Here is a 144,179-nt window from a genome sequence, read left to right as displayed (position 1 = left end):
TGCTTTCTACGTTGAAGACGTGAGGCCCAATCGTTTTGGGGTTGGTCAAGTGGTTGTCTTTGCCAATACGAGCATTGAAATCCCCTAGAATGATGAGGACGTTGTGAATGGGGATGTCTTTGGTACACTTTTGAAGATCTTCGTAGAGCTTGTCTTTCTCAGAGTCACTTTTGTTCTCGGTTGGTGCGTAGGCTATAATCAATGTTGTAACTGGGTTGCCTGAAAAATGCACCACCATTATTCGTTCTGAGATTTTCTCTGTTGATATGAGACTCTTTGACAGTCTACTGTTCATTAAGATTCCAACTCCGCCCTGACCTTCTGGAGTTGCAGAACAAAAGTCGAAGCACCAGATGTTTCTCTCATCGAGTATTTCAAGATGGATGTCGACTTGTTGATTTGTTTGCCACCAATGTTCTTGTATGGTGATGATTTCGATTCCTTGTTCGATACAACCTTGGATTAGCTGGTGTAGTTTGCCAGGATTCCTAAGTGTTCGAACTTTGTATGTTGATATGATCGTGGCCGATTTCGGGTGATTAGCCCTGGGTCCACAACCTGGTGCTAGGATGAACTGGCTGTACCAGTTGCACTCCGACGGTAGCGACAAAATGTTCAGTCCGCCAGACACTCCAGTGACCAGCAGATCCTAATCATCCTGCTTACTTAATAGGAGCAAAAAAACTCCTAAGTTTCGTTAGGGATAATGTGGGACGGGCCCAAGCCAAAGAAAATAATTGTTATGATCAACATCGTAAGCAAACCAATTTCTGGGGGGAGATGTGGTTTGGGTACGGGCACATCCCCAATCCAAGGCTGAAGATGGCTTTACAGCAAAAACTATCAGCCAAGTGGAAGGGCCTGTAAATTATGCAGTTGTTTTTCTGTCTAGCATGAGCTACGTTAGTTAGCAAACCTAGAGGGTTAACATTGTAGCCTGTGTGCATGTAGCATCTATGCTAGTAGCATCGAAGTCTAGCAGTTAGCACATAGCATCTTTCAGTTATGAATGTACTGTTCAAAAGTTGTTAAAGTGACCTAACCTCTGTACATTCAACTTTAACTCACACTAGTGGGTGTTTTCCCGTTTTCTCTTTTGACCCCTCGTATATTCAAATTCAAAATCAAATTTTATTTGTCACATACACAGTCAAACAAAGTACGAAATGTAGTGAAATGCTTACACGACCGCCAGTGACCTTAAAAAGAGAATTAAAGCTTAAAGTAAGTAATAAATATGAATAAAAGAAATACCATAGAAAAAAAAAAAAAAAAATTTAACTAGGAAAAATAGAACTAAAAATAGAAACTGAAAATGGAAATGTACTGTACAAATAGAAATATAATGGGGTGCAAATATGCATAGAAAAAGTGACTTTGTGCAAAGGTTATTAAAGTGTCTTTGTGCAATGGTCCAGAATGTAAACGTAAACATGTAGTGTAGATGTGCGTGGAGTTGTCCATAGTGTCCATGGATGTATAAAGATTGATTGATTGATTGATTGTGAAAGTTGTGAAAATATTGTGTTAATTCTGCATAGTGGTGTGGTTGAGAGACCTTATAGCCTGCGGGAAGAAGCTCCTCCTCAGTCTCTCTGTGTTGACCCTCAGGGAGCGGAATCGCTTCCCAGACCGTAACAGAGTGAACAGTCCATTGTTGGGGTGGCTGAGGTCCTTCACGACCTTCCCTGGCCTTGGTCCAGCACCGCTTGGTGTAGATTGAGTGCAGGTCAGGGAGCTCGGTGCGGATGATGCGCTCAGCTGATTGCACCACCCTCTGTAGAGTTTGTCTGTCCTGCATGGTGCTGTTCCCGAACCAGGTCGTGATGTTTTCCGTCAGGATGCTCTCTATGGTGCAGGAGTAGAAATTCCTGAGCACCTTGGAGGGCAGTCTAAAGTCTCTCAAGCGTCTGAGGTGGTACAGACGCTGCCGGGCCTTTTTTACCACGGTGTTGATGTGACAGGACCATGCCAGGTACTGCGTGATGTAAACACCGAGGTATCTGAAGCTGTCCACTCTCTCCCCTGGGCTCCTGTTGATGATGGGGGTCTGGTAGTTCCTCACCTGCTTTGTACTGAAGTCCACTATCAGCTCCTTTGTCTTGCTGACATTCAGGAGGAGATTGTTTCTCTGGCACCAGTTCTCCAGATTTCCAACCTCCTCCAGGTAGGCCGTCTCATTGTTGTTGGTGATCAGTCCAACCACGACAGTGTCGTCAGCAAACTTGATGACGGTGGTGGAGTTGGTAGTGGCCACGCAGTCATAGGTGTACAGAGAGTACAGCAAGGGGCTCAGAACACAACCCTGGGGGGCTCCAGTACTGAGAGTGATGGAGGCTGAGACATGTCCGCCCATCCTTACTGCCTGTGGTCTGCCAGTCAGAAAATTACAGATCCACTGACACATGGATGAGCTGAGTCCCAGGTGCTCCAGCTTGGTGGTGAGTGTGGGGGGAATTATGGTATTAAATGCAGAGCTGTAGTCGATGAAGAGCATTTTCACATAATTCCCCCTCCGAGTGTCCAGGTGAGTGAGAGATGTATGGAGGAGATGTGAGATTGCATCGTCCGTGGAATGGTTTGGACGGTATGCAAATGTAGTGGGTCCAGTGTGTCTGGTAGTGAAGAAATGATGAAGTCTCTGACCAGGCGTTCAAAGCACTTCATCACTACTGAGGTAAGGGCTACAGGGCGATAGTCATTGAGAAAAGCAGGATGTGGTTTCTTTGGGACAGGAACAATAATGGACTCTTTGAAGCATGTGGGGATCACCGACTGAGATAAAGAGATGCTAAATATCTCAGTGAACACAGGTGCTAGCTGGTCTGCGCAGGCTCTGAGAATACGGCCTGAGATGCCGTCCTGCTGCTTTCCTGGTGTTTACTTTCTTGAAGGCTCTCCTCACGTCATGCTCGGTGATGATGAACGCGCTTCCGGTGCTGGCAGTGACTTCCTGTCTGTAGCCATTAGCCCCGCTAGCATTAGCATAGCTAGCGTCTTTAGCTGCAGCCTCAAAGCGAGCATAGAAAGTGTTCAGCTTGTCTGCCAGGGTCACGTCCGCGTTCGTCATACCGGTTGTTGGTGCTTTATAGTCCGTAATTGTCCTTAGTCCCTGCCACAGGCTCCTAGAGTCACTCTGTTGGAGTTGTGACTCTAGTTTCCTCCCGTAGCGCTGCTTCGTCTCTTTCACCGCCTTCCGCTTCTGGTTGGGAAACACGGCTTCTGGTTGGGAAACGTTTTAATAGTCTTTTTTTCCACTGTATTATCCGCTAGTTTCCCGATGAATCCCACAACCGCTTCCGTAAACACGCTGACGTCATCATCGGAGGTGTTTCTGAACATGTCCCAGTCTGCATCATCGAGTGCGTCCTGTAACGCGGCCACCGATTGGTCCATCCAGCACGCGACCTCCCTCTGAACCGGAACTTCCTGTTTCAGCCTTTGTTTGTATTTTGGCATGAGGAAGATGGTGGCATGGTCGGATTTACCAAACGGTGGACGAGATTGTGCCTTGTAGCCGTCCTTGACAGTTGTATAACAATGATCCAGTGTCCTTTCGCCCCTGGTGGGGCAGGTGATGTGCTGATAAAAGTTCGGCGCTGCGCGTTTGAGATTGGCACTGTTAAAGTCCCCCAACACAATAAGCGCAGCATCCCGGTGCCTCATGCAGCTCGCATAAGGCAGTGTCCGTGTCCGCTTGTGGTGGAATATAAATGGCACTGATTATGACCGATGTAAACTCCCAAGGTAGATAAAAAGGACGACACATGATGGACAGTAGTTCCAGATTTGGTGTGCAGGAGCGTGTGAGAGGAACAACGCTTGCGCTGTTGCACCAGCTGCTGTTCACCATTAAACACACGCCGCCTCCTCTTGACTTCCCCGAGTCCCGTGTCCTGTCCATGCGGTGAAGCGAGAAGAACTCGGCCAGCTGGATGGCGTGGTCCGGCACCGCTGGGTTCAGCCATGTCTCGGTGAAGCAGAGGAGATTGCAGTCCCGAATGTCTCTCTGGAACTTTATCCTGGCCCTGAGGTCATCGAGCTTGTTTTCCAGTGACTGGACGTTGGCGAGCAGGATGCTAGACAGAGGTGTGCTGTGTGCACAGGCTCTCAGCCTGTTCCTGACGGCGGCTCGTTTTCCTCGGGGCCGCTGCTTTGCGTCACGTCCTTTGTTCTCCCTCAGGATCTCACTCGGCCAGCTCGGATCCGGAGTTAAAAACGTCGAATTGTGAGTACATTGTATACCAATAGAAACAAGAGTGTCTCTATCATAACTAATGTACTCCATGGTGGTAATTTGACTGGTTTTAAAACGCTAAAAGCTAACTTAAAGAACAAAAACAAAGAAAAGGTGGTCGGAGCAGTCGTGACGGCAGCCGACCTCACCGGCGCCATCTTGGATACATCCAGCCTATGCGATTACATTACAGCGAATGTTGTATACTTAATGGATTAACTACCTTTTTGAGATGGATGCCTAATTCAATTATAGGTGATTAATGGAGTTAATAACAAATTGCTCCTACTTGTGCTGCACGATTAATGATATCGCAATCACGATGTCAGCCTATGCGATTGCATTACAGCAAATGTTGCGAAACAAATGCGTTCGCGGACGTAACAAGACATTCATTCTAAGAGCTGCATGGCCATTTCTTATGTCAAAAATAAAAAATAACCAGTCAGACTCGTGTAGCGCGCGTGCTGGTGGTCACGTGACTTTCCGCAGCGCAGTGTGGAGACGGAAGAAAATGGATACAGAAGAGACCGACGCTGAACTTGTGCCCAGAAAAAATGCAAGCTCTTTTATTTGAAGATATTTTGGTTTCAGGATATCGGACACTAAGCAGAAAGAGGTACTGCGCAAAATTGGCAAAACTAAAGTCGCTACATCAGGTGGCAACACGACAAATTTATATCAGCACCTGAAGCAACACAGAAAAGTATGATAAATGCATAGCGGTAAAAGCCAAGAGTAGTAAAAAGACCAAACAAAGCACAACCCAGTGTGAGCAAAACAAAACAACACATTATTAAAGATGTGTTTGTAAGTCTCAGTAAGTGACTTAGCGACGTTGAACTTTAAATAACTGCAGTGAAATTCTTTTTAACTCCTACGGACCTTTGGTCAAGCAGGATGACCGAGATATATTATAACATATATTAGCCTAACCGCGCACAACGAGTTTGAACTGAAAAGCCGTTGCCTGCAAACATCGTATTTCCCTGACGATCACACCAGAGAAGACATACTGTAGCCGCGAGTTTGAGAGAGGCACTGGCTGCATGGGACATCTGTAAGGATGGTTTGGTCGCTGTCGCAACAGACAACTGGCACGCACATCGCCAAAGCGGTGGCGCTTAATCACTGGACTAGGTTCCAGGGCTTCGGGCATAGATTTTATTTGGCCTTTACATCGGTAAGTTAAATTAATTTAATCTTTTCATATTTAAAGCTACTTAACTGTATGTTAGAGAGGACAGCTATTAACAGATTTATTTAAGAATAAATGGAACTACAGTGTATGAGAGTGTATGACTCTAAAATTAATATGTTTAAAGGACACTTTTACCTCTTTAATTTCTTCTTCATCATTAGATTAAAAATGGTGAGTGATTTGATAAGAATACCAATAAAGTATATGTTACATCCTCCTTAAATGTCCCTGTTTTGGGACAAAATGTAAAAAAAAAAAATAATAAATTATGGGTATTTGTTTTATTTATCTGTATTTTTGACTTTTTAATTTTATTTTAAAGTTAATTTAATGTAATTTTAATGTAATTAGATGTTACTGTTATTTAAATTTGTACAATTTTGTTTTAATTAGAAAACATTGTTCATTTGTTCATAGTTGCTAGATTGCACTGTACACTATATCTCAGTTGAGAAATTAAAATTTCTGCATTATTAGTAATGTGGGTGCATTTTTCTTGATAACAAGCAAGTTGAGTCATACCACTTGTTTATCGTATCGCAATAGTAAATCGCCCTAGCTCCTACCAATTTTAGTGCTAATTAATGCTCGATATTTAGCTATAATTCAATAATTCGATAATTTGTAATTCAAATTTGCAAGTTTTCTCCTTATCCACCAGGCCTTTTCTTACCCAGTTTTAACTAACTTGGTCAACCCCGTTAAGTGTCCTAACATTAGGAGAAAACCCGACACTTTCTTTTTCTCGTTTTTTCAGCTTTCTCTTCTGGTTTGATTACCGTTACTGTTCTGGGTTTGTACCTGTGAAAGTCACAAAACCAGAGGACCGTAGAAATGTTACATATTGCCGAAGCGTGAATTTTTAGGTTCAAAGGCGACCGACTCTCACTGTACCTTCCCTTTTCGTGCTGGAATCCTACCATTAAAGCCAAGATTAAAGCAGGTCAACATCTAAAACTTTCCATAGAATTCTAGAAGCGTTTCAATTAGTGTATGGTTGTCAACCCTAATGCAGAGTTTTACCATCATTGTTATTTTTTTCTTTAGCCTATTTTTTTTCGCTTCTCCTTCGCTCTGTGTTGTTCTTCTTTTCTGCACCTGTTCTCTAACTGTGTGTTTACTAGCTCTTTCCCCCAGAGACTCCCAGTTAATAGCATGCCCACCAGAGGACCACAGTCACAGAGAACCACACTTAGCATCAGCACACCTACACATCTGTTTGCTGTGTTTTTTTTCTCTCTTGTTTTTCCTGTTTTGTTATTTTCTCTCACATCTGTGTCAGTCGTGGTTCTAGAACTTCATCAAAACATGTCTTGCACCACAGACCTGTTAGTTGCTGAAAAGATCTGAAGACATGGCCAAGTGTTGCAAACGACAGCCTCCTACCTAAGGCTGCCGAAACACTAAAGGACCAGACGCCAGATCAGCTGGTTGACAACTCAAAGACCCAAGTCAGTGCTACAGTCCCAATGAACTGCCCGACATCACCGGCTCCTTTTGTCACACACTCATCGTCGCCCTTAAGCTGAGCAACAGGCACGCGGCCTATCTCCAGCAGGAGCTGACGCGCACAACAATGCATCAAGCAACTGGAACTGGAAGATCAGGAGCGACAGAAAAGGGGGTGACGAGGTAAAGCAGGACAAAGTGAAAATTACCGTGCTGCAAGGAACCCTGGCAACTACTACACATGAATGGGAAGGCAAGGTAAACAACACTGATCTCTCCAACAGCCTGCAGTATGCAGAAGAGCTACTAGAAAAAGCCAAGTCTGACTCCAGGGAAAATATGGCAGAATTAAAGCCCTGAAAAACTCACCTGGACAAGGCAAGGAATGAGATCAGCCACCTCATGAGACAGCTGGACCATAGCAAAGAAGAGTCCTACAGCATCACAGAGGAACTCAAGCCTGCCTGTAAATGGTGCCACGATCCATCAAGGTAACGACGTGCACGCATCTTACCCCTGTTAAACAGGACCAGGTCTCCTGTTTTTAGACCGACATGTAGTGAAAGAAGTGATGGGTGGGGGGACGCAACCCCCCGCTTCCTCCAAAGAACTCTACCTCACGGCAGAACACCAGGAACCTGCTCGCTCCAGCCACAGAGCATCGCACGGTGCAGACCTTGACAAACTCACCAGAAACCTTGATACATTCATGCCGCATATGCCAGGCAGCCAAGATTTCCAAACTTATGTACGAAAGAGTGATCTCCATCTAGGAAAAAGACCCCACACCACTGACCAAGATAAACTCTACTGGCTCCGAACAACATCCAGCCCTGAAGTGTGCAGCTTCTAAAACTGGCAGCCTGCTTACACAAAGACTGACTACCATCTGCTCCAAAAAACGAGACTCCTATGCTGGTACCCGACCTAAACAGTGAAGCTGCCACTAGGATGGATCGTGTGGACGATTAACCCTCCTCAAGACGCTCAAGTACTGATTCGAATGATGATGAAAGAGTTTTCCAAACTGATAGGAAAAGGGGAAAGAACAGACCACTGCCACAGATCAGTGTGGTGAAAACTGGTCTTATACCTTTTACCACACTAACATAGTTTGGTCCTTCTAGAAAGGTATACAGTCTTTAATTTATTCTTCTAAACACAAACACCCAATTACCCTCCTCTGGCTGCACTGCTAGGCCCAACCTCCAGTAGAGAGAAGTTGCTTCACACATGTGACACTGGTTTAGTTGCCTTAACCTCTTTGTGTCATCGTGGCTTTTTTTCCTTCTCCTTTATGTTTTTCATTTCCTCTGTGTTTTCTTTTTCCCTCTCTTTCATCAGGGAAATAATTTAACGATCTTTAAGTCCGGCTGCAAAATTAGTTTGACTCCTTTCAACAAGAGCAAACCTAAATTGGGGTAAAAAGCCATTGTCCCCCCAGGCGTAACAACCCAACTCGAGATAAAGCCTAGAACAGCACCCCTATGTCATTTTAAGTGTTCTTAACCCGACCGCATGAATTAACTCGGTTATGCACCATGATTCAGTTGGTTATGGAGTTGTTGTTTGTGTCTTGTGTGAGTGCCTGTTCTCTCTCTCTCTCTCTGCTTCTTCTTTCAGTGCCCGCTGACGTTCGCAACAGGAACCTCACCGAGCAAAAGGGGGATATGTAGCGAATAACAAGGCCCCCAAAGAGAGAGACAGCAGTCAGTGGATCACATGCCAGAGACCCTATCCCAGCATGCATGGTGCCATCCCAATAATTTACTCTGATTCGCGATCAGATGGGAGCATCTGTGAGACAAAGCTGTAAGAAACTTCACAAGGCCAGATGCTTTGAAGTAGACCCCAAAACCTAGGGTGTAAATTGGCGATCTGGGAAACAAAGCAGACAGTTTTACTGGGAGGGGGGGGGGGGGGGATACCACTAAGTGACATCTGGACACTATTTTAAACATCTTTAAAGTGTGCCAGTAGAGCAAAATGCATATACATATATTTACTCAGTATGTTTTATTCCTGTGTGTATGTTTGATTATTCTTCATAACTTTAAAGGTGTAATTAGCATTTACAAACCCCTTTTATTAGATAAAGAAAGGAATTAGTGGGTAAAATATGTAATGTTTGATGTCAGTCTAAAGCTGGCTTTATTCCAAGAATGTTTGTGAACATGGGAAATTGGTTCAGAGCTCATGCAAAATTATTTTATAAAAAGTATTATAAACTCCAACCAACAATTATTGCTAAAACAATACCACAGCAGATTATAAACTATGCTATGTCATAACCGAAGCAAACACCACCATTATGCCTTATTTCGTTTAGTGTTGCTAGGCAACGAACCATGCGCCCAATCGGCGGGAACGTGGTTCACTTTGTCGCAGTGTATTATAAACCAGCGAATTGTTTCACTGCTTATGCTCATAAAAAGCGAGGGAAATATGGAAGTGGCCACTAAATGAGAACTAAATTAAAGATTTTTGGTAATTACACTAAATGTAACATCTGCATAGTGACACTAAACAGCTGAACAACTTTTCTGTTTACCTCTGAGAAAAAGCTGTATTTTGTTTGTTTATATTTAGAATTTTCATAAAAGTACAAGAAGTACGCGCGCACACACAGACACACACATACACACACACATACCTCCCCTGAGCCCTCGGTCAACATCCAATCACCGTCGGTATGCAAATGAGTCAAGACGTAGCCTAACGTAGTGTCATGTCGGATTTTAGCGAGTGGAAAGACTTTGAAGCAGTTGCAGCATTTTTTCAGTTACAACAAGCACAGCGATGAGTCCACGTTGTTTTACTGTTTATGACATAGTGACACTAAACAGCTGAACAACTTCACTTTTCAAAAAAAAAAAAAGCTGTATTTTCTTTGTTTATATTTAGAGTAACACCTTTCAACCACCTCTCATGGTCTATTGTACTCACAATTCGAAGTTCGAAGTTTTTAACTCCGGATCCGAGCTGGTCTAGTGAGATCCTAAGGGAGAACAATGGACGCGGCGCGAAGCGGCGGCCACGAGGGAAACGAGATGGCGTCAGGAACAGACTGAGAGCCCGTGCACACAGCACACATCTGCCTAGCATTCTGCTCGCCAACGTCCAGTCATTGGAGAACAAACTCGATGACCTCAGGGCCAGGGTTAAATTCCAGAGAGACATTCGGGACTGCAATCTCCTCTGCTTCACTAAGACATGGCTGAACCGAACGGTGCCGGACCACGCCATTCAGCCGGCCGAGTTCTTCTAGGTTCACCGCATGGACAGGACACAGGACTCTGGGAAGTCAAGGGGAGGCGGCGTGTGTTTAATGGTGAACAGCAGCTGGTGCAACAGCGCAAGCGTTGTTCCTCTTACACGGCCCTGCAAACTCAACCTGGAACTACTGTCCATCATGTGTCGTCCTTTTTATCTACCTTGTGATGTAACATCGGTCATAATCAGCGCGGACGCGGACAATGCCTTATGCAAGCTGCATGAGGCACTCACACAGCACCAGACACAACACCGGGACGCTGCGCTTATTGTGGCGGGGGACTTTACCAGTGCCAACCTCAAACGCGCAGCGCCGAACTTTTAGCAGCACATCACCTGCCCCAACAGGGGTGTAAGGACACTAGATTACAACGGTCAAGGACGGCTACAAGGCGGCGCTGGACGGACCAATCGGTGGCCGCGTTACAGGATGCACTCGATGACGCAGACTGGGACATGTTCAGAAACAGCTCCGATGATGACGTCAGCGTGTTTACGGAAGCGGTTGTGGGATTCATTGGGAAACTAGCGGATGATACCGTGGAGAAAAAGACTATTAGAACGTTTCCCCAACGTTCATCCGCCATGGGTGGATAAAACCATCCGCGACGTTCTGAGATCTCGCACCGCTGCCTACAACACGGGACTTACGTCGGGGGACATGGAACCGTACAAGGCTGCATCATATAACGTCCGGAAGGCGGTGAAAGAGGCGAAGCAGCGCTACGGACGAAACTAGAGTCACAACTCCAACAGAGCGACTCTAGGAGCCTGTGGCAGGGACTAAGGACAATTACGGATTATAAAGCAACAACATCCGGTATGATGAATGCAGACGCGACCCTGGCAGACAGGAGGACACTGCCAGCACCAGAAGCGCGTTCATCATCACCGAGCATGACGTGAGGAGAGCCTTCAAGAAAGTGAACACCAGGAAAGCAGCAGGACCAGACGGCATCCCAGGTCGTATCCTCAGAGCCTGCGCAGACCAGCTAGCACCTGTGTTCACTGAGATATTCAACATCTCTTTATCTCAGTCGGTGATCCCCACATGTTCCCCACTTCTGTTCCGAAGAAATTTCATCCTGCCTCTCTTAATGACTATCGCCCTGTAGCCCTCACCTCAGTAGTGATGAAGTGCTTTGAACGCCTGGTCAGAGACTTCATCATTTCTTTACTACCAGACACACTGGACCCACTACAGGTCGCTTACCGTCCAAACCGCTCTACAGATTCGCTTACCGTCTCCCCCTCTGTCTCCTTCCCCCTATCCCCCTAACTCGGGCCAATATCTCGTGATCTATCTCTGGACGGACACCTCTCTATCTTCCTTTCCTTTGATTCTTCAGGATCTCACCAGGACATTTACAATGGTTAATGTTCTCTGTAGTAACATATGTCTATGGCACTGTTTGGTCAAACATATATAAACCCCATCTTTTGCTGTTAATAAACGGAGGCCTTTCTGACAGACAACGTGTGTGTGTGTGTTTGACTGTCTCTCCTGGCGCCAGAGAAGCTTACCGAAGCACAGCGGACAGACCGAGCAACTAGCCTCTCCTACTACGTAACTTTAGAAAAACTTTACAGTGATGCAATCAGCTGAGCGCACCATCCGTACCGAGCTCCCTGACCTGCACTCAATCTACAGCAAGCGATGCTGGATCAAAGCCAGGAAGATAGTGAAGGACCTTAGCCATCCCAACAATAGACTGTTCTCTCTGTTGCGGTCTGGGAAGCGATTCCGCTCCCTGCAGGCCAACACAGAGAGACTGAGGAGGAGCTTCTTCCCGCAGGCTATAAGGTCTCTCAACCACAACACAACACAGGACTAACTACCATCTTTTTGTAACTCATCTGCACAAATCACTTTAAATAATGCACAACTCACTTTAAATAAGACACTTTACAAAGTCACTTTTTATGCATACTTGCACACCACAGCCATTTAAAAATTCTAAATTTGTTTTTGACAAATTTCTATTTTCTTTTCTATATTTTTATATTTGATATATTGATATTTTGCTTTTTTATAGATATTTTGTTCTTATTTGTAAAGTATATTTTACTTTTACTTTGTACAGTACATTGTACTAGTTAATCTTATTTTTCTAGCCTATTTCTTTTATTACAGCATATTTTACTAGTTAATTTTATTTTTTAAAGCATTTCTTTCATTCCTATTATTTCTTATGTATAAGCTTTTACTATTTTTTTAAGGTCACTGGTAGTCGTATAAGCATTTCACTGCATATCGTACTGTGTATGACTGTGTATGTGACAAATAAAGTTTTCATTTGAATTGTTAGTTTTAGTGATTTGGCTGAAAAACTAATTATTACTACATAAGTACCCCAACACCACTGATCATGAGTTTCAGCTGAAACTAATTCTATACATTTAACAGAAAATGTAGATTCCAAATGTATAAAGATGCATATGTGTATGTATGTATGTATGTATGTATGTGTGTGTGTGTGTGTGTGTGTGTGTATATATATATATATAATTGAGGCTGGCTCTATTCAGGGGCAAGAGGGGGCAGCGCCCCCTCAAATAAATGTCTGCACATGGTAATATATTCCTAAAATTAATATATTACAAGTTTATAAACTGATCTGCGGTAGTGGAAAAATCTGCTAAAAAAGGGACACTATACAATACAGTATTAGATGTCCCTCATGTCTCTGTCCCTCTGCTGTGCGTATTCATTCACAGGCTGCAGCGCACACACACACACACACACACATACACTCCCCTGAAGCAGTTGCAGCATTTTTTCAGTTACAACAAGCACAGCGATAAGTCCACGTCCGCTGAATTTGACAGACTGAACACAAATTACCATTGTCTGACAGACCCCTAAGTAAAGCCTATAGTAAAAACCTAAGTAAATGAATACAGCCAAATTGACCTCATGTTTTCTACTATAAGATTACCATAAACCAAATTTAAGATAAGCGTTACATTTTTAAGTTCTTGTCCTGTTAGCAGGAATTCACTATAATAAAAACCTATAGTAAATGTGACTATATTCATCTACTTAGAGCTGTTCATTTATTAAAACATATGATCTGTTCTATAGCCCATCTGCTTTAACTTAAAGGTTTTTTTAAGGGTTTTTTAAGACAACCTTTCAGTTTTGTAAATAGTCTAGTTACAGTGTGATAAGTTTTACTTTAGGTTCAACGTTTTTGAGAATTAGAACATCCAGCTAAGATAAATTTTATGTCGTTTCTTGATAAAAACTGTATTAGGATATATTTCGTTCTATTTATTTGTTTCACTGTTTATGATATAGTGACACTAATAAGCTGAACGAATTTACTTTTCCGTTTACCCCTGAGAAAAAAAGCTGTATTTTGTCTGTTTATATTTAGAATTTTTTTAAGAGTACAAGAAGGTAACAGTTTGGTATGTGTAGTTAGTGCCCTTGTAGAGAATAAATAAATGAATAACACATTCCAACCACCTCTCAAGAGAGTGCCATAGTTTTGCAAAAATACTTGCAAAACATCTGCATACATTGGAGGGAACTTCTGAGATGGTCAGTGATTGATGGCACGGTCGTTCCAGGGGTGTTGTACAGTAATCACACCTACAGTTTTTTTGTTCTAGGCTGTCAGTCAAATATCTCTCTACTTAAAATGTAAGCACAAAATAGAGGGGTAACATGCAAGGGATTTCAGCATCTCGACGCACAGTATGCTATTTATAAAGAAGACACTTTGTTTTTTCAATTTGGAAACTTTCTTGTGTTTACCTTGTACTGTACAATGTATATTAATTTTTTTATGAATTACTGTAAATAAATTACATATGCAGTTGATTTACCAGAAAGGACTTTTCAGTTTTCAGTTTTTAAACTAAACTTCAGGGTCAAGTAATAGCGATTTTATTTGAAAAGTATTTTATATATATATATATATATATATATATATATATATATATATATATATGTGTGTGTGTGGGGGGGGGGGATTAAGAAACACACTGAAGCGGAATCTGAACGAAACAATGTTGATAGGTTCAAGCTTAGATTAATATATAAACTGCTTCAAAGTCTTTTCACTCCGTGACCACTGAGTGTGGATACAGACCAAACTGTTACCTTCTTTTACTTCTTGTTACAGTGCTGCCCCCTCTTGCCCCTGAATAGAGCCGGCCTCCATTATACATACACACACACACACACACACATATATATACATATATAACATGCATCTTTATACATTTGGAATCTGCGTCTACATTTTCTGTTACATGTATAGAATTAGTTTCAGCTGAAACCCATGATCAATGGTGTTGGGGTATTTATGTAGTGATAATTAGTTTCTGCCAAATCACTAAAACTAACAATAGACTATGAGAGGTGGTTTAAAAATGTTACTCTGAATATAAACAAACTAAATACAGCTTTTTTTCTCAGAGGTAAATGGAAAAGTGAAGTTGTTCAGCTGTTTAGTGTCACTATGTCATAAACAGTGAAACAACATGGACTCATCGCTGTGCTTGTTGTAACTGAAAAAATGCTGCAACTGCTTTAAAGTCTTTCCACTCCGTGACCGCTGAAATCAATAGGTTACTTGCGTAACCCCGGTTCTCTGATAGGATTAAGTGAGGTGTCTCACTATGGGACACGCCCCTTCCGCGTATTCCTCAAAAGCCCTATTACACTACGCCAGCCCCAATTGGCTGGCAGACGTGACGTTGTGTCTCGGAGTGGCCTCCCCCCGTATAAAGGGAGCAGCACAACGTCACTTCGCTATTCAAAACAAGCAACCTCTTCCTCGCTTCACACAGCAAGGAGGGTCATCTGGTGAGACACCTCACTTAATGCTATCAGAGAACCGGGGTTACGCAAATAACCTATTGTTCTCTTTCAAGCATACGTTTCGGTGTCTCACTATGGGATATCCTAACTCCCGTATTGTCAGATAGCCTGTCTTGAAGTCTTCTGCCAACCATAACCAACGCATTCAGGGCTGAACGACTTTAGCTTTTAGATTCTGTCCCTACGCTCAGTACTGCATGAGCTAAAGTCTGAGCTGTAACATCCAGTTTATAAAATCTGGCAAATGTGTGCGGAGATGACCAGCTCGCCGCTTCACAGATATCCTGTAATGTGATTCCCTTAAATAGAGCCCAGGAGCTTGAAATTCCCCTTGTTGAGTGCGCGCGTAAACCAGTTGGGGGTTCGAGACCCTTACTGGAATATGCCAATGAAATCGCCTCCACTATCCAATGCGATAAACGCTGCTTAGTGATCGGCTTCCCTGTACGAGGTTTCATCCAAGAAACAGCTGATCGCTCTCCCTATGGTGAGAACCTCTGGTCCGCTCTGTACAGTATAGATGCGCAGAGCGCGCACTGGGCACAGCGTATTTAACTTTTGCTGCTCTGATGAAGCAAAAGGAGGTGGATGGAAGGCCCTTAACTCGAGAGGGTTTATAGCATTAATGACTTTAGGCATGAATGCCGGGTTAGGTTTCATAACTACTCCTGCATCCCCGGACATGACCTGTAAGCATGCTGAAGGCACAGAAAGCGCATGAATCTCACTCACGCGCTTCGCTGAGACCAAAGCTATTAATAGTGCAGTCTTAAAAGACAGTGCCTTGAAATCGACCTTGTCTAGTGGTTCAAATGGGGACATAGACAATGCATCAAGCACCAACCCCAAATTCCATGATGGGGTAAGTGGTTTTGAAACCGGCAGGGCGCGGCGCGCGCCCTTCATGAATCTGCATATCGAAGGATGTTGTCCCACTGTTTTATCATCAAAACCAATGTGACAAGCAGATATAGCAGCCAGAAACATTTTTATGGTTGAGAACGCTTTGCCTTTGTCTATCATTTCCTGAAGAAATAAAAGAACCACTGCCACTGTTGGTAATATTAGCGCTATCGGTGGGAACGCGTATAAAAGAGTGTGAGGCCACTCGTGTGCTAGCGCGTATATTCCCAGGGGTGCGCTCTGGTCCTTCAGGGAAAAGAACAGGTGACATTGGGCATTGTCTTGGGACGCGAACAGATCCACTGTCGCTCTGCCATACATGCTCCAGATCTGTTCGACCACTTCGCTGTTCAGTTTCCACTCCCCATAGAGGGGATTTCCCCTGGACAGCAAATCCGCACCCCGATTCATCACACCCTGTACGTGTGTCGCTCTCAGGGATAGAAGGTTGACACTGCCCCATAAGATCAGTCTGCGTGCTAACGTGTGCAGAAGAAGTGATCTGAGGCCTCCCTGATGATTTATGTAAGCTACAACTGTAGTGTTGTCCGTTCTCACAAGAACATGTTTTCCTCTCAGAAAAGGAAGAAAATGCTTTAGTGACAGAAAGACAGCTAGCATTTCTAGATAGTTTATGTGAAGATTGGTCATTTGCTGACCCCATCTCCCATTCACTTTTCTGCCCTCATGAATGCCCCCCCAACCGGAAAGCGACGCGTCCGTTGTTATTATTTTCCTGTGTAGAACTACACCCATGGCTACCCCCTAAATCAGGAAATTCGGGTCTTTCCACTGGCGCAGTGCTAGAACTGCCTTTGACGTCACTCTTACCCTTCTCCTTGAGTGATGTACCGGGTCCAGCCCTTGAGACGCTACCCAGCATTGAAATTCCCTCATATGTAGTCTCCCTAATGGGATAACTATCAGGGCTGAGGCCATCAGTCCTAATAATCTGAGGCATGTGCGAAAGGAAACCTTGTTTTTTTTTGGGTCATGCAGCAGGTGAATCTTTTCACCCTGTCTGCCGAGAGTCGCACTCTGAAGTTCACTGAGTCCAGCGACAGTCCCAGATACGTTATGGACCGTGTGGGAGTTAAAACACTCTTTTCTGTGTTTAATCTCAGCCCCAGTTTCTGTATATGCTCCAGAAGTATCGCTGTGTGTTCTCTCGCTTCTTGTTCCGAGCGAGCTGTCACAAGCCAGTCGTCTATGTAGGTAGCGAGACGAATGCCTTTTTCCCTGAGCGGAGTCAGCGCCGCTTCTGTACATTTTCTAAATACTCTAGGGCTGAGGGACAAGCCGAATGGTAGCACCAGATATTCGTATACCACACCAGGGAAGGCAAATCTCAGAAACTTCCTGTGTGGTGGGTATATCTTTATATAAAAATATGCGTCCTTCAGATCGATTGATGTGAGCCAATCTCCCTGGCGCACCATTTGCAGGAGTGTAGAATGAGTGAGCATTCTGAACTTGTATTTCCTTAGGTATACATTCAGCGCACGTAGATCTAGTATTGGGCAGAGGGCTTGTTCAACAGAGAGGAAATCTCCTCCTGAAGGACGTGCTTCACTTCCCCCCTTACCTGGGAATGAATTATCCCCTTGAAATTTGGAGGGGAAGCTGCGAATTGCAGTCTGTACCCGAATTGTATTGTCTTTAATACCCAGCGGGACTGCGTGCATTCTTGCCAACTGCGTATTTGCAGTGTTCTGGCGCCATCGTGCGGCTAAGTCGCGAACGGTTCCGTGGTCTGTACTGCGCATGCGCGGGCACTTAGCGCTTTGACAGAGTCTGTGTGATCCATCACCTCTGTGAGAGCGATAGCTCCCCGAGGTGATGTTATATTGTGTTTTATTGATATGTTTTGCAACATTTTTTGGGGATATATATATTTTTTTATATTTTTTAGGGGTTCAGTGAACACTTTATTGGGGTTTGAACGTGAAACATGCTTGTGACATATTGATGTATGTACACCGCTCCACCGTTCCTTTTTCGCTTCACTGTCTTGCCCCTGGCCCAACCAGGCTCTCCCCTCCACACAGAACAACTTTGGACTTCGGAACTCGTCCTTTTCAATTTTTGAGGGTCGGGAACTAGCGAACTGGGGGGCTGTTGGTTCCCTTCCCGAGGAAAGACCCCATCAAACGGCCTTCTTCTTCCTCCTCACTCCCTGAAGGTGGGGTTGAGGATGAGGATGGGGTTGAGAGGCAGGCTGGGCCGTCTGAGCTGCCGCTGGCGGATAATTTTTTCTTTGCCAGGTAGCTCTTTGCTCCGCGACTCCGTCTTGGCCAGCTGCACTCGTGTTCGGCCTCTGCCGTTTGGGAATGCGATAACTGGGGGGAGGGCGGGCTGTGACCTGTGCAAAGGTCTGCCGAAGTGGCGGGGGGGGTGCCGACTGCGCCTTTCTGGGCATACAGAGCTGTAAAGCCTCGTCGTCCCTCTTTTTCTCCTCGCATCTCTTCTGCATCAGGGTGAGAGCCGAGCCGAAGATTCCGTCTGCCACCACTGGTGCATCCAAAATGGATTCTTTTTCTCTGTCGGAGAGGTTCGCTAGGTTGAGCCACCGTCCTCTCTCCTTAATGACCATCGTGGCCATTGCCTTCCCCGCGGCTTGTACCGCGCACCTCTGAAGCCTTAGAGAGAGATCTGTCACTATACAGATCTCTTCCCACTGTGTCTGACCTGGTGTGGTCGAGGCTTTGTCCTGCAGCTCCGCTTGGTACGCGGTCAGCAAAGAGGTCGCGTTTAGAGCTCTGACGCAGAGCGCGACTGCTTTATATGCGCGTTCCGTCATATTTGACTGGAAACGCTCCGTTTTTGATGGCAACGACGGATTTGCAGCCGCCGTGTGTCTCGGGAGCAAGTGCGCAGCTACTAACTGTTCCATGGGGGGCATCCTGAAAAGTCCCTCTTTTTCCATGCCCTCCACTCTTCCTTGAAGTCAAGCGCGCCTTCCTCCTCGTCAGTGCTGAGCACACTGGGCAGAGGGGCGCAGACGTCGAGCTGTTCACCCCAGGATAAGGCTGCCGTGGTGGGCAGCTCTACAGGGATGGAAACCTGTGGAGTGGTAGCTGGAGTGGGGCTAGGTGAGAGGAGTGGGTCGAGGCTCGACAGGCTAGCTTGGCGCGCTAGCCTGCGACGAAGGCTCTTTGCAGTGAAGCGTGCGCAGTGTTCGCATGAACCGGGGTTGTCGACCGCTAGTTGGGCATGTTTCGACTGGAGTGTCAATAGAAGGAGCCAGGCGAAAGACGTTGTGGTGACCAGTCGTTTCGAAAGATAGGCTTCTGGTGTGAAGCGAGAAGAGGTTTTTGAATAGCGAAGTGACGTTGTGCTGCTCCCTTTATACGGGGGGGGGGGCACTCCCAGACACAACGTCACGTCTGCCAGCCAATTGGGGCTGACGTAGTGTAATAGGGCTTCTGAGGAATACGCGGAAGGGGCGTATCCCATAGTGAGACACCGAAACGTATGCTTGAAAGAGAACCGACACGATACTACGTTAGGCTACGTCTTGACTCATTTGCATACCAACGGTGATTGGATGTTGACTGAAGGCTCAGGGGAGGTTTGTGTGTGTGTGTGTGTGTGTTAAATGCAAACAAAGAAAATACAGCTTTTTTTTCTTAGAGGTAAACGGAAAAGTGAAGTTGTTCAGCTGTTAAGTGTCACTATGCAGATGTTGCACTCAGTGTAGTTGCCGAAATCTTTGGTTTAGTTCTTATTGAGTGGCCACACATCACTTCCATCTTTCCCTCGCTTTTATTACATGAGCATAAGCAGTGAAACAATTCGCAGGTTTGTAATACACAAACAGTACACACATATACACATACAAAGTGAACCATGTTTCCGCCAATTAGGCGCGTGGTTCATTGACTAGCAACACTGAACGAAACGAGGCATAATCGTGCGGTTTGCTTCGGTTATGACATAGCATAGTTTATTATCTGCTGTGGTAGATCTGATTTATTCAAACATAATAATAAGGCTTTATATTCTCAGAAGGGGTCATTACATTGTTTTAGAGATAATTTCAAACTAATAAATTTTCTCAAAACGTTATAAAATTAAGTAAAGCGAAATCCCCTAAATGTCCTTATAAAATATCGCTGATTATCAACGCCAGACTAAATGGTGAATTGTCGATATTTCACGGAAGCATATATATACAGTATATATATACACAGTGCCCTATGTATCTACAGTATAAGAATATTTAACCACTTCAGCAGTGAATGCGAAATTTGGTCGGTCTGGCTTTTAGATAAATTCCTTATTTGATTTGGGGGCAGTGAGAAATGTGAAATGAGAAATGTGTTCACATCATGTTCGAGCACTGTTTTTTTCCTCCTGTGCTTATAGTAACAGTATTGTTTTTACTAAATTGTGTTGTTAGCTGCGTCCAAAGCCTGGAGAAGTGGATTGCACTTTGTCAGGCCTCTACCTTCAGACCTGTCCAACTTGGGTGTCCCACTTGAAGACTAAGCTCCTGCTGGTATAGCTCTTATGGTCACTGAGGCACGCAAACCCCCTGACCACAATAAGGTGCCAATCCCTCAGGAGGGAAACTGAAAGATTTTTTTAAATAAACAAAATAAAATATCCTTAATCCAGATTTAATCAATCAACGACATAACATTTATCTTAGCTGGATGGTCTAATTCTCAAAAACGTTTAACCCAAAGTAAGACACACTATGACTAGAATATTTATAAAATTGAAAGGTTGTCTTATAATAAAAAAAAACTAAGTTAAAGCAGATGGGCTATAGAACAGATCATATTATGTTTATATATATATATATATATATAAGTTGTTTGTTGTTGTTGTTTTTTTTTAGAGTAAATGAACAGCTCTCCAATCTCTCCAATCCACTCTACAACAACAGTCTCCTACACGACATTACGTTAGGCTACGTCTTGACTTATTTGTATACGGACAGCGATTAGATTAGTTTAGCGAGGGCTCAGGGGAGGAGTGTGTGCGTGTGTGCGCTGCAGCCTGTCAATGAATACACGAATTTTTCGCGACTAATATTGTAAGTTTAAAATAAAACGTGTTTATTTTTGTGCTCAAAATTCCCCCCCACCCCCACGGTGGACTGAAGTGTCTGAGATCAAGCCCGCTGCCATGCTTTCCTGGCCGAAAAATGTTTTTCATCCAAAGTGATTTGCAAAACAGGAGCCTCCTAATACTATAATAGTTTTGATACACTGATCTGTTTTGATCTGACTAAATATTGTACCTTGATTGCTTCACAGCTTCAATATTCTGTAGACTGCATGATGTTTGTTAGTGCATTAAATTGGGGGAAGGTTTTAGTATGCTCTTGACTCAATCTCTTTTCGCCATCTCTTCCCCCAATGAGGTGTAAAATATAATTTACATGTAAAAAACGGTTTTACCGGTGCTCAGACGATCTGTGATAACTCTCCACCATTTTCACAATCTTGTCATTAGTTAGGTTAATCAGTTTAATAAATGCTATTTTCCAACTAAAAGATTAAGCTGAAGATGCTTTTTTACTTATATTTTTATTTAATGCAATCAGACCACGTTGTCATTACTGTAAGGTTTTTATTGAGTGATTACATAGGCAGAAATACAGATTAAGACAGATTACACTTTAATTTGTGTTTTGTACATCGACTACATTCCAGGAAAAACTTTAAACAGTCTATTCATGTAGTTGTAACATATACTATCTTTTAGTTCTTCAAACCAGAACTTTTCTATGGCAGCAATTAAATCAGTCTTTGTAGTTGGTCTTTCATTGCATGCCATACCATCTCAATGGGATTCATATCAGGGGATTCAGCTGGAGACTTGACCCAGTTAATGCCCTCTGCGGCAATGACTTTTCTTGCAGCAGTGTGCTTCGGGTCATTGTCCCGGAAAAAACGGTGGTGAACTCCAAATGTTTTCCTAATGTATGGGGCAGCGGTTTCTTTTATGATAACTTCCTCAAAGAAAGACCGATCCATTATGCCTTCAAATATTGCAATCGGTCCTGGATACTGCCCCCCCAACCATGAACTTTCAAAGGATGTTTTGGATTCAAAGCCACCGTTGTTTCATCTGACATCATCAAAATGACATCATCAAACAGCTCTTTTTCTTCTATCCATTTTTGAGCTTGTTGAAGACGAAGCTCTTTATTTTTGTCTCTGATCATGGGACAATGTTGAGTTTTTCCATACCTCCATCCAAGTTTTTGTCTGACACTGCGTATGGATCGCACGCTAATGTCCACACCAAAGTCACGCAGTAGTTGCTTTTTCACCAATCTTGCAGCCATTTCATCGTTTTGATCAGTGATGTTCTCTATGGCTGAGACAAATTCAAAACAAGAGAAAGATATTAAATATTTGACACGTTAGACAAAAATACTACAAAAAATACTACTGTTGTATCATTTGTGATAGCGCTAAGTTAAATAACTTAGAGTAATTTTGCGAGGATTACGTTTGCGTGCTGTCTTTTCTTTGTAATGTCTTCTGATTGTGCAGAGGGCTGCGTGAACACCAATAGAATTCAGATGGCGATGTATCTCTCGAGTGGAACATCCTGCAGATCTCATTGTTCTGATGTCTTGGGAATGAATCTTGCTGATCTTTGTCATTTTAAAATGCTGTTATAGTCCATGTGGATGCAATGCATTTATCCTTAAGATTTCATGATGTCACTGGGGGCGTGAATCATATGACAATGGGTTGGCAATATTTTAAATATATGTGATATATTAACAAGTGCTACGTACATAGAGCTTAGTACAGACACCATAAAAAGTGCTACACCCACAAAGTAGGTTTTACATATTTTAAATAGTTGCAAACTATAGTTTAGTTTATTAGTTTTAGATTAAAAAGTACTCCATCTGTAGTTGAAATGTATCCATTTTAACATAATATATTTTAAATAAAACATTTGCAATAAATTGAGTATAGTTGTTTATTTTTATGTGGTTTTTGGCCCGAGTTTACTCATTTTCACTCATAGTGTTGCTACTTACTTTTTTTTTCTTTGACTTTTTCTGGAAAAACTAGTTAAATATCAATTATAATGTTTAAACATTGTTATTATTTGTTTTTTGATAGGAGAAGCGTTTTCTCCCCTGGAACCATCGAAATTCACCAATCCTACCCAGTCCTGATAGACGCGAAGAGGAATTAACCGTTTAAACAGATGAACAGCAAAACGATCTGCTCTTGGTTTGCTATCTGGTCCTGTTGAATCCAGATACATTCGTTGCTCTGTCTCCAGGGAAACCTGATTTAAAGTTATGTCAGGTTGGATTACCCCCTGTATGAGAGACCGACGAACATGATAATGTTGAGGCGTTTGTTGGTATTTCAGGCAGTCTCAAACAAAAAGAAAATCCCAAAATTTGGTGTGCAATTGGTGTGCAATTAACCATCGACATATTTTTTAGACGATAGTTTGAACGTTCTGTGTTAGATTGCGAGTCCATTGACGAAATGTGTTCCGATAGAGTTTGCTGTCTGAAAGTGCGGTCAACGAGGGTGTAGAGGCCGCTGATGGAAAATCTAGACTTACATCTGCATCATCCAAGTGTCCGCTAGCTGAGGTTGTTTTCTTTTCTCATGCAGAATAATGAGGAAATGGTTCATTTTCATGAGACTCTAGAGTGGGAGTCTCCAAAAGTGTCGACATTAATGTGGGAAAGCCGTCTGTGGAGGTGCCTGTATCTGTTGTCGGCGGCTGAGACTGGTGTGCTTTTTCTTTCAAACACTCCTCCAACCAGCCAACCCTTGCCTCCAAATTCAAAAGCTTTCTTGTCAAAGTCGTTAACTTTTTCACTCTGCTGGGGCACTGGTTTTTAATCAGTGCAGCCTGAAGAAACCAATTTTAAGTAATTTAATACCTTTATTACAACATGGACATATACAGTACATGAGTATTTATCAGTGTTATAATAAAAAACAATTACTGTACATAACAATATTTTTTTTACATGCTGAGTTGCTGCTGTTGCTTTGCTGCCTGGGCATGGCTTGTTCTCCTTTCCAGATTTCTGTAGAGCGATTTTGAGGTTAAAACAGAAGGACAACACAAACCTAATAATAAATAATGTAAATAAAAATGGATTCTCACCCCTTGCTTTTTGCTAGCGCAAACTGCGACTTTCTTATAGAATGTCTTCGCCTCTATGCCTGTTGTAAGATTAAATTCAGCAACCAATGTGTAATACATTTACATTTAAATTTAGGCATTTGGCAGACGCGAGCGACTTACATTTTTATTTTAGTACACATGTGAGCAGTTGAGGGTTAAGGGCCTTGCTCAAGGGCCCCACAGTGGGGTTTGAACCTGGGATCTTCCGAACAGTAGTCCAATGCCTTAACCACTGAGCTACCCCTGGCCCTAATACCAATTTTACGCGAACTGCAAATGCATACACTGTAGTTAGGCTAGTTTAATACAGCATTTTATATCTTAGGACCTCCCCTCCTAAAGATAGTGTGAATGTTTTGGTATTAACTGCATTTTCAGAAGAGAAAGAGGGAGAGATAGATAGATAGATAGATAGATAGATAGATAGATAGATAGATAGATAGATAGATAGATAGATAGATAAATCAATGAATACAGTAGATATAATTACCCGTGACTTCGCGCGCGGCTCTGCTTCTGAAAATGCACGCAACTTTGGCTGAACTCAAAGAAGAAACTTGGTGTAAAATTCTAAACAAATAGACACAGTTCTTATATAGCATTAATATATAAATATATTGCATTAACAGAACTTCTATCCTATCGCCGACTCATTTTGGAAATTATGTACTTAATGGTAATGGAATTTGTCACATTCCTATAAGTAATGTTTGCCGATAAGCAAATGCATGGGCTTTGTTAGGCCATTTTTAGGCTTTAGCCCCCCTAAATTTATGTTCAGCCCCCCTAAAAAGTTTGCAATTAGCTCCACGAACTAAAAAATGTATTATCGTCTCTTTTCCTTTTACATTTGATCCTTCACGTCTTTCTGCGCATTTTTTAATCAGCTCAGCAGACAGCAGCAGCGCAGAGTGAGGAACGGAGATCAAGGTGTGTGTTTATGGATAAATTGATAGATTTACATCTGTTCAGTTCTTCACTATAAATACAGTTAATAAAATATCATGGGGGAGTAATCGGTTTCCGTTTTGAGTAAAGTTTCGCTGCATTCACCTGTCCTCAACTATTTCCTCCAGAGATGAGATTAAACGCTGTTTGCCAACATTAATGTAGTGTGTATTTTTGAAAACACTGTTACAACAACAACAATATTATTAAATATAGATATTTTATTTATTTTACATCAGTCCGTCACATAAAACCTGCGTGGCGCCGCTTCCGGCAGAACCCAAAGAAGAAACTTGGTGTAAAATTCTGAACAAATAGACAAATAAGAACTGTGTCTATTTGTTCAGAATTTATTGTAGCTGTTTTCACACAATCACTAAGTTACATGTGCATATAGACTATACTATACTGTACATTGCAGACTTTGAATGATTATACATATAATGTGCTCTGGCAGAGTTCTTCCATGTGCCACCTGGTGGGAATTCTGTAAAGTACAACACTTGGATGAAAATTGCATGGCGCGCACTCATAGAATAGCGCGGCAGTCAGCGGGAAGAATTGCATCATGCTGCGGAAAAAAAAACGTTTTTAAATGCCCCATCTGTGTGTATATATATATATTATAAACTGCATATATGGAATGAAACCTGAGATAGTTACATATACGCACTGAATGACGCATAGATAGTATTGCGCCATCTGCTGAGAGAAATGAGAATCGCAGGTTGGAAAAGGCAGGAAACGCCATGACAGCGCAGCTGTCAGCGATTTCATGTAAATAAGAGCAAAATAGCTTTATACTGGCTTTTACTGGTGCGATTAAGAAAATGTAAGCATACAGGGTGATTAAGCTCACAGAACTAGGAAGTGAGTGTGCAAATCTCAAATCAAATCATTAATGTTTGCCAAGTAATTTTGAAAATTATTTGTGCGAAGCCGGTTGTCTATTGGTGAACTGTCAACAAAATTCTAGCCATGGCAATATTACTATGTAGCATATCAATTTCTTTTACAAGACTGATTTCTGACAAATAGTCGTCATTAGATTAGGAAAACTGACAAGGATCATATTTATACCTTTACATTTAGCTGTTTAATCTGCTGTTAGTTTTAAGTCCGTATTCACAGACTATAGCCTGTCCTGCTATAATGAATGTGCATCAAAGCGGTAAAAAAACAAAAACAAAACACTAGCGTTAACGTTAACTTTTGTTGTTACTTTGATGGACTTTGATAGATTCACTAGCGAACTTGAAGTGACTTACACTTTTCTTTAAAAAAAAAGCTCCTTTTGTCCAGAATTTTTTTTTTTTTTTTTTGCTGCCGCCATCCTCACATGTATGTCACCCAACACACCTTCTTGCACGGGAAAAAAAATTCACTGCATTTGGCCCTGCTTGTATCTGAACGCAGCCATAGCCTCTTACATGATAGCAGGGAAAGGCACAGCCAATCAAAATGTTCATATGTGTTTTGGGGGCGGGAGGACTCAAGGAGAGAACATGATTTATCCCTTTCTGCGTGTCTATAAATATTTTTTTGTGGATTAAATTATTGGTGGGCACATTTCAATGGTCAGAGGATATTGGTGGGGACACATCTCCTCCGTCCAGACTAAATCTACGCCCCTGCTGGAATTTGATCAAGTGTGAAGTTTTTTTTTTTTTTTTTACCTATTGCGGTCAAATGACCGCTGCTCGGCGCTTCTAGTGTTAAACCCAAGACTCTGCTCTTGTGACTTTCGTTGATCTAGTAAACAGTACTAGAATAACTGCATTCATTTTCACTTTCCAAACTGTTTGTGTGTGTGTGTGTGTGTGTGTGTGCGCGTGCGTTTAAGTAGCGTAGTTTCATGTATCGTGGATTAGTCAAATAAATTCTCGTTTCTTTATAAAGAACTGTTGTCTTGGTCATGTATTTTAAATTCTAAACACTTGCCCAGATCTTGTAACCTCACTCATAATTGCTAAATACTAGATTTTGTGTTATCGTCATTGGCCATGTGATAAGCAGAACTGGTAAGATAACACTAAATTGTGCTAAACGGTGGACGGGTAGTCGATAAAGTATACATTATAAATTTTGATTCAGTTAATCAAATTAATCCAAATCGTTCAAGATTTGATACAACTCTGACCCAGAGCTAAACATTACATATTAATGGTGAAGGATGCGTTGGCATTGTGTCCACATTAAAATGTCTACATTTATTGGTGAACAATGCAACCATCATTCGTTGTCTTTATTATGTAAACCCTACAAGCGGGTGGTGCTGACGAAGAAGTGGTTGTTGAAAACCTAAACGGGCATTTTATTGGCCGTTTGTGGAATAATGAAAACAGTGAAATGGAAAAACCAGAAAGTCTTAGCAGTGTGGATGATGGGGCTTGTGAGGCATACTGTAGAGATGAACAGTGATGATATGGAACATTCAATGCAGACGAAATAAGAAGCCAGGAGATAAGACATTACACGGATGTAGAACAACGCGTGATCAGGTAGGTTTTGGAGTCTCTTTTTTTTCGTGATTGAGGACAAACGCTGAGTGCGGGGAAATGAGGTGTATTTAGGGTGTGGTGCTAATGTGGATTAGGTGTGTGCTCAGACCTCGGGTGAACGGAATTTGAGGGTGGAGCCTGGTGTTTTCTTGACATATAGAGTCATACAAACAACTTTTTTTCAATAGAAGACTGCATCCAGCCATCAAAAAAATTCCATAACACAGCTGTTGGATCAAATGATATTCGCTATAAATTTTTAAAGAAGTTACCTCACTTTTTTCTTTAAAATATGGATATCAGGATATATTTCATCTCTTTGGCATGAAGCAGAAATAATTCCTATCCCAAAGCCAGGAAAAGACCATAAAGATCCTTCTAATTATCGCCCCATCGCTTTATCGCTTTAACCAGTTGTCTATGCCCAGTTGTAATAATGCCTAGTGTGGATTCAGGAAAGGTCGAAGCACTACTACGGTCGCACACCAGACCATCTGGTGTGTCTTGAAAGGTATAAAAAGCCTACAACACAACATGGAAACAAGAAATTTGAAATAATTTGTATCAAAATAATTTTAGAGGATGTTTGCCTATTTTTATCCAAAGTTTTTTATTTAATAATTTTTTTTGAAAATCCAACAGAAGATAATAGAATACAATCCTGGTCAATGCAGGGTTCTTATAAACAAAAAACGTTTGCATGCACTTCTGTCATCTTCGGTCAATACATAACGAACCAGCGTTGTTTATGGACAGAACCCCCATTGAAGTCATTAAAGAGACCAAATTTCTTGGTGTCACCCTTGTCAGCAAACTGTCTTTTATTTCACACATTAAACTGCTTTAAAAATGTTTCAAAGCCATGCATATTTTAAAGGTTTTATCCAAAACCAAATGCGGAGCAGATAGTTCATCTCTGATAAATATATAGAACTTTGATTCAATTAAAACTGGATTATGGAAGTATAATCTATAGTTTAGCCAGGAAATCATACCCTATATACGCCTTTTGTAACTCATCAAAGCATACAGTACGGCTGGCATAGGAGCCTACAAAACATCACCAATCCAAAGTCTGTATGTAGAAGCTAATGAACCCTCCTTGGAAAACAGACGATTAAAGTTGGCCATACAATATACTGTACTGTACAATCAAGCTAAGAACAAAAAAGAAAAATCCAGCCTATCCAGCAGTCTTTACAAATCAACATTTAATAATCTATGAAAAGAAACCAAACTATATCCGCCCACTTGGCTTGCATATTAAAACACATTTAGAGAATGTGAAAGTTGACTTAAACATCTTAGAACCGACAACCTTTTTGCAGAATTGCTCCATGGTATCTTAAAAAGAATAAGATTTATCTGGATCTAGGGAAAAAAAACCTAAAACCCCTCCAAACTAATATCAATTAGCAATTTCTGAACATAAGAAAAAAATTACCACAGCATACCCCAATATACACAGATGGATCAAAATAAGGAAATAAAATGGCAGCAGCCTTTGCAACAAATCTACTGCAGTAAGGTTTACGCATCCCAGACCAAAGTAAAATTTTTACTGCAGAAGCAAATGCTCTGCTTATGGCTTTGAAATTCATTGAAACCACGTGGTAGTTTATTGCTGAAACACCACCAGTACAGAGTGGAGCGAATGTTTGCAGCCCAGTGATAAAATTAAAAGTTAGGTAGGGCTAGGCCACCCATACCTTCAGTTTTTTGAAGAATGTCTTTCCGGATTCGGACCCTTTTGTTCCATATAAAGTGAGAGATGCAAGAATCAAGTGAATGGAAAAATGTTTTGGTATATAAACAGGCAGTGTGTAAATTAAATTTATAACCTGAAAATTGGCCGAAGTCCTTCAGCAAATCCAGAAGTGAGGGGATGGATCGATCCGGTTCTGAGATCTTCTTCTTTGTCTTTCGGCTGTTCCCTTTCAGGGGTCGCCACAGCGAATCATTTGCCTCCATCTAACCCTATCCTCTGCATCCTCTTCTCTTACACCAATTAAGTTCATGTCCTCTCTCACTGCATGCATAAATCTCCTCTTTGGTCTTCCTCTAGACCTCCTGCCTGGCAGTTCCAACCTCAGCATCCTTCTACCGATATATTCACAATCTCTCCTCTGAACATGTCCAAACCACCTCAATCTGGCCTCTCTGACTTTATCTCCAAAATATCTAACGTGGGTTGTCCCTCTGATGAACTCATTCTTGATCCTATCCATCCTTGTCACTCCCAAAGAGAACCTCAACATCTTCAGCTCTGCTACCTCCAACTCTGCCTCCTGTCTTTTCTTCAGTGCCAATGTCTCTAAGCCGTAGAGCATTGATAGTCTCACCACTGTCCTGTACACCTTTCCTTTCATTCTCGCTGATACTCTTTTATCACACAACACACCTGACACTTTTCTCCACCCATTCCAACCTGCCTGTACCCGCCTCTTCACCTCCTTTGAACACTCTCCGTTGCTCTGGACCGTTGACCCTAAGTACTTAAAATCCTGCACCTTCTTTACCTCTGCTCCCTGTAGCCTCACCGATCCTCCTGGGTCCCTCTCATTTACACACATGTATTCCGTCTTGCTGCAGCTAACCTTCATTCCTCTGCTTTCCAGAGCATACCTCCACCTCTCCAAATTTTCCTCCACCTGTTCCCTGCTCTCGCTACAGAGCACAATGTCATCTGCAAACATCATAGTTCATGGAGACTCCTGTCTTACCTCATCTGTCATCCTGTCATCACCAGAGCAAACAAAAAGTGGCTTAGAGCCGATCCTTGATGCAGACCCACCTCCACCTTGAACTCTTCTGTCACCCCTACAGCACATCTCACCACTGTCTTACAGCTTTCATACATGTCCTGCACCACTCTAACATACTTCTCTGCCACTCCAGACTTCCTCATACAATACCACAGCTCCTCTCTTGGCACCCTGTCATACGCTTTCTCTAAATCTAAAAAGACACAATGCAACTCCCTGTTACCTTCTCTGTACTTCTCCGCCAGCATCCTCAAAGCAAATACTGCATAAACAATTGTTCTGAGATAAACAAAAAAAGATCGTCACCGTACAAAGACAATTTATGCTCAATAACTCCTCTAAAAATACCCTGAATTTGACTGAATCTAAGGGCTATTGCCAAGGACTTAATAGCGATGGCAAACAGCAAGGGAGAAAGCAGGCAGCCCTTCCTGGTTCCACGCTCAAAAGGAAATAGTCCAAGTAATTATTATTTGTATGAACCCGAGCCAGGGGGGATGAATACAAGAGCTTTATCCAAGAGATAAATATATCACCGAAACCAAACTTTTTAAGAGTAAAAAACAGATAAGATCATTCCACACGATCAAATGCCTTCTCTGCATCCATTGAAATAATAAATTCGGGTATGTCCAAAGATGAAGGCGAGTACAGAATGTTTAGTAGCCGTCTAACATTATGAAAAGAATGCCTGTTTTTAACAAAACCGGTTTGATCTGGGGAGATGATTGACGGCAAAATAAGTTCTAATCGTCTTGCCAGCATCTTTGCTAATAACTTTACATCTGGACAAAGGAGATAGGGCAAAAGCTACTACAAAGAAGAGGGTCCTTATCTTTTTTAAGTAAAATGGAGATAGTGGCATGACGCAGTGTGGTGGGCAAAATGCCAACCTGTAGCGATTTATTAGACATCATTACCAAAAAATTTTTTTTAATATCTAATCTAGTTTTAATATTGAATAACAAAATGGTAATATCCACCGTCTTGTGGATATCACCATTTTGCAATATCGTAACAGCATATTCCAGGTTCTCTACCTGGCTTAGAGATATAAAACCTATTGCTGACATTCGTTTCTTCATTTAGTGTTGTTATTATTATTATTATTCACGGGTTATGCTGTGACTATGGGTCACTCAGTGCAGGCCCTTCTTGCAGACAGAGGCTCCTTCATCTGTTTCTGGTGAGGACTTTTTCTCTAAGCTCTAACTTGGATGCAATCTCAATTCAATTCATTTTTTTTAATTCAATTTTATTTATATAGCGCTTTGAACAATGGTCATTGTCTCAAAGCAGCTATTCAAAAATGAAAGAATTTTTAAGAAAAGAAACTATTTGAAAGTGTGTATGTGTGAGAAAAATGTGTCTAGATAATAATGAGATGAATGAATGATAAATGAAATGTCTCTGATGAGCAAGCCAAGGGTGACGGCGACGGTGGCAAGGAAAAACTCCCTGAGGGTGACGGCGACGGTGGCAAGGAAAAACTCCCTGAGATGGCAATAGGAAGAAACCTTGAAAGGAACCAGACTCAATCAGGGAACCCATCCACATTTGGGTGATAACAGATAAAAATAACATCATGTGTGTTGTGCAGGTGAAAGTTCAATATAACAGAAGTTATTTAAATTAACATGAAGTCCAGTTCAGCACAGGGAGTCAGTAGGTGCAGAGAGCAGATGGGGTCTGGGTCACTGGAAGGACAGGAGCAGCATGTATAGCTTCAACCATCATAAAGCAGAATCCAGCTGGAGCTGGTCCTTCTCTGGATGCATCAGGAACCTCGCAGGGTTGGCCTTTGTGTAATGAAGCTGGCACAATTTTCAGATGCCTCGGGATGGGTAGAATACAGAACAGATGGAGAGAATTAGCGTAGTTGCCATTCAGGATAGATGTACTGGAGTATGAGGTTATGGGATGAGTTACATGTATGCCAGATTAAAGAGATGCGTCTTGAGTCTACTTTTGAATTGGGAAACCGTGTCTGCTCCCCAAACACTGTCAAGCTTTGGAGCTAAATATGAAAAAGCCCTACCCCCTTTTGTAGATTTTAAAATTCTGGGAACTAACAGAAGAGTTTTGTGATCTTAAAGAATGTAGTGGATTGTACAGTATCAAAAGACTGGTTAGATATGTGGGAGCTAAACCATTTAAAGCCTTGTATGTAAGTAGTACTATTTTGTAATTAATTCTAAACTGAACAGGTAGTGCAGGGATGATAATATTGGGGTTATATGATCATATTTTCTGGATCTAGTGAGAAACCTGGCGGCTGCATTTTGAACTACAGTGGTTGATCAATTGGAATGGTTATTACCGTCGCTCTCACCGCCGCGTAAAAACGTCAGCGGCCAAAATAAATCAGTTGCATTTCAAAGTCATTCGTAAAATGGCCGCCAGGTGGCGCAAAGTGACATTTTCGCTCGTTGCCGTAAATACAACAGTGACCATTATACAGCGTATCTCTGTATCGGTTTATTGTTATTTAAGTTCTGGATTATTTCAGGTACTTTAAACACATTGTTGGGTTGCTCATGTTGGCTCATATGAGATGTAGTTTACAAATGAACACCTGGTTGGGTTATTTTGACCCAACAACTGGTTTATTCATTATTCTTTCCTTTCTCCAAATATCAGCCTGCAGAATGTTTGAAATATTACTGTTTATTGTGTTACAGGTGTAGTTTTAAGAGTTGTATAGGCAGGAATGTGTGTGTATACAGCTCAAAACCTCCATCAGTTATTAAAGATAGCGGCTATTTAGAAAACATGCCCAGTGATTTCTGAGCTTCAGGAAATCTCCCGGCGCTCTGCGCATAACACCGAGCCAACTCATGTCGGAAAGAATTTATAAACGGTTTCTAAACGTGGGCTATTGTTTTTTTACCTATAATATTTGTTGATTTAATTTAAATGAGGTTTGGGCTCAGGACTTCGACTCGGCATCGTGATTCTCCTCTTTAATTTACTCCATAGTTTTAATCAGCGCTCAGCCGCATGCATGGAGTTTTCCAGAGCGCACCGGCCGAAGTAGACTAATGATTATGAACACGTCAGGAAAAACAGCAAGCAGACTGACTCTGACCATTTAAAAAAACCTTTGCGTTCATTTTCTGACGCGCTCAAGTTCACCAAAAACAATACAGAGCAGCGCAGCTTACAACACTTACAAAATCACAACACTTACAAAATCACAAAGTTTTTTCGTTATTGTGAGTGCGCTTAAATAAAAGTTGAGTCTTATAAAGGCATGTAGTCTTATATAGTTTTATTATATAGTTTTTGCACATTAATCTGACACAGTTTTTTCAGCCTGTCACGGCGTGCGCCCAAATCAATATCGCTCCTCGCTCACTAGTTAGGCGGCCTCCCCTTCAAACATGCGAAGCAGCGCGACCGCAGAATTACACATGACTGGTGAGCTATCGTTGCTATCGTTGCCCGGGCTTGCACCCCGCGGTATAAAATACTCGGGGTTTGTTGGGCTACAGTGGATTTTACTACGCGCTGTGTATGCAGCGCGCGTGCAACAACGCGGAAGTGCGGCATGCAAGCAGGGCAAATGGAACGCGCCCGGGGACTTCAAAGGAGCGAGAGGTGGGAGGGGGGCGGTACGGCCATCAGCGGAGAGCAGAGTCAGCGCGAGCAGACGGATGGCCATTGCACTCACACCGCGTAGTAAAATCCACTGTAACCCAAGCTTTGTATTGAAAACTTCTAACTAAAAAGTGGCAGCTGGCACGCCTAAAAATAGACGCAGGTTATTTTTTTAATAGTCTAAATAAAAACCCTCCGATTTAATTTCCTATAGTCTAAAAAGCGCTCAACCGCACGCATAGTTTTCCCGAGCGCGAGGAATTTTTTTGTGCTAAATAATGTTTATGCAGTATAAGAATTCCTATTAATCCTGGGTGGTTCTTTTAGTGTCACTATAGTGCTTTACAATGCCAGACAACATTCAAATACAAATGATTCACCCTCCCCAGGTGTGAATCGGCTGTTCTCACCTATACATTCAGAGGAACTGAAATGCACTTCTCCCCACTTTAAAAACCTCTTGAATCTGAGGCTCTTCTGGAGACTTTCAGTGATTTTAATTTGTGTAATTTTAATCTCCTGGATTCTAGATTCTAAAGTTGATATTGTTACCTTTTTTAATCATTGGAATGGAATAACTTGTTATTTTCCTTATGATAGCAATTGCATTGTTTTTAATCAGTCTATACACAATAATATTCTTTGGTATTTTTTTTTTTTTAAACGGGTATGGGGGCTATCTTGGTTCAATAATCTCCGTGCCTGGTTTAGGTTTAGTATTCAGTGCGCATCTGTTATATTACAACTATCATAACACTCAAATACCTTTTATTGGGGGTTAAGTGACTGATGTGCCTAACATTTTTCAGCTGAGCCTTTGTTTCACTGAAAACGACCGCGACACCCCTCTCTCTCTCACACACACACACACACACACACACACAGAGCCGACCAAATCATTAGCACTCCTCCCCCAAACAGCACAGACATTTACTTTCTATCCTATTACTTACACCTGAACTGAGTTGTTTGAGTAACATGGGTCGAACCCGTTACAAATCATAACAGTCTACTGCATTTCATTCTTATAATAACGCAAAAACACAAGCGGGGCTGAAAGACCGACATCTGCGGACGCAGTAGAACGTCCTAACACTGTTTTAATTTTATGGTCATTTATTTCAGTTAATAAATCTACTATAAATTTAAAGAACACAAGAAATAAGATGACACAAATCCATACACGCTTTTTTTCTAATTACAAGTGATAAAATCAAAAGGCTCACTGTGTTAACATTTATTGTGCTAAAATTTGATCCTAATAAGATTTGATTTAATTTGAATTCTAGAACAGTTACAGCTGGAACACCTAAAACAGATGCAGGATTATTTTTTTATAATCTAAATAAAAATGCTTCTTTTAAACGTGGGCTATTGTTATTTACATGCAATATTTGTTAATTTAATTTAAATGGGGTTTGGTCTCCGGAATGTTGAGAATCAGGATCCTCTTCTTTACTTTCCTACGTAGAATCAGCGCTTAATCGCACGCATTAAGTTTTGTAAATTCGTTTAATGTTTAATAGTAAATAATGACCCCCGTTGCGCTGTACCACCGCTCGGAAAACCTTATGAAATACAAGTTTAGGACAATTATGATAATCTGCCACGGCGTGCGCGTGTGATGGGTGTACGCCCAAATCTACTATAACTACTCCCTCACTCCGTAGGCTCCCTGAATAGGCAGCAAAGGGGACGGGAGCCGCCTATTTGTGCCGGCTGGCGATAATTAACGTTAATATGATCTCGGGCTTGCTCCGCATTATAAAAGCAAGGCGCGGAGGTTTGTCTGAGGTCTGGGAAGTACGGGATGTAATGGAGAATATATATATAAAAAAAAAGCATGTCAGTGGGGAGATGTGACGCGGCCCAGGGCTTTTAAACAAGGACACTAGAATTCCGCCCTTTGATCTCCGCGCTGAGGACAGCGCGAGAAAGAGCTGCGCGAGCTCCCGCGGCATCTTCACTCCCGCGGCATCTTCACTCCCGCACCGTGCCCGCCCTCGCAGCCCCGCTGCCGAAGAGGAACAGTGTGGTTAGGTTTTTGCGTCAGCGAGAACTCGCGCCGGCCATCGACAGCGGGAGAAGCGCTGTCACGAGGGAGTGTGCAGGAGCGCTGCCTCCGCGTGCTCAGTTCTGCCACTCAAACCAACACTTAGCATCAGCTGTGTGCCCGCATGCCAGTGTGGCACAGCCCCCGGAACTGCACATGCACAACCTTTATCCCTTTCTTTCCATTCTTCCTCCCTCAACACTTTCCTTCCTCATTTTGCCTAAATAAATTACCCTGTTCCCGTAAGACCTCGCCTCGTGTCCGTGCTTTATGGTGCCGCCCGTGCAACATGGGTCGAATCCGTTACAGATCATAACAGTCTACTGCATTTCATTCTTATAATAACGCACAAACACAAGCGGGGCTGAATGACCAACATCAGCTGACGCAGTAGAACGTCCTGACAATGTTATAATTTTTATGGTCATTTATTTTAGTTAATAAATCTACTATAAATTTAAAGAACACAAGATATAAGACGACACAAAACCCTACACGCGTCTTTTCTAATTACACGTGATAAAATTTAAAGGCTCACTGTGTTAACATTTATTTTGTTTAAATTTGATCCTAATAAGATTTAATTTAATTTAAATTCTACATTTGTATCGTCATTTTAGTTCTGTGATTATAAATTTGTTTAACTACAATGTTTTACTTAATTTTATCTGCTACTAAAACAGAAAAGTTCTAAAACTCTGTGTCTCATTAATCCAGCAGAGAATGAACTAAGGCATGACGCGTCAGCCTGTAGTTATATAGCGCCACTCAACGGTAAAAGCCAGCAAACGCACAAAGCGAAATGGTACCGCCGAGCGCGGCGACGGTAGGACCTACATTCCGATTGATTAACCACTGTAACTAAAGCTTGTTTATTGAGGATGCAGGACAACCACCTAGTAATGCATTACAATAGTCCAGTCTGGAGGTCATGAATGCATGAACTACCTTTTTTGCATCAGATACGGATAGGATGCTCCTAAGTTTGGCAATATTTCTAAGATGGAAAAAGGCTGTTTTTGTGATACTGGAAATTATGACCAGGTCTTTTACTGTTGATCAAGTAGTAACAGTACATCCTTCTAAACGCAGGCTAAATTGTGAAAGCTGTTGTGTGCTGTTTTTTGGGCCAATAAGTAATATCTCCGTCTTATCTGAATTTAGTAAAAGAAAGTTATTGGTCATCCAATCTTTTATGTCCTGGACACACTCACTTAATCTAGACAATTTGGGTACTACGTCTGGTTTTGTTGTGATATATAATTGGGTATCATCAGCATAACAATGGAAACTAATCCCATGTCTTCTAATGATGTTACCCAAGGAAAGCATGTATATTGAGAACAGCAGAGGTCCTAAAACTGACCCTTGTGGGACCCCATATTTCACTGGCATTACACCAGATGGTTCTCCATTCAGATCTATAAAATGGTATTGATCAGACAGGTATGATCTAAACCATTTTAATGCCTGCCTCTGAATACCTATATAATTTTGTAGGCGATCTATGGGAATATTATAATCTATAGTGTCGAATGCAGCACTAAGATCAAGTAGGACTAGTACTGAGATGCAGCCTTGGTCTGAAGCTAAAAACAAGTCGTTTGCAATCTTAACTAGTGCAGTTTCTATACTATGATGGGGCCTGACACCTGACTGAAATTCTTCGAGAATGTTGTTTCTGCAAGAATGTGCATATTTGAGCTGATACTACTTTTTCTAATATTTTTTATATGAACGAAAGGTTTGAAATCGGTCTGTAATTTGTTATTTAATTAGCGTCCAAATTAGATTTTTTAAGTAGCGGCTTAATAACTGCCAACTTAAAAAAGTTTAGGGACTTGACCTAGACATATTGAAGAATTAATAATGTTTAGAAGTGGCTCTCCAACCGTAAGCATCACTTCTTTTAAAAATCTGGTGGGGATTGGGTCTAACAGGCACGTTGTTGATTTAGCTGAGGTGATAAGTTTATACAGCTCTTCCTGTCCTATACCTGTAAAGCACTGAAAATCTAAATGTGAAGCTATAGGCTGAACTGGATCATGAGATACTATTAGAGGTTGAACCTCCGTTATTTTCTTCCTGATACTATTGATTTTTTTATTAAAGAAGTCCATAAAGTCTTCACTTCTAAACTGTGATGGGATACTCTCTGCAGGCATCTTAGGTTTGTTTTGTTCCATTTTCGCTCGAGGTTACGGGTTGCTCTCTTTAGGGTATGACAGTTGTACCATGGTGCAAGTGTTTTATCTGTGACTTTTTAAAAATCTGATAGGAGCAACAGTGTTTAATGTACTGGTAAAAATAGTGCCCAAGCTGCTAGTCACTTCATCTAGATCATCTGCATTTAGGGGTCTAATAAGAAATTGGGACAGATCCGGCAGATTACTTGTGAATCTGTCTTTAGTAGTAACAAATGGATCTGCTTCTCCACGGCCTCCAGCTCCAAATCCACTGAGTGCAGCTCCAATGTATCCCCACCTGCACACAGAGGCAGAGACACAACCGACATGGTGTCTAAAAAATGAAGATAATCGTTGTGAAGAAGCGTAAACAAACTTGTGATAGCCGGGCTAACGGGCTAGCGATGCTAATGCCGGATGCTAATGTTGTGCTGCAAAACAATTAAAACTTAACGATATAACACGCGTTTCGAATGAATATATTATAAGATAGTATAAAATACTTATCTGTTATATGTTCACTCTTCATAATAGGACGAAAAAATAAAAAAATTGGTCAGTCTGGCGGAGCTCGGAAAAAAGCAGCGTCTCCTGTTCCCTCAGACTCGAGTGCTTCCGAATACCGTTTGCCTAGGAGAAAACTGCCTACTACCCGCCTTCCTGCTCAGTGTTGCTGGTCTCACCTGTTCTTCAAGTGCTTGTGCGCCTCTGCTGACACTACGCCTGCTGAGGCTCAACCCACACAACCATGACCCTCACCGAGACAGCTGTAAAGCCAGTGCTTTACTGTATGTAGCATACTTCACAAAGAACTGCATACTTTACTGCTAAACCAAAGCTTTCATTAAAGAACTGTTGTTGAGAAGTTGACACCTGCTTCTCATGTGTTCTGTCTGTGTGCCAGACCTGTTAAAGCACCTTTAACAATGGTCGCAAAGCAGCTTTACAGAATAGGAAACCAGTTCAAAAATGGGAGGAAATATGTATGTTACAATGATCAGTTTGTCCCTGATGAGGAAGACAAGTGCAATACTGACAAGGAAAAACTCCCTGTGATAACAATAGAAAGTTAGGACATTTTGGTGATTCAATTCAATTTATATAGCGCTTCTAACAAGGGTCATTGTCTCAAAGCAGCTTTACAAAAATAAATAAAAACAATTATAGAAGTGTTCATGTGTGAGAAAAATGTGTCTAGATAATAATGAGATTGTCACTGATGAGCAAGCCAAGACACAGAAGGATATAGCTGGGATTGATTTGTGATTTAAGGTTTAAAGTTCAGGATTATGGGAAAGGTGTTTAAGTTAAGTGTCAGCCTTTCGTTCCTTCTGTAGTCTCTCCCCAGGCCTCTAGAGGTCATTTGTGTTCCCCTTATCTTTAGTTCTTCCTTGTGTTTCCTCATTAGTTTTCTAGATCACCTGTGTCTCGTTTTCCCCCCAGTGTATTTAAGCTGTTTATTTTCTCCCCTCTTATTCACTCGCTTTTTGAGTCCCTGCCCTGTGTCTCCTGCTGAACCTTCCATAACTATTCAGAGTTCCCTGCTGTAAGTTTTTGACTGTTTATTCCCTGGCTGTTTTCTCCCCTTGTGGAAGCTTTTGTTTGAGGGTTTGTTTTTGTTTATTTTTATTAATTCCTCTAAGTGAGAAGAACCTTTGTTGATTATTAACTGCCTGTTTATATCTTTTGCCCTTTTTCAAATAAATCTACTCTACCTGAGACTTCTGCTTTGAGTGCTTTCAGTTGGGTCCAAACCTATCACCCTTGTGGCTCAGTGGTAAACTCTTCACCCACCACACCAGAGATCCGGGTTCAAGGCCCGAGCCTGACAGAAAAAACTGAGTCAATCATGGACCCAGAAACACTCGGTACCAGAGATCTGATGAGGGTGGTTGCTTAACATGAATCATCCTTCCAGCGCCACGAGGCCATTCTCAGCCGACAGGAGGAGCTGATGGCTAAGCATTCTCAACTCCTGGCAGAGGTGACAAGTTCCATCCACCAGATTGCTGAACGGCTCCCTGGCCCCTCACAATCCCTGGCCCCACCTGCCACTGCACCATCCCAGGGGCCTTCTCCCATTTCAGAGCCTCGCCTACCACCTCCCAAACACTTTACTGGGGATCCTAGTTCCTGTCAGGGCTTCCTCACCCAGTGCTCCCTGACCTTTGAGCTCCAGCCCTCCAGTTTCCCCACTGACCGCTCGAAGATTGCTTACATGATTACCCTTCTCTCAGACAAAGCACTTTCCTGGGCCTCTGCAGTCTGGAAATCCCAGGATGCCTGTTGTGACTCATATGTGACCTTTAAGGAGGAGTTCAAGCGAGTCTTTGATCATCCAGTCAGTGGTCGAGAGTCTTCCAAGCGCCTGCTTACCCTCCAACAGGGCTCCCGCAGTGCAGCAGACTTCGCCATAGAGTTTCGGACCATCGCGGCGACGAGTGGATGGAATGAGGAGGCGCTGATGGTCTGTCTTCAGAGAGGGTTGTCAGAGTCCCTACAAGACAAGTTAGCCCCCCGTGAGCCTACTGTTGATCTCGAGTCCCTCATTACCCTTGCCATCCGTCTGGACAATTGTCTAAGAGAGCGGAGATTGGCTCGTCGTAAGGCACCTCCACCTCAAGTACCTATGAGCAGATCTGTTTCGCCAGTTGGTGTGCCCCCTAGAGCGCCCCTTGTCCCTGAACAGCATTGTGATTTCCCGGAGAACATGCAGTTGGGTCGCTCCAGGCTCACTCCTAAGGAAAGGGAACGCCGCATGAGGGAGCGGCTTTGTCTTTACTGTGGATCTTCTGGCCACTTTCGCTCCTCTTGCCCTGAGCTTTTGGGAAATGGGGGTCCCCGCCCAGCTGTGGGAGGGCTGTGATGGGAAAAATTAGAGATCCTCCTACTAATGCCGTCCTAGCCATTCCGGCCACTCTGTCCTGGGAGGGTCACCAGCTTCCGGTCCAAGCCATGATCGATTCTGGCGCTGCGGGCAATTTCCTGGACCTGTCAATGGCTAAACAACTCAAGATCCCAACACAACCCCTGTCTCATCCCCAGGCCATGACAGCATTGGACGGCAGACCGCTGGAACCAGGCAAACTAACAGAGGTCACTCAGCCCCTGCAACTCACCATTCTTCAACACCAGCAGAAGGAGACCTTCTATCTTATTGACTGTCCTGAGTCCCCTGTAATCCTTGGTTACCCCTGGCTGCACACACACAATCCCCACATCGACTGGGCTGCTAGCACTATTCTTAGCTGGGGCCTCACCTGCCAGGCTACCTGCGTACTTCGGAATCCACCCTCACCTAGTCCAGAGCTTCAGAAGCCTACTGACCTCTCTCGAGTCCCCAGGTGCTATCATCAGTTCAAGACGGTGTTTAGCAAATCCCGAGCCACCTCCCTACCACCTCACCGCTCCTATGACTGTGCCATTGATCTGCTCCCTGGTTCCTTCCCTCCAAGAGGTCGGATCTTCTCCTTGTCTCCTCCTGAGCGTAAAGCAATGGACATTTACATCAAGGAGTCCTTGGCAGCCGGCATCATCCGTCCCTTTACTTCTCCAGCCGGTGCAGGCTTTTTCTTTGTGGCAAAGAAAGACGGGGGTCTCAGGCCGTGTATTGATTATCGGGCCCTTAACAAGATCACTGTTCGGAATCGATATCCCCTTCCGCTCATGGCCACGGCTTTTGAGTTACTTCAAGAGGCTTCCGTGTTTACAAAACTAGACCTTCGCAATGCCTACCATCTTGCTCGGATCCGGCAGGGTGACGAATGGAAGACAGCCTTCAACACCCCCACAGGCCACTATGAGTATCTGGTAATGCCCTTTGGACTTACAAATGCCCCTGCTGTATTCCAGGCTCTAATTAATGACTCTAATTCTTCGGGATATGCTAAATCTATTCGTCTTCGTGTATCTGGATGATATTCTCATTTTCTCAAGATCACTAGAGGAACACAAGCAGCATGTTAGCAGGGTCCTCCAGAGACTTCTCGATAACCATCTTTACATGAAGCCCGAGAAATGTGAGTTTCATGTCACTTAGGCTCAGTTTCTTGGGTTCATTGTCACTCCTGGCCATGTGGAGATGGACCCTTAGAAAGTTGAGGCTGTCCTGAATTGGCCCACTCCCACTTCCGTCAAGGAGGTCCAACGCTTCATTGGCTTTTCAAACTTTTATAGGAAGTTCATTAGGAATTTTAGCTCTGTGGTGGCTCCCTTGACAGCGCTGACTAAGGGAGGAGGAACCAAGATTTGCTGGGGCCCAGAAGCATCAGGGGCCTTCCAGGATCTCAAACGCCTTTTTACTTCCGCTCCCATCCTTTCTATCCCTGACCCAGAAAAACCTTTTGTGGTGGAAGTAGATGCATTGGAGGTAGGCGTAGCGGCCATCCTGTCACAAAGAGGTGAGGACGGTAAATTGCATCCCTGTGCTTTCATGTCTCATCGTCTTTCAGATGCAGAGCGGAACTACCATGTGGGGGATCGAGAACTGCTAGCGGTAAAACTTGCTCTGGAGGAATGGCGCCATTGGCTTGAGGGGGCTCTGCATCCGTTCCAAGTTCTCACGGACCACAAGAACCTGGAATATCTTCAGCAAGCTAAGCGGCCCAATCCTCGGCAGGCTCGGTGGTCGTTGTTTTTTAATCGTTTTCAATTTATTCTGTCTTACAGACCCGGCCCCAAGAATGTCAAACCGGATGCCCTGTCCCGAGCTTACTTTCCCGAGACAAAGGAGAAACCGCTGGCCCAGATTATCCCGAGGTCAAAGATGATTGCACCCGTTCAGTGGGATCTAGAGCGGGAGGTGCGGGCGGCTCAAGCTCATGAGCCAGATCCAGGAGGCGGTCCAGCGGGCCGCCTATACGTCCCTCATTCTGCTCAGGCCCGGGTCTTGCAGTGGGGTCATGGGTCCTCCTTGACATGCCACCCAGGAACTGCTCGTACACTCTTGTTCCTGCAGCGGCGGTTTTGGTGGCCATCTATCAAGGTGGATGTAAAGGGCTACGTGGAGGCCTGTACTGTGTGCAGCCAGGGTAAGTCCACTCGGCAGCGACTCCAGGGCCTACTCCATCCCTTACCCATTCCCCGCAGGCCATGGTCACACCTGTCTCTGGACTTTGTTACAGGACTCCCACCATCCCAAGGTAACACTGTCATCCTGGTAGTGGTGGACCGGTTCTCTAAGGCCGCCCGATTCATTCCTCTGCCCAAGCTGCCATCTGCTAAGAAGACAGCTGAACTCCTTATGAATCATGTCTTTCGGATTTTTGGTATGCCATTAGATATGGTCTCTGATCGGGGGCCTCAGTTCTCATCCCGGTTCTGGAGTGCCTTCTGCAGGCTGATTGGGGCCACAGCCAGCCTTTCATCTGGGTTCCATCCTGAGTCCAATGGCCAAACAGAACGGATTAATCAGGATCTGGAGACCACCCTGCGGTGCATGGCAGCCGATAACCCCACTTCTTGGGCAACCTACATCCTGTTGGCGGAATACGCACACAACACCCTCCAGTCTTCGGCCACTGGACTGTCCCCCTTCGAATGTCAGTTTGGGTATGCCCCCCCATTGTTTCCTGAGGAAGAAGCACAGGTGGGTGTTCCATCTTCCCAACGCTTTGTTCAGCGCTGCCGACAAACCTGGAGGAAGGCTAGGCAAATCCTTCTTCGATCCTCCAAAAGATACCAAAGTCAGGCAAACCGCCACCGCCGGTCAGCGCCCAACTTCCAACCTGGTCAAAGAGTCTGGTTATCCACCAAGAACCTGCCCCTCCGGGTTAAATCGAGGAAGTCGTCTCAGAAGTTCATTGGCCCCTTTCGCATTGCCAGGAAAGTTAACCCTGTTTCTTATCGTTTATTTCTTCCTCATTCCCTTAGAATTAACCCAACGTTTCATGTCTCTTTGTTAAAACCTGTTTTGTCTTCTCCCTTTGCCCCCCCACGCAGAACCACTCCACCTCCCAGAGTCATCGATGGCCGGCCAGCCTACACAGTCCGCCGGATACTGGACTCCCGGAGGATCCGGAACTCACTACAGTATCTGGTGGACTGGGAGGGTTAAGGGCCGGAGGAGCGCTCTTGGGTTCCAGCCAAGGACATCCTGGATCCAAGTTTAATCTGGGAGTTCCGCACTCGGCAATTGGGAGGTGCTAAAAGGAACGCCAGGAGTCGTTCCTAGAGGAGGGGGTCCTGTCAGCCTTTCGTTCCTCCTGTAGTTTCTCCCCAGGCCTCTAGAGGTCATTTGTGTTCCCCTTATCTTCAGTTCTTCCTTGTGTTTCCTCATTAGTTTTCTAGATCACCTGTGTCTCGTTTTCCCCCCAGTGTATTTAAGCTGTTTATTTTCTCCCCTCTTATTCACTCGGTTTTTGAGTCCCTGCCCTGTGTCTCCTGCTGAACCTTCCGTAACTATTCAGAGTTCCCTGCTGTAAGTTTTTGACTGTTTATTCCCTGGTTGTGTTCTCCCCTTGTGGAAGCTTTTGTTTGAGGGTTTGTTTTTGTTTATTTTTATTAATTCCTCTAAGTGAGAAGAACCTTTGTTGATTATTAACTGCCTCTTTATATCTTTTGCCCTTTTTCAAATAAATCTACTCTACCTGAGACTTCTGCTTTGAGTGCTTTCAGTTGGGTCCAAACCTATCACCCTTGTGGCTCAGTGGTAAACTCTTCACCCACCACACCAGAGATCCGGGTTCAAGGCCTGAGCCTGACATTAAGATGAAGTGCACTATTTTTTTTGGAGACTCTGGCACAAACGGTGTGAATTTCAGTCCTAACTATTAAGTGACTGTAATCTCAGAAGAAACCTCAGTGAGTCAGAGAGTCTTCACACCTAAAATGATGGTTGGCAAGAAAATTGCTAGTGGGAAAAATGTTGCCACCTCTTAATCTACAAATTTTGTCATCCTCATAACTGTCACTGGAATTTGCCACATTTTGCATATGTTGTGTAATGTTGCACAAGCTGCTCTGATGTTTTCAGACCTTCTGTAGACAGTGGAAAACTTTCCCATGAAGAACATTTCCATTCCATTTTCAATACCTCCATATACAGTATGACATCCCTTGTTAACCTATGGGCCCTATGTCCTCACATAGGAGGGGGGGAAGCATATTTTATGCCAGCAAGTCACCATAAACACTAGTCTCCTCCTATCCAGGACCTTTGAATTATTTGTAGATCCAGGCAATTTGGCCATCTAATCAATTATCATGTTGCTTGCATCCATAACCACTTGAGTGTTGATTCTGTCATAATGTCTTTGGATCACATAAACATTGTGGGGCAATTATTTTAATGTTTGTGTTATTGATTATGCCAACAACTCCAGAGAAATCAGAGACGCACATAGATGCGGCTTGTTTTTCGTTTATGTCATGATCAGTGGTGGGGAAATGTATGAATCTGCTAATAAACTGTGGTTTTATTTAGTATTGGCTGCATTGCCAGCTCTGACAAACCCAAATCATTAATGTTACATCATCTTGGCTTTTGTTGAGAAATACTATCTGTGATGAAGCAATTGCATATCACATAAAATATGTGACAAAATTAAAATTTTTGCCTAAACAGTATCTTTAAATGAACTCAAGGGGAAATTCTGCCCTAATCTTACTGTACCTCTAAAGATAAAAAGTGAGTGGAGGCAATTTTTCACCATCAATGTCACCAATGTCAGTTTGCCGCACATACCCCTGAGGAATGTGAAACACAGGGATATGCAGTGTTATTGACATGATGAAGTGCTGCTTATAATGGAGAATCTAAAATAGCACACATAAACAGTTAAATAATTAAATACACTCAACAAAAATATAAACGCAACACCTTTGTTTCTGCTCCGATTTTTCATGAGATAGACTTAAAGATCTAAAATTCATTCCAGATACACAATATTACCATTTCTCTCAAACATTGTTCACAAATGTTTCTATCTAAATGTGTGATAGTGAGCACTTCTGCTTTGCTGAGATAATCCATCCCACCTCACAGGTGTGCCACATTAAGATGCTGATCTGACATCATGAGTAGTGCACAGGTGTACCTTATACTGCCCACAATAAAAGGAATGCACCCTGGAATGTGCAGTTTTTTGCTTTATTGGGGGTCTGGGGACTCAGAAACGGTCAGTGTGACCACCATTTGCCTCATGCAGTTCAACACAACTTCTTCGCATAGAGTTTATCAGATTGTCAATTGTGGCCTGTGGAATGTTGGTCCACTCCTCTTTAATGGCTGTGCGAAGTTGTTGAATATTAGTGCCTTACATTTGCCTTAAAAAGAGATTTGCCTAGATTTTGGTGGAGATAGGACTGATTTGCTTTTTACGAATCTTGATAAATAGCTTTTATTCCTACTCCTGAAAGTAGGACTAAAATGGCATCATTCTGAGAATTTTTGGCCACTTACAGAAGGAGCAATTTCCTACTCTAAGAGGCTTAGTAAACACAAGCGTAGATCTGCCTCCAAGGGCTTGTTCAGTGGGCAATATGCATTAAGCTTGGAATGCTTCATGGGCTGCTTACTAAGATTGCTCATTGCTCTGTACTAGGGTAAATCTGGACTCATCACACATTAACTTGTTTAAAAGTCCGATATTTATGCAGGCTAGCAAATTGAAGCCTTTCCCCCCCAATTATCCTTACTAACCAGTTGGTTTCTTATGGTCTCACCTCTATTTACACTACAGTTCAAAAGTTTCGGGTCACTTTCTAACTCCATAATCGTTCCTGATTTTTATTTCCTTCTACATTTTAAAGGAATGCTGAAGGCATCCAAATAAAAAAAAAATCATTAATCTCCTTTAAACAGGAAATGGTAAGATGTATCTGCTACTTATACTCTGTAAAGACTTCATAACGCCTCTAGTCTGAGGTGCTGTTAATTGATCATTTTTCAGGCTGATAACTAATAAACGTCTCGTCTGCGGCAGAGGTAGGTTTTGGTCTCACCCTCCTGGGATGGCCTTCATGAGAGCCAGTTTCATTATGGTGCTTGACAGATTTTGCAAATGCACTTGACAATACTGTTCTTGCAAGAACTATTACAGAAAGGCTGACCTCTGTGCCTTAAAATAACAACTAACTGTTGTTTTTGTTGTTGCTACATAATTACTTATTTCCATATGTGTTATTTTATAGTTTTGAAATCCCCAGTATTGTTGTAGAATGTAGAAAATAAATCACTAAACAAAAACAAAGGAATTTTCAAGTGATCTCAAACTTTTGAACGGTAGTGTAGGTCTAATCCTGTTAGTTCTTATTGCACCTATTATGTGGATTTTTTTTATTTCTGTAAAGCTGTTTACAACAATTTCCATTGTTAAATGTGCCAAACAAATAAAATTGATTGTATATAAAATGTTGTTTTTACGTACAGCTGTGATTTCTACTGCTGGCTTTTTTACAATGCAACATCACCAACTGATTTCCGATTATAATCTTTTGTGATTTTTTTCTGATCACATTTCTTTTGCAAACATGCTGGTTCACGACTCCTTTTAGGTTTTAAAAATGGTTTGGATGTTCTTAAAATAATACCAGTAATTTCAGCAATCTGTACTGCTTAAAAAATGTGTTGTTTTCTTTGATTGATGCAGGACAATATTTAAACTTTTTTGAGACACAGTAACAACTTTCCACATAGATGTTAAAGGAATGAGAGCCTATTCCTTGCACCAGTTAGGGTTAAAATGATTGTTGTCAGCTAACACAATTGTAGTTAATACAGCAGCAATTATCCATTTAAAGGCTCATACTTGCTTATTTAAAATCAAATGGAATTGGTTATGGTTTATTGGGCAGTGTACAGGAATTTCAATTCACTAGTTTTAGTTTTAGACTATACCTTTAAAGGGAAGTCTGAAAGCAGAGTCTATTTGTTTTACATTTGAGGTCAGATAATTTTGTCAGATCTAATTATGATTTATTTAAAGTTTCCTCCTGTCTTCAGATATTTCAAACTTGATTAAACTTGTACTTGTGCAATATACTCTAATGTCATAATGCAGTGCTTTCTTAAAGGTCCTACACAGTATATTTTTCATTAAATGTTAATATGATCTTTAGGGTCCTAATGAAAAGTTTGTATTATACGTTAATTAAAAATTCAAAAGGATTGTGTAAAAAAAACACTACTTTTACCTGGTAAAAACTAGCTCTGTTCTCAGCAACCTGTTTCACTACATGCTAATTTAAATGCTCATGACCTCTGCTGAGCCCGCCTCCCACCCCCCCGCCCCCCGTTCTGTGGGGCGTGACACATAGGGTATAGCGACGGAAGTGTAGTCCAGTGCGGGCAATGCTTTGGACTGCATCACCCACAAAGCATTGCCACAACGCAGTGCTTTGTGGGTAATGCAGTCCAAACTGGAAAACTACGGAATATGGAGCCCGAGTCTGTTTTCTTCAGTCGTTTTTGGTTTGATTTAAGTACGGAACCTACGCGGAAGTTTGTAATATCGCCTGACAACGCAGAAATTAAAAGAATGGACATGCATCGACTCGATTTGTCTCTCATCACTGCATGTGCATGAATTAACGGGCTGTTGCGCTGCCGCAAAAAAAAAAGCGGAGAAACTTACTGAGAGAGATACGGATGTGTTCTGATGTGTTTACATGACTTCTTAATCTTCGACAGACATCGTTATAAACCATCTAACGTTACAAAGGTAAGCATAATATAGTTTTCCGACTACGTACATAGTTTGCAACTAGACAATCACCTCAATGCATTGTTTATTATAAACGGGCGATTAGGGATTATATAGAGACGGATGTACACACAGAAGAAGCCATAACCATGTTCTATGAGAGTATAAGTTAACTTACACTCCGCATTTATCGTGATTATTAGAAAAGGCGATCTGCAAAGAGTCATAGTAAAATAAATTACACTCACCGAGCCTGGTGAAGATGAAGCAGGAACACGAAGCGTTAGTACAGATCCGATTTTTAGGAGCAGCTTCCTAGTAAAACCTGCTTTATATTGACCCGCGTTTATAAAGCAGTCTGGTGAAAAATGATTATCACAAACATGAACGCATTTAGGTAAATCGGCGGGGACGTTAGCTTTAAAAACTAAATTCAGCCACTGCCTCCTCAGTGGCTCAGATACCTAACCCTAGGTAGGTACCCTAGGTCACTAACTCTAGGTAGTGAATGACGACTGCTGTGTTCGCTATTACAACCCAACTACTGTACACAACACTCGCTTAGGCGTCATTTTGCTCCAGCGGCGAAAAAACAATGGCCGACAGCGTCTTCTCACTCGGGGCGGGTCTTTGCTAAAACACCAGTGTAAATCAACTTGTGTAGGAACGCCCTCTTGTGGTGTGGCGTCACAAGGCGATTGGCCTGATTTCAGAAGGGGGATGTTACTGTAATAAACGAAAAGAAAACCACTGGGCGGCTCTTTATCATCGTAGAGTGGTTGTGTACGCACTCTCCTAACACACAGTTTAGTCCAAACAGCTTAAAATAGTGCATGTAGTGCTGTATGACCCCTTTAAGGCCAAAAATGAGGGGTATACTTTACCACTGGACAAAGTTTAGCAGATGTCATACTACCTGGGGCTCAATGAACATCTACTAAACTTATGGTTACGCTTATTTTTGCTGTTTGTTAATTAATTATGCCCTTCTAAGAATCCATATACTGATATGGCATCAGAATTAATATAATTAATTAAAAACTAGTGTCTCAGCACCACCCAAAACCCACTACAATAGACTATTCCATGAGCACCTCTACAGAGATGTAAACAGAGACTGATACTGTAAGTGAGAGAGTTAGTGTGAAAGTAAAGAAAAAAGCAGGAGGATAATAAAATGTTTATAGCTACACATCCAAAGGTAATTTTTTTTTACCATGTTGGCAGGTACTGACAACAACAAGAATATTGTTAACATTGTTAAAGATCAGCAAGAAACTGCTGCTTACATTAGCGGCAATAGTGTTAGCACTGCTACCTATGAGGCGCAATTGTTACTAGTGCTATACTGTAGTACCAGGGTCCGAATGTGTATCGGATTCCACCTATTGGTTACCCCTGCAATATAGACTTATGAAATAGGACATACCACAAAATATTTTTTTTTATTATTATTTTTGATGCAACAACCAAATTGTGGATTCCTATCATGTGTTCTACACCCACTAAAACTGAGTTGATAAATGAAAGGAATGTAAGACAAATACAAACGATACAATCCAATAAAAATAGAACAAATCAAAGGAAAAGAAACAGAAACCAGTGACAAACAAAAAGAGCAGGAGAAAGATAGGGACAACAGAGGAGAGGAAAAGAAAGACAGGGACAATTAACAGGAAAAATAAAAACATGTTAAGACAGAGAAAGAAACAGTGATTAAAAATGAGAAATACAGGCAGTCAAAGAAGGAGAGGAAGAGAAATCGTTTAAGCAGCATTTTTTGTTATTATTTCTGTAACTACATAAGTGACCCCTATTGTCCTTAATGTGATCTTCTGACTTTAGTAATACAAAATAGAAGGCATCATCATCTGCTATTAGAGATCCTGCTAAACAAAAAAAGTAACTGATGACAAACAATGACACAGCTTCCCTGTGAATGTATTGTTTATAGTTTATGAATCTATTCTATCTGAAGGGGGCTCCTACATTAAGGCTGCTACCACCAGTCAGTCAGGGAAAACTATTACGTATTTCTATGTGATGTCAGTTGACCGCATCTTTTCACTTACGCACCGCTGGGGGCGGCATAACACACTTGGTGGACGGAGCTACAATATCTGCTCCGTCCGCTTGATTGAGCTCACAGAGCCACAGAGGTTGTAGAGCCCCATGGCTACAGTATGTTGGCCCTGGGCCCCCAGACTGCTAAATCCACCACTGGCAATAATTAAACCTTACTGAAACACACAAAACATCTTTTAACATGGTTATTAAATAAACCAGAACCTAATCACTGAATCAATTAAAGATGCAAGAGTTAATTAATTAATAAATTAATAAAATAATTAATAAAATAATTGTTTTCAGCTGAAATTATTGTTTCAAATATTGATGTATCTATGCAATCAAATGATCTTAAATACTTGCTTATAGCAATTTTAGCTACAGCCATTGTTGCAAAGCAGCTTTTCAGACAATTAGGGAATTAAGGGAACATTTGGTGTCCACTTTATCGGGGGCTTAAGTACTGTTTTTAGTCATTTGAGTTCTAAACTATTGAGCGACTACAGTCACAAGCCATCAGCCATCCAAGTTCATCGTCATGGGAAAGTGTAGAATTTTTATTGGGGCAATGTGTGTATATTTGGTGCCCTGTAAACTGCAAACATGAGAAAATATTTAATGTGGACCAACAATATTCAATCAACATCCATAGGATATGGAGACATTTATACAGGCATGTTAAATCAGAAAGTTCATCAGCTTGCTTAGCCATGCGTAATGTAGGCCATTTGTCTCTCTAGGAAGCAAAAAGTGGAGCAGAGGTGACAGAGGTGCTGCCCCTTCGCTCGCGCACGCACACAGGCACGTACGCATCAGAGCGCGCAGACACACACACTCAGATAGACACGCTTCTGAATCACGGCTATTTCAACGCTTGCGGTGTTGATTTCTTCTTTTGTTTTCTTTAAAATTTAATAATATATTTCCAAAATGCCTTAGTTATTAACTGTGAAAATACAAATACAAGAGTGAATGCGCGATGACAAAAGTGGTTTGCGAGTCACCTATGAGAAGACTGAGAACGATAATGTAATCAAACCCGGGCAGCCTTTAACCCCGTCCGTTCACCAGTGTGTTCTTATCGGTTTTCTTGGCACGCGCACCCCTCTTCTGTAGGACGACCAACCAGAAAGCATGAGCAGCGTCACCCCACATTATCCACCATCAGCCCACCGCTCTGTAGCCATTCACGCGCGCGGCCCAATGGACTTATGCCAATAATCGCGACCTTGGATGTGCGCATGCTCGCGCTGGAGGCTCCGGTTCATGGAGATTCAGACACGTACTGTATAGAACTTAATAGCCTATTTTAATTACATTTGTTTCAATTGCTGAATGAGAAATAGATTAAGTGATGTATTGCGTAATTGTTCCAAAAATGATCATTTTAGGATTCGACATCAGACCAGGATTATAGGGTTATATTCTTAACGTATTCTTTGCACGCTACATGCAAGTTATATATATATATATATATATATATATATATATATATATATATATATATATGAGAACTGAAGATGAGAACTAATTGCTTTAATTACTAGCGCATTTTTTTTTAATCACCACGGTATGGTAGGGTAGTCACGAGCTATTTCCACATGAGCAATTCTATCTATTGTTATAGTTTTCATGTTGTGTTATACACTGGAATCAGAGTTTATACACGGAACCATATAAAGCGAGGAGCATGGATTGGGTAAATGTTTAGTGTCCCAGTATTTCCTCCCAGAAAACGTCATCGTACCCACTAAAGACCTCTGATTCAGTCGCCCCGCCCACCACACCTAATATCCCGCAGCACTGCAAGCGCATGTCACAACCACGGAGGAGAGATATAGGAGCACCCTTAAGAGCGACATCCAGTTACATTAAGAGGCACCGTTTTGTGGTCTAAAAGATCCATCGACATGGATTTTATTGTAAAGGTAGGAAAGAGTGACTTGCAAGTGTAATATTTGCCGTTGCCGATCGATTCTGCTACTTTGAGTTATGCATGCCGATTGTCTTAAGTCAGGTGTCATGCTAGGAAATATATCATTAGGATCTTTAATATTAATTATATTACATTTTGCAAGATTATTATGTACTGATCGTACACAGTCCAAATTACTTAATATTTTAGGTGAGGCAGTTCCATATACTTGAGCGGTTTTCTAACTTAATGACTGCATTACATGGGCCTTTTAAAAATAACATTTATATTTAAAATATTTTACTATAATGTGAAAGTTTATGTATATGCAGTCAGAAGAATCAACCTAAAATTAATTATCTTTAATAAATTAATGTGTGTGCTTTATGTGGTAAATCTTTTCACTTGGTTACCACATAATAGGAAATATGTAAAGTTGGCCATTGGTGTGACTACAAAACCAGGGAATTTACATAATCTACAAGCTCGTGTTAGCATCATATTGGAGTAACAGGTGACATTGGTCCCTCACAGCTCCAGAGTCACCTGATTACATCATCTGTTGTGTGTCCATATGGGTTTTAGTTTTCCTCCCATTTTGCCACCAAGTTTAAATGAATGTGCACATACAGTAGTGCTCTGTGTTGGTCTGGTGTCCCATCTAGTAAGCATTCCTGACTTGTGTCAAAGTGTTTTAGGATAATCTCTAGATCGACTGTGACCCTAACCAAGATAAAACAGTTGCTGAAGATGAACAAATTAATTAATGAAATTATTTTTTCTATATTACCATTTCTTACCATTCTATTACCATGTCTCCAAAGTTGTAGTAGTTCTTATTATGAATATATATTTTCCATGCATCAGATAATCATGCCTTATAATTCTTGCCTACTGAGCAGAAAATGAGCATAAACTGAGCATTCCTTATAATCATGCCTACTGAGCAGAAAATATCAAACATTAAACATTAAGACACATGGGTTAGAAGAGCAGAGGACCACATTGAATTCCATTCTTGTCAGCCAAAGGAATTTGAGACTTTCAGGGGACAAGCTCATCAAAAGTGAACAGATCTTATCCACAAGGTGTTTTAGCATGCAGACACTCCTCACACAGGATGTATTTTGCATCATTCAGTGTAAACACTAGAGACTGCTGGGTGTAAAATTCCCATGAAATCAGCAGTAAATACATCTCTTCTAAAATACTTTAACCAGCTTATGCAGCACCAACACTACGCCATGGGTAAAGTCCCCATGAATTATAAAGTAGACTGTAAACATGCAAAAAAACAACCAGATCTTCCAAGGGTTATGTATGTTCTCAGATCTCCTCTTTGACTTAATGGAACTACATAGTTCCTACTAGTTCATACTGCCTCCTTTTTGTCAGTTCGAACAAGGTCACCCTATCCACTCTTTGTCACCATATACCTTTTATTGTGCCCAATCAATGAACAGTAAGGTTCTTAGAAGGACAATGTGGCACTGTTTTAAAATGGCCACTCAGAGGAAAAGCTCTCTGTGTGTGCATGCCTGAGAGAGAAAGAGAGAGAGAGAGAGAGAGAGAGAAAGAACTGGGCACCGACCTATAAAATTGATGTGCAGACCATTTGTGTTACTTATTATCTGCTTTTTTGTTGTTTGACTAAACATGACCAACTGAGGATGTTCATAAAAAATATAGATCGAACAGAAAATAACGGCTTTAAAAATGATTTACAATTGGTCAACTGTACAATAAATGGTAATTTACTTTTACACCCTATACATCACTGTTATAGAATGTTTAATGTCAGTGTTGCTTATACACAACGGATCTCCAGTGAAGTTTTTAGAGTTTTTCCTCTGGCCAGCATATTTTTATTATTGGAAGATTAGAAACATCCAAGACAACCTATCAGCAATTCCCACGCATTTCTTTTTACTTTTTATGCATTTCAGAACCATTTCTTTGCCATTGACACATGGTTAAATTCTGCAGTGGATAAACTATTTGGAGAAAGAGGTTTGTGATTTTTTGTCTCTTTTTATTATCTGTTCATTTTCAGTAATATAAATACCTTTCACCTCTGACTTCTTGTAACAGTTTCTTTAACCTTCCTTATTTAGTATGCCAATTTACTAAATTTATATCCACTGCAATACCATTATACAGTTGAACTCAGCAGTTTACATAAACTTAAACCAAATACATTTAAACTCTTTTTTTTTTTTTAATTCCTGACATTTTAATCCTAATGAACGTTTTGTGAAACTATCTTAGGTCAGTTAGGGATTATTATTTTATGTTAAGAATGTGAAATGTCAGAATAATAGTACAGAGATTGCTTTCAGTTTTTATTTCTTTCATTACATTTCCAGTGTTGCAGAAGTTACATACACCTAGTTAGTATTTGGCGGCATTGGCTGTACATTGTTTAACTTGGGTCAAACGTTTCAGGTAGCTCCTGACAACCTTGTAACAATATTTACTGGAATTTTATCCCATTCCTCCTTACAGAACTGGTGTAACTGCTTTTTCAGTTCTGCCCACAAATTTTCTATAGGATTAAAGTCAGGCTTTTGTGTAAATTAACTTTGTTATCCTTAAGACATTTTGCCACAAATTTTGACATATACTTTGGATCATTGTACATTTTAATGAACTGTTTGTGACCAAGCTTGAGCTTTCTGACTAATGACTTTAGATGTTGCTTCAATAGATCCACATAATCTTCCTTCATTATAATGCCATATATTTTGTGATGTGCAGCAGTCTGTCCTGCAGCAATGCATCGCAGAAGTTGATGCTTTACCCGTGCTTAATTTTTGGGATGTTGTTCTTCAGTGTGCAAGCATCTTTAATTTTCCTCCAGACATAATGATGATTAATATGGCCAAACAATTAAATTTTTGTTTTATCAGACCAGAGGACAGTTTAAGATCTTTGTCCCATGTGCAGCTGCAAACTATAGTCTGGCTTTCCATTGAGGTTTTGGAGCAATGAATTCTTGCTTTCAGGTTATGTCAATATAGCATACATTTTACTATGGATATAGATACGTTGCACCTGTTTCTTCCAGTGTGTCAATTGTCATTTACTGTTGTTCTGGCATTGATGTAGGTTTCGCGAAAAATACTGACCATACTGACCAGTATGATGGTTGTGTGGTCCCATTGTGGCTTGTGGCTTCAGGTCTTTGAAAATTGTTCCGAAGGATAAATGAAACTTGTCTTGACTAACAGAGGTCTTAGTTGATTTTTTTTTTATTCTCCCTTGATGTCAAAAATGGGGCACTGGGTTTGAAGATTTGAAGGTTTAAACTTGTATGGAATTTTCTAAGTTGTTTAAAGCCACAGTCCACTAAATGTATGTAAATTCTGACCCTTTGGAATTGTAATAGAGTAAAATATAAGTTAAATAGTTTACCTGTAAGCACGTGTAAATAAAGTAAATGTCCCAACTGACTTTCCAAACTATGGTTTGTTAATATGATGTCCGGGGAGTAGATAAAAAAAGAGTTTTAATTTAAATACCTAAATACAATATCTAATTGTATGTAAACTTCTGACTTCTATTGTACATTTTTATGCAAATTTGGCCACCTCAAAAGCTCTGCTAAATCAGAGATTTAGGACATAAAAGTCCTGTATTTAGGACTATTATGTCCTTTCAAAGCTAAGTGTGTTAGAAGTTATATAACCATCTAAACCTTTTTAATGATATAAATCCAGGAAGAATGCCATTTGTGGGGGAAAAGGGTCATTCTTATTACAGTAGATCTGTGCTACAGTAGTTTCCAAGTTCATGCTTTAAGGTTTTAATATTTATTCTTACTTAACATGTCCCCTATTCATACTCTCTTAAACATTACCACACAGGGATATAAATAACATAAAAGCTTCTAGTTACTCCTAAGATTTTAGGCTATTAATTAACATAGCAATTGAAAAAAGAAAATCAGCTGGTCAACAACAGACGTATTATTTCCACTACTGAGTTAAATCTCTAATGTTTCATGTTTAACAGACCCGTGACTGCTTATGTTATAAGTTGTGACTCTCAAGTACATCTGAGATTTACTGTTTACAAAGAATATTATAGCAATGTAAGGAATACAGAACAACACTACAAGTTTGGCCTGACATGAAAACTCAGAACACCTCCAGGCCTCTAAGGTCTTATGGTGCTAGAGAATTCTATTAATTTACACTATAAAAAGCTATTCTTTTCCGTTGTCGGGATGCAACAGAACCATTGAAATTGGCAAATCAGCATTACCACATGTAAAGAATAACAGTAACTCATAACACAATAACTCTGTGTTAAAGAACAGGAAACAAAATATGTTTTAAAAAAGTGTAAAATTTCTGTTATTTTGTAGTTCTGATTACAGTTGAACATAACTGTAGCTAGATGAATGTTTTATTCTAATAATAATGGTGTTCTTATAATAATTATTATAAAAAGTATTTGTTTATTGGTAGATCCAAGAGTACGAGGTTGGCTGCTACTGGACTCCTGCACACCCACTCTGGTCCTCACCTTCATCTACCTCCTGATAGTCTATATAGGACCAAAGTACATGAAGGACAAGCCAGCTTACTCTCTGAAGAATGTATTGTTATTGTACAACTTTGGGGTCACCATGCTGTCCTTCTACATGCTAGTGGAGGTAAGAGAAAGAGACAGAGCTAAAAACCCAAAAATAATAAAGGATGAGAATGCAACTAGAAGCACTAGAATGAATAAGAGAACCAGGGCAGTTACTTTAGTACTGGTTGGAAGGGGGTTACGGACTTCGAAACCCAGCATCCGCAGGGTTCCACCTTGAGCAAGGTTCTGCTTCAGGAGCTCTGTATCCTGGCTGACCCCAGCTTCCTAACTGCGAAAAAAATTATTCCACTGTGCTATGAGGTACATGTGACAAATAATGGATTTTTTTTTTTAAGAATTGGAGAAAGCAAGAGTGACAAGACTGACAATAAGAGAGAGGGAGAGAGTGTTGTCCATAATAACAGGAATATTTTATTTAAATGATTAAACAAGGCTAAATAATTTTTTCCTAGACAAGGCCCTCGAGTGACAGAGTGGTAAGGCTCGCTATATCATTTGGAGATTACTGGTTCAATTCCCAGGTGATGCTGTAGCCTCTCACAGCTGAGGTTCCATGTCTTAGCGGGGTGGGACATAGATGCACAATATGCTGCCTCATGCATCTACAGTCAAATCATGGGCGTCTATGAGCACACGCAAGCAAAAGGAGCGGATAAAGCTGCCCTCTGAGTGTGTTACACTATCCCCTCATGTGGTTTGGAGGAGACGCCTGATAGCCTTCAGCCCTCCCAGACTGGTAGTAGGAGCCCTTGTGGAGCCCCCTAGTGACCGGGAGGAATTGGATGCGACTAAATTGGAGATAAAATCAGTGAAGACGATAAAACCATAGTTAGACAAATGTAATTATATCTGATAATAATTGCTTATACACTTGGATGATAGAATGACAGCATCACACAAGACGTATACATAGACTAGCATTATGTTTATATGGCAAATATAAAAAAGTGATGTAACAAATGAAAAAGAAAGGCATTCCCTCTTTATGTTCTATACTTTTTTCTATTACATGCTTAACATTTTTAGCACTTGTTAAGAATGCTTAAGTCTCTCTCTCTCTCTCTCTCTCTCTCTCTCTCTGTTTGTGGTTGTGTGTAAATTTGGTAGCTTATTTCAGCAAGCTGGTCTGCAGGCTACAAACTGAAATGTCAAGGTCTGTTTGATGCAGGAGAGGGTGACATCAGGGTAAGTGAGAAAAACCACAAGTCTGCTATGAGCATTAGTTTTTAATATCAATTAGCTATAATAACCAATTTATCACGTTTTGCACAATACTGTTTCTGAGGGTTGTCTCATTAAAACAAAGAATCAAATTTTGCAAAGTTGCCTTTAAAACTTCTCTACATACATTGATTTTAGAAGTATGTTATTGCAAAGCTCTCATTAGTTGTGGTGATCTTGATGCATATTATTCTCAGCGTTGGTTCAATTACTTTCAAAGCGGTATTTAAGATCAGTATTAAATGTATGTTTAATGTGCCTTCTGAGAATCTAATGCATTGAGCAGGGAAAACAGCACACAGACTCAAAACAAAAGTAAGTGGGAAAAAGAGAGGGGAGCTGAAAGTAAGGAAGTTGCAGAAAGTACGGTTCCTTGGATACAGAAGTTGGCAGCGGACTTCCCAAACCAGGGAAAGGTCGCTGTTGACAGAGAGTGAAGACAAGGAACCAGAGGCGGTAGTTGAAGCACAGTCGGACCCAGCACCTGTCACAGCACCCCGCCACAGTCTCGATCTCTTCTGGGGCCAGTGAGAAGAATGTTTGTCGTCTGCAGAAGCCATCTGCTTGCGATGTTGTGCTCTGGCCCTGTGCACGATTTAGATCAAGTAATCATGCGATGAGAGGAAAAAGCAGGTGATAAAAGGTTTGATGTCCTTAGCCCTTGCCATCCACTTTTTGGGGTTTCTTCTGCTTCTAACAGTCCTGGCCAGTATCACCCTAGGAGGAGAGGAGCAGGCAAGTTAGGCACTACACCAGCAGTGATTAGAATGTTTTCCCTTTCAGTCCTCCACAATAAAAAGGGCTACTAGGGACCTCTTTCCGATCTCGCCGTACACATGTAATCAGGAGAGGCCTGTATGGCTGCGGATCAGCTGGGATGATGAGGAGGGAACTGGGTTAGCATCGTCATCGCTCTGGTCGTCAGCCCAAAGCCTTAGGATGGTGGTGCATCTGGTTGGTTCGGGTTCGGTGGGCGCTCCAGCAGACGTGGGAGTACCTTCAGTTCTTGACAGATGTGGGATGAAGTAAGCATGTTTAGCACACACTCAAGCTTACCCACCATTTTTAACAGGAAGGAGAGGGCTTTCATGTCCACAGATTTTCATTTTTTGTGGGGATGGGAGCATATAAACTAGTCAATCACGACCCTCTCAGTGACTTCTTGTTGGGTGCCTGGGCACTAAAGAGGCCACAGCGAGCTAAAATTGCTTCTTTAGCAGGTTGTAGTTGTTCGCTTCCTCTGGGTTGGGAACGAAGTATGCTTGCTGTGCCTCCACACATTGCTTGGAGGCCCTGATTTAGGTGCTGTAGAAGTGCCTTCTGTTGGATGCTGGTCTGGAGCAGATGGCTAATGCAACTGTGTGGGGAGTTTATACTAGTTAGACTAGTTAGAAGTGTTTTCTACTTGAGACTGGGTACTCACAATACTCTCATTCATACTCGTTTAATCAAGAACAAAGATCCTTTTGGTAACAACTTGTCATGAATCATAAATTGGACTTTAAGACTTTATGAATTCTCACAGAAACCTGGCAGATGGGTTTGTTTAGACATGCAAATCACATTGCTCCGACAAAAGAGGCAACCTCACAATGGTCTGTCGCGAGATTACAAAATTAACCCCATTGCCCCTGCCTCATCATTCAACATTTGAGTTAATAGCTGTTCAACTCCATGGATCAGTACCTGTTATTAGTATTGTGTACAGACCTTCAAAGTCATATTTTTTTATGGAACTCTCCTCTTTTTTTAACTCTCTTATTTTGTTTGGACTCTTGTTGAATTGCAGTGTCTTCCGATATCATTTTAATAGGGGATTGTTGTTCGTTTTGATAAAATTGCAAGTATGCTCACCAAAGATTTAACATGTCATGCTAGACAGTTTTGGTCTCAATCAGTTTATTTTCCCCCGAACATGAAGTGGCATACTCTATACTTAGGCTGCTGATCAGGACTCACACCACATAATATTACTACAGTTGAACTAACCATCTCAGACTACAAAGTTGTGCTGTTTGACACTTGCTAATCTATTTAAATAACTCTAATTCTGCTCCTGTTTCTACTTCCTATTATGAACACTTAATGGATTAATACAATAACTGTCTATCCTCTGTTCTCATCACCTTAAAAGCTTTGAAAACACAAATTGTCTTATTATTTTGCTGCTTGTTTTAAACATAAAAAGTTGTTTTCTTAACATATACTTCACTACATAAACACTCTTGCTATAGCTTAACCTTAAGCCATTGTTAGACCTGTCTTGAATAAACTTTAGAACCCAATGAATGAATAACTACCTATTTTCATGTCTAAAAGGTAGTCATGTCTCTCACTTGAAACCAATAATCTCTATAAACAATTTAAATCAGGTTTTTAAACCCCAACAGAAACCTCTGTTGTTGAGATCACCAATGACGACCTTTGTGCCACAGACTCTGGTCTACTCCATCCTCATCCAATTTGATCTCAGTGCCTTAGAATCTCTCATCAAATACTTCTGGAATGCCTAGCTAGCATTGGAGTTCATGTCACAGTGTATCAGCAATTTACTACATACCTCATTGATGTCCTTTTTTTAATTGGACAAATCTTGTCTAGGTATGAGGGCTTAACAGTCTGCCACAGAATCCCGCAAGAATCAGTGTTGGGGCTACATTTTTCATCTTCTCCCTCTTGGCCATATCTAATGCCATTTTTATTGTTATGCTGTTGATAAGCAGCTTTCTCTGTGTATGCAGTCCACTTTTACTCTTCTAGTGTTCATGACCTCAACACATGGATGACAAAAAATATTCTCAAATAGCACAAAGCTTTTATCACTAGAGCTAAGAAACTTTGGATTGTGAGTAACTTGGTCTGTGAGCATTTTGCAAGATGAGCATTTTTTTTAAATCAATTTTAAACTTAATAAACAAGCAAGGGCTTGATATACGAGTAGTATGCATGTGCTTTGTCTGACCCCATTACCAGATTTACAACTTTACAAAAAAATTGCCCTACTCACTCTGAACTGCATTTCACCAGATTTGGTTGTATGATGTTGCGTTCTTTTATGGATGTGACCTATAGTGTAACCAGAGAGTCCATGAAATACAATGTATTATTATTATTATTATTATTATTATTAACTGCCCTGTAATCAATACAAGATTTTAGACAATAATGTATGTAAAGTAATTTAAATCCAGCTTCATAGAAACAGGAGCTTGAACAGCGTCACTATCTTCTGCATTTTTGTTTCATGTTGTTTTTTACCATCATGTTTGTAAGTCAATATGTAATAAATGATCCTCAGTCACTCAGGGTTGCTGGGTTAGAGGGATGGGGAAATTTCTACATTATTATTTTTGTGCATTGTGTCAGGCTTGTGAAAAAATACAAAATAGCATAACAATTTAAATTTGGATTAATGCAATTCTGAGTAACATTTAAAAATAAATGTAGCAACAACTATAACACTATAAAATGATGCTCCAGTCAAGTGAATGTCCAAATTGATGTTTTATTCAGACATGGTACACAACATATTTAATTATTATATATTTACAGAATCTTTTTGATATTTGGTTAAGGCTTCATGTTATTGTATTTGAGCAATTTACTGTACCACTGTTTTTCCTCTGACAATTTTTTTTTGTCTTGCCAGGTAGCAAAAGTGTTGTGGTGGTACTACTTCTCTAAGCTGATTGAGTTTCTTGATACAATCTTCTTTGTACTAAGAAAGAAGAACAATCAGATCACATTTTTGCATGTATATCACCATGCATCAATGTTTAATATCTGGTGGTGTGTTCTTAACTGGATTCCCTGTGGACAGAGTAAGTATACAATTATGTTGAAGTTGGAATGTTACATACGCTTAGGTTTTAACAGATAACACATTTTTTTATAACACTCTACAGATTTCATGTTAACAAACTATAGTTTTGACAAGTTGGTTAGGACATCTACTTTTTCACGACAAGTAATTTTTCCATCTGTTTACTGACAGATTTATTTTACGTGTAAAGTGCACTATATCAGAATTTCAGTTGGTCAGAATTTTACATACATTCTTGTTATGTTACTGTGCCTATAAACATCTCGCTAAACTCCATAAAATAATGTTATAACATTAAAAACCTCTGACTTTAAAGATAATCTACTTCAGTCAGTTGGAGGTGTATTTGTGGAACCATGGAAATATCAAAATAAATCAGCCAAGATCTCAGAAAACAAAATTGTGGACATTCTCATGACTGGTTTGTCATTGGGAACAATTTCCAAATGCATGAAAGTACAACATTAACTAAAAATTCTACACAAGTAATAACAGCATATAGCTATGTCACCATCATACCGCTCAGGTGGGAGAAGCATCCTGTCTCCTAGAGATGAACATACAGAGAATTTAAATCGGTATTTAGGAGGACAATAAAAACTGATGCACACAAACACAGTAAGAAACAAAAGTGAGTGAAGGTGCCCTCTAGTGGTCTGAGGGGAATTGTCCATGGTGGATGACGTTAAAGATAGATAGATACATAGATACATAGATAGATAGATATAGATAGATAGATACATACTAAATGATAGATTCATTTTACTGCATATCGTACTATGTATGACTGTGTATGTGACAAATAAAATTTAAATTTGAATTTGATCCCGAATGAAATTCCAGGATTTTATATTATGCTTAATTTTTAAACGCATTATTTTCCAGCTGAAATACAACTCAAATCATGTATTCTGGCAAGTTATTAATTAGCTATATAGTTAAATCAGGGCCTGTATTTACTAAGCATCTCTGAATCATACATAGGAATCAGGCTAAAAGTTCATTTAGGACTGACAACAGTCCTACTTCAGAGTAGAACTTAAAAGTTATTTATAAAGCGTCCTATTCTTACTTTCAGCGAGGAGTAGGACTGCGCCAAGGAAAGCGTGTAAAGTCACTTTTTACAATCACAAAAAGCCACAAAAGTGGGTATTGTAGTTTTTATAGGTTTTTGTAGTTTTAAACGGTGAAAAAGTGAAATGGTGAAGCGGCAGTTGTGTGAAAGATTAATGCACATAGATAAAAAAATTTTGAGGGGTGACTCAACTGCATGACGTTACCCTAATGACTGCTCTAATCACAATTGTTTAAAGCCCCAATAATAGAGCTGTGTAGGACTGTCATAATTTGCTTAGAAAGTATAACTAGAGAGAGGATGAGAGTTTTGCTTGCGGAGGAGGGAGTAAAATGTAAAGAAATAATTAAAGCAAAATTCTGCCCTACTTTTACCTAGGTGAGTGAAGTGAGTGGAGGCAATTTGTAAAAGCATTAATGGCATCTGTCAGTTTGCCATACATACACCACAAGAGTGTGAAACACGGGGATATGCTATGTTAATGAAGTGATAAAGTGCTGCTAATAACAGGAAATCTAAAATTAACAGTTGTGTACATTCAAATAATTGAATATAAATATATAAATTGCACACATAAATATAATTATTTTAATAATTATATATATTAGTGGATGTCATACTACAATGTTTGTTTCACTTCAGACATTTTTGGGATAGGGAGGCAATTGCATTGGAGTGACAGACACACCTCATTTTGTGTTTTCCATGTAATGGTCTCATTGTGTACAGATGTGTCTTATATTGGGGCTAATCCCAAAAGACAACCTTTTTCACTGTGGCATCAATTTCAACATTCTGTGGGTATAAAAAGCTGGTATTGTCAGTAAGTCATTTCAAGTTCATCATTCAAACAGCCATGAACACACGGTGTCACTTAAAGTGCCTCTATTATGCAATTTTAAAGGTTGCTAATATTGCTTAATACGTCTCTTAAAACAGGTTTACATGTATGCAAGGTCAAAAAACACTTTAGTTTTCTCTAAAAATAGATTTAATTTTACCCCATTTCTAAATGATTCGTAAACGACTCGTGTGAAGCAGTTCGAAGACTCAGTCTGTCTAAACCCCTCCTTTCCGTAAGCCCTCACTGCTGTGATTGGTCAGATGGCGCGGCCCTCATGATTGGTCTAGCGTTACAGCGTGTGTCGGAATACATAGAAAAGATGGTGTCGGTTTTACCGTGTAATGACCAGCTAATTTTATGTTAACCGTGGCTTCAATAATCAAGAGGTCTTTTATCTTTGTGTCGGTGTTGCGTTAAAAGGCCAGTGAGCAAAAAGGACAAACACAAACAAGTAGATAAAGCAAACGTGTATTATACAAAACTAAATAAAGTAAACGAAGAAGGTGCACAACAACCAAAGATATAAACAATATTTACAAACTACATATAATAAATGGTATGTGTATGTGTGCGAGTGAGTGGAAAATGTACAAAGTCCGTGTTTATTGTATGTGTGTTATCCAAGTATACCGATTATGGTTCGCACTCACCGGGGTTAATGAAGTCCGGGGAATATGTTATGACGGAGGGTGAGAAGTCCGGGGAATATGTCTAGTCAAAGATAATCCGGTTAAAAAATCTTCGAAAGAAAATGATCCACAGCAATCTCTCCTTCTTTCATCCAAACAAATAATGCCAGCGCTGGTCCACCATTACTACAAGAGTGTGGTAACGTTAATTGTAAGATGGCGGGCAAGTTGTTCGCGATGTAGAACATGGGCGGACATTATGCAAATATCTTACAGAGTGACGTAGATCCGTAACAGAGTAAAAATAGATTTACTAACGACTTGTTTATGCTAATGTTAGCCGATTTTTTTAAATAGACAAAAACCTCATTTATCGTGCACTGTAAGCGTCACAGATAGTGCAGATAGTTTATGTTCACATACTGTACAGCTACATGACACACTTCATGAAAGATCATATTTGAAAAGGCATAATAGGGGCACTTTAACAGACGAGCAGCGCCACCTGGCCATGTTGCGCCTTCGGGTGAGTGGCAGGCAGTCAGATGTTGCTTGTGAACTTGGTGTGTCTCAAAGTGTCATCAGCAGACTTGCATCAAGACACAGAACTACTGGCAGAGTTCATGACAGACCCAAGAGTGAAGCCCCACGAGTGACAGACAGCAATGATGACCAGTACCTTAAGACCTATGCACTCAGAGATCGTTATGCAACTGCCACACAGCTGCAGGCCCGTTTACAAGATGCGAAGGGTACTAGGGTTTCCAGACAAAACATTCACAACCGACTTCACCGCTTTGGCTTAAATGCCAGGCGACTGTTGCAGGTGACTCCACTGTCACCAAGACACCGCTGTGAACGTTTGCAGTGGGCACAAGACCATGTAACCTGGACAATGCAGCAGTGGTCTACCGTCCTGTTCACTGATGAGTGTCAGCAGCGTTGCTGGAGAAGGCGAGGTGAGCAATACGATGAGGTCAACATGGTTTCCAGGGTTGGCTTGGTGGAGGAGGTGCAACAGTCTGGGCAGGCATCACCAGTCAGCGCAAAACAGATTTGGTTATTGTACATGGCTTACTCACTGCACGTTCTTACCTAAAAGACATCATAGGACCCATTATCATCCCCTTATCCCGCCACCAAATCCCCAATTTTCTGTTCATGGATAATAATGCTCCACCACATCGTGGCAGAATTTTCACAGCTCGACTTCAGGAAGTTGGCCATCGATGTCCCCTGACCTGAACCACATAGAGCATGTCTGGGACCAGTTGAAGCAGAGACTGGATGATCATACCCCACCCCCACGTGACCTGGCAGAACGCATTGCCTCAGAACATCATAAGGCTAGTGAGTCGCTGTCAAGCTGTCATTGCGGCAAATGGTGGAAACACCAGTTTTGTAATTTGGGGCTATCCCTGTTATTGCCTAAATTTTGGGGGTAATAAATATTAAACTAATGAAAATGGTGTTTTTTTTCATACATTATTAGTAATATCAAAGGGAACCTTTACTTATTTTATTCAAATTCAGAGCAAATAGGAAAAGGGCTCATGTAAATAACAATATCCGTAACTTATTGTGAGTTGTTTATATATATTATATATGCATTATTTTTAAATGCACACCCACTTTAAAATAGTAACGCAGTGTTGGGATCTGAAGGTGAGTTACAGACAGTCAGAACATATTTACACAGTATTTTTGCCCCCCCCCGCTCTAAATTGGCCACAAAGCATTTGAAATATAAAATGTGTCGCAAAATTCCACATAACAGTAGTGTGGAGTGAACCTTTTAGCTTGATCTAATTTATTATTTGAAACACTGAATGAATGATGGTTTTTAAACATGGGCTGATGTGCTTCATGGCTTGTGTGCAGGTTTCTTTGGACCCACACTGAACAGCTTCATCCATGTGTTGATGTATTCGTACTACAGCTTGTCCACCATTCCTTCAATGCAGAAGTACTTGTGGTGGAAACGCTATCTTACACAAGCCCAGCTGGTCAGTACAATAATCCAATTTAATTTTTTCCACAAGTATTTATGTACAATTTGTCTGATAAACCTAAAAGGTAATGTTTTTACAATTTTAATCCATATTTTTGAGATGCACAGAAGCATGGGTATAAACTCTAATGGAAAGTTTACTTTCCAAAATAACACAAAAAACCCCCTTCATTTACTGTATAAAAGGTAGTTTTGTAACACTCTTTGTGACTGTTTTGCTGTTTCGCTATACAAAAAGAGCTACCTTTTAGAATTTTAATTGTTGTTTAAAATTGTAGAAGGAATATGAGTCCTTATTCTGGATTTGGAAGAAATGCCAAAGAAATTGGCAAAACAGTTGTCTAATTATGAGGTTCTTAAAGCATGAATCAACATTTTTCTTACTAAGAAGGGGCAATAATCTAAGCAATAATTGTTGTGGTTGGTTGTATTGAACTAGATCAAGAGATAGGCAGTATTTATGTATTAGTAGTAAATTACCTAATCCTAAAATGAAATATTCTACGATACAGGAGTGTTTAGCATGAGCCGTAAACGATAATCATCAAAATTACAGGAAAAGGTTACAAAGCCAGTTTTAAAGCTTCAGGACTTTAGTGAAACTTGGTGAAAGCCATCCATTATCTAGAAGTGACACAGAAGTTACACAGAAATACAATGAATTTATCTTTGTTTAGTTTAGCAGTTATGACAAAGAGGGGGAACAAATAACCCCTGTTCTGGCATCCCTATATTGTCTTTCTGTTCAGTTTAGAATTAAATTCAAGGTCTTGTTAATGGCCTACAAAGCGTTTAATAAGCTAGCTCCATCATACTTGTCTTTTTTCAACCACATAACCCAGCACAGGCTCTCACGTCTAATGGTCAGTTGTTACTTGTAGTTCCCAAAGCCAGGTTGAAAAGTATTCTGACTGTAGTTTTGACCGTTTTTGTTGTTGTTGTTGTTTTAAATGGTAAAAAAATCAAAATTCTAAAATCAGCGGCAGTTGTTTGAAAGTTTATGAAAACAGACAAAACTTATACAGTAGATGACTCGGCTGCATGACATTATTCTAAACAGACTGCTCCAATCACAAAAGCTCCTATAATAGAGTTGTGTAGGACTGTCAATCTGATCATAGTTATTTTTAAGAAACAAAACTGGAGATAGGATGAGAGCAGTTTGTTAGCGGTAGAAAATGTAAAAAAAATAATTAAAGCAAAATTTGCCGCACATACCCATGAGGAGTGTGAAACACGTGGAAACACTGTGGTAATAAAGTAATGAACTGCTGCTTATAACAAAGTGTCTAAAATAAACAGTTGTGAACACTCAAATAATTGAATATAAATATATAAGATGCATATATAAATATCATTATTTTAATGTGTGCGCCATGGAGGATCCCTATAACTTCTGAATGCAGTTCGTTTTTCATTGATTTCACACTGCATTTGGGAAATGTATAAATCTGTGCATGATTCGTGGTGCTGTAAGAGCAGAGTTTAATTTATTATTTCCGACACTGTCATTATGTCACTGTTACAAAGCTGTATCTTCACCGTTACTGAAAAACTGTAAAATCTCAGTCACTGTCATGACGTATGACAAGTTCTTTATTCATTGATCACCGCATGCAATGTTTAAAATTTTTTTTTCCAATTTTAAGAATTTTGATAAATACCTCTTAATCGTACTGAAAGTAGGCCAAAAATGGCATAATTCTGAACATTTTTGGCCACTTAGGTGCGATTTGCTACTCTGAGATGCTCAGTAAATATGGGCACAGGTATATACTGTATAATTTAGAAATAAAATGACATTTTTAGTTTAAAGAATCTTTTAGGTATTGCATTTTTGTAGGTTTATTGAACTTAAACTACCCCCCCCCCCCCTTTTTTTATTACATCTTTAATAAAAAGGCTAAAATTGTGTTTTTTATGGTTTTTATTTCAGGTTCAGTTTATATTAACTATAACACACACATTAAGTGCAGTGGTTTTTCCCTGTGGTTTTCCTCTGGGCTGCCTTTTGTTTCAGTCCAGTTACATGGTTACACTCGTTATCTTGTTCATCAACTTTTACATGCAGGTAAGAAAATTATTGCAATTAGTAGAAAGTGCTAATTTATATACACATACACACATAGTGGGTATGGAAAGTATTCAGACCCCTTAAATTTTTATTTTACTCTGTTATATTGCAACCATTTCCTAAAATCATTTATCTTTTTCCCCTCAATGTATACACAGCATTCCATATTGACAGAAAAACACAGAATTGTTGACATTTTTGCAGATTTATTAAAAAAGAAAAACTGAAATATCAATGAGTATTCAGACTCATTTTCAGTATTTTTACACCTGGATTTGGGGATCCTCTCCAGTTCTGTCAGGTTGGATGGTAAATGTTGGTGGACAGCCATTTTTAGGTCTCTCCAGAGATGCTCAATTGGGTATAAGTCAGGGCTCTGGCTGGGCCATTTAAGAACAGTCACAGTTGTTGTGAAGCTACTCCTTTGTTATTTTAGCTGTGTGCTTAGGGTCATCGTCTTGTGGGAAAGTAAACCTTCAGCCTATTTTGGGGCCCTTAGCACTCTGGAGAAGGTTTTAGTCCAGAATACCCCTGCACTAACCCGCATTCATCATTTCCTTGATTGCAACCAGTCGTCCTGTTCCTACAGCTAAAAAACACCCCACCCCTTGGGCCACTCTGCCATAAAGCAGAGTGGAGGGCGGCAGTGATGGTTGACTTCCTACAACTTTCTCCCATCTCCTGACTGCATCTCTGGAGCTCAGCCACAGTGATCTTTGGATTCTTTTTTACCTCCCACCAAGGTTCTTCTCCCCGGATAGCTCAGTTTGGCCGGACGGCCAGCTCTATGAAGGGTTCTGGTCGTCCCAAACGTCTCCGATTTAAGGATTATGGAGACTACTGTGCTCTGAGCACAGTAAGTGCAGCAGACATTTTTTGTAACCTTGGCCAAATCTGTGCCTTGCCACAGTTCTGTCTCTGAGCTCTTCAGGCAGTTAATTGACCTCATGATTCTCATTTGCTCTGATATGCATTGTGAGCTGTAAGGTCTTATATAGACAGGTTTATGGCTTTCCTAATGATCAGATAAAATGAACAGCACCTGAGTTAAATATACGAATGTCACAGCAAAGGGTCTGAATACTTGGGCACATGTGATATTTCAGTTTTTCTTTTTTAATAAATCTGCAAAAATGTTAACAATTTTGCGTTTTTCTGCCAATATGGAGAGCTGCGTGTACATTAATGAGGAAAAAAATTAACTTAAATGATTTTAACAAATGGCTGCAATATAACAGTAAAAAATTTAAGGGGGTAAATACTTTCCTACCCACTGTGTGTGTGTGTGTGTGTGTGTGTGTGTAATATACACATATATATATATATATATATATATATATATAGTACATATACAGTGGAACCTCGGATTACGAGTAACGCAGTTTACGAGTGTTTCGCAAGACGAGCAACAATTTTTAATAATTTTTGACTTGAAAAACGAGCATTATCTTAGTTTACGAGCACCGAGTATCATGTTTCACGCATGCGCTTCTTGTTTTAACAACGAGCGTTACATCATCACAAGTGAGCCAACGGTTTTTCTCTCTTGCAGCAGCAGAATTGTAGGTAATCACCTCTCCTGCTGGGTGAATACACCCACACACACACACACACACACACGCTGTGTGTGTGTGTGTGTGATGTACGTGTGCGCGCACACACACACATTAACGGAGAGACCATTTTTAAAACCGTTTGAAAATTAGCAAGGAACATTCCTAGTCACACTCACGTGAGCGCATACTAACAGGATCGACAGAGAGAAGTTTGTGTGTTTATTTGGCAACCTGAGAGAAGGGGAGCTGTAAAGCCGAGACCTATCGTCTCCCCTGCTGGGTCTTAGTGCCTGCAGTGTTTTTGAGTGCGCGTGTGTGTTTGTGTCTGTGTAAGGCAGAGAGTCTGTGTGTTTGTTTGGCAACCTGAGAGAAGGGGGCCGTAAACGCGAGCGAGCCCCCCTTCAGCCCACCTCCTCTCATGTTGCCAAATAAACACACAAACGCTTCTCTGTCGCGATTGTTTTCAAAGGTGAGGAGCTGTTTATTTTTTGTTGTTGTTGTTGTTTTACTTACAGCAGTGATCCTGTTAGTATGCGCTCACGTGAGTGTGACTAGGAATGTTTCTTGCTAATTTTTAAAAACGGTCTATCCGTTAATGTGTGTGTGTGTGTGTGTGTGTGCGCATGCACATTTTACACACATACACACACACATTTTATATACAGGGTGGGCCATTTATATGGATACACCTTAATAAAATGGGAATGGTTGGTGATATTAACTTCCTGTTTGTGGCACATTAGTATATGTAAGGGGGAACAAGTCGTCCATTTTGGATCCAACTTATCCGACTCATAAAGCAGTTATTAGCAGTTTACATACTGACACGTAAGGAGTAGATATAAATTGTGTGTTGATGTCTGGTGAACGCAGTAACTGGGTCATTGCAGCAGATTTCAATACAAGACACCCTACGAGACCACCCATCCCCCATGCTACAGTTAGCAAACTGCTAATAACTGCTTTATAAGTGGTCAGAAACTTGTAAATAACTCATGAAAGAATAAAGTTATGTTAAAACCAAGCACACCGTTGTTTTTCTTGTGAAATTCCCAATAAGTTTGATACGTCAAAACATGACCCCATATCACCAACCATTCCTATTTGATTAACGTGTATCCATATAAATGGCCCACCCTGTATATAAATTATACTTGCAGAAACTTGTAATGTTAATTTATTTTATATGTCAAGTGTATAATATACAAATTAAGGACGGATAATTAAAATATTTATTTTATGTAATAAAAGTTAATCTTTTGCTTTATTTCTTACTCTCTTTATTAAAGGCATACAGAAGAAAGCCAGCCAAAGATGGCCACCTAAATGGCATCTCATCCTATGTTAATGGAGCCAAACATAAGCTGCAGTGATGACAAATCATAACTTTTTAAAATTCACCTTTCATGTTGACTAATCTAATAGCAGGATAATCCTCTTTAATTGTAATAATATAATTGTGTTTTGTATAGAGTACTTTTTTAACCTTTTTTATTAAGCAGTTGTTTGTTGCTCTCAGGATCTGACAGTGTTAATGGTTTTAGTGCTGTACTTTACCTCCTTATAGAAGCAGTACTCTGGGCATTTGTCAATAATCTAAAGAATACTGTATATTGTATAAGGAATTTGAGATTATTTCTTTGTGTTGTATTTTCAAAATAGTGCCACAGTGGCTCAAGGCTTAGCATAGTTCTCTTAACCTCCAGAGTTCAGGGTTCAAATATCTACTTTTTCGCCAATGTCCCCCACATTCCAAAGACGTATGTTGTAGGCTGTTTTTTTTTTTTTTTTTTTAATTGCTTAATTTTGTCCTGGATCACGGCCACAAACCCAGAAAAATGGAAAATGAATAAAGTCATTTTCAAATTGATTTTGGAACTTTAGAATTTAACGCCATAAAGTGAAATAAGGACTAGTGTCTTCTCTTGTGATGTTGTGAATAGAGTGTGATCATATGACCACATAAGAAGACACAACCTGAACCCCAAAAACACTGTGCCTTGCTAGGGTACCAAAAGTGTGTAGTATCAATCTTAATTTGACCCTAGCATCATGAATATCAAAATCTTATTTATATTGCTTCTTTGTAAAGCAAGCCCCGAAATCTTATAACTGCCTTTATTTACATTGAACGTTGCCTCGCTTGATTAATTGTATTTTTTTTTTACTCAGATTTTTACCATTCCCATTATTCATTCTATTTATATTCATTCCCTGTCTGTACAACCTAAAAGACTGCTTCAGTTTCCTCTTACACTTGTATATACACACAGTTATACCTACAGGTCTTACTTTCATTTAAGTACTTTGCAAATAGCTTTCAAACATTTCTTGAATCATCCTTAACATTTTCAAAACAGTAATTGCATTTCTCAAAACAATTTGTACAAATACCATTAAACCAATGGATTATCTGCAAAAGCCCATATCTTGCTTAAAATACTTAGGTTATCTCTTTAAAATATTTATGTCAATGGACATTCCATTGTCAACAGAATAACAAGTCCTTGAGCCATTGTTTATGGACAAGAAAATTAAGTCTTAGCCATGTTGTTAATGTGTACTGGATATTCTGATCAAAACTATGGCTAAGGTTTATAATGGTAGTGACTGAAAATGACAAGCCTACACTTTTTAGCAGTACAAAGATAAATGATTTCTGTGGATCATTTAGATTGCATAAATGATAGAAATACAAAATTAAAAATTTAAACTATTGGCCCACCGATTCCAATCCACATCACAGTGATATTATTTTCTTGTCAATGTACTGTAGCATGAAAAAAAATATTTTGGAATATCCTTTTAGCCTCTGTAATTATCTGCTGCTATCTCACATGTATCCATGGCAGCCATCCATTTAGAACTAGACAATCATTGTTGATCTAACATGTCAACCATTCCCCTGGAGACAATGGTAGCTCATTCAGGTGAAGCTCTTCTGGGTTGCTGATCAAAAGGTCAGTGGTTCAAGCCACATCTGCCACTATTGGGCCCCTGAGCAAGGCGCTTACCCCTGTATGCTTTACGCTGTATCATGGTTCATCCCAGTCTCTGACACATAGTTCCTACCTGGGACATGTGAAGAAAATTTCACATTGTAAAATGTAAAAGAAGTGTTAAAATGTGTAGAAAAGCTGCTTGACAGCCATTTTGCATAATGACTTATTCAACTAACTAATACCTTAATGGGGAAAAACTGTTCAACAGAGGACCAACATAAGACATCAAGAATTTCACAACATAAGCAATTGATAATGTAGCAAACAATAGAAAATTGTACATAACCATTTGCCTAAATACACCAACACATTTGCAATTGGCTCCAAGGAATAAGACATTGATTTTATGTGCACAAATGACCAGATGGATGTTGAGATTGTACAAATTATTCTGAAATGTATCAAAATGACTGAAGAATATAAAATCTTAAATTATTTGTTAAATAGAACTACAAATAGCAGTACATCATACCTCAAATGTCAATGGTTTACTGTCAATTACTATCAATTAATTACGGTATCTGGCTACTGTATCCTATTTTTATTTACGGCAAAAAGTGTAGACATTTTTTATTGCCCTGAAATGCATCATACACAAACTTAGTAAACTCTACATTTTTATAAAGAATGTTGGACTAGTTCTCTGGATTGTAGCAAATTTTCATTCTTTTGATTTATAAAAAAAAAAAAAAAATCAGTAATATTTAGATCTAAAACTATTTAAGGTAGTTTGACCTTAAAGTATATGTCAAGTATACATCTATATTTGAGTTTGGTAAATAGGAAATAACATACATTTATTTCTTACTTAACATGTGCTTTTGTTTATCTCAAAATAAACTAGTATTTGCCAAATAAATATTTTCTGGTATTTTTGTCTAAATTCAGTCTACATGCTAAAATACCTTGTTAATGACAGGGACCAAAGGAGAATGTTAAGAACCATATTGAGCAGAACATGGTTGGCAGAAAAGTCTCTCAGAACACACATTGGCCATTTAGGTAACTGGGCTACAATAGCAAAAATCCACAGCCAAGAACAAAAACCTGAGGATATCAGGGTCAAAACAGGACTGCCGAAGACTAGGAAAAGAAAAAACATTTTATCTTATCTTTACCTGTTTAGTTTAAGTGAGCCTGTACATGATGGGCTTAGATTCATATTACTGGTTAAGAGGAGTCGGACCCAACATGGTATTCTGTTGTTGTACAATCCACCCAAAGTATGTTTTATAATTACTAATTTGTTTTCCTTCTCAACACAGTGGTATAGTGATATCATATGAATTATTATATCTACCCACAGTTAAAGTTTGTTTGTTTATTTATTCATATTTTTGTAACATTCTGTATAACCAATACAGACTGTTGAATGAGAAAATCCTAGATCAGCATTTTCTGATAAGCTTAGACAAGCCCATCTGATGCCAATAATCCTGCCACAGTTAGTCACACACTCTAAAAAACGCTGGGTTGTTTTTTCTACCCAAGCGCTGGGTTGCCTCTGTTGGGTCATTTTTCTGGGTTATTTACAGAGAGTTGGGTAGTTTTTGTGTAACCCAGCTGCTGGGTTGAAGTTTGGTGGCTCCTCCCCAAAGTTCACCGGTGGATTCAGCGGCTGTCAGTCAGAGCTTCGTGTCTCTCTTGAGCTCCCACACCGCTGATGACGGTTCATTTAAGGGAAAATGACGTTAAATACAAGGTCTGTATACACATGTTCACTCACCTAAGTCACATATGACTGAAAAAAATATTACTATATGTAAGATTTATTACTGTTACCGTGTTAAGGTTACACTTAAACTTTCAGGCTGGTCTGAGGTAAGATAATTTAGCTGACAATAGCTGCTATAGTTAGCCACAGAACCCCACCTGTGTGTGAAAAAAACGGATAAGATGTCTGAGCTTTTTATCTTTCTCTGTAGAATGTTTGCGTGGTGACGAAACTGTAACTGTAGTATTAGCATGACGCTAGCATTTAGTTAACATTAGAACTTTATTAATCTCACTGTTTGAGACAATAAAATGCTGGGGTGTTACAAAACACTGACCCTCTCACAAATATACACACCTGCTAACCCTCCCGTTTTTCACTAGTTAGTAATTTACTCCGCGGTCAAAAGTCGCCCGCGTTTCTCCCGAGTTAGAACAATATTTTACACCTTTCCCCCTTTGGTAAGTAGTATGCAAATATGACTGCTGCATGTAAGCTAACCAGGTAGCCCTCTTTAACCAAAGTTGCTTGTGACTCAGCTAAATTAACTATTAGTCAGCTGTACAGATAACTACTAGATGGAAGTATTAATATTTGGGTGATTGTAATGTGCCAGTATGACACCAGCTATGACAATGCATCTCCTCGGTAATTAGCTTAAAATCAACGCAAACCACAAGATCAACTAGTCTGACTAAAAAAATTTTTTTTTAAAAATAATATATTTTTATATATGAGCTTTATTCCAAAAGCCATGCTTATTTTGCTTATTTTATTTTTGGTAGTAGCTGTCTCCATGTTTTTGTTTCATGTTACCTATACACTATCTTTGTAATTTTTTTATTTAGTATAAATCCTATTACACATTAAATTGATAGTCTTATTCAGTTTAATCTTTGTTATTCAACCAATTTTTAACTTTTTTTCATTTCTTTCTAAGGTTGGCACCAACAGAATACCTCCAGCAGGCTGAAGTATCAAGGCCGTACCCCTACTGTACATCCTGACGTTGGGAGATGACCAGCGCTGCTCTCAGGCATTCGTCATTCTGGTGGGACAGGCTCTGGAGCAATGCACACTACTTGGGGCGGTTGATGTGTGCTTCAAGGCATTTTATATTTTTGACATTAATTATTTAAAGTAGTGTGCACCTGTATAGGACTTTTTGTAATGTTGCTATGAAATAGCGAGGCCTACTTGAAAAGTCATAGACAGTGTTTGTATGTTAAAATGAGACCAGGGCTGGATAGTTTTGTTCTGAAGAAAAGATATCTAATGTCACAGAGAGATCCTGCTCTGTAGAAGCTGCCTCAGCCTATTTGTGTTATTACTCCATTCTGCCCTTGTGAGTAATAGTATAGTAATGATGTCGCTGTTGATTATCTGTTCTTGTGCTTTTGAAAAATAAACGTTTTTTTCTATGAACATTTAATAGGATGTTGTTTATTGCATATATGTATGGTTTGCAAAACTTTTAAGTTTTATTTTTGTAATAAACCAGTATATCAAAGTAATTTAACTGTTTAATAGACGTGGGTAGTTTTTTCAGATTCACTGTAAAACATGAAAATAATAATAACCTATTTGTGAGGTAGAATTAACTCAACATTCCAGTTAAAATGAACCAACATCTGGGTAGAACATTTAACCAATTTATGTGGTAGAATTAACCCAGCATTATAGTTAAATATGACCCAGCATTTGGGTTGAATATTTGACCCATTTTGCTGGGTTAAAAAAATAACCCATTTTGCTGGGTTAAATTAACCCAGCATTTAGTTAGTCCAATAGTAACCCAGCATTTTTTAGGGTGCACTGTTCACACTTTATCCCATTTATGATGTTTATGTGAACATCAACTGATGCTCTTGATCTGGATCTGCAAGGTGTCAGGCATTGTGCTACTGCCACACAATTAAATAAGTGCATAGGTAAGCACATATTCCATATTTCTTGTTTAATTTAATACAATTGTTAGATTACTTTCTGGAGGCTGGTGGAATAAAGCCTAGATTTCTGGAGTTAAACATTCTCAGAAGTAATACAGCACTATTTACAAATGTACATGAGCAACAAATGTTTTATTTTACCACCATCAAATTAGGTTTTTATTTGGTCAACTATTAACCAATTCTATTCTTTATAACTCAGAAAACAACTAAGTTATAATGCATTTAACTGCTTCTGTGCATGTTAAAGGAGGCAGGGCAAGATACAGTTTTCCAACTTTAATCTAGGAGATAAAAATGTTTGTTTTAGGTTTAAGTCTGGTAGAAAACTACTGTATGAGAAACATACATTAGACAGCTCGTCTTTGTGCATGCAGTCTCATGATCAGTAATCAAATATAAAAAAAATAAAAAATTGTTATATTGTAGCCAAATGTTATAGCTTGTCTTTAAGAGTCACCACTTTAAGAGTCTGCAACATTCTCTTTTTTTAAATAAAGGGATTCAAAGTGTAGGATCAAAACCAAAAATGTTTTACCCCATTAAAACAAGCTGAGATAAATGTCACTTAGTGCCCCATGCCTCGTTAGCTCCCCCCCCCACACACATTAGAGAAGTTTTAAGCAAATAAAATTTTTATGTCAACATAAATTGTATGTAAACAAAATGTACAAATTTTAACGTATGCAATGCTCATAATGGTTTTTAATTAGTCATGTTTAGTTTCCGTTTTCTGTCTGGAATCTGCAGGCAGTGAAAAAAAAAAAAATACTTCCTTAGAAAGTCTTAGTCTTCGGTCCCAGCAACTGGATCTGCAGTAAAATAACGAATATTTTCAAAATTAATATATGTTTAATACTTAAAATGATGTAAATTCTGTAAAAAAAAAAATTAAATAAAAAATAACATCTTATTTCTATAAAAACATTTTTATAAATCCACTGTACATCATTGTAATTTTTTCGCATGCTATTTTATTTATTACTAAGCATAATACACTGCCTAGCAACAACAACAACAAAAAAACCCACTACATTTTTCAGTATTTTATTGAACAGAATATGCTTTGTTTGGCATGGCATCATTTTGAAAACCTAATGCAATCTAATTTATTTCCATCCAAATTACATTATTTGGACTTTTTTTTTTTTGCTCCATCAGAATTTTGTAAAATATGTCCTCTTTAAATCAGAATAAAAATTTTTTTTGACCCAGTTGCACAAAATTAAGTGCACCTGATTTTAATAAAACGCCGTACTATAGGTGATATGTAGGTCTCAAAAATGCAGTGAGATGTTATGCCTACCATGGTATGTGTTTACCATGTTTTATGTGCTTCTGTTCCCTCTGCTTGCCTCTGTGGGGCTTGGGCACCCTCTGAAAATAACTCTAGAGAATCCAACCTAGACGGAATAGAAAAACCAAACTAGTTTTAAAAACAAGATAGGCCTAAGATGTTGACCACACTCCGTCATATTTTAGACTACCTCTTTAGCTGTTTATTACAGAAGGCCTTCATTGCATCAGCCTCTGACTGCCAAAAACCCTGGAAAAAAGAAAAATGGCAGCAAAACTTAAGCGCAAAAGTGTAATACAATAAACAAGGATGATTCCAATGTGCACTGAGGGACATGTGGAGATGAACATTTTATTATGACTAATTGAAATACAATTTTATTTATCTTGTGTGTGGCAAAGCTAAGCATGAGACACATTTACTATACTTCCCATCTGCTTTACTTTTAATGATCAAGCCCTGCTTTCCCATCACACTGGGTGGTCCAGCATGTGCATACAATGTGGAAACAACAACAATAATTATTATTATTATTGGAATACTTAAAATAATAATAATAATTATGGAACACTTGCGGTTTAATAAATTTTAACTTGAAAAATAAGCAAGACTTGGTTTACGAGTACTGAGTATCATGCATCACGCATGCGTTTCTTGTCTTGACGTCAAGCGATCACAACTGAGCCAATGTTTTTTCTCTCTTGCGCTGCTTAATTGTGTAAAGCAAAAGAACCATTTTCTCCTTCTCTGTCATTATGTGCGCATGCGCGTAATTTGACACTGTGCTCCTTCTCTCTCTCTCACACTCTCTCACACACACTCTCGCCTTTATACCCCCCCCCCAATCTCGGCTTTAGACGCACACCACAGCTTTACACAGAAAGATTGCTCTGTCGCAATTCTTTTCAAAGGTAAATTGCAGGGTCATTTATCTGGTTGTTTTACTTTACAGCAGTGATTCTGTAAGTATGTGTTCACGCAAGTGTCATTAGCGATGTTCCTTGCTATTTCTTTCTGCAAATCAGTCTTCTCGTTAATGTGTGTTCATTTGTGCGAAATTCAAATAAGAGAGGAAAAGGTTTAATTTGTAAGATGAAAAGGGGGAGGCTGATTCCTCCTCTCACTTCATACACAGTGTGCCTGCGCGCATAAACGGAAACACTTATGTCTGTATTTATTTTTTCTTTTTTTAAAGGTAAAGTGCAAGTTAATTCGTTTTATTTTTACCTTATATTTTGTATTAATTATTTTTATGTATTTATTAATTTGGGCTATGGAACGAATAATTACAATTTTCATTATTTCTTGTTGGAAAATTTGGATTTTCTATTATGTGAGTGATTTACTAATTATGCTCATAATCCAAGGTTCCACTGTAATATGTACACTGAAAATATACTGCTAAAACTGTCAGCTACTCATGACACAAAGGAACACCTTGTCATCTATTAATGGTATTTTTAATAAAAACAAACATCTCTTTTTACTAGCACCCATCAACACCTGAACATCTACCAGCAACATTTTTCTCTTGTACGCTTTTATATTCAAGACCATAGTGAGATCATTTTGAGATCATCAAGCTTACTTTGGATTTAACAGAAAAATCAACTCTGATATAGCGCACTTCATGCTTGGACAGTAATACTACCCTTAGCCCTTGCTCTTCATGTGCATCAGTGACCCTGCGTGCCCATGACCTTGTCAACTGATTCACTAGTGTTACTAACTACTGCATACCCGTCATGATTTATGTCCTGTCTGCCTTGTTTTTTTTTCTTTGTGTGGTCTTTACTACACAGTGTGGTGGTGTGAACACAGCCAATTTCAGGTTTGTAAATTAAGTTCATTTCACCAGGTGCCCTAAGAGAGTGAGCTAAAAGAAACAGTTGAGTTTGCATGATAGGATGCGGATTAAAATAAAAATGCAAAAACATTAATTAGTCTAAAATTAATCAGTACATTTAGTCTGTGCTTCCTTAATGACTAGTGATCAGATGTTAAGAAGCCACGTGTGTTTAGAATCAGATTTACAGTAGGGACCTGACTCCAAAATAGTAATGGCTTATTTAATTACACTACATTACATTTAGCCTTATTTGAGAACATTTGGACATGTTCAGAGGAGAGATTGTGAAGTAGAAGGATGCTGAGGTTGGAACTGCCAGGCAGGAGATCTAAAGGAAGACCAAAAAGGAGATTTATGGATGCAGTGAGAGAGGACATGAAGTTAGTTGGGTTGAGAGAAGAGGAAGCAGAGGATAGGTTTAGGTGGAGGCAGATGATTCGCTGTGGCGACCCCTAAAAGGAATTAGCCAAAAGACAAAGAAACCTTATTTACGAAAATAGTTTCAGATGGTCTCCTATATACTTTGTTCTGAAATTAGCCAGTTTTAAAATGCTCTCCCCCTCTCATTATATTTGATGGGTAAAGTAGATAGACCAGGTTTGATTACATTCTTGCTGCTGGATTTTTCCCCTTAGCAATTATGTATAAAGTTAATATTTGAGATTAACAAAGCACTGCAACACAGTGGGTATTCTGAACTGTTCTATAAATGAATTTATATGTATTATGCATATAGCTGTCCTTGCTGTTAAAGAGAAGAAGTCTTATCTTGGATGGTAAGTGAAGGCAAAAATCCTTAACAAAAATACTTGACTACTTCCTGCTCACTGAAATCTTTTAAATGGTGGTAAAATCTCATACATTCATGAAAGAAACAGGGGATAAATATATTATCTTGTATAGACACTACTTCTAATTTTTAAAAGGTTTGCATAAAGGTTTTTGCATTTAATATTTATCATTTTGGGTAATAACCATGACATCAGGGATGAAACTGTATCAGGTTTTTAACAGATTACAATGACATAAGGAAAGTATGTATCATTAGTACTCCATTTACTTTTGCAGCAGTGTGATCAAAACTGCATCTAATTTTCCATCTCATAGAGTTTTGCATTTCACCATATAGAAGTCTGTAGAAAGGTAAATTTTAAGCTCTGATGACCAGCATGGTAGTGGTGAGTATCTAAAAGGTGTTTATACCGTATAATTAATGTCAGCCTTATGAGGCAGTCACCTGAAAGGGTTTTCTATCAATCTTGAAGTAGTTCCCAGAGATCTTGAGTACGTGTTTGGCTGGTCTTTCTTTACTCTCCGGTTTAACTTACCCCAACCATCTTAGTTGAATTTAGATCAGATGATTGTGGAGGCCAATCTTCTTGTACAAATAGCTCTCACATACTTAGAGGTGTGTTTGGGTTTATTGTCCTGTTAAAAAACAAATGATGGCCCGATTAAGCCCAAACCACATGGGATGGCATCACGGCAAAATGCTGTGGTAGCCATGCTGAATAAGTGTGCGCCACAATTTAACTAAGTCACCACAGACCATCAGTGCTTCTCCCCTATGCCTCCTAGTGGGAACCACCCATTCTGGAACCGTCTGTTCAACCTTTGTACGTCTAAGAAAGACATAGCAATTAGAACCAAAAATCTAAAATTTGCTTAAAGATAGTTTTCTACTGATCTACTTTCCATTTCTTGAATTTCTTGGCCAAGACAAAGCTCTTCTTCTTCTTGTTCTTCTGATGTAATGGTGTCTATGCTGCAATTTAATCATATCAGGGGTGTTGCAATCTATGGGGCTATAAACCAGTGGTTTCTAAAGCTGGTCATTCTAATAAACTTATCCTCTGCAGCAGAGTTAGTTCTTGGTTTTCCTGGGAAGCACCAGTTTCATTATAGAGTTCAAAGGTTTTGGCGACTGCATTTGGGGATATATTCAAGGGTTTTAATTTTTTTTAGATTGACCTACCTTTTTTTTTTAAAAAGTTATGATGGACTGTCTTTTCTCTTTACTTAATTCATGCCATAATATAGATTTGTCGAATAATTCTAGTAGCACTGAAAGGGCTATTGACTCTGTACCCACCCTTCCTCTACCCACCCTTCCTCTACCAAAGAAAAGTCATCGAGCAGCTAGTGGATTTTATCGTAAAATGCATGTCAATCTGAACGTTCTCCAATCTGAATCTATGAGTAAATAAAACCATCTGCAATGGCCTAAAATTTCACACTGCCGTCTACGACTCTAAAAGCCTGTGGCAGGGACTAAGGACAATAATAAAGAATTAAACATCAACATCCAGTATGATGAACGCGAACGTATCTCTGGCACAGGAGAAGATTATAAATCTGGAGAACTGGAGCCAAAGGAACAACCTTCACACAGTGGTTCTCAAAGTGTGGGGCACGCCCTAGTGGGGAATACAGACATGACAGGTAGGGCGCAATGAACGGGAGGGAATTAGTGGAAAATAATAGGAAAGTACCTATTTTAATCCATGCTTTTCTTTATTGACAATAAAGATCAGACACTCGAAACTAAACAATCACACGCAAAGAAATGGATCATTAATACAAGTAAATTAAAATAAAAGTGTAACCACAGTGCAACAGTTTAACGTCAGCATGTTAATTGCAGAGGAACAATATATAAGGAAACATTCGGTATTATATATGTAATTTCATTTATTCCAATATGTATGCTGATGTTTCTGTATTTTTGTTAAAAAGTAATATTCTATCAGGCAGTACTAGTCTGGCATTTCTAATTTCCAGTGTGGCAACAAAGTTGCTTTTTGATCCTTCAGGTGCTGAACAAAAGGGAAGATCAATATCACTCTACGCTTTTTGTTGGTGTGCGGCATTTTGCGATGATCCCTAAATCATTCGTTGCGCCCTAGAGAATAATGGTGTTTATGCTTTTAAACATGTATACTTTAAGGCGGATGGAGCTTAAAGACAATGTAGAGAGGAAATATATGTGAGTATCCTATTTGCGGGTTTATTTACGCAGCTATTGAATTCTAAAACTAACTTTACTGCGGACACAAACCGGGTCAGTAGCATACTGTATGTAGTGAGCATAATAACGTCAATAGATACATTTGTTACATGGCCCACAAAAAAGCACGCGATTTAGCACTATCAGCCTAATCAACCAAAAAGAAACTGATGAAGCCCATGTTGCACTTGGATTTATGTTGGGGATGGTGGGGCAAAGGAGAGACCTGTGTGTCTTAAACCGCTGGCAGCAGACGGCATGAGACCCAACAAAGTAGGAAGACACTTGGAGACGACACATCCCAGTCACGTTAATAAGTCTCTCTAATCTCTAGATAAGTGACGAAGTAAGCCTGTTATAACAATTGCACGTGTATTTTATCTGTTTTGAACTTTGTGTTATTTGATCTTATTGGTTTAGAAACTGATATTTCAATAAATAGTAAACTTGGCCGATTTCGTTATCATTTTGTTGAAAAGAGGGACTTAAAAATTTGCCCACCCCCATAAATGGGAAACGACAGAAAATGTTTGAGAACCACTGCCTTAACATCAGAAAGACAAATGAGCTGATAGTGGACTTCAGTACAAAGCAGGTAAGAAACTACCAGACACCCTTGATCGAGAGCCCAGTGGAGAGGGTGGACAGCTTCAGATACTCGTGCTCACATCACGCAGAACCTATCATGGTCCTGTCACATCACCAACGTGGTGAAAAAGGTCCGACGGCATCTCTCTTAAAAGTCTATGCTAAGATGCTTAAAAGTCAATAGACTGCCCTTCAAGGTTTTTAGGAACTTTTACTCCTGCACCAGAGAGAGCATCCTGAAAGAAAACATCATAACCTGGTTTGAAAACAGCACCATGTCAGATAGACGAACTCAAAGGGTGGTGGGATCAGCTGAGCACATCATCTGTACCAAACTCCCTGACCTGCACTCTATCTACAACAAGCAGTGCTGGACCAAGGCCAGGAAAATCATTAAGGACCTCAGCCACCCCAATAATGAACTGGTTCTCTCTGTTGTAGTCAGGAAAGCGATTTCGTCCCTGAAGGCCAACACGGAGAGACTGAGGAGAAGCTTCTTCCCACAGTCTATATGGACTGGCAATCATAACACCACATCCTGTAGGACTTAACTGTCTACAATTTTATTACTCATGACGATGCACATTAAACATTAACTCACATTTGCACATTTTGCACACCATGGAACTTTGAACTTTGTTTTTCACATTTTTCTGTATGTTGTCTTGCTCATAACTGGACAAGGTATATCATAATTCCATTTCAATTCTATTTATTATACATGTATTATAATATAAATTTTTACAGCTAAAAGTTTTTCTATATTTGGATTTTTTCCGTCTTATTTCATATTCTTATTTGAAAACTACAGTGAAACCTCGGATTGCGAGTAACGCAATTTGCGAGTGTTCCGCAAGACAAGCAAAGATTTTTAATTAATTTTGACTTGGAAAATGAGCAAGTCTTTGTGTACAGAGTATAATTTATCACGCATGCGCTTCTTTTTTTGATGCCGAGCGCCACAAGATCATAACTAAGCCAATGGTTTTTCTCTCTCTTGCATTGCAGAATTGTGGGTAATCATCTCCCCTGCTGGGTCTTAGTACTCGTCTCTTACTGGTATTATCAACATTCGTGCACGCGTGTACTGTTTACTTTAACACTGTGTGTGTAAAACATTTTATTTTGTTTGTAAGTACGTGTGTACAGCGCGCATGTACTGTACTGTTTCTTATAACACGCGTGCGTGCGCTGTGTAAAGCAAAAGAGTCTCATTACAGAGCTTAACCCTCAGCCCGTCGTTGTGTGCGCGCGCATAATTTGACACCGTGCCGGGTCACACACTCTCTCTCATCTTTAGTGTGGGGAGGGGAGGGGGTGCTTCACACACACACAAACACGCACACATAAAAGGTGAGAGAGAAAGAGAGAGAGAGAGAGAGAGAGAGAGAGAGAGAGAGAGAGAGAGAGTGTGCGCGTGTGTGTGAACCGGCACGCCGCACACACTGCTCTACACAGAAACACTGCTCTTTTTACGATTCTTTTCAAAGGTAAAGAGCAGGTTCATTTGTTTTACAGCAGTGATTTTGTTAGTATGCGCATACACGAGTGCGTTAGCGATGTTCCTTGCTAATTTTTCAGACAAAACAGTCTTTCCGTTAATGTCTGTGTGTGTGTGTGTGTGTGTGTGTGTGTGTGTGTGTGTGTGTGTGTGTGAGGAGAAAGGTTTACTGTGTAAGATGAGAAGGGGGAGACGGGAAGGGCTAAATGTAAGAGTCTCCTCTTACATTAGCTTTACACACACACCGCGCCTGCGTGCATAAACGGAAACACTTATCTGTCGGGATTTATTTAATCTTTTTTTTTTTTTTTTTAAGTTAAAGTGCAGGTTAATTTGTTTTATTTTTACTTTATATTCCGTATTGGTTATGGTTAATTGTGTATTTTTTGGGGGGCTGTGGAACAAATAATTTGAGTTTCCATTATTTTTTTATAGGAAAATTAAATTTAGTTTACAAGTGTTTTGGAATACAAACCTGCTTCCGTAAAAAATTATGCTCGTAATCCAAGGTTGCACTGTATATGTAACTGTAAATGTATATGTAATCTAGTGTTAAGGTTACTAGCGATCATAGATTTTTCACTTCATATCATACTGTGTATGACTATGTGACAAATAAAATTTGAATTTAGATTTGATTTCGACACGAATATACTGTACAATATAAAGCATACCCATCCACTTGATTAAATCACTGTCCCCGTTTCCCACACTGCCATCATGTGGCCAAAAACCATAACCACGCCTAAGGAAATGAATCTCACATGTCAAAAATAACAATGTAAGCCTCTCTGGATAACGGCATTTGCCAAATTCCCTAAATCTTAAAGAAATGTGACATTTTGCAATAGCCAATTCAAATTCTAGACAATTATATATTTTTTGCTCAACATAATTTATATATTTTTTTCTAAAAACAATTGGAACAATTTCACAAAGAACAAAAAAGCAATGAGCTGCATCATCTCCATTCGTACACCTCACAGCAACAAGCATTCATCCAAATCACAGCTTTTTAGAAACAATATTTTCTGATCAGAGAAAAAGAGAAATGTTTGCAGATACAAGTGAGAGATACAAACATCTGCAGACAGTAGGGCACAAATGAGCCCCAAAACTCCATACCCACAATCATGTATGGCAGTAGGAACATTCTCAAATGCTGCTGCCTCTATTAAATGGTAATATTTAATTACAAAAAGTGTCAGATTACTTATTTCTCCCCACTCTATCTTTAAACACTGCCAGGACAAAAAAGTCACCATTTCAGAAAAGTCTAATTATAGCATGAATGAAATACTGGAATTGTGTTAGGAGCTGCCTGATGCATTTCCACATGTACAGTGCGATGAGAACTCAGAAATGGACTGGTGGCCAAAAAGAAAACTGGGTAGGCAAAAGAAAACTACTTGTTACTGACTACTTTAGGCTTTTTTTTTTGGCACGCAAATCGGCCACCACATTGCATACCATAGTCAAGGCTAAATGTGGTCAAATAAAATAATTATAACATTACAACATTTTTTTTTGCCAGACCATGCATTTCCCAGTAGTTTTCCTGTTGACTGTTACCCCTATAACATTTTAACTACATGTACTCCTGTACACCGTCTTTATGTTACATGTGTTTAATGGTTGTGAAAGAAAATTACTTTACAAATATTGTGTAAGAGTGAAAGAAAACAGACCACAATTTCTTCTTCAATGTTCTTTAGGGAAAGACAGTTCTGCTCCAGCTGACCCAACTGTTGTACTACAGCCTTCTGGAAGCATTCCAAATGAATAAGCCTTCATGAAAGAAATAGAGCACTGATTTACATAATCAGTAGGGTATCATTTTACATCCATGAACATCACAAAAAGTTTATCTAGGAACTACAGTAAATAATTAATCTGTCAACTCTTAACTGAAGTTTCGTCAGAAGACTGTACATATTAAAAATTATGAAACAACAAGAAGACCAAAAGGACATTGTGAAAGAGACTATTTTGCAAATAGAAAAAAAGAGGGAAAACTAACTAGAGCTGGTACACAAGCAGTGGATTAAATAACTTTTTAATTAACCTGATATTACCAAAATTCAGTCTCAAAGGGGCAGGCATAAAGTCGTCATAACCCCAATTTAAGAGCAGAAATACAGAGGACATGGGATTTTAATCACTCCTCCAGAATATAAAGACCAGAATTTTTTTTAAAAGTTCTGGAATCCAAATTAACCTTTACCGAAGTAAGGGAAAGGCTACAGAGTTGCAAACCAAATAATCTGATTGATCAATGATGTCATTAATCTGGGCCCGTATTCACAAAGATTCTTAGAATTCTCTGAGAGCTCCTATCTTAGCCTAATAGTCCTAGCTGGGAGTTTTAGACAAAGTGATTTAGGAAACTTCTCAGAGCAACTCTGTAGAAGGAAAGTACAAAAAACCTTTATCTTAGAGAGCAGGTGTGGTTGGCCCCGTTGCTAGGGATGATGCAGCAATTCAAGGACTGTGATTGGTTGATAAATTCTGTAAAGGTCTTAAAATGTGCTCTTGTAAAAATAGAATATTTGATAAAATAGACAGTGAAATTAATGTTTGTATATAAAAAAAAAAAACCTGTATAATTTATATAGGCCTAATACTACAGGCTACATATTTTAAAGTTAATTAAAACCACAAAATGTTGTAAATGTTTTTAAAACAAACAATTTCCCTGTAATAGTTACTATATTTAAATTCTTACATTTATTTACCAAACTGATTTTATTTCTTGAAATCCATTTTATATTGATGGGAGCAAAATGTCTCACCTTTTACCAATTTACATGATTGCAGGACAGTCTATTTAAGTTGCACTTTTGGAAGGTATGTAGCCAACAACTCAGAGAGAAAACTTAAGAAGCCTTGTGAATACGGGCCCGGAAAACAATTAATTGAACAAGCTTGGTAGAGTTAGCATCATTTTGGTGTTTTCTGTCAATTGCTGACTTGATCCAGTTGCTGCAAGCAAGGGATATGCAACCAAATATTAACTGTTACAGTGGAACCATGGAGTCTGAGTAACTTGGTTTGCGAGCAGTTTTCAAGATGAACAAAATTTTGCAATAAATTTTAACAATAAACGAGCGAGGTCTTGATATACAGTTAAAACCAGATATGTACATATTTACATCAGGAAAAAAACTCTTTGCTGTCAAAGATTAAATCAGAGTAAACTTTGTTTTAGATCAAAAAATAAAAAAAAATTGCATTTGTTAAATGTCAGAATTAAGCAATGGAGGATTTATTTTTAAATTACTTTTATTAGTCAAACATTTTACACACTTCCTTACCATTGGTAAAATTGCCCCGAAACTGATTCTCCTGGGCCAAATGTTTCGGGTATCCTGCCACAAGCTTACAATAGGTCTACAATAGTTTGCTGAAATTTTGGCCCATTATTCTTGACAGAACTTTAATCTTGCTTTCACTCACCTTTTTAATGCTGCTCCAAATTTTTTATGGGATTAAGATCAGGGCTTTGTGATGGCCACTCCAATACCTTGACTTCATTGTCCTTAAGCCACTTTGCAACTAATTTGGGGTCATTGCATTTGTGCTAAAAGCTTCCTGGCTGATGTCTTCAGATGTTGCTTTAATATATCTATTATTTATAAGTGCACCAGTCTCTTCTGCAGCAAAGCTTTGCCCTCTTTCCACCAAATATACCGTTTATCATTATGGCTGAACAATTACATTTTTGTTTTGTCAGACCACAGGACATTTATCTAGAAATTAAGATTTCTGTTCCCATGCAGTTGCAAACTGTAGTCTGGTCTTTTTTAGGACTCGTTTTACTGTGGATAATGACACTGTCTTATCAGGTTCAGCCAGCATCTTCACAAGGTCTTTTGCTGTTGTCCTCGGGTTGAGTCGCACATTTCACACCAAAAAAGTGATATGATTGTTGCACATTCCCATGTTTTTTTATACTTGCGCATTATTGTCTGAATGGATGAATGTGGGACCTTCAGGCATCTGGAATTTGCACCCAAGTATGAGCTACACTTGTGGAGGTCCACAATTCTTTTCCTGATGTCTTGGTTGTTTTCTCTTGATTGTCCCAAGATGTCAAAGGAGGGGCCTCTGTTTGAGGTGTGCCTTTATATACATTCACAGGTGTGACACCAATTAACTCGCATGAAATTAATAAACCTATCAAAAGCTTGAGCTCAAAATGGAATCATCTTGAGTTTTCTTTTTGTTTAAATACACAAAATTGTATATGTAATGTATGTATACTTCTGGCTTTGAGGAAAAGTAAAAAAAAAAAAAAAGATTCTCCCTCGCTCGATTCTGACATTTACCAAATGCAAAAAAATAATATTTATTAATCTAAAACAAAAAAAAAAAACTTTACTCATAGTTAATGTTTGACCGTAAAGAAAAAAGTGTTTTGTTCTGAGGTATCTGGTTTTAACTGTACGAGTAGTACACATGAGCTGTGTCTGCCAAGTGTCAAATGATCACAATTAAGTAAATGGTTCTTCTCACGGCCGATACAGGATTATGGGTAATCTTCTCCCATGCTCAGTCTTGATGTGTGTGTTACTCGTTATACTCAACATCTGTACGTTTATTATAACACAACATTGTGACCATGTGCATGCGTATAAAGCAAAAGCAAGTAACAGAGGATCCTTGTTAAAGAAGTTATGTGACACAGTAGTGCTTCCGTTAGTGTGTGTGTGAGAGAGAGAAAGTCATCTTACACAGTAGCCCCCTCCCTCCTCCTCTCACCTTCACACACACACACTAATGGAAAAATTGCTCTGTCGGGATTCTTTTCAAAAGGTAAAGTGCTGGTAATTTGTTTTATTTCAACTTAACAGCAGTGATTGTCTGTGTGCGTGCCTTAGAGACGTCATTAGAGAGGTTTCTTATTAAAGAAGTTTCCCACATAGTCTTATTATTTACTCGAGTATCCTTTTTTTTAATTATTATTTTTGTTCACCCAAAATTGGGTGGTATTCTAAATGTGCCATTTGGTAAATTGTTTCTCACATCGAGATGCGACTACCCAGACAGTTGAAGTCAGGCATTTACAAACATCTTCACCTCTACTTTATTTTAAGAATGTGAAATATTAGAATAACAGTAACAGGGTTTTATACAACAATGGTCACTCTGGCCCAACTGTTCAATTTTGGTTTCATCGAACCAGAGAAAATTTCTCCAAAAAGAAAGATTTGTATGCAGCTTGGACAGCCCATTGTCAATACTATGTCTCATTTTACTGTTAATATAGATACTTTTTTACCAATTTTCTCCAGTGTCTTTACAGAGTTGTTCTGGGACTGATTTGTACCTTTCATACCAAAGCACATTCACCTCTAGGAGACAGAATCCTTCTGGAGTGGTACATGGTATGATCCCATGTTCCATAGTGTATATACATATGTATGTAATATGTAATATTGCATATTAGTTTGTACAGATGAATGTGGTACCTTCATGTATTACATATTTAAAGTAAAATTATTTTACTTAAATATTAAAATTTAAATGTTTGTCATTACATTTAAACTAAAATTTGTAAACAATTGTTTAAAAAAAATACTTGTGTTATGTACAAATTAGATGTCTTAACTGCCTTGCTCAAACTCAAGTTTGTTGACACAAAACATAGTGTGGTTTTAAAAATTAAAATTGATTACTTCAGCAGAAGTGTGCATAAGTGACTGCAAAATATGAAAATGAAAGCTTAAATTCTGATATCAATCTTAATTTTTTATCTTACGCCTGAATGTGTACCGCATAAGTATAGCAAAAACAGAAGAATTAGCCTTGCTGTTTCAAATATATCCAGAGGGGAGTGTTTTCAATGTAGAACAAAAAACAAACTGTGGCCATATAATTACAATACTGTTGGAGGAGGGACTATGACTGTATAATGTAAATGGACTTACCTTTGATCATGAACTGTTTTTAGCAAAGATGATATAGTCTTCTGGCAGTCAGTCAAAGATCTCAGTGACTTTGTTTTAGTCTTCTTATATCTGGACTGTAAATGGAAGTGCACACTTTTTCCGCTTAAATAATGCCTATTTCAATCATTTTTGTATACACAAAGGCTGTCCTAAAATGATTACTTACAGAGAAGTATTCTCTTAGCTGAGCTTTGAAGGAATCAAAGGCAGCCATGACTCCAGAATTCAACTCTGCCTCAGATTTTTCATCCTCTCTCAGTGCTTGTGTTATGGATTCTACAAACAAATACACACTATTCACCCCCTTTATGTTTGTGTTTTAGTTCTAACTACAATAAAACAAGAATAAATTAAGAATAGACTCCTCCTTCCACTCTGCAAGAAAGAAGCAAGTCAATGGAACATATTTATAATCAAGGCATTTTGATGAAACATTATGGATTGAAAAATGTCATTTAGTCTCTTCATAGTGACTAGTTAAATAGGGAGACTACCACATTGATAGAGTTTTAAAAAAAAGATAACTAAAGCCCCCTTTAAACATGTATTGCTTTGCATAAATTTACTACAATTTAAGGGGTTAACTTCAGGTCTAAACATCTTTATGGTCATCACTAGTAAAAAAAAAAAAAAAATCAGTGATTCTGAACTGCATTCAGGAACATTAATACTGTATATAGCCACACACAGGTTACCTTTTAAAAGCTACACTTGATGCTGCGGTTGTGAAGCACGTGTCTCTCAAACACGCCAAAAACCTTGGCTTTTATAACCTCGGTCAGGTGACGTCCTCCGATGAGGTGTACCTGCAGGTTATAAATAGGACTGAACTGGAAACATCCTCAGGTCTTTGTCATCAAGGTCTGCATTTTGTGTTTGCAAGCATTTTTTCAGCGAAATAGAAAGTTATTACTCACCATAGACATGGCAGAGTTTAACAGGAGATGTGTGCATCTGTGTAAGACAAATCTCGCGGAGAGCGATCTCCATACTTATTGTTTTGAGTGTTTGGGGAAGAGCACACCATCCTCGGGCTTGAAGGAGCATGTGAGCATTGCGATCTCCTCCCTATTAGTCCTTCGTGCTCGGCTCGCCTTCTTTAAAACGAAACTGCGAGCTGTGGTGCATTCCTGGGGTTTGCATGCTGATCTGGCGGAAGCGCAGGAGACAGAATTTCTTTTCCTTTATCTTCTTTGTGCCATCGACATTGATTTATTCTAAATGTCGTGGATGCAAAGGCACAGGGTTATTTGATGCCCCAGATAGAAAAGACGCTTGCGGGCTACCTCTCTCCTGGGAAGTCATCCTCCCTGAAAAAGCCTACGCTCCCCACCAAGCCGTGTAGACCAACATCTTTGCTGGTGGGGAAAGCTTTTCAGGGACCAGGTCAAGCTGGTTCTGCTCTGCACACCATGGCTATCTTACAGGCATACCAGGCTGACCTGCTAAATGACTTGAGCACTGGTGGGGTCATCGATGAAAGGGCATTTTTGGAGTCACGCAGAGCCACAGATCTGTCTCTCTGGTCAACCAAGCAGACGGCCCGTGCTATTGGCCGCTCTATAGCTGCCATGGTGTCTACAGAGAGACAGCTGTGGCTTAATCTTACGGGCATCAGAGACAGGGATCATGCTTTCCTCCTTGATGCCCCCATCTCGCCTTCCGGCCTGTTCAGTGATGCCATTAGGTCCGTCATGAATAGGTTTCAGGAGGCGAAACGTCATGAAGCCTTTGTTAGGTTTCTTTCCCGCCATGCTCAACAGTTGGGACCGTCGGCCACCCAGTCAAAGATTCAAGATTCAAAGATTCAAAGATTCAAATAACTTTATTAATCCCAGAGGGAAATTGCTTATGCTCAGTTACAGGTGCTCACAGTTGTTAACTAAGAAAGGTAATAAAGAATAAAGGTAATAAATAATAATAATCTTAAAAAAAAAAAAAAAAAGTTCCTAAAACAGTAAGTACCATCAGAATATGACTCAAGGCCACTTTGTAAGTATTGCACAGTGATCTAGGATTGTTCATGTAATATTGTATTATTATATGTAATCTTGTATTACATATTTTATTGGAAAGTAGTATTGCAGTAATTATATTAATATGGTAAGTGATAATGTCCTGTTGTGTAACAGTTAGTGAAAAATCCACATACATGTGTGTACGAGTTACAGAGAAGAGTTGTACATTTTTATGGCCGTTGGGAGAAAGGATCTCCTGTGGCGCTCTGTGGAACACTTGATAGTAATCAGTCTCTGGCTGAAACTGCTCCTCTGTTAAGCGAAGACACTGTATAGCGGGTGAGAAGGATTGTTCAAAATGGATTGTACTTTGAATAGAATCCTCCTCTTTGCTACTACATCCACAGAGTCAAGCTCCATGCCTAGCACAGATCCGGCCTTTTTAATTGACTTGTCCAGTTTGTTCTTATCAGACACCTTAATGTTACCACCCCAACAGACCACAGTGTAAAAAATTACACTTACCACAACGGTTTATAGAACATACGCAGAATGGTGCCACAGACGTTAAAAGACCTGAGCCTTCGAAAAAGTACAACCGACTGTCCTTTTTGTAGATTGCCATTGTGTTGAGTGACCAGTCAAGTTTGTTGTCCAGATGGACTCCGAGATATTTGTATTCAGAGACCATGTCCACTATCTCCCCCTTTACAGATATAGGAGTCACAGGGGTCTTGCTTCTCCTAAAGTCTACAACCATCTCCTTTGTTTTCCTGATGTTCAGTTGTAGGTGGTTACGCTCACACCAGGAAACGAAGTCATACACCACAGACTGGTACTCCGAGGTGTCACCCTTCTTTATACACCCAACAACCACAGAGTCGTCAGAGAACTTCTGCAGGTGGCATGACTGAGTTATATCTAAAGTCAGATGTATATAGGTGAAAAGAAACGGAGACAGTACAGTCCCCTGGGGAGCTCCAGTGCTGCAGATCAAAGTCTCGGACACACAGTTCTGTAGTCGGACATACTAGGGACGGCAGGTCAGATAGTCCATGATCCACGAAACCAAGCGGGTGTCAATGTTTATGTTCATTAGTTTCTCCCCCATTACTGCTGGTTGGATGGTGTTGAAGGCACTGGAGAAGTCAAAGAACATCATCCTTACGGTGGTCCTAGGCTTGTCAAGGTGAGAGTAAGTACGATGTAGCATGTGTATTATGGCGTCATCGACTCCCATTAACGGCTGATAGGCAAACTGAAGAGGGTCCAGAGAGGACTTCACCAGGGCACGAAGTGTATCCAGGATCAGTCTCTCGAACACCTTCATAATGTGCGATGGGGGGGCAGGGGGGGGTTAGTCCAAGTACTGGAGAAACAGATGCGTCTTGAGTCGTCATTCAAAGATAGTCAAAGTCTCTGCAGTACGGACATCTAGAGGAAGTTCGTTCTACCACCTAGGTGCCAGAACAGAAAAGAGCCTAGATGAATGCCGCCCTCGATCCCTGAGAGAGGGTGGGATGAGACGAGCAGTGCTGGAGGATCAGAGGGAACCTGGTGCAGTGCGAGGTGTGATTAGAGCAGAGAGGTAAGTGGGTGCTGGGCCATTTTTAGCTTTGTAGGCAAGCATTGTTTTGAATTTGATGCGGGCAGCTACAGGATACCAGTGCAGGGAGCGGAGGAGTGGTGTGGTGTGGCAGAAATTGGGAAGAATAAAAACGAGACGTGCTGCTGCATTCTGGATTAGTTGCAGAGGACGAATCGTGGACAGAGGCAAGCCTGCCAGGAGTAAGTTGCAGTAGTTCAGTCTTGAAATAACAAGGGACTGAACAAGCACCTAAGTAGCCTATGGGGGAAAAAAATGGGCAAATTCTTCTGATATTGTAAAGAAGAAATCTACAAGATCAAGTAAGGTTAGCGATGTGTGGGGAAAATGACAGATGATCCAACCAAAAGCATTGGTTTGGGACAATTGACCTGAAGGATGCATACTTTCGGCCTAGTTCTGTCACCCGCACATTTACAAAATGTATGGATGTAGCCCTGGCTTCTTTACGACTCCAGGTCATCCGTACCTTGAATGAGATAGATGTTTTTTGACCTAGTCTCAGGAGCTAGCGCTTCGGCATCGAGATGTCGTCCTAGCTCAACTTGATTTTCTTTAGGCTGGAGACTCAACGCCACAGAAAGCGTTCCCTTTTCTACTCAAAGTATGACATATAAGTGTCACATGGGATCCGACTGCAATGCGGGCACAGCTGTCTCCTGCGCATGTCGAATCTATTCTAAACACCCTAAAGTTGTTCAAGCTAGGCCAGGAAATAACTTTTCACCACTCTAAGAGCCAGGGGATTTTATCCAAGGGCCAATACTCCGAGGCAATAAGGATCACGCACAGAGGGCTTCGTACCCTTTCTATGTGGTTTAGACCCCGGTCTCTGACTTTGGGTCCCACTATAGGTCTAACGACAGGCGTTTCCCCTCACGGGCTGTGGTGCGGCCTTAAATGGCCGCCCAGCCTAAGGGATCTGGAAAGGTCATCTCACGTGGCACATCGATTGCCTTGAAAGAATGACCATTTCTGGCCCTGAAATACTCCCTCCAGCAGTCGAGAGGCTACCATGTCCTAGCGGGCGTGGACAACACTACGATAGTCTTATAAATAATCGCCTGGGCAGACTACGCTCGCACCGCAAGGAAAGCTAGCGCACCAGGTTCTGCTTTGGGGACTGGAAAATTTCTTGTCCCTCAGGATCTTTATATTCCAGAGCATATGAATATGGGAGCAGACTTGCTGTACAGACAAGCTGCATCTTTATGCATTCCCTTCACTAAAGGAAATTATGCCCTCAAAAGGAGTGCATTTGAAAATCGGTGCATAGTAAAACATGTAGACCCTGTCCACTGCCAAACTGTTTCAGTGCTGGAGTTTCTACAAGAAAAATTACTTCGGGCTTATGCCCTAGTACACTCAGAACGTACGTAGCCGTTATTTTGGCTTATGTCCTGACTGATGGGGTTTTTTGTGGAAAACACTCTTTAGTTGCCAGCTTATTCGTGGAGATTTGCAAGCTACGTCAGCCTTTCCATCTTGCTTAGACTTTGCCAACTGGCGTGGCACAGTCCGTCTCTAGTAATTAGGGCCCATTCGACAAGGGGGCTTGCCTCATCAATTGCTCTGGCAAAAGGTGTTTCCTTGCAGCAAGTGTGTCATGCGGCAGGTTGTCCTTTCCGCACACATTTGTCAGATTTTATAGTTAGATGTCCATGCAACTCCAGGCTCGCGGGTCCTCGAGTCAGCATCCCAGAATTATGCCTAAGACTCCTTGGGGGACTGTGCGCACACTACACAACCCTGGGGGTCCAGACATTTGCAGTGCGGCGCGTTGGTATTCTCATTCCCATAGTGTTTACACGCAGCATAGAGTGTAGCTTTTGAAAGGGAACGTCTCGGGTTACTTTGCTGTAACCCTGTTCCCTGAAAAAGCGGGAACGAGATGCTGTGCTCCAATGCCGCACTGCAGGCGTGACTGGAGTTCCTTTCAGACAAAATTGACCTGAGGATGTTTCTGGTTCAGTCCTATTTTTAACCTTCAGGTGCACCTCATCGGATAATGTCACCTGACCGAGGTTATACAAGTCAAAGTTTTTGGCGTGTTTGACACACACGTGCTTCACAACTGGGGAACAAAGAGACGTTCCCATAGCGTTTTCACACAGCATCTCGTTCCCGCTTTTTTAGGGAACATGGTTACAGCAAAGTAACCCGAGATATTTTGTCAGATAGTGCTCCTAAATAAATAAATAAACAAATAAATTAAAGTTAATTAAAAAAAGTAATGAGAGGTTATGTAGATTGAGATGGCTGCATTTAAAATGCAAAGAACATTTGTCTGTTTAGCGATTGCTACCAAATAAATTTATAAATAAATTTAAGAAGGCTGGGTTTTTTATCAAAGTCAATAAAACCAATGCATATTAACTAAGGGTTGAATAAAGCTGTGCGGAAGATTTATACAAAAAATTATGCATGTTTATCATACTAAAAAAATTGTTTTCCTGTTTTTTAAAGGCCAAAATGTTAACTATTCTATGTCTGAAAAAGGCTTTAGTGTTCCTACCTTTAGCACTCTCTGGTGAAGGGGAGATGAACAGTTTTCTGGGTTTGAGTGTAGAAAATGAGAGCTCCTCATCTTCAACCTCACAACTTTCATTCAGGTCTGTTTAATAAAGATTTAAATTATATTCAGAAAAAAGGCAACACGAATTAGCTTTTTATTGTTGTCTTAGCGTAAAGTATGAAACAACTACACGAAACATACCTGCTGATGCTAGTGGTTCTTTGCGTAAAGGCATAAATGGTTCTTCATCTATAGTGTATTCCTAATAAAAATAAAAGTTAAAAAGGCTGTAGCAATGCAGGAGATGAATTTGTTTAGAGGAGTGATTCTGGTAGTGAGTGAGTGAGTGCAAGTCATCCTACACAGTAGCCTCCCTGCTCCTGCCCTTGCCCATCACGAGTCACTTTTTTTAAAGGTAAAATGCAGGTTAATTTGGTTTATTAATAAGGAAAAGTGAAAAAAATTAGACAGCTTCTCAGGAGACTAGAATACCATATGATACTAGCCTCAGGGAAATGCTAGCTAGCGGCAGACAATCTGCAACCAGATGACTCCCCCATCGAGCATAGAAGAGAAGCGGCACAGTCACTACAGTTGTTTTCCAATAAGAAGGTGCTGTCCCCCCCACAAATTTCCAACTTGCAGATAGCCAAGCCGCTAAAGAAAAAAGCTTAGAATGACTCTTTTTGTATAAACATTTACCCGGGATGTGGTGGATAGCTTTCTGCCAAATGGACAATCCAACTGCACATAACTGTTAAGTGTAATTTTAGTACCTGGGTTGATGGCTGTGAATAACATCCACATTAACCCCCAGCACCCAGTGTTTTCCAGCATATTACACTGCCTCTGCTGGCTTTGCATACTGCAACCTAGTTACATATCTTCCCACATACTGTACGTGAAGCATGCATATTAACAAATATTTAATCATTAAAAATAATATCACATTAGTATGAAATAACCAAAATAAGCAGCAAAAGCCACCCCTTAAATATGTGGAACTGTGGTTGCAAGTCACTCTTTACTGTTGTGTAGATTTCACAATGAGACACTACTGTAGAAAAAAATATAAAATACCTTATTAGATTCAAGAGGTTTCTCCATTGAAAAAAAAGGTTTATTGTCTTGAAACCCTGCATTTGTGGGGTGGGGGTTGGTTAAAGAGAGAGAAAAAAAAGAATAAATCCACTGTACATTTGGCATTTTATCCTACTAGGTTTAATACTAATCTGATACAGTTGCATATAATTAAAATCTAAAAATTTTCACATTACTAGACTAAAGAACAGCTTCCAGTCCTATGAATTACAACAGGTATACTGCTATATGCTCAAACACCAATTTTTACTTAGTCAATATGTCCTTAAATACTCTGACATTGAGACAATGTTAGATATATATTTCATTGCATTAAATTCCTTTATTTATTTATTTATTTATTATAACAAAGTAGGGATGAACAAATGCCAGTAACATTATGTTGATTACATAAATACCTTGACTTCCACCGAGTGTGTTGATGCATTGTAATCTTTGCTTTGTCTTTACTTTTGCCATCTCATGATGGAATACAAGAATTTATCCCCGAATATTCAAAGCTGATTGTCCGATAAGCACATTGGCAAGTACAGACATAGCGATGTACAGTTTGAAATAATTGCCTACATAGATTTTATGTTGAAAACTAAAATAAATGCATGAGCCTTACTGAGAGGTTCACAAACTGTTACTGAAATGAATGTAATTTAAAATCATAAATGTATACTTAGCAAAAAAAGAAACGTCCTCTGACTTTCAACTGCTGTTTTTACTTTCAGTAAACTTAATGTGTAAATATCTGTATGAACACTAAAAGAGTCAACACCATAAGACATAAACTAAAAATGTTTCACAATGTGTCCCTGAATGAAGGGAGGCTCAAAATCAAAAGTACCAGTCAGTATCTGGTGTGGCCACCAGCTGCTTGAAGTACTGCAGTGCATCTCCTCCTCATGGACTGCCTATTGTGGACAGTCTGAGCACTGATGGAGGGATTGTGTGTTCCTGGTGTGACTCGGGCAGTTGTTGTGGCCATCCTGTACCTGTCACGCAGGTGTAATATTCGGATGTACCGATCTTGTGCAGGTGTCTTCCACTGCAAGGAAGATCAGCTGTCCTTCCTGTCTCCCTGGAGCGCCGTCTTAGGCGTCTCACAGTGCGGACATGGCAATTTATTGCCCTAGCCACATCAGCAGTCCTCATGCCTCCCTGCAGCATGCCTAATGCACATTCACGCAGATGAGCAGGGACCCTGGGCATCTTTCTTTGGGTGTTTTTCACAGTCGGTAGACCAGTTCTCTTTAGTGTCCTGCGTTTTTAGAACTGTGACCTTAAATGCCTACTTTCTGTAAGCTGTTAAGGTCTTAACGACCATTCCACAGATCCATGTTAATTAATTGATCATGGTTAAATGAACATGCATGGAAAACATTGTTTAAACCCTTTACAATGAAGATCTGTAAAGTTATTTGGATTTTTACAACATTATTGTTGAAATACACAGTCCTGAAAAAGGGACGTTTCTTTTTTTGCTGAGTATATATGGTAAAATAAAATTTATTTTATGGCAATTACAATGGCAATATTTATTTAGTAAAAAGATACCCACATACATACCCCACACTGCCTTGGGACTTATTTATTTTTGATAAGTACTTATTTTAATTAGGCAATACTTAAAAGGTTAAACATTAAAACTATGGTTCCCATTTACTGGCATGTTAATTCAATTAACATTCATGATTAACTGTGAATAATAATAATAATAATAGACTTATCAAATAAAAAATAATTAGGTGCATCCCTAAAATTTAGTAATTCTTAATGTTTATTTAATGTGTAACATTGCTTAATAGGGACAGAATCTTGCTGGACTAGTACAATGACGGTGCCTGTATTCATGTTAACCCAGGTTATCCAGGTTAAAAAAAAAAAAAAGGAAAGTGAAGCAATTCAATGCATGCACACAAAAGGAGGACAAAAGACCCATCATCTGGCAGCTGCTTCCAAATACCACGCACAATAGATGTACCAAGTACCAATGAGGAGACAACCTTTTATGTAGGTAAGAGACATTCAAAAACAGTTTATCTATGGCACAACCAGCCCATATTCCCACAATACTTCAACATAGAGTTTAAAAGCAGACACAGAAACTCACATATCAAGCAACACAAGGAATGTATGTATAGTGTTCTAAACACATGTGTGACACCCTGTAAAAATACAAGGGACAGGCACATTTCAAGATAGAGAGTCTTATATGCCACAGTGACCTTTGTTTGGGCCCACAGTTTAATGCACGCAGGGCGTTAAATCAAAAGCCTCGGTCTCTCCGAGACTCCTTGGACAGCAAGGCACCTATTTGTTTGGAAAAAGATTTATTTTTATTCTGCCATAGGCACTTCCATTAAGCTCAACCACTGTCTTGTCAATTTGTTACATATACCGTACACCCAGGTATATTGATAGCCACCCAAGTACATTTGCTCACAACTTTTAAAAACCGGTCCAGGAAAGCAATATAATCGATTAACTGGTAGAGGACAGTTCCCTCTCGCTCTACTTCTCCTATACATGTTTTTATCATGCCATTGCGACAGGAGTACACTTAGCAAACATGTCCTCAATCTACCCACATGATAAATGCAACAGATGCAGGCTGCTGAAAAAAATAAGTATGTACTGCCAGTTGCACACACTTTGCAGACAAACAGTTTTGCACAGTAAACGGGCCAAAGGGGCTGGGAGAGAGGTACAGTACAGGAAGCAAGAGAAGCATTCTTTAAAGACAGGGCATGATGAATATTACAACAGGCCAGGTACAGTAACTCCTTTTCTCTTTGTTTTATTGTTCAGTGACTTTGGTAGTGTCTTAAATCTATGAAAGAAAGCAACTACTGTATGCTGTGGTGTTAGCTACAACACTACAAACAATGTCTCTTTGTGCTATGTGCCTAGCAAGACAGGCTAACTGTGTGAACGTTGGACTACTCATTTTCATGCAGATATGCATATTTTAAAGTATTTTAAGAGAATACTGTGCGAGAAAGAAACACAGCATCAAAGATTAAGCCTACCAACCCTGTCCTCAATCTACCCACATGTTGGTAAGTGAAATGTAACTTTCTGCACTAAATCCAAAGTACTTTGGATTAATTACAAAAGAACAAGTTTAAACCAGTGTTTTTCAAAACTGACCTGAAAAACAGACTAAAAGGGGAGCACCTGGTTGCATATCTGCAAGTATCAATAAATGAACTAGCACCAGAGGCATTCCTATATATGTGCAATCATTGGAGGTATTCTTAAAAAAAAAAAAAAAAAAAAAAAAATTTAATACTCTGACAAACAGCACAGACTGTACACTAAGAAGTGTTTAGTTTTTAATTTACTCTTCACATATGGGTAGATAGAGGGGAGGGTTGAATCTTGGGAAATAAAATAAAATAAATATAAAATAAATACAAATAGTGTTCATTTTTAAAATGTTTTGTTTGTTGTATGTAGATGATCAGTTTTGTGCTGGCAGGTAATGCCAGCTCGTTCCTCTGGCTAACACCACAAGTATATTTCAGACCTAAACAAAAAAATTTTATGTCATGAAGATAAAAGTTTTATATCCCATACACAACATACATGACTTTAGAGCTTCATTTTTGGAAATGAAAAGACAGTTGTCCAGATGAAAATCAACACCCTAGATAACAAGAATAAGTCACAGAAGATCATTGCTAAAAGCTTGTTCGCCGAGTGTTTTATCAAACCATATTCATTGGAAGCTCACCGGAAGGAAAATATGTGGAAGAAAAAAGTGCACAAGTAACCTCCAGTAAATGTTAAGGATGGCATGGCAAACAAATATGTCACAGAATTGGAATGCTTCACAAGGTGTGGAGTGAGGCTAGAGTTAGTAAATCAAGAGACATCATGCACAGATGTTTTCAAGACGTCTCCAACTGTTGCATCCATATTATCAAGCCACTCTGAATGAATATGAGTTGCTACAATCCAACAAGTATATTATGTTAATTTATGTTAATAATATTTATTTACTTTGAGCACTGTGCCTCTTAAGGTCTTTGCAAGGCATTGGTTAGACTAGCAAGGTTTACAAATGATAATGTTAGCTTAATCATTAGTTATTAAATTAAAAAGACAACACATGGAGACAGTATTATGCACAACCACCAACAGATCAACATACCTCTTGCTAAGAAATAAAGAATGAGCAATTATCAGCCTTGTTCAGTTTTATGTAGCAACATTCTTTTTTTGCCAACCAGATTTAAATTTTGGCATGTTACTCCCATGCTTTTGTAACGGAGTGTAAAAGACGGTTAAATTAATGCATAAATGGGGACAGCGCCATCTGTTGGGTTGGAATGGTATTTGATGTGTGGAATAAGGACCGCCCACAGCAGAGCTGATGAGACACGCTGTGGGTGAGTTGCACATTTAAAACTCTAAGAAAAATATCAGTCAAAAAGTCATTTAAAACACATGAATAACATTTTTCTTTATCCATCTGTTTGTTAACTTGTTGGGTAATTGTTAAAACTCGTTTGGCATCGAATGTGTTATATTATATTGAGTTATTTTGACTTTTTATTTTTGACTTGTTAATCTGTGTGTTATCTTGTGTTTTATGTAGAGCTGATTCTTTTTTTTGGCAACTGAGTCTTTATTTCACACTACATCCTCATTGTGCAGGTATGCTTCAGGAAATGTTCTTTTAATTGGTTAATTGGTTAAATTGTTGAGTGTTGTGCATATTATCCCTTAAAACATGAATGAATATAATTTATAATATTTATTGTAAAGAAAAAATTCCACTATACGATTACAAAGTTAAAAGATTTCATTTGATGGAAAAATTTAAATAAGAATACTGTTTAGAATTAATAAAGAGCAGAGCTGATGAGACACGCTGTGGAGCTGATTCTTTTTTTTGGCAACTGAGTCTTTATTTCACACTACATCCTCATTGTGCAGGCCACCCAGGCAAGACCGTCACACTTTACCACATTTGCAAGTAGCATGTGCAAAGAGAAGGCAGTACTGGACTCTTTAAAATAAAAGAGAGTGATTATAGAGAATGCATCCTTTGCTTATTTTTCACACAAAAAGAAACAGTAGCAAAAAAACAAAACAAAAAAAAAACACTTGTTAGGTTGTGAATAATAAATTTGAAAAATTACTGTTGACTGTTGAATAAAATATTAATTTGCATCACTTAATGTCCCTTTGAACCATCCAACTCTAAACTGAATCGACACCGAAACCATCCAAGTCCAATGGATTAACATGGGTAAAAACAAAAAGCTGATGTCTCGTCCAATCAGCAGGATGAGATTCTTCTAACAATAAGAACAAGTAACAATTTTATTCGCAAACCACACCTACCTTTTTCGGTTTGTTGATTCTTACTGCTGATTAGACAAGACATCCGTCACTCAAAATATACAGAACGTACTGCAGCCTCATGGTTATTTAAATGTATTTTCATTTAAGGATTCATTTTAGTATTTTAAGATTGTACAGCATGTCTTGAGTGACAGATGTAAACAGCGATAAGAATTTAATTTGCAAACTATGCCTACCTTTTTTGGCTGAATTGCCGTTGTGTTTTCTCATTTCGTATATTTCGTTCTCATTTGTTTTCAGTTTTGCTACAGTAGTTTGTTTTAGATTTTATTGTGTTTTGCACCTTTTGGCCACCGTCACATGCTGTATAAGATTGAATACCCTTGCCCTACAGACTGCTGTTACAAACTGGGCTGAAATGTGAAGTAGAATACTTTAAATTTGAAATTTTCCAGTCGAATGATCAAATGTATTATTTTAATAAAAAAAAAATGATTGTGACTTGCTTGAATCCAGAATGGACTCCTTGGGTTGGTGGGAAAGATCCAGATTTTGCTTCCCATCCATCACTTTGCCCCCCTCTTTCTCTAACCTGTGTTTAGGGGTTGATTCCTTTGAAAAATAAGCATCAAAACAATCACAAACACTGATATTGCTGATACAAGTGTTTACAAATGCTATGAACTTGGTTTCTATGAAACAATATTCTTAAAGAATATTATTGAATACACATATACTTAAGTGAGGTTAAGGTCTACCGTATTATTTAAACTGGCAAAAGTTCAACAATAAATGGTGAAAATTACCTTAAAAAACTTCTCTTCATTGCTACTTGGTGAGGAAAGGGGTAGTACTATGAGGCAGAAAAAAAAGAGGTAAATTAATTTGCTTTAATATTTCTGAGCAATTCATAGATTAAACAATTGCTCTTAATTTTAGTCATGGCAAAAAAAATTAAATACATTTGATTTACATGTACCTTTAAGTTTACTCTTTAGTCGTGGTTTTTTCCTGGTGTAATCACATTGGGGTTTGTGTCTGAACAAAGGTTTTTCACCAGGTGACACACAGCAGTCACTTTCAGAATAAAACATCCTAAGTTTTCTCTGGAAAACCAAAAATATACAAAAACACACAGTTGTTATATGCAAGGATTTTTTTTTTTTTTACAGAAACCTACAAAAGAATTTTAGCAACCTTTTGTGTAGATTTTGCTGCTGGAAAGGACTTAACAGAACTGGTAGACCTATTGCGGCAGGGGGGGAATAAAGATTGCAATTAAAAATCAGAAAATTTACCAGTGAATAAAAGGGAAATAATCAGTGAGGGGAAAAAATCCACTAGCTCCATGCATAAATGTTTTGTTCAACCTCAGTGGAGTAAAAAATTATTCTTACCCATTAGATGAGACTGACTGACTGAAGACAATACCCTTTGCGTTCGCAACCTGAACAACATAAATCTCTCTCAGCATGTTTTAACAAAGTAATAAACATGCTACAATGTGCTAAAATAGTATAAAAGTCAGTTATAGCCATTTAAAATCTAATAAATAGAATTACAGTAAATTAGATAATTTTCTGGGCACATAAAGTGGTTCATCTGTTATCAACACAAGATCTCAGCCAAAAATGTTTAAGCCATAAATAATAGAAGTAAATAATGCACTTTTCAAAACGTACCTATTTTGATGTGCATCTATACCATCTCTCAATGGCCAGTTTGAGCAAGACTGAGACCTAGCCCACAATTACTAACAGTTTTATGACAATACCCAATTGTTTGCTTGCTGCAATATGTTCGGCCAATGGTGGCCATGGTTATTTAATTACATTACCATAAATCCACACAGAGGTTAGCACATACAGAAGATACACCACAACAAATTCCAGCTTCAGGCTGATGGTTGCTGAGAACCTGTCTCACTGTCTAAAGACGTCTCAGCTGAAAAATCTTAGCTCCAACCATTTTATTAATATGCCCAAACTGTGCATGTGACATCAGAAGGTTGTCTCACCTATGCCTTTCATGTTTCATACAAATTTATATTTAAAAAAAGTCAGTAGTTACAGCTATTTGAGTAAATAAACCTGACTTGTTAAAATTAATTAATGGAATTAAAGTACAATGGAAAAATCACTTTTAGGACTCATTGTTTATGAGATGTGGACCAAAAAAATTAAGAGTTAAATTATTTTTGATTAAAAATTATGTCAAGGTTTTCAACCCCTTTGATGTGTTGGTGTTTTCTGACTGAAGACAAGAGTGTTATAACAAGCGAACAATATAAGAAGTGATAAGACAAGCGAAATAGTAGTCAGGGGAGCAAAGTGGTTGGCATGGGTACCAAAGGGTTTTCATAATTTGAAAATAATGTGGCTTTTTTTCATGTGTATTTTTGTTCCATTGCCCTCAAGACCTCAAAACATTATAATATAAATTTCTTGGTGTCATGTACAGAATTTAGAGTGATATAGACACCCAGTCTCAAATGGGAAAAACAGAAATATTGGGAAAACTGTTGGTCCTCTTCTTTAGAAATGTACTGTAATAGTGATCCATTCCCGGCAGGGAGGGCACCCCTACTCAAAAAAAAGCATCTTTTGCATCCCTAGTTAATGCACAGTGGTTTTAAAATTAGGTATGTTCTTAATAATATTGCTCAGTCAACCAATAACATCACAAATAACTAGCCAATAACTTTAAATAACTTGGCTGGAATGCACTGTTACATACCTCTGTGTCTGACTCGTTTATTAGAGAATATTCATCTTTAGTTAGGAATGTCCTGCATCTGTATACCAAAAACATGTATGAGGTGGTGATACAGTTTTAAGCAAAATATCAGAGATGACAATTTAAATTTGCAGAGATTTCATCTGACTTTTGTGATGGCAGATTCCCAGAACTACTCTGAAAAGCAGATGAGCCCTGGGAAAAAGAAAATTGTGTGAGTAAATTTAATTTTTTAAATAATATTATCCACTTAATATCAGTGCTTACTTGAGTTGTTACTGTAGTCTCTGAGGTAGAAGGACTTAAAAAAAAAAAAAAAAAAAACTCAGTTAAACATGAATTGTTTACATTTTTATTAAACATAATGCTGATTAAAAGGATAAGTGTCTTTATGCAGAAAGTTTACAGGATACAGGTTAAACCATATTGTAGGCATGTACAAAGGTGGGGAAAAACATAACTTAATTTACAAAATATTGTCCATGTGATTGGTATTTCTTGAGATTCATACCTGGCGAAAGACACTTTAATTTTAGTTGGAGTAGCTGGAATTCCTGAAAAAGAAGCATTTTACAGTTTCAAATATTATGGAATAAATTCCTTTTATTTAAGGAGGCCAAGGTTATATACAACATGTGTGTGTGCTGTAAATAATCAAAATCATTTTACACACCTGAGTCTTCGTTATTTAATGAAGCATGCTGCAAGTACATTGAGGAAATATGAAGGGAGTTCAATTAGAAACATACAAATACAATTTTCTACAATTACAATTCATAATGTACCTAGAAAATTAAAGAGTCATGACCCAAAATAAAGTTTTGTGCACACACTATTTGGGAAAGCTAATTAACCTAAATTGAATTCAGTTTCTGAATAATTGCATCTAAATATGTTAAACAACAAACAGTTGCATTTTCTTATTCAAACTACTCATTTTTAAAGAGATGAAAAAATATTGGAACATGAGTGACGGATGTTTTTTTTTTCCCCCAGCTGTGTCCAAGCTCTGAATATCCACCCTTGTTTAAGCTCTGTTTTTCACTTGTGGAAATTACAAGTTTTTTCAGTAAACGAAAGGTGAACCATTGTGAAAGATTATTAACATCGATCAGAGAGATGGTATGGCCAAAGAGGGAAAAAATAGTATCAAATTATGTGTTAAAACATTGTAGCTTATCATTTATCAAAAGGCAAGCTTATCCATGATAATGACTGCTTCTGGAGCAAGCATATTTATCTTTATTTACGATGTACTGTAACAAACAATACAAACAAAAGGGTGGCAGCAAAATGAATTAAGAGGCCTAAAGAAAAATCCGGTCAGTTAATTTAAAGACTGATACAGCCACTGTTATTGGGTAGAAGTTCAGGAGAAAGAAAGAAAGATAATTACTCAAAACACATTGCCAACGCAATATAGGGGAAAATGTGTCATTTACCCAATTTTAAAACAATGGCATTGTTTCACCTCCTAAAGAGGAGGCTGAAGGTAGAACAATCCCCCCACGAACTACAAAAAATTGGTGATGTCAGATGGGCCGTCACCTTATGCACATTTTGCAGTCAAGGGTATTCAAACAAATGTTGCTTCTTATTCACTTTAACATATTTAATACTTTACACACCTAAAAATTAGGTAGTCCATTACAAAGGGGACCATGTCCCCAGATTAGCACATCTAGACAGAAATAAAAGAAAATGGATGCCAACATGCTCATCTTGTGATCTTAATCCCAAATGTCTTATAACAAAACAAATGGCCCTGCTGTTCCAATAATTTGAGAGAAAACTGTAATCCCAATATCTGGTGCCACTTACAGGATGGTATTTATTTGGTTCACTGGTCATTAGGAATACATTTGGTGAAAAGGCCATTGTTAAGAGTTATATAAATAAAATTGTATTTATATAAAGATTGAATCCCATAATATTTTCAGCTAACAAAAAGACATGTTTTCATTAAAAGCAAAGAACAGTCTAGTTTTTGTCCCCCATACCCCTGCCTTAATCAAGAAAAACATGCAAGTCTATAAGACTACGTTTACACGGTCAGGTAAATGTGACCCAATTCCGATTTTTTTTGCTTATATGTGACACATATCGGATGTTCTATATCTGTGTAAACAGGAAAAAAACCGCATGCATTCTGATATTTCGAGATCGGTTTCAGGCCTCCTTCATAGGTGTAAATAAAACAGATATGTGCTAATGTGATTTGTCGTGTAAACAGACAGATCAGATTTCCTGAGGCATTGTGTTCTGTACGTCATTAAAACAGCGACTTCTTCGCGGTTTAATGACGTAATGTTATTCTCCGGTGGAAGCGCGTGTGGAATGATAACATCCCAGGTGACATGAAAGAGGAAAAACTAGGAATTAAATATGCACAATGTTTCAGATGATATGGCAAGTGCAAACATGTGAATTGGATATGGGTCATAGTTAAGACTGTGTAAACAGACGATCAAAAAAAAAAAATCAGATATAGGCAACAAATCAGAATTAGGCATTGAGACCTGCAGTGTAAACGTAGCTTAAAAAAAGCATGCAAATTAATTATTCTAAGCTAATCTTTAATATTACTTATACTTTAATATGAAGCTTGTCACAATGTGCTAAGGACAACTTGATATCTGTATTTTATGCTAAAGTACAAATGATTAACCTTGGCTAAGTCATAAGCAGATTAATATTGGATAAGATGAATAATCAAACATCCCTAAAGTTTTTTTATTTTTTATTTCACAACCCACCAACATACTCATTTATTTTGGTCTGTTAGCAAAGGCTGCTATTTGTACTGGTTTTAATCATGTGGAACTAGAAACTACCAATAATACATTTTGGGATCCGTTTTGAAGCGTACAGTATATACCGAATATCTCACAGCAAATCTCTCAGCATCTTGCATCTTGCTAAATTGACAATGAAATTTGACCTATTTTATCCATATTTATAAAAAGCATGAAAACCTGTGTCATCTCTAGCAGCTGTAATTTTTCTCCGCCAGCATAGACTTTGTTTACAGCAGTTTGAATGTCATGTCTGGAGTCAAAGGTAACCTGCACCATTTTTCCAGTGATCTTTCCATGACACACCGGAAGTAACATGCAAATGCTCAAGATCTTTCGATCATCACATTCTAATAAAGGAGAAAGGAAGGTTTTAAATGAAAATTGTCATTGCATAGCAAAAATAATGTATAGTATAAAAGTCCATAACACAAACCCTAAAATATACTTTTATCGCAGCCTTGTTTTTTGACTATAGATGGTGATTTAAACTCACCTTGCAGGTTGTATGAACTAACGGCTTCTTTAGGCAAATGAATAAGTTCCCACAAGGTTTCCTATAAATAGATGTATTTCAGCCGTGAAGCAGCTTAACAGAAAATGGACAGTTTTTAAAAGTAATCTGAACTTTTCTTTTTACATTAGTTTAAACTAGGCTGTTCAATCACACTTAGAAGTTATATTTTATTTACCTAAGCAATTTGTAATGGTCTTATAAATGTAAACCATTTATATGAAAACTCACTTGTGGGTCATTTACATAGAAGCCAATACAAGATGTCCCAATGTTGAAGTCTATCCAGAACTTTTGCAAAAGTTCATCCTCAGGTTTGAGCAACTAATTAAAGCAAAAACAACCATTAAAGAGAATGTTGGACAAGTATGATACCATAATCACACTTAGCCATTTTCTTTCTCTAAAGAAAATTTTTTTTTATTACACACAAAGTAACTGATAAATCATTAGTTTTCCAACCATTTTTATTTGCTTTGAAATCTTACCTCAGTGGTGTCTAGAAATGCCCTAATGCATGGATATGAAAACACTCTGTAAAAGAGAAAATATGAAAACCAAATTCAGAAATAGATCAGAACGAAAGATACTACCAGAGAATTACAGTGAAAGATTAACACACAAAGCACATACCTTCTGGAATCCCCAAAATAGCTGTTGAGTTCATTTAGAAATATCCTACAATCCTTAATACAAAGACATTTATTATAATGGTGCAAACCAGTCACGATTATAAATGACATTGTATAACGTCTACAGGGAGGAAATTATTGTATTGCTATACCGTTTCAAATTCTTTAACCCTTATTGTTGTGAAGGATGATGCAAAACTTCTGTAACTGAACCACTTGCCAACCAATTCCTCCCTTAGTTTCTTTGGTGTCATCCGACAAAGTGCTTCAGATATGGCCACCTGCATTTCATAATCTAAGCAAAATAAACACATACGAATTATATATACTATATATAAAATAAACACATACATACACACATGCATTTTAATATTTTAGAAGATAATCAAAAAGTGAACCTCATATTATATAGATTTATTACACAGATACATTGTTCATTTCTTGTAATTTTGATGATTATGGCTGACATAAGAAGAATTTTTAAAACAAACATTTTGGACTACTGAAAAGTATGAACATGTACAGCACTGTACTTGCATGAATTACTAATCAGTCTGTGGCACTGCTGAGGTGTTTTGGAACCCTTTGATAGCTTCTGTGTTGCTGGGTCTGGTGTTTTGCATCTTCCTTTTTAGAATAGCCCATAGATTATTTATAGGGTGTTGCTCTGGTCAATCAACTGTTAGGGATACCATGGTCCTAAAACCAGATATTAGTACTTTTTTTAAATAATTATTGTAATTTTCTAAGATTTATATATTATACATTATGACATCATTATAAGTATAATGATACAGTATACAGTATAATATAATACAATATGTACCAATATATAATGATATAATGAGCTGTAAGCCATAATCATTCAAATTAAAAGAAACAATATATTCATCAGTCTGTGTGTAATGAATCTATTTTCACTTTTTGAATTGAATTACTAAAATAAGTCAATTTTCGATTATATTTAATTGAGATGCATATTAAATTGTATATATATATATTAAACACATTGAAGAGAACAAGAGAAAAAGATGACCTACCACCAACATCAATTATGACTTTAGCAAACTCTTCTCTGTAAAGTACATAACACTTTTTTCAGATTTGCACAAGTATGTAGGAATTAAAATACTGTAGTGGGTAAATATACGTAGCATTAAAAAAAAAATTAACAAGCACTGGAGTTAGCAGCATTGCAAAATAATACCACTAGGAGGCAGCATCAGTCAACATCTCAATTATTGCAAACTACCTTACAGTTAATTTTATATTCAGTAATCCATCTTTATGGTATGTACATTGCTTAACACAAATCTCTTATGTCACTAAAGTTTTACAAGTACTGGAGATTAAACAACACACTTACAGCAGAGAACTGTGATCAGACTGACATATTTTTTTACGAGTTTCTTTTGAAGCACTGTCAAGCATTGAATTTATTGTCTTAATGGCCTGTTGGGAGAGACCAAATTTAACCAAAATTAAAATCACAATTTATTTAGCGTATGCTTTTATGAGCTAAGACCACTTTACATTATACTCTATGATTTGCATCATAGCAATAAACTTACCTCTAGACGAAGACTGAAGTGTACATCATAGTCAATCACAACAGCCCCAAACCTCAGTATAAGAATCTCCAAAATTTTAACGTTGCCTACCACATACATGAAGTCATGGAGACATTTCAACACAGAAAAAAATAAAATGTAATAATGATAACGAAATATGTGTGTGGTCACCTTCGGTGTTGCTCTGGCAAAGCCGCTGAGAGAGAGAGAGAGAGAGAACACAAAAGCCTGTCTAAATGGAAACAGGCAGGTGTTCTATAACGAAATAACTGATAAAATGTGCATTTTGTATACTTTACGAAAAATCAAGTGTATTTATTACATCGATTACATTACCATCGATACTTCACAGAACACTTCCATGAGCCGCATCGGAGCCTTGTTTGGTTTCTGCTGCACCTTTAGATGCTCACAAACCATCTCAAACCAATTCAGCATGTATTGTTAAAAAAAACAACACACAAAAACAATAGTTTAGTCTTAAAACTAAAACATGGGAAGGTCGGTTAAAATGCGCTATACATATAATCAGCTAGATATTGAAGATCTTCAACTCAAATTTATATAAAACAAATGTATTCGATTCTGCCTCAAACTAACACTCTAACCGTTGAAAGTCAAGTTTTTTTATGTGAGGGACTAGCATAAATATTATTGTGAGCCGAAAAGGTAAATAAAAAGGGACACTTATCTTCACCAGTAAACCATGAGAGACCAGATGGTTGATGAAGTCTTCGTCTTTGCAGATTACTTGTTCAAGTGCGCGTAAAATCAGTGTAACATTTTTGAATTCATTTTTATGCAAATCCTGGCGAAGAAAAAAAAAAATTCACAAATTTGGACAGATAGACCTAATCAATTACATCCAATTACATACTCCCTCTTATTCAGTGTAGGAATAAAACCCAAATGGATCTACAGTGTATTTCCAAAGCACCAAATTATATGCATACAGTAATATTAACAGAACATTAACAAAACTTTCTTTTTGCGACATAAGTTAATTTATTCAGCTGTAGTGCACGAGAATTGTTTTTTCTTATTATTTTTTTTAACAGTTCATTTTTACTTGTTCGCGCGTCTTTATATCTTTTACACCTGGAATTACTTTCTAAATCACAATATATATGTATAAAATATACGCTACTTATAGTTTCATGCTGAAAGCAATTTCTTAAAAAAATAAAATAAAATCACGGTTATAAAAGTGTAAACAAAAAGAAAAACACTTGCGGTATTATTTTACAGAGATTTATTAATAAACGTAAAATTCCATTTTTTTGTTCTAAATAGGCAAGGCAATCGAAGGGGGCTATGAATTACCATTCAGTGAAAAGCGCAAAACTTTGCTTCTGTATCTCAAATGGGAAGAAGGATTTATCCGATGCCAATTGGTTAAATGTTTTTGTACTAATTGTTAATAACAAAATAAGCCACCAATAAAAAGAATAGATTTAATATCGACGTTAATATTTAACAAATATTTCATGAAAGGGAACTGACGGGGCAAAACACCAACATTACCGTGGCATTCAAATGACTACAATTTATTTTAATATTATGCAGTTGTGCTTGATTTTATTTTAACCACCAAGTTGTATTCGACCAGAGAAACTAACCTGACCAAACACTTGTTCTTGTTAGGCCTGGCCTATCCAAAAAGTAGTTTATGCATATCTCTAAAGGCTTAAAAGGTTCAACACAAAGCTCACAGTACCATTCTAGATAATTGACAGATTTCATCCCTGATTATTATTGTTGTTGTTTTTTTATAAGTATGAAGTCATTTTTGTTATAAACTATAAACAGTAAAAAAAAAAAAAAGACAAATGTGTACTGAAATTAGATACCCTGCATGCAGCGTCATCCAATATCTCAACCAGAGTCATTGATGATTTCTCCCCAGTAATGAATAGAAAAACTGAAGTAGCATTGTTTGTAGCGAATGCAGCCTCCAGTCTGTTTGCTATCTGTATAAAGAGAAGGGGGAATGCATTAGGGTGAACCCACGTGGATATGTTACAGGGTGCCAAAGCCTTTGGAGCTCACATAGATGTCGGCCTGCACAATTTGCACAAATTGTTTCGCAAAAAAAAAAAAAAAGAAAGAAAGAAAGAAACACCGTCACTAGTAGAGAAAGTACCCGTGCAATGTAGGTAGACTTTGCTTTTGAAATAAGTAATCCAATTTGTTGTCAAAATACACTTACACTCATAATTTCCGAACTGACGACCTCGCAACAGACAAACAGGAACAGGTGCGCTCTATTAGAGAATAATGGCGCCAAGTGCACGTGGTTAAATGTTCTGGGACTCTTGAATGTGATGTGATTTTTTTTCCCCCAGCGGCAGTTTCCTGTTTTTGGGGCATTAATAGAGGTCGGAGTTTATAGTTGTAAACTATAAAGAAAAGTAGACACACCATATGCATATACACACTCTTCCGTGGCCACTTTGCGCAAAACTGCTTTTGTAAAAGAAAATTCAGTTAAAAACGGAAGTGTATTTTAAATAAATAAATTAATAAAAAAAAAATTATTACTACTACTACTAATAATAATAATAATAATGACCGAATTAGGCGAAACTTGAGTTATTTTTTTAAACAGTCGGCTAAAACTGAAACTGCTCATCTGTTTACTGTATGTGTTCTGTTTTGTTTGACCGGTCCTTGTTGTTTTGTCAGCAGTCCACAATGGCTTTTCGTTTACATAAAACAACCTAATGACCTCCACTATATCACATCTCGCCTGGGAACGATTTTTAGTCTCGACTGCATATGTGGCTAGCTAGCAAAAGATTGCTGACACCTAATGTAGACTAAAGGGTTATGAAGTGCAAGGTGTTTTTTTTTTTTTTCTTAACCTGTGATAGCATCCTGTAGCTTCCTAAAACTGAAAGCGCCAGGATTAATTTTAGGATGATCTCAATAATTAGTTTATGCAATCACTCTCTATATAGTTATTATAATAATAATAATTATTATTATTCAAAATCTAATTGTCCATGCAAATTTTGAGCGGGTTCTGTTCCTCTTTGCTTGCGGTTGATCCATGCAGTGATTATATGGTCTTGAAAGGTAAGCTATAAAGCACGTATTTAGTGTCATTGGTAGAGGTAATTGGGTCAGTGGTAAGGGTAAGGTAAAACGAAAGTAGTATACGCCGAGCTTCAGCAGAGCTGGAGCCGTGTTTCGGCCCTGCCTCCCTATTTTACATAGGCTACACACAACAGCAGTCATACCTGAGATCATTATCCACCTCCTGTCTTCTGGAGCGCACCTGTGAGGGAGCGGCGACACCCGGATTTACGCGATGCCCAAAGAGTATAGCAGATGGCTTAACTAATTTACGAAGTACTTAGAATTTTTATATATATATTGTTTCTGTAACGTTTTATAAGGGTTTTGCTAAATCAAAGTGCGTTGATGCTCGCTGTGTTCAGAGTTGATGAATCTCTGGCTTAATTCACAGAGACAGGCACGAAGTCGTCGACATTTTTTTGTTACATCGCACCATGTCAAAATCGTCTGATCAGTTTGACAACTCAGATTGCGTGTGTTCTTACGGAATGAAGCTAACTTGGGACATCAACGACCCCAAACTTCCACAGGTAAAAATGTTTTCCTAGACTGGCTCCGTGAACTCAACAGACCGATCATCATAATTTTGCTCAGAGATTATGGTAATCAAACTATAGACGAGTAGGTAATCTGTTTAATCGAATCAGATATTTCCCATCTATCCTTAATGTAAAACAACACAGTGTATTTGGATTAAGTTTTAAGGTAGACTATCTTTGTTGAACTGTCTGATTTGTTAGTTTGGCTGGTTAATGCTTTAGTTTCTAGGTATGACCTATCACGAATTGTGGGCATTTACATCTGGGTTGAGGTGACTAACGAAAATATCAATTATTAATTTTGTAACAGGATACGAAGCAGTACGATGCGTTTCAGGAGTGGACAGATGGTTATGTTCGGTACATATACAGTGCCGAAGACAAAAACGCGCAACGCCACTTGAGCGGCTGGGCCATGCGCAACACCAACAACCACAACTGTCAAATCCTGAAGAAGTCGTGCTTGGGCGTCGTGGTTTGCTCCAGAAACTGCACACTGGGAGACGGCACGAAACTACAACTGCGGCCTGCCATTTGTGATAAAGCCCGTCAGAAGCAGCAAAGTAAGTTTAATAACTTTAAACAAACTCGTCATATATTTTTTGTGACCAGTGCAACGGGAATATAACATCTCCGGCAAGTTTACAAGTTCACATTCGCGTACATCAAAAATGTTGAGACTGATTACTTACTGTAGCCTATATCCTTCTAAACGAATCTCATCCACTGGTATTAACCTATAGTCAGAGATATTGTTTTAGTTTAAGTGGCTCTTGGTCAGCTGTAAAAGCCTCTGGAAAACTAAAGTAACGCATGGGTTCTTCTTAAAGCATGTTGCTATCGGTTATCGTTCCCAGGAGTGAGCATGACACTTTCCTGCTTTTTCACACTCAAACATAGATTTGTGTATGAGCACAATTCCTCTTATTTAATACACTTAAACTCTTCTATAAATTCCTTTAAATTTTCATGTCCCCTGATAGATTATGGAATATGAACCTGCCTCTTAAGTGCTCTGAATAAAGTATGAATTAATGTATTCTATAATGTATTCTCACCAAAAACACTATTCCCTGTGAGAACTTTAAATGATCCCTCCGGTCGGGGTACCGAACATTTGGCGTGCACCTGGACGTCAGCAGACGCCGTTGTTTTTGTCACACGATTCACCACTGTGTCAACAAAAACAAGTAGGGTAACAATCGGAAAGATATAGAAAGCAAAAGGAGCTACTGTTCACCGTGTTTATTGTTTTAAATTCAAACAGACAGCTTACAGACAAGCTATCATAGCATTTCACTTTGAGTTAGCCTGTCTGAAATTAGGATAAAAAAACAACAATAAATAAGAAACAAACAATTCAAGCTGCTTTATTGATTTGAGATCAAATTCGGCTTTTGTTAAGTCTATTTTTACTCAAGTTAATTGCGTGTAAAGAAAATATTATATTTAAAATATTATTATTTTTTAAAATTATTAATTAATTATTATTTTTGTATTTATCCAACTTATTTTTAATTTACATTTTGGTGAAACAGGGGGAAGTTAAGTACCATTTCCCGTCCTAAAGGCACCTTTTTATTGTCTGTAGAAAAGCTTTGTCCAAACTGCAGCTCGGCTCTGGAGCTGGTCCCGTGTCGCGGCCACAGCGGTTATCCAGTCACCAACTTCTGGAGAGTGGACGGGAAGGCCATATTTTTTCAGGTATGTGTCGCCGATTGTAACAATACTGAACCTGTATCACGTAGCTTCCTTTTTCCTCCACATATAAATTTGTGGACAAGATATGGTATATACGTTAGTTTAACTACATAAACAGCACAGCAAATCAACCAAATCACATTAGTGAATCTGTGCATTTTCAAATAATTGTTTAATCTCGGGGCTTTGTAAAGTCAATTTGTTTAGCGTTTGTGTTTAAGTCTTACTTGGTCATTTGCATTTGTGGTAAACAGTTATGAACACAATGCAATTGGATTAATACGGCCTCTGTGTTCATAAGTCTAAATCGGATGGTTTTTATTACCATTACATAAAACCCTACAAAAATTATTTTTTTATAGGCTAAAGGCGTTCATGATCATCCACGACCCGAGAGCAAGTCGGAAACGGAGGCGAGGAGAAGCGCAGTAAAGAGAAGAATGGCTTCCCCTCACTTTTCACAGAAAAGGAGACTTGTAGAACCAGAGGTAATAAGACATACGCACGCACACGCAATTATTATTATTATTATTATTATTATTATTATTATTATTGTCGTTGTTGATAGCAATAATAATAATAATAATAATAATAATAATAATAATTTTGCATGGTAATCAATCTGTGATCTTTGCTATAAATTATAGTTTATAAAGTTTATAAAGAATTTATACTGGATAGTATTACATCTTAATTAAACATCCTCCTATACTAGAGTTAACAAAAAAAATCATGGGTCTAATAACCCATATTTAAAATAAATATCTTACGTCACTATAAATAGATGTGTTAGATACTACAAATTTCAATTGACCAGCCCTGTGCTTTAGCCTATAACTGAAAAAGATAAACATATGCTCCACATTTAGATCTAAAATATGAATTAGTCACAAGTCATAGCAAGCTGAATCTCTAAGGTTTTACCTGTTTCTGCAATGTCATTCCATAACGCCAGCCACCATCAACAAGGTTCATTACAAATATTTATAGTAAACACACACTTTAGGTTCTGCCTGTGTACTGGCATATTGGTTTACTTATGTGAGGAGGAAAATTACAAATGAAGTCACCACCATATTAATATTTTTTTAAGACAGATGTTTGCAGCCATGATTACCTATGTCTGGAGCATAAAGCATGCAAACAAAAGCACATACAGTATCTTATGGTTTTGCAATATTTTAGCTTGTTTAAAGTTTTTATGACACTATAAAATGTTTTAAGGTATTTAAGTTAAATATCTGTATGTGCTTTTGCTTGCATGCTTTATGCTCCAGACATAGGTAATCATGGCTGCACTTAAGGTAATTTTTATAATTACAATAATTTTTTTATTATTTAAATATTATATTTATTATTTTAAATTTATATTTATTATAATTATAAAAATTACCTTATGGATATCTTTAAAATGTACACATGATTTCTTTTAGTACAAGAAACCAATCACACGGACATTCTATTTAAACGTATTTAATTTCCCAAATATTCCCAAGTCATTTGGGAAACATTCATATATTCACTATGGATCTAATCTTTAAGCTTTCATTTTAGATGATGTAAAATTGTTAATACTGGCATTCTTTCAGCAACATTTACCAAAAACCTAGGCACTGAATTGTACCATTATCACTTCTGTAATTTAACCATTGTTTACAAGCTTATGTAGAAAATTAAATATAACATGTATGCATACTAAATACTGGTATTTATTTTTAAAGTATTTAATGTTTTAATTAATTCAGTAGCCTATTATTTAAAAAGGTATTCAATATGACTTACCATAAATATACCTATATTAATGTGTTTTTTGTATTAAGAGACTTTTAAAGAGACAGGGACCTACTAATCACCATTCTTTTTCTGCTAGCCTGGCCGCTACCACGATATGCCCTTTCCGAACATCCACCAACTCACTATGGAGACCCCAGATCGCTTTAGCATCATTGCTGAATCCAATTTTCCAATCCAGCCACAGCACTATACATCCTTTCAGAACACAGAGCCTTACAAGTTTCCCTATGACACACATGGTCCAACAGCCATGACTGATGCTGCAAGCCCTCTTCAGAAGCCTTCCAACCATCGCCTGTACATGGCAAGACCCCCGTGTGGATATGACTTTGCAGTCCCAGGCTACCTCAGTTCTGCACCCTACCCAACATCACTGTATAAAGACCCTGCAAGCCCTCACAATGAGTCCGAACTCAATAAAAGTTGTTCTGGGCTGAGTGGGATGCCTCACACAACCAGCTCACTCCCAAACCATGAGCGTTCTTATTCAGATTCCACCACCAAGCACCACAGCTGGAAGCAAATCCTGGGCAAAGGGCCATATGGGGAGAGAGGAGAATACCCACAGCTTCCTACCAATACCAATCACTATTACAACACTGAATATCCATGCAGGTACACAGGACCCACTCCAACTACTCCGACAGCTCTGCAGACAATTATTACCACCACTACCAAAGTGTCTTACCAGCCCTGTCCTAAACCATCTGTGGTAAAATATGGTGACAGTCTCTATGATATGAAGGGTCTGTCAAACTGTAACTCTCTCCTGGAAGAGGCCTCACCAAACTCCTACTCAGACCTTAAAATCCCAGAGGATTCAAGTGTCATAAAAACAGCCCTGTCTTACCAGGATGTGGTCCCCACAAAAATTGAGAGAACTGAAAACTTTGAAGGATACCGCTACAGCAGCTACACGTCCAACAGCTGCCCTGAGAGACTAGCACATCCATACAGGTATGACAGTGGAGAGTATTGATTTATTACTTCAGCACAAATAATCAGAAGACAAGATGGAATAAAGGAAAAAAAAAGACTATGGTGCTGATAATGCGAGAAAGCTAAAGAAGACATGGGTAAAATGGTTATCATACTTTTCTTCAATGTTTATATGCATACTGTAGCTATTTATAAATAGTATTCCAACTTTTAGATATTTGTGTAGATACCTGATCCACATTTGATCAAATGTGCAACACAAAACATTTCATGACACTGCCATTTATCCATATGTAAAATGATGAATAAAAATGCATTTTGTATGTTTGTAAATTATGAGTAGAGTCCTACAAGAATCACAGTTATGGTTTTGGTGTTGTAAAAAAAAGAAAAGAAAAAAAAATTATAATTTGAACTCAAATTAAATGTGACACGACATGATCTATAATTAAAGCCTTAAAATAATTAGTAGTGGTTGTCTCAATACAAATATCCATAATACTGGCTGAGGTTTAATTAATAACTTCCATATCCCTGCATGCCACATTTGCAAATTGCACAAATAAAGAAATCTTCATAATCTTAACACCTTGAGGGTTTTAGCTGCGAAACAAGAAAATGCTTCTTCCAGGGCTCTTTGTGTTTATTCAGCTTAATCCCAGTGGGAAGTGGAGAACACATCATCTACTAACATATAATAAGAGGCTTTGTGACCAAGCTCTTTTAAGGCTTAAAAGAAAAAAGTGACACATTTTATTGGCATGAACAATCAAGTTCCTCTGTCAAAAGGGATCAGGAATAATCACAGACAATTAATCATCTGGTTTGTCAGTGCATAGCTTTTAATCTTTATTTTAAAAAGAGCCTTGAGGCACAAAACTCTTATGCTTTTTGGTGTGTTTGCAAATAGGAAATAGTGTACGAAAGAATGATAGAAAGGTCAAGAAAGGATGAAAAGATAAATGTGTTTGTGGATGGTGAGAGAGAGAAAGAGGGAGTGAAGAAAAGAATGAGAATGAAAGAAATGCCGGTAATACTTGTTGCTGACAAAATCTCTTCACACAACCTTTACACCAAGGACTGAAGACAAGGCGTCGCGGCATCATGGAGCCATACACACACACAAACTGTTTTCTATCTGTTACCAAGACAAACAATTCCGTATGCATTCTTTTTATGTGCTTCCTATGTCAAGAAATGAAGTTTGTGACTCAGCACAGTCTCTATGGGAAAAGTAAAATGCCAAGTCCATTTTGGTTTTGTTAAATCCTAAATTCATTTATGGTTGAGAGTTAAATAGGAGTGTGAAACAATAGATTAAATTTCCATCTTTAGTTTCCACATGTACCTGGATTAATCAATTTAGTTCACAAATTAACCTTTAATACTGTGTGACAATGAAAGATGTTTCTTGTTGCACAGGTATTCCCTGTTAGTTTGGTTGTTTAAAATAACTTTAATAGAATAGCTCTACATTTTAGTCCTGGCACTGGGTTTCAACTGTGAAGACTGTTGTTGTTGTTGTTGTTGTTGTTGTTGTTGTTGTTGTTAATATGGTAAACCAACATTAAGAGCAGAAAGATGTATAGGGAAGAAAAGAAGAAAGAGGGCCACAATATTTTATAACCAAAAGTGGTGGAAATGCTCCTGATCTAAAACATACAAGCTCACTGGATGATGTGCATGATCGCATGGCCATACTTATTTTTATTGATAATTTATCCAATTATGATAATGAAAGTCTAATGAAACATGTGCCAAATCTGTGCCAATTTACGAATAAACATATCACATTACATTAAGAGGAACTTTATAATGCAACATGACAACAGTCCAAAACTTACTGCCAAAATGGCACTGAAATTTCAATATTTCCAAGTGGGAGCAATTTTATAACTAACATATTACATATAGCTTAAAGAGAGTAGCTTTTACCTCACATTTAAAAATTCATATACAAAAAAAGAGGCTGAGAGACTTTTGTGTTGCTCTGCAATGTAGAATAAACAAAATGTGTGAATGTCTGTGATTATGTTCCTCCCTATCAAATACCCCTATATTCATTGTGTTGCAATTATGATGAGCCCTTATTTGCAACTAGTGGATGAGAGATAGATGCAGCTCAATGGCAGGTGCCTGATAATCTCTGCAGCTCCAAAACACTTTGTTGTTCTGATTTTGACAGTTTTGAAGTGTTTTCATGGTACGTGTAAAGAAAAAATGTAGGTATTTTTTTATTATTATATTATTATATACTTATATATTATTATAGACTGTATTACTTAACAAGATGCATGACCTTTACTATAAATAATCACTGGTAATCTTCATCATGAAAGGTTTATTTAAAAGTTTTTAAATAATAAACAAAATCCACCAAATAATGCTACTGGCTTAATGAACAGGTTTGCAATAGTAATTGGTAGTTTCTTACACTGAATAATATCATGTAAATATTTTTTTTTCATGGATGGAATAAATAATTAATATAGTAATGCAGTATCTTATATCTCATATCCAAGAAGGACAGGGCAACTCATTGTCAACCCACTGCAAGACACTTATACACTAACTGGCACTATTACAAATTGGAAACTAATCAGCCTATTATGCATGCTTTTGGACTGTATGTAGAACAACAGTGCTAGCTGCTAAGCCACTATTCCCCAATTACAGACAGTGTCTTTTTCCAAATATAAATTAATTAATATTTTTGTTGCAATATTAATGTATGCAAGCCAAAAAACGTTATACCTTTTTTTGTTTTAACTTTGGTGATTATGAAAAAAATCCATTTTTCACAATATTAGAATATTTACTAAGATCAATCAAAAAAGGATGTACAATAAAGAAATGTCAAACTTACAAAAAAATGTTAATTCATGCACTCAATACTTGGTTGGCAATCACCCTATGGCATTGCTAAGGTATTATGAAAGACCAGGTTGCTTTGATAAGTTGCTTTCTCATCTTCCTCTTGACAGAGTTGCCACTAAAAAAGGAAATGTGGCATCTCCATTAAGCTTATCAGGGGGTAAAAACATAAAGTACTCTAAAATCCTGGTAGCTTTGCTTTGACTTTGGCATTAATAAAACACATTGAAGCAACACTACCAGGTGATACGGCACTACACATCATCACTAGACTCTGTGTCCTTGATTTCAAAATAAACTGCAAAATTAACTTTCATCTAAAAAGATTTTTGACCACCAAGCAATGTTCCAGTTCTTTTCCTCCTTAGCCCAGGGACAAAGCTAGTGACAATGTTTCTAGACATTGTTTGATAGGAATTAACAGTTGCAGCCCATTTTGTTGAGAAGCTCTTGTGAAGCTCTCCCAAATTCTTGAACTGGTTTTGCTTGACATGCTTTTTAAGGCGCTGGTCATCAGTCTTGCTCATGCACCTTTTCCCATGACATATTTCACTTCCAGGCTACTTGCCATGAATATGTTTTAATACCCCACTCTGAGAACAGCCAGCCCTTTCAGTGATTACCTTCTGTTTCCTATGCTCCTTGTAGAGGATGTCAATTAGCATCTTTGGACTACTGTGAAGTCAGTCTTCCCCATGATTGTACTGTAGTTGCTTGTACTGAAATACACTGAAATATATACACAGTATTATAAGTATAGTAACTCAAACTTGAAATTAATTATATTGTAATATTTTGAGATTCTGGATTTTATATTTTCATTAGCTGTAGCTGTACTCTTCAAAATTAATTTATGTATAATAAATATATACAAAAGTTTTACTTTTTAATTAAATTAATTTTTTCCATGATATTCTAATTTTATGAGGTGCACAGTAGGTATAGCTTTATATTCAGTTATTATATTTATAACTGAAATTTCATAATTTCATAGTTAACAGAACTCTGAATAGTTGCTTACAGGTATATCACAGAATAGTCTCTCTTATTCACTCTCTCTTTGTTGTACTGTTCGCTCTCTTTCTCTGTCTAGCAAGAATAGAGCACCGATGATGCTCTTTCTGCCTTCATCACTTCCATTGACTCAGAAACACCAACCTAATTCTCTGTCTCAGCTTCAAGATGTACATTTACATTTGGGTATTTGGCAGACGCTCTTATCCAGAGCGACTTACATTTTATCTCATTATACATCTGAGCAGTTGAGGGTTAAGGGCCTTGCTCAAGAGCCCAACAGTGGCAACTTTGTGGTTAAGGGGTTTGAACCTGGGATCTTCCGAACCGTAGTCCAATGCCTTAACCACTAAGCTACCCCCGGCCCTCGTACTGTATTGTGTGTAATATGTACTGTATTTAGTGATGTAATGTTTTTCCCCCTTTATTAATTTTCTATTGCTTAGGTCCTATCCTTTCTGCAGCAGTATGCACATCTATTCAGTCAATCATCTTTCCACTAAGCCTATCTGTGCTGTGGAGTTTAAAAATTTCTTTAGACTGGATTGTTTGTTTGCAATCCAACATGTGTAAGAAAGTCTAGTAAAAATCTTTAGATCTATTTGCTGCAGTATCATTTTTCACACCATTGTCATTGTGACATTCATGTCAATGTTAATGCAATGCTTCTTTTGAGACACTGAGGCTACAGAAAGCCTCAGAGGAAACTGTTTCACCGGATAAATGCTATTTTGTCCCTTGCCATGAACTGTAGCAAGAATGCCAGCAATGCAAGCATAAAGAAGCCCACAATCATCCCCACTATTTTAAAAGTAGCATGTAACAGAAAATCTATTCTTGCATCCTACAACATGTGGTCATGTTCAAGATGATTAAATGCTAAATCAATTAAACTTAAATCAATTCGATACAAAGTATCTACCTGGGCCCATCAGGACCATTCTTTTTTCTTAAATGTTCATTATGTCTTGCAATCTCACATTCCCCAAATGACCACATCCACACCTACTCAGACTTCTCCTTAAGATAACTATAGTAGCAGCTAGCCTAATCTGTGCATTGTCCAGTTATAACAAGATAATTGGATTGATACCTGTTCTTATATCAATATCAAGAATGATATAAGAAATTGTGCATGACATGGATATTGAAATCATATTTTCCAATCATCAAAACCATAAAAATCAACAAAAATGAAAAATGGCTTCTCCTAACTGTATCAAGTTCTTAACAGAGTAATTTAGACATTGTGGTGTATGCACTAACAAAACTTTGAGTGTGCCTGTAAGTAGTAAACATGATATATGCTGTATATCCTAAATAGAGTAGGAGATATTTTTTGCTAACACTAAGGAGTATAAAATATAGCATGAAATAAAACATTCCACATTTATCACAAAAAGACTGAAAATCTGGCTCATTAGTGTGGAATAGCTGTCCTACTTCAAAATATCAGTCATAATAGCAGATATAAATGTATACCTTTTACTTTTATGTTATTACAACCAATTGTAATTAGGGCTATAAAACGCTGCATACGTTTCCAAACCAGTAGATTTAGCTAGTAAATTTTATTAGAGTTTACGCATTAATAGAGACTAATAAATGGTAATCAGCTAAGTCTTATAAAAGCATATAATTTGAAACTATTTAATTTACATTATGGATCAGAATTATTCTGGAGTTGTCCAGTAGCTGATAGACATTGTGTGAGGACAATCTGCAGTCCCTGGAGAAATGTGTCTTGAAGGACCTGTTACTGTTGTAGTTGTTAGCTGTCGTACAATAGAGGATAATTGGGTAGTAGGTGGGGAAATGGGTCTTTGGAGCACAAAGTCAAGATGTGTTCATATTTGTGACAAAAAACTGAATGAAATTATGTAAAAATTATGTGGGTGTTAATCCACAGTGCTTGACAAAGATCAAGAAAAACAATGACCAAACAATAAAATGTGTATGTGTCGCGTGGGAATTTAGTTGAATGCCCTTCAGGCCTTGCATGCACCTGATAGTATCAGGCCATCAGGTACATCCTGTCTGCTTCATTTCACATGAGCACAGCAAGTATCTGGCCTGTTGGTCCAAGATGGTTATCATCTGTTTCAGTAAGATTCATAATTAAACTAAAAGCAGTGTGAAAATGAATTACATACCTACACATTTTGTAATATATTTTTCCAGCCACTTATGACACAAAGCCAAAAGTGCTTGAACAAGTTATAACAACAAAAATTGTCTTACACATCTTAAGGAAAAAGTAAATTTTGCACACACCCACATAATAGTCTATCACTGAACCATGACCACTCCATCTACAACTGTGAACCGATTCTGTAAAAAACACTGCATGTTGCTTAACACATCAGTTCTATAATTTTCCAGGTAAGTGTGCTACTCATGGCTTAAGAAAATAAACAACTGAACTGAAAAGCCCTTGTGCTATCTTACTTTCTCATTTAATGTATGATATAAGCCAATCTATTTTTTTTTAAATGCTAAAAACTTTAACTTAAATGTATTTAAATATTATTTTTCATTAACATATAAATTCAGTTAAATCCTGAGGAAAAATATGGAAAAAAAGGTTGTTTTGAAACACAATATACAGTACAAAACCAGTCCAGAATATTCCAAAGATTGATATATTACCTTTAGCATCTGAACAACCAATTTGTCAAAAAAAAAAAAAAAAAAAGTCTAGAAGCTGAGAAAAAATGGACTTCCACAACTCTGGTTTGATCAATTTACAAATTCTGAAGAGACTTTGTAACGTAATTTGTAATGTAGAATTATATACCAATCTAAAAATCTTGGGGCCCCACTGATAATTTATTGTTTAGAAAGGAGACTGGACTTGGACTTTAGTCCAAAAGATAACAACAAAAGGACAATCTGCAAAATTCAGTCTGGCTTTTAACAATCTAAATTTTGCAAATTATCAATAGCATTTCTGAGAAATGTTTGTGATCCCAGATAAAAGAAAAACTGAACTATTTCAGCATCAGCTCTATGCAATTATTATTATTATTATTATTATTATTATTATTATTATTATTATTATTATATAATTATTATTTTATTTTTGATCTTAATAACACTTTTACCATTGTGAAGCATGAAGGTGGCACCATCACACTGGGGGTTAAACAATTAAACAACAATGCCACCAAATATGAACGAAGTGTATGTAAACCTTTGACCCATCAAATATACTCAGCAAAAAAAGAAACATCTGCTGACTTTCAACAGTTTTTACTTTCAGTAAACTTATTGTGTAAATATCTGTATGAACACTAAAAGAGTCAACACCATAAGACATAAACTAAAAATGTTTCACAATGTGTTGCTGAATGAAGGGAGGCTCAAAATCAAAAGTACCAGTCAGTATCTGGTGTGGCCACCAGCTGCTTGAAGTACTGCAGTGCATCTCCTCCTCATGGACTGCCTATTGCGGACAGTCTGAGCACTGATGGAGGGATTGTGTGCTCCTGGTGTGACTTGGGCAGTTGTTGTGGCCATCCTGTACCTGTCACACAGGTGTAATATTCGGATGTACCGATCCTGTGCAGGTGTTGTTACACGTGGTCTTCCACTGCAAGGATGATCAGCTGTCCTTCCTGTCTCCCTGTAGCACTGTCTTAGGAGTCTCACAGTGCGGACATGGCAATTTATTGCCCTAGCCACATCAGCAGTCCTCATGCCTCCCTGCAGCATGCCTAATGCACGTTCACGCAGATAAGCAGGGACCCTGGGCATGTTTCTTTGGGTGTTTTTCACAGTCGCTAGACAAGTCTCTTTAGTGTCCTGCGTTTTTAGAACTGTGACCTTAAATGCCTACTTTCTGTTGGGGTTGGGGAAATAAATAAATAAATGAATAAATAAATAAATGCCTCAGGTCACAGACACACATATCTGAAACCTGAGTTTTTCTAAAGATGTTCAAGGTCATTTTCTATTTTGCAGCCTTTTTTTTCTAGCTCTGCCATGATAGTTTTTTTTTTTTAAACTTTAGTTAGTTTGCATTTACAGTGGACAGAAGGTTCATACAGTATATATTGTATGGGTCAGACTCACATTTTCAAGTTAGCAGTATTTCGGGGTCTGGGGAAAGTACTGTTTGACTGTTTTTGTATACAAAAGCTTTCTGAAATTCCCATAAATTGCTAATGCCCTTTTGATTGACAAGAGAGTGATTAATGTTCTTTCAAAATTTCTTCTTGGCCAAAATTTCTCTCTTCACTCCTGGCCTGTGGCTGTGGCATTTTAGGCTGAGATTTTAACTTGCGATATATAGACAACAAGGTCACTTGGGAGCCTCTTAAGTATCCACTTTATTCTGAGCAGGCCAGGGTATATCTCAAGGTGTATTGTGGCAACACAGGTGATCTCCAGGGTGGGAGACTTCTGCAGCACAAATATAAAAACATAATTATGTTATGAAACCATTGTCATGCAGTTAAAACTACATTATGAAAGAAAATGTTTTATGTTAAAAAAACATCCATATTAGCTTTTTAAAAAATATTTAAAAATTTTTAAATTATTTTTTCATAAAATAATTCTAGAAATAATCAAGTTACATTTATATGACTAACAATGTAATTGATCTGTTAACAATTCTGGTAACAAATCAAGCAGCTTCCATCACTTACAGTCCACACACACGTAGTAGTTGTCTTTGGATATTTGCCCACAATATCTTTTCCCCCCCTATTTTTTTCCATAATTCACCTTGAGCTTGCAAATCACTGTAACTGGATCAGGTGATGATTCTTACATAACCTTTATGAGAACTGAACCCTAGCAAGACATTACCTTGGTAAAATGAGAAGCTTTCCAGGTGTTTTGTGCATCTGCATTTGTGCTTGTCATGTTCTCTCTTAAAGTTCAATCATCTATAAGAGCTCCTCTCGCTCCCCTCAACACACAGGGACAGACAGACATGTACACACACACCTCCCAACCCTTTTACTTGCCTTTCTAACAGGAGCTTCCGGGTTCATGGAGAGAGGAGAGATCAGGGCACGTTAGTCATGTTTTGTCTGTGCGCTAATACAAAGTGTGAATGGATCTACACTAAGCGTTGACCCATACTTTTCATTCTTTTGCTTAATCCTGAGTGTGGAATCCATGTTTGAAGTATCTGTGTTTAATATATGAGTCTTTGGGTAGTCCTTGACAGTTTACTTCCTGCATCCTTCAACAACATAGGAATGTAGTACAATACCTGAGATGATAGCAAAAGATTTTTCTCAAATGTTTCTTGTTGACTATTGTGAAAGGTTGTTGGGGAAATTTTTCCTCAAAGTATTAGAGCTTGTGTTCACGTGAGTAAGAACTAGAGCAAAACAAACACAATGTGGGTAAAAAGAAAATAATATAATGAAAAGCAGACACTGTTTAATGTAAATTGTATGCTATATTGGAGAACTGTCTTTTTTTTCATCCACTTTCTTCTATTGCCAAAATTCAAATGGATTTGCAAACACGATTCTAAAAAACACCACAAATTTTTTGACATTTAAAGAAAACAAGCTGTTATTCTATGACAGATTTCTATCCCTAGTCCTGAATGCATGTACATACAAGATTGTTTAAAAAGCATTCAGTTAATCTTTAGAGGTGCTGAAAGGCAGTGAGTGTGCATATGTGTATGTGTGTTTAAGAGAGACAGTAAGAGACAGGGAGTATGTGTTAGATTATGTATTTTATCCAGCAACTTGTTTAAATACGAGATTACACTAGGCGAATTGAAAGGCATGTACTAGCACCAGTTGATGCATCCTCTGAGTGAGACGCCACACTAGTGAGGGCTTGTGTAAAGAGGGCTGCCAAATAATCCTCACATCAGCAACCGGCATGAGCTCATAACAGTCATCACCCCCAAATGCTTTTATGGCTGTGGCCCAACACTAATAGACAAAAGCTATTAGAAAGATAGTAATAGGTTGCAAGATTTCATTCATTTACAAAGTAGGACCTCTTTGTTCATCACATGACCATTTATAGCTGTATATGCCTGTATGTGTGTGTGTACATATATGAAATTATCTGTAATTAAGTAACGACAATAACAACAATAAGAGTCAGCAGTTATTTTAATGATACAGAGATCAGGTGTTATAAAATCCTTCTTGCAAGAACAGTATTGTCAAGTGCAAAACCCATCAAGCACCATGATGAAACTGGTTCTCATGAAAATTATCACACAAAAGCAAGACCAAAACTAACCTCTGCTTTAGAGAAGAAGTTAATTTTGAGTTACCAGATCAATTAACAAAACCTTAGTTTAGAGTTTTATAAAAACTTTACAGAGCATAAGTAGCAGACATATGTACAAATGTCATTGAATCAGATTAATCAATTTGTGGGACTATTTAATCTGACAGATCTATGGGTAAATTCCCAAAGTGACTACAGGGATAATACACAGGCTGGATATTTCTTTAATTACTTTAAATTAAAAGAAAGGTCCTCTCTCGCTCTCTCTTTCTTTCTCTCCCTCTCTGTCTGTCTCTCTCTCTCTCTCTCACACACACACACACACACACACAGAGTACATACATATGATATTTCACATACTTTCAAGTTAAGTTGCATCTGATCTTCAATTCATCTCTGATGTACAGAAAAACTTAATATATACAGGCCACATTTTTTCCCCATTTAATTTTCATTTTATTTAACTTTTTTTTTTAACCAAAACATCAAACTGACCTTGGTGTAACCCAATCCAGAGGAAGCATTTGGAAAATAATGCTTAGAAAGTATGTTCTGTAGCAAAATAATGTTTTCTAGTTTATGTATCAGGACTTTGTATACAACAGCATTCTTTACAATCTCCAGACATCAATAGTGCTTGCTTGTTTAGATGATCAGTTGAAGCTGATACATTATCAGAGTTACCTGCATGAACAAGATTTTTTGGTTTCACGTTGGCAAGAAGCCCTGGTCTGCAAGAGGCGCCTACGTGCAGAACATACTTGTGCCGAGTGAACGAACAGTAGGGTAGGTCAGAGCTAAAGAGATAAAAGGCATTTCAATGGGTTTTACCTGAATAGTTTGGCATCAGTGGTTACCATGTTCAAAATAAACATTCATGACCATATCGCTTCATGCACATTCTCTTTAGTGTGAGTAACAGGCTCAGTAGCAAATGGCGACAGAGAGTTATGATAACATGATTTACGCTTCACAGAAAACTGGGAGGTGATGTGGAGGTTGTTACACATCAGTCCAACAATCTGTATATTATTCCCTGCAAAAGCTTCTATAAACCAGTCTTTGTTAACTTGTAATATAGTAAGATACACAAAATCATGGACTGCTATCACAAGTTTTGATTTGCACAGATTTCTTATAGTGGATATGATCCGTAAATGTTGGATTATCATAAGAGATTTAAATAATGTAGAGCGTTTGCTTATATTAAATTTAAATCAAATAAATTAATTTACATAATATGTCAGAAAGAAATTCCCTGTAATATTGGACTATTATGCACAAAAATTAGTGTGGACTTAGCATTATGTATACATTTAGGCATTTGGCAGACGCTCTTATCCAGAGCGACTTACACTTTTTTTTTTTTTATCTCATTATACATCTGAGCAGTTGAGGGTTAAGGGCCTTGCTCAAGGGCTCAACAGTGGCAACTTGGTGGTTGTGGGGTTTGAACCTGGGATCTTCCGAACCGTAGTCCAATGCCTTAACCACTGAGCTACCCCTGGCCCTATACATTTATATACATTTATAATTTTAAACATTGCCTGTAAACCAATGACATTAAGCCAATCTGCAATAATTTAAAGTTTAAGTGAAGAAAAAAAAATGTTGCTTAGTGATTATCAATTAGAATGCATCAAAGTTCAAAAAATACTCACAAAAACACACCATTACCTATGATAAAAGGAAATGATAAAAGGAAATATGAATTAAGGAAAATAATTAATAACACGATTTTGGCCACTCATACTGAAGACAACACAGTTGTGCAAATATTATTGATAATAAAAACTATTTAACAGCTTTAGATCTCAATACATTTTGTAAAAAAAGGTTTATATCAAGTTCATCTTTGGTAAACAACTTGGTGTCATTACGGGGTTTCAGCACAGAATAGACAAAAGTAAGGAAATTTATACTGCATGTATCATCATTATATTATATTTAATCCATCACCTAAAATTTTAACTTTTTATGGCTTTATGTGTATAGGTATGACTTGATTTACTATCCTTGAATTGATTTAGTTAATTTGAATAGCATTTATAAAACTTACAGAATAAACTACATTTAAAAACTTAAATAATTAACATTACCTATATTCCTCAACTTATTCATCAACTAGCTTAACTAGTAAACTTTAATTTTGTCAATGTTTATTGTCACTAACCTAAAATTGACTTCTTTTATTACTGTCCCCTTATATGTCTATAGTAGAAGTGGCATGGTTTCATGTTACGGAAACTCAATCTCTGTTGAATGTGCTCCGAGTAAACACTCACACTCAGTGTAATGTCAGAGGAGGTCTTTTTCTAAGTATCTCCCATGTAGTATGTAGGTTGGCAAAACTGTACAAATATTTTGAGGTTGGCATTGAGCCAATGTTTAACAACGCTTGGCACTAGCAGCTACTTATAGGTAATTGTTTTAGGGTGAGTAAGTTATTATGTTTATTATATTGTTATAAAATATAAGAAACTGTGTTGAAACAATCACAAGTATACGTCAACTCTATTTTCAACAACTGGCTAATTCTTAACATGCCTGATACTCCTGTAAGATAAACCTGAAGAGGACACCTTTCCGTGAGAATCCTTATCTGAGTAGGAAGCAAGAGCCAAAAATGTACTGTCATGAGTCTGCTGGCCAAAGCATTGCCTCTCTGATAGTCATCTTATTGTCAAGATATTGTGCATCACTCCTGATAAGCAATCTTCCACCTGCCTTTGCTTCACTCTAGATTCTCTCTCCTTCTCATCTGTCTGTTTTTTGATCATCACAAAGTGGCATTACAACCAAAACAGCCATTAGCTCTGAGCCACATCTGAGACACAAGAAAGAGGTGGGGTGCCGGAAGGGGGTTAGGTTGCTTTTCTTTTCTTAGCTTTTTTTTTCTTTTGAGGGGTGGGGGGATGGGGGGCCGTTGTTGGGTCATTGGTGATGCTTATAAAAAAAGCTGGGAGGCTTTAAAAAGTGCTCACATTTCACTGATATGGTGATTTATTTATACGCAAGGAGCAAAGTCATTTGCGTGTAGAGAACAGGAGAGATGCACTGATTATGTCGTGACACCTTTCATCAGCATAATAAGGGAAAGCAATTGTTGTGTAATAGATCCATCCCAACTGCTCTGGAGCATAGAACAGCTCTGAGATGAGAGAAGAGTTTGGATAGGAGGAGAGACACTCATCTGGTCACACTATAAGTCTCTATCCCATGAGGGCTATTATGATCCTGAGAGATAAGAGAATGCATCCTTATGCACAATACATGGATGAAGTAATAATGGACCAAATATTTTGCTGATAAATCTGGTTAAAACAAAGACAAAAGTAAAGTAAAGAGAAAATTAGTTGTGAATGTTCTGCTGTTAAATAGCACCTTGTAATTATAATGTCTGAGAATAATTTTTAAAAACCTTTATATAGGCATGTACAGTAGGCATATACCTATATCAACTTAAGTGTTAGGTTGTTAGGCTTTTTATTGTTTATTCCTAAAAAATTTAATTATATAAAATTATATATTTTCTTTGCAATTAGGGTAAATTCTTAATTTATACTGTTTTGTACACACTGCCCAGCCAAAAAAAAAAAAAAAAAAATGCAGAACCTGGCTTTAACTAAGCAAATACTGTAGTTAAAAGCCTTCCACTGGATAATAATTGTAGTGACTATTATTGTTCAGCTGGAAAAAAGTTATTTAACCCTAACTGATGCAGTAAGTAGCTTTTCATTTTGTAAACACCCATGCCAAAAGATATTCTGTGGTTGTGGCAATGAAAGATTTTACTCCATTTTAAAATTCTTAAATTATTATCCTGCATCAGCTGAAGTCTTCCTTGTTGTGTGTGCACATTTCCTTACCACACTTTTCCCTTTAAGGCATCTTTCCATGAATATGCTTTGATATCGTACTCTGCCAACATCTAGCCAAACAGCTAGGTCCTTTTGTGGCTTGATGATGATAATTATCTTCACAGCTAGACAAAGAGGTACAGTATACAGGTTTTAAACTGTTGAATATTAATTAACTTGCACTCGAAATAAAATGTTTTAATATTTTTTATATATTTTATATTTGATTTGCACTCAAATTAATAAATTATTTATAATGTTGTAATTGTATTAATTCATTTATTTTCTGTATTCATTTTATTATCTGTCTACAGAGTCATGGGTCTGAAGCCTCTTTCAGGAGACTTGGGTGCGAGACTATATATATTTACTTTATATAATTACATAAACATATATTTTATTCAGGCATTGATGAAATACAAGCCAGCAAAACTAACTAGCCAGCATTAACATATTCTGTGAATTACTGAAATTTACCTCCAGAAAGGCTTCACCTCAACCATGAAAAACATCACAATGTTTACTAAACCCAAAATGAATTTTATTGATCAGAAGAATGTACTGTAGGTATAGTGGGAGGAGCCCAATGAAGGAAGGCAGGAAGTCTGTAGACATAGGAAGTCTGTAGACATAGGAAGTCTACCAACAACATCTGCTCTTACAGCTTGTAGACCACAGTAAATTTTGTAATGGCTTATGCCAGATGCCAATAACTGGTACTTTGGCTTTATTTATATGGTGGCACCAGAGCAGAGGGCATGATTGGAACAGTGGACGAATGGATACACGAGTAGATAATACTGGATCCCTCCAACTCTTACAACATGTGGTCCTCCCCATCTTGGACAAAACAGCATACAGCAATTTCTGAATGCAATACAAAGAAAAGAATTGGGTGGGTGAAGTGTAGTGCCCACACACAAATCTATCAAAAGCCATAAGGCTCTGTCTCAACCATTGTATTATATCTGTACCTCCCTTTTTGGTGAAATGAGTCAATGGGCACGTGAGGTACAAATAATTAGAAAACAAATAATATATTAATATACAGTGGTGTGAAAAATTATTTGCTCCCTTCCTGATTTCTTATTCTTTTTACCAGACTGATAGATCTCAATTACTTTTGTTCTCATTTGTTCCTGAATTTCTTTGGATCTTGGCATGATGTCTTTTGGTCTACTTCTCTGTGTCAGGTAGCTCCTATTTAAGTGATTTCTTGATTGAAACAGGTGTGGCAGTAATCAGGCCTGGGGGTGACTACAGAAATTGAACTCAGGTGTGATAAACCATAGTTAAGTTATTTTTTAACAAGGGGGGCAATCACTTTTTTCACACAGGGCCATGTAGGTTTGGATTTTTTTTCTCCCTAAATAATAAAAACTATCATTTAAAAATTGCATTTTGTGTTCAATTATGTTATCTTTGACTAATAGTTAAATGTGTTTAATGATCAGAAACATTTTGTGTGACAAACATGCAAAAGAATAAGATATCAGGAAGGAGGCAAATAGTTTTTCACACCACTGTACTGCCAACCTCTAAAATTAACTCTCCTCATTGTTGGTCTTTAGCTATGAAATGGCTACCATTTGTGTCTTTTTCTATATTTTTCTGGTTTTTTTTTTTGTTGCAAATTTCATTCTTTGTCAAGTGGAACAGCGACTAATGATGGAATGAGAAAGTGGCAAGGAAAAACTCCCTGAGATGGTAGTAAAAAGAAACCTTGAGAGAAACCAGACTCAACAGGGAACCCATCCTCATTTGGGTTAAACAGAAGGCAGGAATTGATCTGCAGTCATACTGTGTGTTAGTTGGCAGCATCAATTAACATCAACTGTTATGCTGAACTGCCTGCCAACTAACACACAGTATGTATGTGGTTTTTTCTTGCCACTGTCACCCTCGGCTTGCTCACCAGGGACTATCTGACCATTTTGATTTATACACATTTAAATTTCATACAAACTTAAATAATTCTTTTGATTGTGTAAAGCTGCTTTGGGACAATGCCAATTGTTAAAAGCACTATACAAATAAAATTGAATTGGATTTATTCTCCTCAACCTTTCAACAGTATTTATCATAGTCAACAATAGGACGTTCTATTACATTCTTATGGAGCTTGAAATTCCTGGCACAGCATGGCATAATTTGCTTCCATGGGGTGGTTATATCAGCTTTTGTGGAGGGGATCCACATCTGCTTCATGGCAGACTTTCGACTAGTGTCGCTCAATGCTCAACACTCTTTATGCTCCTGTTAAGGTAATGTGCTCACATGGTTTTTCATATTAGTTCATATTGAATGTGAAGTTCTGTGTAAAACTGGGCAAATCTGCCACAATGTTGAAACCATTTGGCAACTTGTGCATGATGATCGTTGGAGAACAATCCACAACATTGCTGCCATTGTCGGTGTGTCATACGGAACAGTCCAGGCAATCCTAACGCGTGATTTGTACATGCAGCGTGTTGCTGCCAAGTTTGTCCCCAGGCTGCCGCCCCACAAGCAGAGGGAACATCATGTATAAGTCTGCCAAGAGTTCATCCCCAGAGGCCATACCATCAATAGATTTTAAGGCATTTAAGGGAGAACATACGGAAAAAAGCAGGGCTTGTAAACAAAGCTAACCTAGAAGCTTTTTGATACCCCCTCATACTAGTACTGTACTTTACATGGTTGGTTTCTTGAATCAGCAGTTTTACTTGCAGCGGGCAGGGTAAATATATTTACTTTTGTATTGGTCTTACTATTCTGCTGTCATTATGAATTCCACCTTATGGTTCATGCGGTGTGATTGGAGCATATCAGGCAAAAAGACTGGAGCTCATTCAAGCTCATTCCAAAGTGTTTAGTGGTGTTAATTCAATTGAGTTCCTACACTCCAGACTTTACAAACTACATCTTCATGGAATTGCTTTGTGCACAGGTGCCTTGTCACAATGCTACAGTATCAAAGTGTACAAAACCACCTTTACAAACGGGGTACATTTGGATAACAAACTAGACTGGAGCACACATGGGGAATGCAAAAAAAAAAGGCCAGAGTCACCTCTATTTCCTGAGAAGACTCAAGTTCTGTGGTGCTTGCAGGCCATTTCTGAATGTGTTTTATCAGTCTGTTGTGGCCTGTTTCATCTTTTATGCTGTAGTATATCCTATGATGGTGGTCAAACAGAGGACACCTAATAAAAAATCAAACCATATTAAGTGATGGCTCTTACCTACTTTGTGCTTTCTTAACAAAACAAAAAAGCACATTCAGTCGCTGATGTTGGTTTGTTACTGATAAGAAATGAATTTGCCACTGTATATATTTGTTTATTTTTTAGCAGCTGAGCTGCTGAACAACCTTATGCATAGCATAAACAATATTTGCACAAATGTCCTCCCTTGACATACTACCTTCCTTTACAAATCTATATATAAATAATACTTTGTGTATTTGTTGCATCTTATTTTATTGTATCCCTTTTTAATGGTTTTGTCCCACCCTTATATTGTTAGACTGTGCTTTTGTCTAAGGTACTAATATTTAGTTTATCTTATCTTATAAAGAAATCCTATATAATGTACCTACTGTAACAACAGTTTGGGTGTTGGCTCACATAGGAGTGTGATGGTCAGGTGTCCACAAACTTTGGCCATTTAGTGTATGTGTTGACTATGAACTTTGTATAAACCTTGCATCTTCGTGTATTTTCAATCAACATGCAAAAATAAACCTAATATATGAATCTATTTGCCCAGACAACAAGCAACACTTATGGTTATATACAGTAACACATGGTTTAACTATAACCTGTTCTTATTCCTGTTAATAGCCAGATCCTAAAAATAAAAAACCTAATTGCTAAAATTATTAAGAGAAAAAAAAAGAAAAAACATACACTTCACTAAACACTAATCACATGATACACCAATAATTGTCTAACGTGAAGCTGACTATGCTCTGTTTGTCTGGCTGGGGATTCACAAAGTTACCATTCTGCTGTTCTCCTGAGAGATAGCTGATTGCCACAGATGAGGGCCCTCCAGGCCTTTGATGAGTCCGCTGTGATTTTAAGCCTGACTGTATGATAAGCATTTCAAATGATAATTCTTGCTTTCTGCTCTGATGAAAGTAGACTGCAAACTTGGCCCATACAGAGACATCAAATGTAAAGCCAGATCACTACAGTATGTATGGTTTGATCCTGAAAATACTTTGAGTGCTTTCATTCTCATCACTATCAATTAAATGTCTATTATGTTGGACAAGAATGTTGACTAATTTTTTATTTGCCAGGATTTTAGTGAAAGCTATATTTACATTTTACACATTTTACATTTACATTTAGGCATTTGGCAGACGCTCTTATTCAGAGCGACTTACATTTTTTTAAATCTCATTATAAAAAATGTAAGCAGTTGAGGGTTAAGGGCCTCGCTCAAGGGCCCAACAGTGGCAACTCGGTGGTTGTGAACCTAGGATCTTCCGAGCCTTAGTCCGATGCCTTATACACTGAGCTACCCCTGGCCCTGATGTATACATTTTGTATATACTGTATACATTTTGAAACGAGAATAGTTAAATTTTGGGATTTGGCCTTTGTGCACTACAGCATCGAATTTTCAATTTAGAGATTTAGAGACTGAAGTCAAGACTTTTAGCTTTAATCTAAGAGGTTTTACAAAACTGTCGTCTGAGTCATTCAGGAATAACAGCCATTTTATACACACATTTTTGGGGCTCATAAATAAAAGAACAAACTAACCAAATACAAACATTATTACTGCCCCTAATATTTAAAATTCATTTTAAGTCAAAAACTGCTTGCAGAACCTATGGACATGATGCTCCAGATGCTTTGCTAGACCTTTACTGCAGCTGCCTTCATATCTTGTCTTCAGTAAGTAAAAATGGGTTGAAATCAGGCGACCGACTGGGCCAGTTAGGAAATCCATTTTCTTTGGCTTCAGAAACTTTTTCAGTTTTTCAGCATTTGGTTGAATCTGAGCCGAGAGTATATCCCTACTTTTATCAGCAGTCAGGTCATCAATAAACACCAGCGTCCCAGTTCTACTGGCAGCTATAAATGCTTATGCCATAACAGTGCCTTCACCATGTTTGACAAATTATCTGGTATGCTTTGGATCATGAGCAATTCCTTCATTTTTCCATACTTTTTTTTCTGCTACAAGTTAATTTTGGTTTAAACATTACAAAGATTTTGCTAGTTCCCTAGCAAAGTCTAATGTGGACTTTTTGTTCTGGGGTATTACCAGGGGTTTACACCTTGGTGTAAAGCATCCGTAATTACTTCTCATAAATATAGACTTTGACAAGGACAAAACCCTAACCAAGTAATTCTGCTCAAAATGAACAGAATTTCTCTTGATCTTAGGAAATATTCTAGGAGATGATGAATTTTGATGAATGGATTTTCATTAGCTGTAAGTCATAATCAATAAAATTAAAACAAAAAAGTTTTTAATTTCCAAAGTTTATTTATATAATAAAGTTTCTTTTTTCCCCAGAGGTACGGTGTCTCCCCTCGAGCGATCTCCAGAAGCTTTCACTGTTTAAAGGCTGCTGTGACCCCAAGCCAGGATGGTGCTGAGTGTTTAAAGTGGAGAGGTAATGAGGGGGAAAGACAGGCAACAAGCACAAGCTGCCCAACACAAACACATGGGTGAAAGTAGTTAATGCAGACTACACAGTGTTGAGTTGAGACAATGGCAAATAATTCTGACCTTTGAAATCTGATGCATACTATAAACACACACACACATGCACATACATAGAATGGACAATAAAAACTCTATGCACAGGGACACCTGGCTGTCAGGTGTGTTTCAGTAAAAGCATGATCACCAGAGTTTGATTAATGACAGCCACTGTCAAACATTTTGTGGGGGATGGTATTGACTCTGTTGCTCTGCTAAAAATTACTTAAAAAAAATTCTTTAGTGCACAATTTCAGACCAGCACTACCAGGATACTAAAGTCTAGACTAAAGTTTCCATATGACAAATCTTCTATTTACTTAGCCATAACATTGACTTATTTGTTGACCTACGATTTTTATGTTATGAATTTACACATTGTTTTTGTCTAAACATTTTTTAAATACAGTTATAAAATAAACGTATTGCTGTAAAAATCAAGTCAGATAGAATACTATAAATATGAGGTAATTTTTCTTTTTGCGTTTTTCATAAACATATCCCTAAAATTGTTTCAATTGGTCAAAACACCTTGTTTAATAAACAGTCAGGTAGTGACTAAGAGTGGTGAGGTCAAGTCATTGTTCTGTACAAGGTCAGGTCTCTCTGTCTATCTTATTATCTTTCTAGAAAACCAAAGTGTTTATGGTGCCTTGGGAAAAACTGGTAATGAGATGATGCGTTCTAAAACCCAGATAAGCATCAGGCTGGGTAATTGTGCGTTAGTGGTGTGTGCTATCAGACAGAACTCAATGTCTTAAAGAGCTAGAGGGCATGAAGTAGTTGTCACTTAGCCCTAAAGGGAGCCCTTTAGTAATAAAGCAAACATCAGGTGTTGACTTCTCATTTAATTAGGCAGCGCTCAATCTACCCGCAACTAGTTCTACATCCTCAAAACACTCACAATCCCCCCCATGTTTTTCTTGTTTCTCCATTTGTTGTACCAGTTTAAGGTTGATGTTTAGGTGAGTGCCATCTCAATTACAAACTAATACTTAATACCTTTTTAATTTGCCACAATTTACAATTTTGTGAACTTGGGTTTTAAATAATGCCTTCACTATATGCTCATCTGTGGAAAAAGGGGATAGGTGACTGATCCTGAGGAAGTCTTGTGGCGGATGATTTTCTTTGTTATTACCAAGGTTTGTCTAATATATGTGGGCCTAGTTTAATTAAACTCTGCAGATAAATGGATTCTCCAAATTTTGAGGAGGTTTTGGTTTCCAATTGGTTTCTAATTTGGAGAGAGATTTAAGGCTTTTTATAAAGGCTTCTCTTCTTTGTTCTAGCAAATTGAGTCAGTCAAAATGCAGTACATCACACTGAGATGTAGAGTTAAAAGGAAAATTTACGTTGTATCTGCAGTAAAACAGCAAACTCAGCCCACTGTTCTGTTTAGGCAACAAACGTGGGAACTCTGCGCTTGGCGACTTATTTTGAGCTCAGCCTCAATGCTGTTTACTGTACTTGAAGTATTTCTGCACCAGTGCCTGAATGTCAGCAGGTCAACAACGGTCTTTTCCTTGTTGAGGTAAAGGGATATTCGTTTTCTATGGCTTTATCAAATTAAGTAAATCCTGAGTTAAAATATTTGCAGTATTGCCATATAAACTACACTGAGCTCACATTCATTTTATACAATTTTTTATTAATCTAAACTCCCACATCAGTCCTCATTCATTTTTGTTAGCCATTTCAACAGTATGGAAGAATTGATTTACATTTCTAAAAAGCTGATTTTCAGTGGTTCAGTCATTTTCATATGCGGAGTAGATGGGTAGAAAACAGCCTTGTGTAAAACAGACAATGAATTTAAAAGTTCTTCTAACTTAAGCCATGGCATTAAGATGAAGAAAAAAAACACACAGAGTGTCATCGTCAGGTCACATTGTGTGTGTGGCCTCTTATGTCGAAATGTAAAATGGACGTGAGAGAATGAAGAGCACCCGTATGAAACAAAATCCGGCCAGCTGCAGGATGTTCCCCCTCTTGCTGATGCTTAATGAATTCCAATGCAAACTAAATCACGCTTAACTTCTCTACGATTGATGCTTGGCCCCAAGTTCAAGTCAAAACAATGTAAATGTGCTCTTTTTTCTAATTTTGCTTCCCTCTATCTTACATTCTAGTTTAGTTAAGAGGATTCTCCCAGGTGCCAGGTGAATGTTTAATAGACAAATCTTTTTTTACTTATTTACAACAAAACCAGATGATGACGTCTGTATAAAAGGTTATAAATGAATTTAATTTTATATTAGTGTGTGCCATATAACAATTATTTGAACATAACATTATCTCAACATTATAAAACATTATGAACAAAATCATAACCTTTTTATGGCTGTGTGTGTGCGTGAGTGTGTGAGTGAGTGAGTAAGTGTAAGAGTGAGAGATCTGGTACCAATGGTTCTTGACTTCTCCTATGTGCACCTGTGCCCCCCTTTAAGGCAGATGCTTTTTCCTGGGCATGTTTTTACCCCTGACAATACAAGAGCACTAAAGTGCTACTAGAGGATTTGAAAACCAGAATCCATTTGTGTTTTCTGACTGGTTGTGCTGGCATAAAGTGCTCCGAGTTGTGTCTGAAGTTTCTGCCGGCAAATCTTAAAAGCCTCTTTGAGGTTGCTAATGATACTTCTACAAGAATGCTTTTAAATGCATAGACACAGAAACAATCAGATACACACAGGCACAGACATACAGTCCAGCACATTATATATAAACAAAAAATATATGTTTACATATTCTGTGTGTGTATACAGGTATATGTATGTCCAAAGTATTTGCTTGCCTGCCTTCACATGCATATGAACTTCAGTAACACCCAATTCTTAATCCATAGGGTTTAATATTATGTGTTACCTGAGCCTCACGTCTACCTGAGCCTTCAATAACTGCCTGGACTCCATATTGACATTAATTAACATCAACTGTTATACTGAACTGCCTGCCACCTAACACACAGTATGACTGCAGATCAATTCCTGCTTTCTGTTTCACTCAAATGAAGATGGGTTCTTTGTTAAGTCTGGTTCTTTTCAAGGTTTCTTCCTATTGGCATCTTAGGGAGTTTTTCCTTGCCACTGTCGCCCTCGACTTGCTTATCAGGGACTATCTGACCCTTCTGATTCATACACATTCACATTTCATACAAACTTACTGTAAATAATTATGTTAATTGTTAAAAGCGCTATACAAATAAAATTTGTATTTTGAATTGAAAAAATTACTAGAGGATGTTGGAACTGGTGTGGGGTTGTTTTGGTTGTTGTTGGTTGTTTTGGGATTGGCCCCTTATTTATAGCTACTGTACCTTGGTTGTACTTATTTAATACTTTTATACAATGTATTTTGTAACCTCTAATACAATAATTAAGTAAGTCATAGGCAACAATGATCACATTTGTTATTAATTTTATAACTGGAATACTAAATTACTTCAGTGTTTCAACAAGCTATAGAATTAACTGAAGAAAAAGATAAAAACATGTTGTTGTGGAACTGGAATGGAATTGTTAGTTAGGTTAAGTATATAATAGGGCTGAAACTGGATAAGCAAATTTGCTACATAAAATCACTGCACACTTGTGTATGTATTTCTATACACATTATTGAATATAAATAAATATAATATTTACATTAACATGGATATTAAAAAGAAATGGAGCAGTGGATGCACAAAACATGGGATCTATCTATCTATCTATCTATCTATCTATCTATCTATCTATCTATCTATCTACCTATCTATAAAACAGTAAAATAAAGAGTAAAATATGTCAAATGTCTAAAGAATATTAAAAAAAACATTAGATAAAAAAATTAATGTTATATAAATATAAATTAACCAAATGTTATCAAAAGTGTTACGTTATTTAATTTTTTAACTCTACAACAGAATGTCAAAAGCAGTGAAGTAAACCAGCCAAATAATACATTTCTATTTATAAAACAATAAATAGAAAATGAGCTTAGGATTTAAACAACTCCTTCAGATTTTGGACTAAACTTGACTTAAGATGCTTAGTGTGATTAGCAGGCTTGCATATCTGCATGACAATGGTAGCTCAATGCCAAAATTCCTAGTACCTCCGTGAACAAACATAATTAATCAGAATCAGAATTTTATCACAACATGTTTAAACACATGCTATCATTATCATGTTATGATTAGTAATTAGTTGAAAAAAAATATTTTAAATATTTGATTTCATCTTCACTACTATTTTAATATACATTTTCATATTATTTAAATATTTGTTTACGTGCTTTTTTAAAAACCTGTGACAAAAACAAAA

The 144,179-nt window shown here is 38.5% G+C and overlaps 3 protein-coding genes across 5 annotated transcripts; 2 read left to right on the top strand and 1 right to left on the bottom strand.

Annotated features, from left to right (window-relative positions):
* The first annotated feature begins 52,518 nt into the window (after window positions 1-52,518).
* elovl2 (ELOVL fatty acid elongase 2) lies at window positions 52,519-72,300 on the top strand. Of its 2 annotated transcripts, XM_053487683.1 has the most exons (8): window positions 52,519-52,730; window positions 54,664-54,727; window positions 57,190-57,377; window positions 58,427-58,504; window positions 62,190-62,361; window positions 66,793-66,917; window positions 68,859-68,993; window positions 71,842-72,300. In XM_053487683.1, the coding sequence occupies exons 1-8, from the start codon at window positions 52,713-52,715 to the stop codon at window positions 71,923-71,925; spliced, it is 864 nt and encodes a 287-aa protein (XP_053343658.1). In that variant the 5' UTR covers window positions 52,519-52,712; the 3' UTR covers window positions 71,926-72,300. The 2 variants fall into 2 exon arrangements, with proteins under 2 accessions (XP_053343658.1, XP_053343659.1); XM_053487684.1 differs by lacking the exons at window positions 52,519-52,730; window positions 54,664-54,727; window positions 57,190-57,377; window positions 58,427-58,504; window positions 62,190-62,361 and adding an exon at window positions 63,831-65,870.
* A 5,602-nt stretch (window positions 72,301-77,902) lies between these two features.
* On the bottom strand, window positions 77,903-114,421 carry sycp2l (synaptonemal complex protein 2-like). The gene is made up of 33 exons (XM_053487408.1): window positions 114,355-114,421; window positions 113,996-114,115; window positions 112,837-112,953; window positions 112,482-112,583; window positions 112,317-112,341; window positions 112,146-112,231; window positions 111,941-112,026; window positions 111,615-111,649; window positions 110,727-110,869; window positions 110,576-110,628; window positions 110,431-110,476; window positions 110,174-110,266; window positions 109,925-109,985; window positions 109,609-109,778; window positions 107,307-107,334; window positions 107,145-107,187; window positions 106,901-106,934; window positions 106,782-106,828; window positions 106,634-106,691; window positions 105,295-105,344; window positions 105,095-105,143; window positions 104,877-105,003; window positions 104,704-104,750; window positions 104,404-104,509; window positions 98,573-98,625; window positions 97,691-97,751; window positions 97,490-97,588; window positions 91,577-91,686; window positions 91,390-91,484; window positions 87,148-87,247; window positions 78,705-78,763; window positions 78,524-78,620; window positions 77,903-78,029 (listed from the first exon to the last, which is right to left on the bottom strand). Exons 1-32 carry the CDS (start codon window positions 114,358-114,360, stop codon window positions 78,536-78,538), a joined length of 2,394 nt encoding a protein of 797 aa, XP_053343383.1. The 5' UTR covers window positions 114,361-114,421; the 3' UTR covers window positions 77,903-78,029; window positions 78,524-78,535.
* Window positions 114,422-115,025: 604 nt separating this feature from the next.
* On the top strand, window positions 115,026-120,664 carry gcm2 (glial cells missing transcription factor 2). 2 transcript variants are annotated; one of them, XM_053488053.1, is made up of 6 exons: window positions 115,026-115,223; window positions 115,618-115,756; window positions 116,076-116,328; window positions 117,357-117,469; window positions 117,829-117,954; window positions 119,337-120,664. In XM_053488053.1, the coding sequence occupies exons 2-6, from the start codon at window positions 115,661-115,663 to the stop codon at window positions 120,237-120,239; spliced, it is 1,491 nt and encodes a 496-aa protein (XP_053344028.1). In that variant the 5' UTR covers window positions 115,026-115,223; window positions 115,618-115,660; the 3' UTR covers window positions 120,240-120,664. The 2 variants fall into 2 exon arrangements, with proteins under 2 accessions (XP_053344028.1, XP_053344027.1); XM_053488052.1 differs by lacking the exon at window positions 115,026-115,223 and adding an exon at window positions 115,240-115,499.
* Window positions 120,665-144,179: the final 23,515 nt, after the last annotated feature.

Source organism: Clarias gariepinus, chromosome 26, assembly GCF_024256425.1.
Source record: "Clarias gariepinus isolate MV-2021 ecotype Netherlands chromosome 26, CGAR_prim_01v2, whole genome shotgun sequence".
NCBI classification, from domain to species: Eukaryota; Metazoa; Chordata; class Actinopteri; order Siluriformes; family Clariidae; genus Clarias; species Clarias gariepinus.
Note: the sequence above shows the minus strand (reverse complement) of the source record. Positions and strands in the feature narration are given on the sequence as shown.

Coding starts and splice junctions, on each gene's coding strand:
- elovl2 (XM_053487683.1), top strand. Junction 62,362..66,792: donor CTGGATTCCCTGTGGACAGA/GTAAGTATACAA, acceptor GCTTGTGTGCAG/GTTTCTTTGGACCCACACTG. Junction 66,918..68,858: donor ATCTTACACAAGCCCAGCTG/GTCAGTACAATA, acceptor TTTTTATTTCAG/GTTCAGTTTATATTAACTAT.
- sycp2l (XM_053487408.1), bottom strand. Junction 106,935..107,144: donor ATTAAAGTGTCTTTCGCCAG/GTATGAATCTCA, acceptor TTTTTTTTTAAG/TCCTTCTACCTCAGAGACTA. Junction 104,751..104,876: donor ACTAAAGAGTAAACTTAAAG/GTACATGTAAAT, acceptor TCTGCCTCATAG/TACTACCCCTTTCCTCACCA.
- gcm2 (XM_053488053.1), top strand. CDS start 115,661: ATGTCAAAATCGTCTGATCAGTTTGACAACTCAGATTGCGTGTGTTCT. Junction 115,757..116,075: donor ACGACCCCAAACTTCCACAG/GTAAAAATGTTT, acceptor ATTTTGTAACAG/GATACGAAGCAGTACGATGC. Junction 117,955..119,336: donor GGAGACTTGTAGAACCAGAG/GTAATAAGACAT, acceptor TTTTTCTGCTAG/CCTGGCCGCTACCACGATAT.